Source organism: Melozone crissalis, unplaced genomic scaffold, assembly GCF_028551555.1.
Source record: "Melozone crissalis strain CALT ecotype California unplaced genomic scaffold, PUWL_Pcris_2 ptg000016l_1, whole genome shotgun sequence".
Classification (NCBI taxonomy): Eukaryota; Metazoa; Chordata; class Aves; order Passeriformes; family Passerellidae; genus Melozone; species Melozone crissalis.
Window position 1 is genome coordinate 15,919,664 of NW_026535794.1, and position 144,179 is coordinate 16,063,842.

At 45.5% G+C, this 144,179-nt stretch overlaps 1 protein-coding gene across 5 annotated transcripts; it reads right to left on the minus strand.

Moving 5' to 3' along the window:
* Positions 1-47,211: 47,211 nt before the first annotated feature.
* JCAD (junctional cadherin 5 associated) lies at positions 47,212-107,568 on the minus strand. Of its 5 annotated transcripts, none has more exons than XM_054273441.1 (4): positions 107,420-107,568; positions 63,890-64,251; positions 53,929-57,581; positions 47,212-49,948 (listed from the first exon to the last, which is right to left on the minus strand). In XM_054273441.1, the coding sequence occupies exons 2-4, from the start codon at positions 64,189-64,191 to the stop codon at positions 49,914-49,916; spliced, it is 3,990 nt and encodes a 1,329-aa protein (XP_054129416.1). In that variant the 5' UTR covers positions 64,192-64,251; positions 107,420-107,568; the 3' UTR covers positions 47,212-49,913. The 5 variants fall into 5 exon arrangements, with proteins under 5 accessions (XP_054129416.1, XP_054129417.1, XP_054129413.1 ...); XM_054273438.1 differs by lacking the exon at positions 47,212-49,948 and adding an exon at positions 98,277-98,355 and having other exon boundaries at positions 53,787-57,581; XM_054273442.1 differs by lacking the exon at positions 107,420-107,568 and having other exon boundaries at positions 63,921-64,008.
* Between the last annotated feature and the right edge of the window lie 36,611 nt (positions 107,569-144,179).

Consider the following 144,179-nt stretch of genomic DNA (forward strand, 5'->3'; position numbering starts at 1 on the left):
AGCACAGCTGGCCAGAGAAGTAGCAAACCTTTCCAAGCTCAAAATAAGTCTTCTCCTAAATACTAGGAGTGCTTTGTTACCCAGTCCACACAATTATTGTAGGAGAAGACATCAGTTTCCAGGAATCACAACCTCACAGCTCTGAACTTCATTTGTGGGGAAAGAAGTCTAACATTCTGAGGGCTTTAAGAGAGCTGATCTTCCTGGGATTGGCTGGCTGGTTAAATAACCCCCTTGCCTCACTCCAGAGAATCACCAGGGTCTCCAGAGGACAGGGAGGGTGAGGGATGTGGCACCCTGGGTGGGTTGAGGACCCAAAGAGGCAGCATTCCTACCTGGAGGCAGCCATGGGGAAATCCCCAGCGAGGCACCCACAGGATGATCCCACCCTGCATCCACAAGTTGCTGACAGAGCAGATGACTTTACTCTTGTGAAAGTGTTTTAACTTAGGGATAAAATATTGTTTTACCCTCTGCCCTGCTGCTCAGCCTAACTCCAGCATTAGCTTTCATAGCTATAACAAACCTCCTAAGCAAACAGCTTTTAAGCTCTGCTTCCAAATCAGGCTGGATAAGGAGTGAGCAAGCTCAACTTGGTGCAGTGGCCAATCCAGTGTCCCTTCCTCTGCCTCTGCTTCCCTGACCCTTGAGAGAGACAGGATTTAGTGTTTCCTCTTTACAGCTTCCCCTGAACTGAGTGGATATTAGCCCCTTATCCATTTGCATGGATACTTTAATTGCTTAGAGTCTGGACAAAGCCTCTGGAATGTTTAAATCTGTGGGGTCTGAGTGGAACTCCTCTGGAGGAGGACAAATGCAACCTTGCTGTGACTGCACGAGGGGCTCCCAGCTGTGTCCCCCTGTGACAAACAGGGCTGAAGAGGTTGCTTTTGCAAGGTGGCAATGGCTGGTCAGACTCCACAATCCCTCCAAAGTGCACAGCTCCAGTGGCAAGCAGGGCTGGCAGGAGGGGAGGAAGGCAAGGGAGGTGATGGAAACTTCCCAGGGCAGAAGAGCCTGAACAGACTCTGGTATATCCAAGCACAAGTAAACTTAGCAATGAGGGCCCTGTTTTGTCTCATGACAGCACCTTCAAAAACATCTCAAACATTTGTTTTCCTTTGTGCAGCCTCACATGCCGTCACCCAGCACCAACAAATACGAGCTCCTCGCTTTTTAAGCACAGCCTTATGAGGAAATATTGTCACAATGAGCCACAGCTCAAGCCTGGTGTAAGAGAAAAATGAGCATAGAAATAGCAGATGAGTGAGAGTGTGTACAGAAAATTGCAAGGAGAAGCAAGACAGGAGCAATTGCAGTGGCTTCCAGGAGCCCCATGGGGAGAAGAGGCTTTCAGATACTGAAAAATTAAGGAGATCTCTTAGGAAGAGCTTGTGAAGTATTTAAAAGCTGTTTTAGGACTCTTTAGACAGAGATGACCATAAAAAATGAACAGGTACATTTTTAATGAGGTACAGTGAATGTTGTTGGTGCTGCAGCAGCACCTTCTCCAGAAGCTGTGCCCCAACATGGTCAGTCTGGTGGGGTAGAAGCTTTGCAGAGCTCACATGAACTGTGGGGCCAGCAAGCCTGGCCCTTGGATAAGTATCTGCTCTGCTTGAACAGGCCTGACTGGAGAATAGATGCTCAGCATGCTCCAGAGTTCACATCTCCTGGAAGAAACGGCCACTACTCATCCTGAACCATTACTGATTTTGCACATCTTGGCCTCAAGTCCCAGGCTTCTCAGGAGACTCCAATGCCAAGGACAGCAACACTGGCTGAAAGAAGCAGCTCATGAGCACCTCACATAGACCCAAAGCCATGGATTTCATGGACCTTAAGGGCAGAAGATCAAACTACCTGCAAATTAGGTATTTAACCAGTAAAATTTTGCTTTGCTGCCACTTGAGCCCATTACCATGAATTATACAAAGACACACAAATCCTCAGGGAATAGAGCTGCTAAGCAAAAGCAGCTACCAGCAAAAGATCAGGAATCACCCCTATAACATCCACACACAATTCCTCAGTCAAATCTCCCTGCAAGGTAACCAGGCAATGTCATCTTTATGTTGGGAAAAGGAGCTTCATTGTAGGCCCAGATTAGGCCCCAGGTATACAAACAGGGAGAATGGGAAATTCTTTGCATATTTCACATCCTGTCTTCTCATCTCTAACAAGGTGTCTATCATGAGACCCATGTGTCATGATGTGCATCCCTCCCAATGTCCCCCTGGAAGCTCAGAGAAAGGAATTGCATTGCCTTCATCCTAACAGAGATGTGTTAGAAAAAAACTTCAACTCCAAAGGACATCCACAGGACCCAAGTAGGTCCAAGCCCTCCTTAAGGCCCTATTTCTCTCCATCCTGATGTTGAGCTCCTGCTAAGGCCCTGTGAGCTGCCACTGGAGCCATGGCCTCAGTCCTTGTAGAGTCACTGCTTGCCAAGACCATGCATCCCTCTGGGATTGGGTCACCCGTATTTATCTTCGTTTCCATTTGCAAAGAGCAACCTGTTGGAAGGGAGGAGTAGCTGAACCCTCCATGTTTCCAGCAGGACCATCCATCAGCTGTGAGGGTCACGGTCTCATATCTGCACAGGAGCAGGGGGTTTGTCCTGTGCCTGGCCACCAACAGGCACTTTCCTGGAGACCTCCACATGGCCAGACCTCTTGTGGTTGCAGAATTGGCAGCTGGTACAGGCTGGCCCCAACACACAACTTTCCCTAAATATTGTGTTTTTCAGGGTGTTGGTTTTAGCTGTTATATTTGGCACGTTTCCTTCATTGCCTTTAGCAGCAATGACTTACTGATAGGAGGGAAAATCTGAGGACATCAGTGGATTATTCCAGCTTCCCTACTTTGTCTCCTACACATGCCACTCCCTTACTACCAAGACCTGAAGTGGGGCTGGATGGTAAGGACTGGTACTCAGAGCGGTGCATATCTGTAATTTTCTCCTTGTAGAATATTTCCAGGATCAGACTTTCTCTCTGTGGTTTGGTTTGTTTTGACAACATTCACCAGTGTCTTGGTAGGATGAGATGTGGGGTAGATCAAGATCTTCAGATTTCCCTGACGGGAGAAATGTACAGAGTTTTGTCATTCTTAAAACTGCAGGCTGGCATTTCAAAACTTACGCTTAGGTGCCAAAAAGGTAGCTAGAGGCTCATCATGCAGCTTAGATCCTGTGAGCTTAGATCATTAGAGCTTAGATCCTGTGTGCTGTCCATGTGTAAGGATCTTAATGGACAGATGTTCCTTGCCAGCTTCTTAAACACTTGATCTTATTTCTATAGCTACTTTTGAATGTTTCACCCACACAAATAGATGGTCAGAAGAAAGAGGAAATGGGAGATGGAAGGAGGTGGGGAGAAGAGAGAGAAGATTCATTTCTTCTTCCTAACACCATTCTTTGATCTCTGAATATGGGCTGTTATCTCAACATCAGGATTTGGGCTGAAGGTTTACAGGAAAGTCATGTAAAACCCTTTCCCTGTTCTGAGGAAACCATGCATGAGTGGAAATAAAAACATAAATATCCAACTGGGACATAAGATGCTTACCAAGGCCACCCAGTGAGTTGGCTTTTATTCTGGACCAACTCTCTGCTCTGAATTTGTGAATATGTTTGGTCATGAGATCCTTGGCTCTAAGAGACACCATGACCTACCACTGCTATACTGATGGCAAATTAAGTCCTCCTGTGCTTCATGTGCTGAGCTGTGCTGCACTTCCCTCACGAAACCTCCTCTAGAAATAGTCAGGAAGTGCCTCAGGGTGGAAAACATAGGACAGGAAAGTTCTTTGGCAGGACTGATTCTTGAATACAGCAGATTGACTTTATCTCACTCAGCACAAGCTGCTGGAAATAACTGCTGGGGAACAAGTCCTTCCCATTGCTATTGTCACTAGAGCAAGTGAAGGAAAATGGAAGAAGTACCCAGGATCTTCATGACCTGTGGCCTCCTGGAAGGTGAAATGAACCCCATTCTCTGGAGCTTTGCAGGTTTTGGCCTAGTTTGCTGAGAGCAGGAGTTCACTGCTACCCTTTGTCTCTCAGCTTGTTCTTCAAACCTTGACTTGCCTTTTGGGAGCTTCCAGTGGAGCCTAAACTAATGTCATCTGGGTTTCACTCTGAAAATGGGTATCCGTACAAGAGGGTTGGTTATTCCTAATTCCTGGTGGTTTGAGACCAGCTGGTGCAGCTTTACAGAAGCAAGCACTGGGTGCCCTCCCAGGGTCACTGTGGATGCTCTGCAGTTGAGCTGCAGAGACATGGAGCTCCCCAGTGTAGCTGCAGCTGCCTCACAAACACCACTTCAAGATCCAGGAGAAGCAGGAGCACTTCTTGGGCTGCACACAATGGATGCAAGTTACAGGACAATTTCTGTCCCCAGGAACTCACAGTCACAGTCCTGAGATTGTGTCTGTGAGAGGTGTCCTGACACCTGGGGACAGGGAGAAAGGAGGCTGGGAAGCAGGAACTTTGCCTTGATGCTGATCTTTTAGCACATTGTCTTTTCCTTTAAAGCAAACTTTCCTTTTTACCTGTAATGATCTCCCAGCACATCCCACTTCAGTCCTGTTTATCTCTGTCAATATCTGGTGCTTATATTGCATTTCTAGATACATAATTCATCAGCTTCACATACGGTTTCAATAAGCAGTGGGCATCTGCACAGAGTGGTTGCAAAGAGCATCTGACTGATTGCATTGCAGAAGCATGCCTGGAAATGGGGTTATTTTCCCAGATCAACATAGGCAGGACATATTTGAGACCATTTTTTTCTCCTCTCCTTCTCATCATATGCGTATTTTCAGGACTCAAAGTCCGGACAAGCAGAACATCACATTGTCAACCAAGGGAAGATGTAAATCTCCTTAAGTAATTTTTAATGAAAAAAAATATTGAGTTTCTCTGAGTGCCATAGTTTCTGGGTGGCTGGTTTTGACTTTAGCAACCCACACTTTCAGGGAAATTTTACAGTCTTAATATATTCCAGATGCTCTCCTAGTCCCAGATGAAAGCTCTGTCATCGTTTGCTGCTAATATTTTTTTCAGCAGTAGAATTTTATTGTAATACTCCACCTTACTTGTAGTTACTATTAGTCATGAGAGAAACTTCCTCTACAAGTAATCCTTGGGTCACTCCTTGAGTGTCCTGTCTCACTGTATTTAATTAAAAACCATTAACTGCTTGTTGTGTCCAGGACCTGTCCATATAATGCATTTATACAATGACTTTTTACCTGATGAAAACCATTTGCTTCTAGTAGTTGGACTAAAAAAAATAAAGTTATACTCTACAATAACAATAGCTGGCTTTATAACAACTCTCTGGTGAAAGGAAAACAAGAGATTTGCTTTGAAAATAAACCTCCATGAACTTGGATCGACAACAAGGGACATGCAGGTTTACTGCAAAAACAAGTAACATATTTCATGCTGTTAATCTTTGATCAGAGGGTAGATTCTCACAAGAAGAATAGTATTTAAATGTGGCAATTTTGATCCTTTGTAGTGACTGATGGTCTGATTACAGAGGGAAGGGGATTTGGGGAAACAGTCGAGCAGATTATCAAAACACAAGTCTTCTGGATGGAAAGCTGAGGACCTTCATTATTAAATGAGAGGCAGCTAGAGTAAAAAAAAAGTCCCTACATGATGGGCTCCACATGATATTGAGTTTGTATGCAATTTGGAAGCCATTCTGCTATTTTTCTCTCACCACTTTCTCTGAAGATTACCATGAATTTTGAAAAATCAAGTCATGTTGCTCCTGCTCTCACCTCACCTCCTTCCCTGAAGGCTGAGAGGAGCCATGGAGATGCAGGCTTTTCCAAGGCTGTGGCCAACTCCTGGGCCAGAAACTCAGCACCAGCAGCAGGGTTCTGCTCTTTGGAAAAGGAGTCTTGTGCAGTCTCTTGGCAGCTCAGGGTGCAAACAGAGCCTTTTTTAACAGAAGTTTCTTTCTAAGCTTACAAACATGGTGACAGCAAGATTCAAACTGCAAGCTAAAACATTATTAGGGGATAATTATTATCCAGAGACACAACTCAGATGACATCAATAATGAGATAAGGATTTGTCATGTTTCTTCTGTCCTGTAGCTGCAGCTGTGGTTGTATCTTCATGAAGTGGTGACCAAAGAAATCACTCTCAGTGCAGCTGAGCTCTTCACAAGAGCACAGTGGAAAAGCAGGGAAGAGGGTGATATTCTGTAGCTACAGTGGATGTAATGAGCCTGCATATCATAGAGGCCTGAAGAGGTCACCACTCATCTGACTGTCATTGAGACACAAATGCACTGCTTCTGAATTCCTTTCGTAGAGTGGTGCTGAGCACTGCTGGCAATGTCAGTGACCACATCTAATTAGGGACAGTGCAGGTGTTCAGCAGCTGAGTGAATTTCACAGACTTACATTGGAAGGAAATAGACCTCATTAAGTGGACTATATTTTATATCTATATCCTCCTTTCACTTTGGCATCATTACCATCATCCATGGGTTGTTATCACATGAACACAAAATCTCCTGCAATGCCTGACTGAGAGATGAATGATTACTGACAGCACAAAACAGGCTTGGCAGCAATTTATGAAGCCCTGCTCTTTTTTGACACTTGTGGATAAGATGGTCATTGTGAAACCTCATCTCTAGCTACACTGAAATTGCACATCAGTGTTACTACTGACTTAAAATCCAGCAGACTACTGAGCTATCCTCTGACAATGAACAGATGACACCACCACTGGATAGTATACACTATGCCATCTTTGGACCCTTTATGGCTTGAATTGCTCTGATATTTTTGAAGAGAGAAACTTTCTAGGTAGTTGAAACCTGTTTGATAATCTGTCTTTTCTTTCTTACTTTCTACAAGCCCCATGTCTGTAAGCCATAGGCTGATAGCCACTATGTGCTTGGCACTGTGGTTGTCACACACTGTGAGCTGCACTGTATTAGGAGTGAGCCAGGAGAAATATCAGATTTTGCTGGATGCAGTTCAGCTAATGGGCTGAATTGCACATGATTGCACCATCTGATGATGGTTACCATCACCTCATGGTACGTTCATGGATCATTACTCAGCAACCCCAAATACCACATTTCTGCTGTGGTCTCAATTCACTCTTATTCCCTCATATTTCCCTTTTTGAATTTTATTCTTTCTACCATGCCTGTCACTCCAGCCCTCTAGACCACCACCCTCTGGAGCACCCCTGAGCCCCTCACTTTCATTTTGTGCTCCCCATATACAGGCTGGAGTGATGGTGTCTTTCAGCAAGAAAATAAATTTTTTAGCTTTTGTAGATATTCCCATTTGGCAGCACAGTGGTTGTGCACCACAGCCTGTATTGGTTGAAAATAAGGCACAAATGTGGAGCAACTCTTTATTCAATGGGATAGCCAGAGGCACTGTATTTCTATTAGAGATGATTTATTTCCTTCCTAAGTATACATTGCTACTGCCCTTCAATATAATTCAGGAGTTTTAAAGGATGTTTAAGATGTAATATAGTTTAAGATGTAATAGACAATTTTATTCTCTGTTGGTTTTTTTTCAATTCATAAAAATCTGTCTGTAGATCACTGCTGCAACCTGTTTAGATAAAAAAAAAATTATTTCTGTTCCTGCATATGAAGAGAGAAAGGGCATAAAAACTCTAAGTATTTTAATAAATTGAAGAATATGACTGAAAATAGAGCTTAGACCAGTCCCTAGTACAATTTCCTTAAACATTGGTAATTTGCTTTCAATCTTTTGTCAGAAATTATTCCAGGAAAGTGATTGAAACAATTAATGAAATTTTGTTTGCTGCAATAAAACTGTGAAGTCAGGTATTTAAAAACCAATATATACACGGAATGATACTGCTTTACACCTTTTCTGCCTTGCCATTATGCTTTTAAAGTACAACTTGAACACAAAAGAATTTGCTATTTTTGTCCCTTCATCTTATGTTTGTTCTTCACAAGTTGTGTGAAATGTGCGAGTTCACCAAGAGCTCTTCAAGACTCTCTCCTGTAATGTTTACAGTAAGTCAAATAACAGTTGTTACTCCCCTCAGTTATCCACACAACATGGTTTTTTCTCTTGCTTTCAGCAGTGCAAAGCTCTTTTGTCTATCTCTGAGGGCACGTCTCTTGACAGGACAAGAATGTCACCCCAGTACCCACTGTCATGGAAGCAGTTTACCTGAGAGGTAAATTTGGGTTTACTTGAGTAACCAAAGTGCTCAGAGCCAGTTTTAGCCATGCAGTTTCTCTCCTCTGCACTGCCTGCATGAGTGGCATCACAACCCCAAGTGCCTGGGCCAGACTGCCATTTGCCTTTGGTGTTTTGGGACACCAAAATGTCCCCATGTTGCACACAGTGAAAAGATAACACCCCTGCACCTCGGATTCATTGAACCTTTGCAAGAAAACCTGACATTAAATGCAGGAGGGGAGTATTTGCTCTGTATATACCCAGACAGAAATTTTCTTCCATGAATGCCATTCTTCTACCTGGCTTCCCTCTCAAAACAAAGGTCTGCAATATTTACATGTTGTAACTAGCAAAGCCTCAAGCCCCAGTGATTCTCATTTCAGGTGTGAAAAACATGATGAAAAATGGAGACCCTCATTTTATGTTTTGTTTGCTCTGCAATTAAAGACTGTAAAAATCCCTCTTGAACTCAGAACACAGAAAATCCAGCTTAATCAGCAGTTGAGCAGCCTGGTGTCACCATGTGAAGTCTAGCCAATTCTTCCTTTCCTTCTCATGACCCGTGAATGAAATAAATGTTTTCTGATATAAATATCTGGTGCCCCCCTGCACAGACAGTCTGAACTGCTCTGCCAGCAAGGAATCTAACTGGACTGGGTAACTCTGAACACCCACTGGGGCTTTTCCCCCAGGGCAGGCACTGAGCTGGGTCCTAGTCCTTTGAGCAGGCCCCAGATCTCATGTGACAGGGAGAAAGAGCTTCTTTGGGACCCTCATCCTGTCCCAACCTGTATGAGCTGGCACATGAGCTGGAAAGGTGTTGGCTGGAGGACAGGAAAGGAGTCTGATAGGCAGAGTGCAACCACATCAGCATCATTTCCCTTGCAAAGCAGGCTTGTCAAAAAGTGTACAAGCCTTCTTTTCCTATAATGATTTCCTTCTGCAGCTGCTAGAAGCCTAAAGAAGAACTTCATCCCTCTTGGATTTTCTTATTTTACCATATGGGCATGTATGTGACTTATATTTGTCTTATTATACATTGGAATAAGTCATGGGTTGAACTGGGAGCTCAGGATACAAGCATGGAATTGTGCTGTGCTAGAAGAGCAGCTGTGAAGGTGTCTCTGGGGAGCAATGGACTGCCTCTTCATGGGTGCAGCAGCCTGTGAGCACCCCAGGTGGGGCTGTGCCCAAGGGCCAGCCAGCCATCCTGCCCATGGAGATGTGGGAAATGCTGCTGCTCCAAGAGAAAACTGAGAGTGGTTGCCACAAATGGCAGGGTAAAGCACACTGCTTGCAAAAGCCTCTGCCAGAGGAGGCAGGAGAAGGAACTGTGTTGTGTTTGTAATTCAAAATTATTTTTATTTATACATATGCAAGAAAAAACAGAAACTTGCTGTTATTTTATTGACTTAAAGCTGTACAGAATGGGTATAGAACATGCAGCACAAACCCACAGGCCATATAACATGTAGGAAATTAAGGCTATGGGACTGAGTTAGAGATGCAGAGAGCTGGTGCCACTGCAGAAGGGGTGAGCAGTGACCCTTGCTGGGCTCAGAGCCAAAGCTGCCTGAGGAGCTGCACAGATTTCACACTGAGCATGGCTGTCCATCCAGCTCTGCCAAACAGCCTTCAGAGCAATCAGTCCAGGTGCACTCTGCAGAGCTTCTCTCATTTTTCCTGCCCAGTAGACCCATTCTGTTTCAGTGCCAGCCACAGACAAAAAATGGAGTTTCAGCACAAGCTCTTTAGTGAAACCAATCACCCTGAGTTAATGGCATACAGTACACTCTCTCTGCCAAAGTGGAATGCAGTTTGGAAGGGCAGAACCTTATCATAAACAAGCTATTGTTTTCTATGTTTGAGTACAAGCAGATTAGTGATGAATCAGCTTTTCATAAATGCCCCTCTTCATCCCTTCTCCATCTCTCACCTGTATCTGGCTTTCAAGACAGATGGTGTAACTTCCTTTGCAACTTCAGTTCCCATTGCTCCCTTCTTGCCACTGAGGAACACTCCCAATTAGGGCAGCTCATAAATACATTTTTTCTAACAATTGCTCAGTTACATGTGCAGCCAATAAACAATCCCTCAATGTTGAATAAGGACCTAATTCAAGCTGGTGACCCTTAAGCATGAACAGAATACACTGAATAAAGACAGCTGGGTTATAGGTTCTGCTACTTTTGTAAAACATGCTTTATATTAAAATAAATACATTAGATGTTGACTTAAATATGATCCAAACCAAAACCAATGCAAAGTACAAGTATGAATTGCCAGACACACAAAACTATCAGTCAGCTGCATAAATGGGTAAGTAAATCAATATGCAATTGTCATTTCAGGCTTAAAATGTATAATGTAATGAAATTAGAGGCATTACAGAAGATTCTGCTTCAGCCTTACTCTGCTCCAAATTCATTGTTCTGAAATAGTTCAAAGTGTCTTTATCTGAAAGTAAAGACTAGTGTAGTCATCAATATGTTTCTGCAAATGGCATATGCAGTTCCTCAGGACTTGCATCATTAGGGTTGTGTTAAAAAAGCCTGGATACTGCAGAGTAAGGACGTTTTTTACAGAATGTAACCCTATTAAAAAAACAAACATTTCTTCCCCCCTGAAGGTCATGGGAACTGTAGAGCTTTGCCCGGGAGTTTCTAGTTAAATGGCAGCCATTTTATTAAAATGTCTGTTTTCTGTCAAGGAAACTTAGCGCATCTTTAACTGTTAGAAAAGGCTACACAAACATGTACTATAGTAAAACACAGAATCATTATATACATTTGCTATATACATTTGCTAATAACATGCTCTGAGTCCACTGATAAAGACAAGTTTATCAAGCTCTGGAGTTACCACTGTCACCATTAGGGACCCTTCACTTGACTGGAGCTGAAGACCAGGAAGAAATACTGCAGGAATAAAGTTATCTCCACCCTCACCTTAAAGTTAAGCTGTGGTAAATGACATTGTGTTTGTTATTAATGTCTTATTTTGAATAGTACTTGTTATGGTAGGAAGATAGGGAGTTACTTTTCTTAATTGCAAAAGCTGGTCAAGGAAAGAGCCTGGAGTCAGACCTTGTGGGGTCCCTTCCCACATCAGTACAAAGTCACTTCATCCTGGCAAGCCACTCAGCTACTCCATCCTTCCCGCACTGAAACTGATACACTCCATCACTACATCTCAGCTCCTTCCTGAGCTCCCCACTGGGATCAGCTTCTCACATGCTTGCTCTCCTTTACTCTCTCTTCCAGTATATACAGTTATTTGAATTTTCTAACAACACCACATGTTATTATATATTTAAAAGAGGTAACATCAAAGAAACAGAGTTTATACTGAGGGCAGAAGGTGATGAGGTATTTCCTGGGTAAGTTCATGCTACGGTCTTAGAGATGTAAGATATTGTTGTTTTGGGGAGATAAATCTTTGGTAACCTTAGTGGTTTATGTAAGTTCATGTAATGTGTGGTGTTCTTTAACCAGTGCTTAGTATGCAGTATGAGTTATTTGGCTGGGAGTTGTATGGCAACACAGTGACAGGAGAGCAGAACACAGGCTGTAAATTTATGGTACACAAAAGTTTCTCAAGTTCCCACTTGAAAAGACAGAGTTCTTCAGCACAGCACAAAACACCATTTGACACACCTGCCCTGAGGCACTGCTGAATCCACCTTCAGCAGCTCTGACTGTCAGGCCAGATTGCTTCCCTTTGTGCAGTAATTCAGTAATAACCGAGTACAGTTAAAATGCTAACACAGTGTATATATTTATTGCTGTTACTGAGTTTGTGAGACAATTATTAAATTCACAGCTATGGATAGCTGGAATTGGAAGAAGACGTTCTGTGACTGCTGAGAAGCCCAAGAAGCAGCAAAAGAGAAGGCAGGAAAGATAGGAGAGATTGTGGACTTTAGCAAAGGTCTGGAGAGAAAGGAGTCACTTGGTTTGTACAAACTGCCAAGAGCCAGGACCTGACCAAGGGGCATAGGATTAATAAACAGGCAGAGAAAGGGAGGTCAGGCTCAAGGCATGGAAAATTCTGTGGAGAAAAGGGAGAGAGGCAGGAGTAGGTAGAAGCAAAATTGATGCAATACTGAAGCAAAGAGCACTCAAGCATTGTCCTATAAATGGATAGTTTCCAGGTACTTCCTTTATTACAGGATGAAGCCATTTGTGAGGAAGGGCATGCAGAGGTGTGCAGCCTGAGGTGGAGTGAGAGCATTCTAGCACCACAGCAGGGAGAGATTTGTAATCCTGCAAGAAATTTCATACAAAAGGGCCATATAATACCCCCTTTCTTATTATTGCAAACAATAAGAGAGCTGTCCTGTATGCTCCTGCCTGGCACACTGTGAGGGAAACACAAGTAAACCATGAAACAGAATAAGCACTAGAAGGAGCCAGATGGAGCTGCCTTGTTAGAGAGCAAAAAGAAGGAGCCCTAAGAATAATATAGAGAAAAAGCAAAAGGAAGCAGAAAGCCAGGAGGAATTGGAGGTCACATCCAAACTGGGATGCAGACAGCTTGGAGAGCAAGCCAGGCAGAGCACTGGCAGCTGCCATGTGGCTTAGAGACTCACCACCACTGGGCCTGGGATATTTCCATGAAACTTATTTCTTCTGTGGGGGACCAAGGAACTGCTGGTCTGGATCACACTCACAGCCAGAACCTGCTATGGAATGACAGCAAAGGACATGGAGGAAGGAACATTAGGGAGACTGACATTAGGGAAAAGATGTTGCAAGGAAAGGTTTCCCCAGGAGTGAGGTGACATTCTGCCCTATGGCCTCAAAGTTGAGATCCATTCCACTGTTTAACTCTAGAATGTAAGTGGTCATTACTTGTTTTCAAACCAATACTTAATGGCTGGAAAAATATCTTTGAAAATATATTTTTGAAAATATGTCTCACAGAGCATTCCTTCTAATTCCAAGGCATAGAAACTACCAAGTGCTTCTTCTGTGTCAGGAATTCTCACTTTCCCCCTGGCTTCTAATCTCAAAGTTGCACTGTTTTAGCCAAAGAAAAAGTTATTTCAGGATTAGCTGTAAGAAACATCTGACATGACCCCTGACTGAGCCATAACCCAGCCCTGTTTCCACAGAAGTTCCTGCTGACTTACATGTCATGCTTTCCTTTTATTATTTAAAATATTTTTTTCTAGTAATAAACGTTCTTACATTTTATGCTGAAATTAAATTTTCTTGAAGATACTTTTCTAATGCTCTGCATGGAGATTTTTGATTCCTCTAATTCTAAGGAAGATTTTAATCTGTAGTTATTATTTTTGTTATTTAATCTGTAGTTATTGTTTTTGTTTCATTTGGCATCTACATTTGGGAAAGAGCCAAGGGAGGAAGTGACAAATCCATCAACCTAAGACAGGAAACACTGATTTCAGGGCTGTGCCTATCTTGTTAGAAGTTCCTTTTCCCTTTGGCTATTTTATATTAACATCTTTTCATGGGATAGTTTCTCCATTCACATCATTAAGATGTACCATCACAATATTTATTCATCAAAAACTGACTGGAATAAGTCTAATCTTGCCTGTTATATTCCTCACCATGTTTACACATCACCCAAGACAGCAGACCTTCATGGGAGATGGGGGTATGACTGTGGGTTAAACATAACATAATAGTACAGCCTTACCAAAAGAATGAATCATTTGTCTAATTGCTATCCTGCTTATAAACTATTTTGCCTGGAAGACACTAAGTCATTCACAAATACTACCTTGTCTGTGTATGTTTCTGATATATTTCTGTAGAATCTTTCCTCCTTTGCCTGAGGCACGGTGGAAACCAGCAGCAGTCACTCACTCCAGCACCTTCCCCATGAAAAAACCTGTGTATTTCAGCATTACAGAAAGGGAAGTTTTCAGTTTGCTTCCCTTAGTAGCAACTGTCAGTGTCCTGAGATCCTTATTATAGAAGAAAATCAAGTGAGAATAACAGCATTAAGTTGTGCCTAGCAAAACAGAGACTCTTTGCCCTGAACGGAGACTCAGAATAGCACAAAAAACATTGCAAAACAATACAAATACCAGTGTGATTAAAAAGTCTCCCTCTAAAGCAAACAAGTCAGAGCACACAGAAGGAGTGTCGCATCTAATAGCTGCCCTGAGTTGCACAATATCTAACTTCTCTTACTAGGAGCTCTCACCATGCCCCAGAACAGCTTCCACGAAGCCAAAGGCACTTTAGTCTCCAGTTACTGGTCCCAAGAGGGTTTGGTACCTCTGTGTGTGTCCTCTGAGTCTTCCCGCTGCCTTGCAACACTGGCAGGGGAACCACAAGGCTGTGGGTGATCAGCAGCAAAGTCTGGAGCGAGGCCGTCAGAAAGAAAAGGAAGATTAGGATGAGAGCTGCCTTGAAGCAGAGCCAGCAGTCCAACCATGGCACTTACACAGTAAATAACCCTGATGATAACTTTGCTCACCTTTCAGCACTTGCCCCTTTTAAACAATTCTGTAATATCTTGTGCCCTCACTATTAGCAACGTATCATTGTGGGTGTTGACATTTAACCTGTTTGTCAACAGATCCATTTACATCTCATTTTGCTGGCACCCCATGCAAGAGGCAGTAAGTGAGGAGCATTTTAGCACAAGTGATGAAAGATGTCATTGCTGGTGCCCTTTTGCGCTGCCGGCACTGCCATGAAGTATAGCAACCATTAGTAACAGGGATTTGAGTGTAATGTCTGCTTTCACCCAGCAAGGTCAAAAATTTATGGTTCTGACCTTTTCTCTCTCCTCTGATGGTGGAGTGGGCTTGGGTCATGTTCACAAGAAACGACATAAAACCAAATGGAGTTGATGCAGATTCAGTGTGAAGTGATGAGGAGAAAGGATTCCACCTTTCCCTGATAAAAATGACTTCAATACCTTTAATACTGAGGGTCATGAAGTTCCACAAGCTTTACAGAAAAGGTTGTAAGGGTGTTGAGTGTTTCAAAGTGCACACAAGACAAGGTAATTATTCCAAGGAGATCTACATTTATTCTTATTCTCTAGTTTCTCAGATGTGTTGCTCAACGTCTCAAATATTTGTTTCAAGAAAAGCAAGTCTTGTTATGGAATAAAGATCTGTGTTAATTAAACCAGCCTAACTCCTAAATGCTGTGCTCTTATCAGGCTATAAACCACTTTGATTTTGTTTGGGTTGGTCACTTTGCACACCCAAGCTAGAGAGACTCGCCAGCCCTCCTGCTGCATGCCCCTGATCTGTCAGACTGCTGTCCGTGCTGACAAGCCTTGGAGGTTCAATACTTTTCCCTCATTCTTATTTTTAAGGCCAACCAGAGTTGAACTATTCAGTTGAGTCACTTTTCAGCACTTTCAGGGTGCTGTGACGTGCACAGCTGCTGTCCAGCCTCCAGCACCCTCCTCTCAGCCTGTCACCAGCAGCTCAGCATGCAAGGAGCAGCATGCTGCTCACATCATGATGGAAGGCAACTGCCCAGCCATGGGGAGGAAGGGTATTTTAGGGACTGTTGGCTCCTCTCTCACCGAGCATGACAGACAAGAGTCACAGAGTTCAGCCAAGATCAATCCTTCCAGGGCTTATGACTGGGGATTAGCTTGGCCCGTTGCAGACACAGCAGCTCAGTGAGAAACCAATTTCCAAATAACAAGTTGCCCTGAGGTCTCATTATCTGGATGGGATTTTTTTTTCTCCCTCTTTGGTGAATCTTTTTGGTTTTTTTGGGGGTGTTTTTTTCTGCAAAGGAGTTCAGTGCCTGTCCAGCACACACACGTCACAGCTATGCAGAGATTCAAACATATATTGTTGTGAGGCTGAAGTACAGCTGGCATTTAATTTTGGTACAGTTTGGTTTACTTGTAATTTATTTTCTAGCTGTTCTCCACAACAGTGAGACTCCACTTCGACAAGGAAAGATTTAGAGCAGTTCTGGACACTCATAAAACACGTTTATATGAGCAAGCTGCAGATTTCCTGAAAATTTTTTGTGCTTGTGCTTTTTTGGCTTTGTATCTGTAGAAGCTCCCCCTGGCTGCAGTACCAAAAGCCGAAGCAAAAGTGGCCTTCCTTGAAGAGAATCTTTCCCAAACATTCTGCTGAGGATGCATAACTTCATCAATTCCCAAAGTTTTAGATCTGAGTTTGAGACTTGAAATACACTAGAAAATATACCAGAAATATAAATATATAACAGAAAATATAATGTTTGTTTGGGTACAACCTATCTATTTTAATGGGCATACAAACTGTCCTCCCTGCCAGAGACTCCAGCAAGCCCTGCTATTTAACAGTGTCTTTGGAAACACCAAGTCATACGTAAGCGATGAAAAAATTTGTTATTGTTATATAAATATTTCTGACACATTTGAGCACTAAGCAATTAATACAAACACATTTTGTCTCCTGTTAACTGAATTCCTTGGTATCCCTTGTTCCCTCTGCGGTTCTTGTAGTCTGACAGAAGATACAATTTGTACCAGCCTGCCCAGGGCAAGGAAGCAAGAAATGAGTTAAATGTTGCATATATTTTCTTGCTGCTTGTTACTTCTACAGGGAACTTTCTCCCTGCTGTGCAATTTCATGTCCAAATTTCCTCCCCAATACCACAGGATGCTGCGAGTGCTAACTTAAAGAAATTCAGGGTTAGACACAAAGAGAGAAAACAAATAGGGGTTAGCAAGGATAACAAGACAAATAGGAATAGCTGTTACAACAAGGGTTCTAGTCCCAGCAAGACCACTAGGAAACAATATTGTATCCAGTAATGTTCCTTGTCAAATCTAATGGATTATAAGTACCTCAAGTTCTCCTTATATAGGTACTCCAAATTCACTTTGTAAATCCAAGAGACAGATGCAATAAACACCTACCTCTGGCCATCTGACTGTCCTTGCTGCAGCTCGTGACCTGCCTTGCATTCCGCCGTGATCCTCTATGTCCATACTCAGCCCTTCCTCTCTGGCCAGGAATGCAGAGGCATGGAAACCCTCCTAGCTATGGGGCACATTCAGCTTTGCAGGTACACCCCCAGGACTGGCTCAGCAGCCTGTTGTTTTTGTTACTACAGGTGGCCAACACTTTTCCAGGCAGTCTAAGTCCTCTGTGAAAACCGCATTTTTAGTGCCACTCAGTTTTCAGGCTGTAGGCTTTATATGGAACAAGTGGACTCCTAGAAACCATAAGAAACCAGAATCTTTTAAGTTTTGCCATTCCTAGATCACCACTGGATTGAGCTCCATGCTTTTCTTCCTTGGGGTCTCCCCCAGCCTGCTGAGCCCCTTGGGCTTAGGGGACACCAACACCTGGGACACCATGTCAGGCTTAGTCTGGCGTGGGAGCTACTCCCTGGCAGTAGAATGGGCCTGTGAGCTGCTGCTGTGAAACACACTTACCCCAATGTCTGGTTTTCAGTAAAAGTAAGAATCAATTTTGGTTAGTTTTTTGCTGAATTTCTTTTCCATGTAAAAAAACAAAAATAGTTTTTACATCATTATATAATTCTTTACCTGCTTGCTGGATATCAGCATTGCAAGCCTCACCAGTACAAGAGCAACAGGGCATTACCACTCATTTCAGAATGTGACACAATGCTCAGAAATACAACATTTAAAGCATGGGTTGCCGCACTGAATATTTTATGGTTTTTGTTTTGCTTTTTGCTTAGCAATTAGAAAGTGCCCTTTGTTTGTGTTTCGACAGAATTATTGTAGTAGGACACACTACCAAAAAAGGCAAGAAAAGAGCTTTCATGCCAGTCAAGAGTTCTCTTTTTAATTTTCTAGCAAAGACAGAGTTACAAAATAGGACTATTTTAGAGGCAGGCAGTCTGGAGGTTAATCAGGAATGAAAAAAAAATCTACAAGTGATAACTTGCTTTTGTAGCAAAGATTACCTCAAAGCCAGGAAACATTACGCAGTAAACCTCTCCTTGTTTACATTTCAGAACAGTTGCTAAAATATTGCTTCTCTGTACTTGAAAATAACCAGGGCATGTCTTCCTCTCCTGCCATCCTCAGGATGACTTCAGCAACAGACCAGCTTCCCTGCTTAGCCCTGAGCTGCCATGCACGTTTGTCAGTGGTTTGTGCCCCTTTTGCTGTTAGTCGGGAAAGGAAAGGTGGAAGAACTGGGGGAAACTAGCCCCATCCCACTCTCCCAGCCAGCACCAACACGGCTCCCAGAGCAGATTATTTTCTTGTCATTGCATGACTAATGCAACCACAGGCACTTGAAGTGCATGGGAATTTTTCCAGCCAGTGTTCAGAGAAACCTTTCTTCTTGGGAGGGTCCTATGACATATGGAAATATTTTTTGCACCATCGGTGCAGCATGATGGGCCCCAAATCTGGCATCAGTGGAAATTACTCTTCTTGAAACCTTCATATACCTTGTATTTCCCACCAAACAAACTACACTAATGACAGTGACAATCCATGAATTTCTGCATTTTCTCAGGCATGTTAAGCTTTGCCAAAAATGGCAGAACTGATCATTTCAGGGCTGCTGCACAAGAGCTCACAAGACAGACAGAAGCCTTGCTAGGCTGTGTAATACATGCCACAGCACAATACCAGCAGCATGTGGTGGCAGCTTAAGAGGTTGGAAAGAGCCATTTTAACTCTTGCACATGCTGACACTGCATTTTCAGGTTCTCCTCTGGTTAGCCAGGAGCCTGCATGTCCCTGAGCAGGGTTAACCAGCTCCCTGCTGGGACCCTCATTAGGAGCAGCTGAGGCATTGCTGTTTCTTCTGTGCCTCTTTTTACATCTGTTTCTATGTTTCTGAGAAGTCTTGCCAAGAACTCCCCAATTTATTTAGCTCTCACATCTGATTTGATTTGAAGCTTCTCAGTCCCTCACTCTTGGGTCTGGCCAGATCACTGGAGCAGAAGTCACAAGATTTCTTAAAAAGAAAACAGCAATAAAAATGCTGATTAGACAAAACTACTGAAAATCTTCAAGAATTAATTTACAGACTATATGTGATAGCTTCCCAACATGGCATCCTTCCAACTGCAGTGTTCCTATCACTCCAGTCAATGATGTGACAGATTAGGCACTGAATTCCTGACAGCTGATACATTGGAGCATTTATACTTATGAGAAATGTTGCAATTTGGTAGGCTTTGACCATTCCTTTGAACTTTGGAAGTTCATATTGCCTGGCAAGTTTGCACCTTGGTGAACAGCTGGATGCTGTTCAAGATCTACATGACCCCAGCAGTGACACCTTTTATTTATAAATGTGACCCATGTGTGCTTCAACTACACAAGCTTTATAAAAATCCTATCCCAACCACAAAAACTGAACAGCAAATTAATAACTAACATCATCTCAAATGAGTTCTAAATAAAGGACACTGTGGTTGTCTTCAAGGGTGATATTTTAGGTATGAAACTCAGTTTCATGTTGGAGATCCTCCACTCTGTGGGGCCAGACAGGCTGCTGGCACACAGCCTTGCCAGCCCAGTGGGAATTCAGTTCTGCAAAAGCCTCTGAATGATGCTACCAGCACCAGCCCACAGCTGATGTCTGTGAGCAGGGAGCATTGCTGGCTACTCTGTAAGATAAATACGTCAGTGAGCCTCACAGAAACACTGCAGAGTCTCCAGAGGATGGAGTGGCAGTGTGTGGCTACAAACAGCTACTGGTCAGTAAAGACATGGGCCAAAATCAGTCTGTATTATTTGAAATAAGGGGAATTTGTATTTAAGCTTTGAGGCTTAATTCCTGCAAAATTACTTTCTAACTAGCTTCACAATGTCCAATCCAAGTTAAGGAAAAAAAAAGTATTTGATAAGTGAGGAAAAAATTTCTGGTGTCTGACTCTTGCAGAATAACTTACAAAAATTACAGTCAGTAATTGTTCAGGTTGTAAACTGTACCTTTGGTTCAGTTTGTAAGTGGATCCCTGGTATTAAAATACAGATTTAGGACCAAACTTTCAAGAGAGGAGATTGTTTTGTTTGACTTGTTTCCTACAGAGGTCAAACACGGACAGATTATTTTTTTACAAATCTAAATATGTATCAAGTGATGGTTAAAATAGGAAAACACCCCAGGAGCTCTGGCCTCTCTGCATAGGTGCAAATCTGTAATTTGCTGGATTCATGGCGGCGCTGTATGAACCTGAGCGCCGGTCAGCAGGTGGCAGGCGGGACACAAGGGCAGAGCGGGGCAGGAGAGGCTCCCTAAGCCCGGGCTTGGAACGGGATCTCTGCCCGCGGCTGTTCTGAGCCGAGCCAGCCGGGCCAGGCCGGGCTCCGCGCTGGCACTCCGCTGAAACAGGGCCTCGTGCACCGATTTATTTTAGAAAGTCCAGGGCACAGTTACTGGGCAGCCTAAATATAGCTGTACCGAAATGGAAAAACAATCTGGGATCGCTCGGGCACAAGCAACAAGCGTCCCCGCACCTCGGAAGTCGGGACGTGCTGTGCAGCGCGCCAGGCCGAGCCGGGCGGGGCGGCCCAGCCGGGCCCGGCAGAGCGGGGACAGAGCCCAGGACCGAGCCGGGTGACCCTGAACACAGCCACAGGTACACGCAGGAGTCTGCAAAGCAAGCTGGCTTCGAACAGAGTAATGCTGTAAAGACAAAAAATAAAATCTCCAGAGAAGGCAAATGGTAATTACATGTTTCTAGAGCTCCCATTCTCCGAAAACTCTGAAGCAAGATGTGGAGGAAATACGGTTTTTAGTTGTGTAAGCAGTTCTTAGCCAAATGTCTTCTCTTTCCTCCCCCTTCACTACTTCTCGACAAAAAAAAAAAAAACAAATCCCTTTCCTTACACACAAACAAGGCTGTTGCCATAGAAGTCTTGACTCGGTTAAAAAGCGATTCAAGAGGATCACCCGGCGGCTGAAGGGGCTTATGCTGAGGGTAAGGCAGCAGGAAGCAGGCTGGGGTAAGGCAGCAGAAAGCAGGCTGGGGTAAGGCAGCAGAAAGCAGGCTGGAGTAAGGAAGCAGAAAGCAGGCTGGGGTAAGGCAGCAGAAAGCAGGCTGGAGTAAGGCAGCAGAAAGCAGGCTGGAGTAAGGAAGCAGAAAGCAGGCTGGGGTAAGGCAGCAGAAAGCAGGCTGGAGTAAGGAAGCAGAAAGCAGGCTGGAGTAAGGCAGCAGAAAGCAGGCTGGGGTAAGGCAGCAGAAAGCAGGCTGGAGTAAGGAAGCAGAAAGCAGGCTGGGGTAAGGCAGCAGAAAGCAGGCTGGAGTAAGGAAGCAGAAAGCAGGCTGGGGTAAGGCAGCAGAAAGCAGGCTGGGGTAAGGCAGCAGAAAGCAGGCTGGAGTAAGGAAGCAGAAAGCAGGCTGGAGTAGGGCAGCAGAAAGCAGGCTGGGGTAAGGCAGCAGAAAGCAGGCTGGAGTAAGGAAGCAGAAAGCAGGCTGGGGTAAGGAAGCAGAAAGCAGGCTGGGGTAAGGCAGCAGAAAGCAGGCTGGAGTAAGGAAGCAGAAAGCAGGCTGGAGTAGGGCAGCAGAAAGCAGGCTGGGGTAAGGCAGCAGAAAGCAGGCTGGAGTAAGGAAGCAGAAAGCAGGCTGGAGTAAGGAAGCAGAAAGCAGGCTGGAGTAGGGCAGCAGAAAGCAGGCTGGAGTAGGGCAGCAGAAAGCAGGCTGGAGTAGGGCAGCAGAAAGGCTCTCCAGGCTGTCTGCTGCCTGGGGTTGGGGGAGAGCCCCAGCTCTCCTGTTACAGCTTGCCAATCTTGGTCTCTGCTTTTGCTCAGAAAGTGAAGCTGAACAGGAAATTATTGTGCTGTGTGACACAGAGAAGTACATTATGGAGTATTAGGAAGATTATGTTTATAAAATCTTATTTTACCACTTTAACAGTTAAAACCTTTGGACTTGTTTTCTTAACATAATTCTCATTTTCTGCAGTTATTGATGTTTTAATGCTCTCCTCCTCTTGCACTAATGCATAACCTCCGTGTCTCCACAGCAGCCCTGGGGTTGAGGGAAGGGAAGGCAAGTCCTGACACAGGCCAAGCATGTGGGGGAACCATCCCCCTGTGCCTCTTCCCTCCTGAGCCCATGGCAGAGCAGAGAGCTGGGGGCACATGAGAGGCTTTGTGGGCCACAAAGAGCAGGTGGGGAGGCTTGTAAAGCAAGGGGCAGAGTGGGCCCTTCCTCCACTGGGAGCAAATGTGCTCTCACCTCCTTCATCTTTCAGAAATGGTCTGTAGCAAAGTGCTGGTATTTATAAGAGGCCCTGTGACACTGGGAGTGCAGTTTAAACCAGTTCATCCATTTCCAAGAGTAAGGCTAAAATAAAATACACACTGCTCAGCCCACTGTAAACATAACAGCCTCCTTTGTAGCCTCTCTGATGAGTCTCCTCCAGCCACCCCTGTGCTGCAGCAGAGGTTTGGCATTGCCATTACAGATGTATGCCCTTCCACGAGCATTCACCAAGTTAAGGGTTGTGGGATTCACATTCTCTGAACCTGAGAGAAGCGGTGAGAGAAGCAGAGAAAAGAATGATCAAAACAATTCTTATCTCATTTTCTGCTCCTGTGTTGTGCCAAAGTAGAATGCAATATGGAGATTGTTTACCCAAAGTGATGGTGTTTTGTTTCCTTGGCCTATCAGGGCCAAGCCTGTGTGCAGATTGTTGGTCAGCAGACAGTCACAAGATTTTGTTCAGTTGAGCAGTTGAGTGCTTGTGTAGTTTTAGTTTAGATGCAGTGTAATATAGTATAGAATAATATAGTATAATAAAGTAATTAATTAGCCTTCTGGTATCAATGGAGTCAGATGCATCATTCTTCCCAGACAAGGGCTCGCCTGCTTTTAGAAAAAAGGGTTACTCTTGCCTCAGAGAATTTGGACTCCTCACATGCTGTGTAGAGACAGAAGCTGCCCAGCTCTTGAGGTGCCCCAGCAGTGAGCTGGCCCCACTGCCCTTTGCTGCTGCATGGCACTGCCCACACATGCGCCACCAGAAGCCATGTTCCTGCTGCTGCAGGCACTGAGCAGCTGTGGGCTGCCCCATGGACCCCCAGGCCAGGCACATGTTCCCTCACAGGGTCCCAAATGTCCCTCTGCCAACAGAGTGGCAAGGGACAGGATTCAATATCCTGCCTTTAGCTGGAAGTAAAGGACAGAGGAACCAGTGGAGTCTGCCCAAAGCGAGAAGGGAGGATGATGAAGAGGGAAGGAGCCATGTCTGTTGGATATCTGGAGAAGGCAGAGGGCAGCCACATCCTCACCAGCTCTGCTGGGTGCTGGCAACTGGCTGCTGAGCTCCAGCTGTGGGGTCTGGGGTCTGAGTTCTGACCCTGCCATGGGCCACAGGACCTAGGGTCCTGGATTACCTTATGAGGAACAGGATGAAACCCACCTCTTGATGAGCTGTTGGTTAATTAGGCTGCTGTACCCTGAGTGGGACAGAGGTCCTGTAGGAGATGGAGCATCTGGCTGTGCAGGACGTGACACAAGGCAGCACAGCAGGGTTGCACTGGGGTGGGTACTGGCCTCTCCTAGCCCAGGGGCTTCATTTGAGATGTTTAATATTTAGTTGACATATTTTTTGCTATTTTAAAACACACCCTGAAGTTCAACACAAGCCACTGTCGCAGGCCTGAAGCCGAAAGGCAAGACAGGGCTCATGGTGTATCCTGTGTGCATGTGGATCTAATTATCGGGGGGGGGGCATTAACAAAATTATCTCTGCCAAGGCTTATAGAACTCCAAGACATTGTCTGAGAGAACTATCTGACATTTTCAAAGTGTTAAGGCTATGGATTTTTCATATTTTTTTTAGAGCTAAACATGTGGAATGCATGCAACATATTTCTCAATCCTAATTAGCATTTTCATTGGCTTAACTGTGCCTGGCCCTAATAGTTCTAAGAAGCCCACTGATTCCACACACCAGGAGGGCCCCACAGAAAACAGATACACAAAGACAATGCAATTATGCAGGATTTTAAGCAGCTTCCACTTAACCAGTGAGTGGTGTAATACTAGTCTAAAAGCTTCAACCAGACTTTGAAGTAAAATTTGACTGCTCAAGGAGAGAGACAGAAAGAGAGAGAAGAAAAAGCCCAGAACAGACTATGCAGACTGGAGCTCCATAAAAACTGCTGATCAAACACTTTGATTAGTTGAGTGCCATGATTTGAACTGAAGGAGAGCTGAACCTCAGTTTGAAAGTTGTTTCCTTCCCAGATGCAATTTGAAAAGATCACCTATCTGCTTGGTATTTAATTTGCAATATTGATGTGCGAAGCTGCTCCCACACACAATAAATCAAGGAGCAAGGAGTTGAAGATAAGTGCCAGCCCATATGGAGAGTGACCTGCTTCATTTATTACCCAATGAAGTGTGTCCATTTTGCAGACAGAAGTGACATTTTCCTTGCTTGGTGGCACTAAGTATCTTATTACAGCAGGACTGTCAGGGTCAGAGACCTACTGACAGCTCAGGATAAAAGTGCCCAGTGCCTCATGGCTCTAATTCAGTGAAAGCCAGACTGATGCAGACATAGACACTCATATCTCTTTAAAGAACAGAATATACTGCAGTGATGACAGAAATTCTTAGGTGCTATTTATCTGTGAAAAAAGTGTGTCAGAAAGAAAATAGTTTCGACATGCTGCCCATGCCAAATGTGAAGTTTTTTTGCTCTCTTCTGGAAGCAAGCAGGGTAATCCTGGGGACATGCACCTTCCCAGGCCTGCTGGGACACAGCAGGGTTGTCAAACCCAGCCTTTGGCTCTGTTAAGACAGGCCAGAAGCTCAAGAGATGAAAAGCAGGCGATACCTGTTCCATCACCCACAGCAGCACTTCCCCACTAGCACCTGTTGAACAGCTAATCAAAAAAAAAGCAAGCACAGACTGGTCTAACACTTGAAACATGGTGTTGCCTTCATGTGTCACTGTCATCCATCCTTGCATGCTCCAATGCCTGCAAGCTTATTTTCAGGTGAGGCACTGGAAAAACTATTGCCTGTGAAGCTGAGCAGGGCATCATGTGGTGAGGCAGCCTTGTAGTGTAGCACTGCCTTTCTCAGGCCAGAAGCTTCGCACTGCATTTCAAAATACTCAGGACTGAGATTTTTGGGCTCTGTCTGAACTCTTCCTGATCTGCTTGAAGTTTTTTACTTTGTTTTGCTTCATTTAGACATGGCAGTTAACTTCTCTAGGTGACTGTGTGTGCAAAGTTAGTTGGTTTTACTTCTGCACATCTTTGCATGCTATGGCCATAATTTTACAGAGGCTGTAGTTATTCTATGCAGAATAAGCTATTTCTGATCAAAACAATAATGCAGTGTAGGGGTGGACAAGTTGGCCACCACATGTATGGCGAAGTGGATCTCCATAGCACAGGATGCACAGGCATGGGATGGCAAGAGATGTGGCACAGACAGGCACTGGTGATCCTAAAGCTATAAATATCCCTCCCTTCCATAAAATTCAAGTAGAGTTAGTTCAATGAATTTTGGAACTGATCAGACTTGGTTTTAGAATAAAATAAGAAAAAGAAACAACACTAAACATATGTCAAAGGCATTACATATAGTAAATTCCAGAGCACATGGAGCTGCAGACCAGTGCAGAAAGAGAAAGGTGTGAAAAAAGCAAGTTAGAAAACTTATGAAAACTACTCCAAGTGGATCCTAGATCAAGAAAGGAAACACCAACCTGAACATCAACCTGAATATCAGCCTGAACATCAGCCTGAGCATCAGCATCCTCCTTGCAAAACATTCTGGATGTCCCTGACTCACTGCAATACCCCAGCCTTACCAGTCTGAGGCCACCCACCTCAGGGCATGGAGGAGCAGCCTGACACCAGGAAAAGGGGTAGAAATCAGGTGTGTGTGAAAGAATTTTAACTGCACTGTTATTCTTTCTTTTTCTTTTTCTTTCTTTCTTTCTTTCTTTCTTTCTTTCTTTCTTTCTTTCTTTCTTTCTTTCTTTCTTTCTTTCTTTCTTTTTCTTTCTTTCTTTCTCTCTTTCTCTCTTTCTTTCTTTCTTTCTCTCTTTCTTTCTTTCTTTCTTTCTTTCTTACTTTCTCTGTATCAATTAGATCTAGACTAGCAGTGATTTTCAAATTATTGTTCAGGTTCCCGATAATATACGGTGAGCTTCTCCTTCACCTGCAAACAAGATTTTTAACATAAGAATTTCTGGAATTAATGAAATGTGGTAACAATAAAATTATAGAGAGGCCATGGATAGGAAAGGGTCTACTGCTCTCTGATCTTCTATGTGTTTGCTCTGGCTGCCACAATTCCCATGACTGAGATGTGGTATGGGGTGGCTCCTGAAGGTCAGATGAAGCACAACTGGGAGCTGCACAGCACAGCAGGTTCCTGGGTGAGGGAGAGCTATTTCAGCAGAGAGTGGCAAGCTTGCATCCACCAGGAGGAAATCACTGCCTTTCCCAGGAAAGGGAATATGAATTTCCTCAGATCCCACCAAGGAAACAAAAATCCTGGGAGAGATTAACTGCAACACACATTATTAGTGTTAAAATATTGAAGGTCAAGCCAGAAAATGCTATAGCCAAATTGATTTGGAAGGGCTAAGCTGGATTCATGAGAGGGAGTCTAGGAGAGGATGGTATGTGTAATTTGTAACTTAACCCAGGCTGCAGTGATATGGAGACACTAGCTGTCAAACCCTTCATGGATGCATAGAAAACATTTAACATGATTTAACAGGATTTTTTGAATGAAGTGATCTTGAAGTTTGTTTTTCACAAGCTTTGCTGATAGTGTGAAATTGTTGCCAAAACTCAGCAGGATGCAATTTCGTCTTCATGTACCTTGAAAATGTTCCCACTGCATCTCTGTGGGGCTAATCTAAGCAGGTGTGCAGTCTTTAACAGTCTTTAATCAAGTCCCTTTTTTTTCCCCTATAAATGAAGAAAGAGGTATTTGCAGTTCCTGAGTTAAGGCACTTAGAAAACAGCAAGTGCAAAACCCCAGAGGTTTGGGAAATCAGGGGGCCAGTGTTTGATGCATTATCGTGCAAACTGCATCACACAGAGCACTGACTCCAAGTTTTGTAATCACAGCTTTTATGAACTCCAGGAGCTGTTGTAGCTGTGCTTTGAAAACCTAGTTTTTGGATAGACATACCTGGATGCCAGATCCAAGTTAGCCTAACCAGCTCAGTGGAATTAAATATATGGATATCATCCAGTTTCAATAGAAGCACAAGTCTGTGGCAACTCTTCAAATGTGCAAACATTTTTGAAGGCCATTGCCAGTTTTTCAATATCACAATTTTTAGTCTAATACTCAGACCTCTTCCACCTGCTTTACAGCTACACAGAAACTCTGGTCTTTGCTCCAAAGACTTTATTTTCTGTACATATGGATCTCATGCAGGCAAGTCTGATGCTAGAATTAATAGTCAACTAATCATGTTAGCTTTTACTTTTCAGCATATGCTGATGCCCTGTTTCTGCAGCCAAGTTATCTGTAGCATGATGGATAATTTTGTCTGCTTCTAGTTTTCAAGTAATACTGGGAACATTTCAGATTTAACCAAAAGAACCTGACATTATTCTATGGTTTTGTTCTTGGCATTGCTTTCGTGGTTCAAAAACATTCCCAGTGCCCAGCTTTCAAACTCTTAATAGAGATTGGTCTGGGTATCCCCAAAGTTTCCAGTCTCCATCATTGTGTGTCAGCCTCACTCAAGGGATAGGCTGGTATGACTTGCTGCAGAGCCTGGAGCTTCTGTGCTGCCAGCGCAGCACCAGGGTTGCTCTCACAGTGTCCAACCTGTTGCCTTGTACAGGGAATACTGGGGAGGACAGAGGAAGAGGGAATATCCCTCAGTGAATCTTTCTGGGAAGCAGACTAAGTGTAGGACCCACTGCTCTGCTGAACTGCCCTCCCAGAGCAGCTGTGTGGAGAAGGGCAGGCACAGTGGCTCACCTGTGCTAGCAGACAGAGGAGCTGGCATGTGCAGCATCCTGTGGCACTCTCATGGTCCTTGCACGAGTTGGACTGTGTGCTGTCAAAGGAAAGTGCTGTGGAATGTTTGTGGTGGCATGTTCCCCCTCCCATCCTGGCAAGATAAGTCACAGAGCAGGGGGAGTTCATTAAGTTCCATGTTTGTTGATTCAAGCAAGACAGAATGAACTAAGACTGATTTTATTTGGCTGGAAAGGGCTGAACAGCAGCTAATATTAAACATCACTCATGTGAAGCAGGGACATTGGTACTGAAAGAATTATAATTTAATGTGAACAGTAATAAAGCGTTCATGAATAATACATTTTAAATTATTATCTAGATATTGGCTGGCTGGAGCTTCAACCTTAGCCCATATTTCTCTGGCAGTATTTAACCTTGTCACTAATTTAGGGAATTAGAGGCACTTGAAATCCTAGCTGAAGGGGAAATATGGGTAGACTTCAAATACAACCTTTGTCCCATTCACTCACTGTTTTCCTTTTGCTCATATAAAGGAGAGTAACAGATAAAATGAAGTCTGTGAATGAAGTCCATAAAATTAAGTCTACACTGAGTCTATGGCCTCTCCACACATTGAGATAGGCCTTCTACCAGCCCAGGCCATGCTGTGCCCTCAGGAGCTTGTCAGAAGTGCAGGAGCTGTTTTCCTGTGATGCCACAAGCACCTACAGCAGCACTTCTGCCCTTCATTGTGCCCAATGCAGCAGACAGCAAATTTAGCCCATCTTCTTTTAACTGTGAGAGTTTAGATTAGGATTCACATAGAAAACATCCCACTAGCCAGAATTTTCCAGGCAATGGATGGAGGAGGCAGATAACACTGTAACACATAGGCATGTAAAGGGACACACTTCCCTTTTCCCATTGAAAGCACAAGTACCTGTATCCATTTCCAACACCCATAGCACTTTGCAGGTACCTCCTGCACAGCTGCTTCTTGCAGCACTGCACCTCTAACAAGTGCTCTAGTAAAAAAGGGTACAGCTACAGATATTTCTGAATGAAGTGGAGGTATGGATTTATAGTGTCAGTGCAGCTGCTAGTTGCAACTTCTTCCTCTTGCCTTGGAGCAAATTTCCCTTATGATTAGGGAACTTTCCCCTTCCCATAGGCTGTGAATGGGATCGTGCTGTGGAAAACATGATGTGATGTACATACATCTCCCCACAGTCACTTGTTTGTATAGCTGTACCTTTAGAAATAAGAGCTGCAACCCGAGTAGGGTTTGAGAAGAGTCCTGCTGTTGCCCAAACAATGCTTTCAAAGGACTTTAAAACAGTGTGTCATGAGGGATTTGTAATTTGTTTTGCCATACAAACCGCTGTGGCACCCATTTCAGCCTGGGTCTGAAGCGGAGTTTGTGGTTAAAAACACTGTGCAGCTGAAATACAACAACAAAGCAGTTCCTCTGACTAATGCTGGCCGCAGTCCTGGGGTCTTTTCTCTTGCTTTCTCAGCCACACCCTTCCCTGAAATCTCCTTTTGGGTTATGCAGCTGACCACAAGTCCATGGGGTTAGTCTATAACGGCAAAATGATTTTCCAGACCAGAACATTTACAGTTTGATATCTAGATAAAGAGTGACTAATTTTTGACTCATGAGTAATGCCTGACCTTACTGATGTGCCCCCAGCTGGTTTTCAGAAATTGAACTCTCAGGGGAAATACTCATCCTCAAATTCCCAAGCGCCATAGATGTCATGTGGCTGTCACCAGAATGACAAATGTGCCCCCACACATCCCTCCCCTGCTGCACCCCAGAATGCTGTGGCCCTTCAGAAGCTGAAACATCTGCAGCCTTTCTGCTGAGCTTGGGTGCACACACAGGTGACAGCTGTTACCTTTCCTGCAGCAGCTGCACACACAGCTCCTGTACGGCCACCCCTCCCCTGCCAATCCATGCCGTACAGGACTGTGCATTAATTCAGGATTGTGATAGGGTTAAGCAGAACAGACATTGTGTGCAAGATGTATTCTGTTTTCATCACAATATTTTGAAAGTAAGGGAATGCATGAGAATACATATTTGCTGCAGCTCAATAAATTCCCACTTTTTTTTTTTTTTAATAAGGAAACTACAAAGTCTGCAGCTAAATATTCCCCAAATTTTTTGAAATTTCCCCCAAACTGAAGCTCCCGTACAAGCCAGGCACTTTCATAGAAACAAAGGCAATAAAAAAGTTGGATCATTAACATTGTGCAGAAGCCCAGTTTCAGATGAATGTGTTGGAAATGTTCATACTTTAAATATCTTTTCCTCCTTACCAGTAGGAAACCATGTAACTTTAGGAAAGAAGGTGGAACAACACATGGTACAACATGGAAAAACTTCTGTAGTTCTCACTGCTCAGAGATCTCCCTTTAGCAAACTTGCAATCCACCTTGCAGTCCACAAGAGTGCCTATGTGCTGCACTTCAAGTGATGAAAATCCACAGGAACAGGTGTCTCTTGGCCAAGCATTTCAGTAAGTGAAATTTATTGTTTTAATATTCCCTTCTCCCATTTCTCAACCAAGGAATCTTCCATCACTAAATCAACATGACCCAGACTGCTGCAGGAAGAAAAGAACAGGACAAGTGCAGACTTTCAAAAATTAAGGTAGAGTCAAAGAGGTCCTCTGCAATACTGAGTTTTACTGTGGTACCAAGATGACTCAAGAGAGCTACCCTGGGAGGCCAATAGAAAAAGGAGGTAGCAAGAAAAGCTTATTACTGGTATCAATATGACAAGAACAGGTGAAAATCATCCTAGACCTGAGACAATCTAATCCCTCCACCCCAGTGCATTCATCATCACACTGGTCACAGATGAGGGCAGGAGGGTTTGAGGGTGAACATTTGCTTTGTGTTTGCTGCTTTCTCTGTTCCCAGGGCCAGAAAGGATAAGAGCATTGCCTATCACGTGTCAGTCCATTGGCAATTTCTCAGTACTAAAGAGAAAACTGGGCTTGGCAACACCCTGTGTCTTACGGATGGCCCAAATGTCCTTGCCAAGGGAGAGGACAGAAATAGCACCTTCATCCTTCCCACATCACCTGTCCATGTGGGAGTCACTAGATCTGCCCCTCCCTGTGACTGGCCCATCCAGCTTCTACAGGATACCTGGAAGGGCTTTATTCCTGGTAATGCTAAAGGACAGTAGTGTCTTATGGTGTGTAGTGCACAGAAACAGGGTAAAAAATGAACCAGAGGGTTTACAATGTAATTAAAGGGTTTAATTCTTTACATACACTGTAAAACTGAAAATCCAAGCTAGGTGCATTTGAAAACAAAGCAAACCAGATAAACATGAGCTGTTTCACGCTAGACTATGGATATGTTTATGTAGAAGACTGAGCAAATAAATTAATGGTTTTTTTCTTATAATGTTAATACTCCCAAGAATAGTGGAGATCCCAGCAAAGTCATCTGGATGGGGATATAATGCAGTGCAGATGTGAAAATGCTTGAAGGGAAAGAGGGAGCATCCAAGCCTTTCCCAAGACTCTCCTAACACCCTTGTGACAGTGATCTGCCTCAGTGTTGTTGTTGGCATGGCTCACTTAGCAGCCGTCACATCCCAGCTTCATAATTGAAGCTACAGGCCCAATTCATTAAAAGAAGATTTACTGGTGTTAGGAGGGTTTTGTCATAGATTTTGTTTTCATAAATGGGGCTCTCTAGTGCATGTGATTTACAGAGGAAAGAAAAATCTGAATTATGGGCAGAATTGCATGTGAGCAAGGTTCTTCGAGTGAGAATTGTTTAATATGGAAATGTGACACAGATCTGGAGAAGGAATTCAATCTCCCCTCTTACCTGCTGACATCCCAGGAGATGTCTCAGCAAGACAAAACCACACTGGGCTTGTTGTGCTGCTCTGTACAACACTCTGCTCAGTCTACTCTCCAGTGTGCTCCAGCAGCTCCAGGGGAGCTCGCAAGGAACAAGGGAGTCCCAGCTCCCACTACTCACTGCATCCCCAGTGTAGGTCTCCTGTCTCTCAACCACTCAGCTAAATGCTGAGGCCCTGTAGATATCTTCTACACTTGGAGTGACTTTCCAGCCAGACTGGCAAGTACAGCCCATCAGGATTAGAAAGGGGAGCTGCAGCTCTAGTGCGAGTGGCTGTGGGAGCCACAGTGCAAGAGACGTGCATGATGTCTGAGTATGGCAAAATAAATGACAATGGCAATAATAAATAATAACAGCAAGCAGGGACCTGGTCAGTGCAAGCAGCTGAGCATGTCTCACCCTAACTGGGTGTCTAAAACAACAGGCTCTCCAATAACCCCCCTCTTTTCATTGCCTACCAAGAGAGACAGGGTGCTGATTGGACCCAGTTGAGATGAAGTCCCTCCATGGGTCCTGATTTAAGCCTAATTGCTGCTGCCCATGGGGCACAGTACAAACAGCACAGCTATGTACAGTGCTGTCTGTGTTGGCAGAAGCAATGCAACGACTCAGTCCAGGTTAGGAAATCCTGAGGACAGACCAAAACTTTTCTAGTCCACTTCCCTCTCCCCTCTCCCCTAAAAACAGTTTATGCCTATTAGCCTTTATGTCTAGAATGCAAAACAATTGAGTAAAAATTCCTGTCCTTTCACTGAAGCCTTTATATTTATCTTTAAAAGACAAATAAATTATTTCACAAAAAAAAATGTGTAAGTTTATAATTTTTATGAGTTTTTTTCTCTGGAAAATCATAAAAGGCTATAATGTGATTAACAAAGCCAATGAGCAATGTACAACTTAGTGTCAGACATGTTTGAGCTGGTCAAAATCCATGACATCTAGGACTTAACAGACCTATAGAAGTGAACAAGGGAAACTGTTATGTGTTTTGATTATGATGTGATGTTATAAGCATTTTGCTCTTGCAGATCTGATACGCTGCAGTGACCTACATGTGACACACAGCTCCTCCAGAGGGTGTCCTGTATACAACCAAGCAATTTCCCTGGCTAGATCTTGTATGTACAAATGATTTTCTGGAAACATTCTTTCACATCTTTACTTAGTGATATCATATAGTCTAAAAAAGTTTGTTGGCTTTTTAATAAAAAGGAAGTGTGAAGTGAAGCATTTACTGTCTTAAAGTTGTTCATACTTGTCCAGGAATCAGGAGCTGTTTTCCAGAGGCCCTGCAGGTGTCCAAGTGCACATTGAATTTGACATCTATTGTTTATGCCAAGCAGTAGATTTTTGAGAAACAATTGGAAACATTCACAGAAAAGGAAAATTTTGGACTTGTGCAGTGGGAGTGATCTTGCACAAAACCTGAAGCTAAATTTTACTTGCCCAGTGGGAGAACAAGGTGCAAAACCACCCTTATGAGCCATGAATTCATTCCTCATTCAGTGCCTAAATAGTGCATATGAGATACAGGTTGCTCTTAAATTGCTTTTGACTAGGGAGTTATCCACTGAGTAATTTTGATTAAGCAAAAATATTGTAAATAGTCATAACTTGCTTGTGGTCAATTCACAAAGAGAAAAAAAAAAAGTTAAACCGTCCAAATATTATCTTTATTCCAAAACACTTATTCTATTCTAATCACATGGCAACATTCAGGTATATCTAGTTAAACCCCACTGGCAAGCCATCAGCAATAGAACACCAGGAAAATCAGCCTTGATGCTTCAAATCCATGTTTTCCATTTGCAAACCAAGAACCATGTAGTAGAGGGGAAGAACCTGAATTTCAAATGCAAGCTGACTGGCAACAAGCAGTTACCTTGGACAAACTCCACAGCAGTTGTTCCAGGGATCTGATGACTGAAAACTGTAGTTTTAGGTCAGTCATATTTCATAACCCAGTTTCAAGGCTGGGCTTTTTCCGTGTGGAACAGCAAAACTAGGAAGAGATTAAGAAGCCTGCCTAATAATTAGCATTCCAGCCTGTCAGAGTCATATTATGGCACATACAACTTTGATTAGATGAACAATCCAAAGGTTGCCAAGATAAGGATTCAAAAGCCAGGCAATACTAGAAATAAGGTCATTATGCTGAGTTTCAGAACTTTGAATGGCACAGCCATGGTATCCTTCTGGGGGAGTCATCACTCTCCTCCACAGAAAACACATGGTCTGTGTAATTAGCACATCCATGAATGAAGATCCCATCTGTACTCACCAATATAAATCATGACAGCTGGAGCTTGCCAGAAAATTTATTTTTCTGTTTGACATGTGTCTTTCCTGATTTTTCAGGATTTTTAAGCCTGGCACCTCATCTGCCCAAAGTACAGCTACCACTGGCTTTCAGTGGTACCATCCACCTCTTCAAAGACTGATTGAACAAAGTACCCTTCATCACCTGGGACAGAGGGACAAGGACAGTCCATCTTTCTGGAGCACTACTGTCCTTTCTATCCCTGTCCTTCCTGGCTGCAATATGTGCTTCCCTTCTGTTTGTGCTCAGAGAAGATGGACTTTGTAAGGTTCTAAAATCATAGTCTAAATGTACGTTGAAAAGTGCTCTGGTCATTCAAAGGCTGTTCTTTTTCTCCATGTTCTGCACTATAGTCAGTTCTTTTGCCACATTGCAAGCCTTTCCCAAAGAATGGAAGAACTGTCACCCATACAAGAAAGACCATTCAAGAATTTCAGGGCATGAAAAAAACAGCATTTTTTGATCCTTAACTTGGATCTTGAAAGTAACTTAAGCTGGATATCATGGAAAATCTCCTGCTGAAACATTTTTAAAAGATTGTCAAAATCACAAACAGAAAGACTGGGGATTTATAAAAGAGAAAACTCTTCAACCCAAATAATGAGTAGACTTGCTAGATCTCTCTAAAATAGCACTTTCTGTAAGACTTAAAAGCATTTCTCCATGAAGGGTTCAAAGCTAATAAGCTAAGGACTGGTGTGTTTTACAGACATAGGACTGTGGAGAATGCTCTACATCTTCCTCTAGACATTCACTGAGATTAGACTGACACCAAGAGTTGTACTGAACTAAATCCACAGCCAAAAAAGTGATAGAGTCTCTTGCTTAATGTGAGTAGCATTGTCTCTCTCTCTCTCTCAAGGAAGTCTCTTCAGACTGAATTGCTGGATTTCTGTTCTACACTAACAATCTCTAGGATTAATTCACAGACCATGACTGATCACTTATTAGATTAAGGTGAAAACAAATACTCATATAAATCACCTTCTTTCTTCCTACAGATAGCTTCTTCAAAATGTTACTGTTCATTTGAAGAAAGCCCTGTTTTGAAGAGAAAGGAAAAGCATTACTTTGACACTATCTGTATGAGCATTGCCTCTCTTTACCTATTTTTCTGAGGGCTAAAGTATGGGAAATAAAACAAGAACTCCAAAAAGGGTCTGATTTAGATACCTAATGTAAGATATGCTTGAATATTTATCATCCCAAATTATGTTTCAGGTTTTTGGCTTTATGTTCATGTCTATTCTTTTGAATTTAGTTTTCACTGATACATGTTTTCCCCTAAAGCCTCTTGCACTGCAGGAAAAAGAGCCCCTTAAAGCTGGTTTGTGTAGATTTTTAAAACTGGCTTTTAAAACATGCTAAGAAACAGACACAGCTGCAGTAAAGGGCTCTAGGCTTTTGATCTTAAAAAGAAAAAAAGGAATCTAAGTTTGAAAAACACTCATTTTATGCAAATAAATCTGTGCAGAAAAACAGTGTAAGAAAAATCCATGCCCTTTAGAGACCTGAGAAAGCAGCTGGCTCTGCAGGAAGCAGCCTGCAGGTGCTGGGAACTGGCCAGAGGGTCACACTTGCAGCTGCTGCACTCAGACCTGGCCTCTAGTACAGTGGGGGGAGGAAGATGTGCCTGAGGAAGAAGTAGCTGTCCCTGAAGAGGGTTCACCCCTTCCTGGCTCCAAGCAGAAGGGGCCTGCTTGGCTCTTTCCATCACATGCAGATTTCTATCAGGCTGGATTTTCTGTTTGTTTTGTAAAAAAAATACTTAATTTGAGAAATATTTATTTGAAGGTTGTGTCTGGCAGGCATTTCCCTCTAGGGCAGCCTGTGCTCTAATTTTGGTCAGTCCAGTAAAAAAAAAGTCAGATAAGTGCTTCTGGAGACCTGCAGAGGAGAGACTGATACATTACTCATTTGAAACAATAGTAGCTTCTTTTTGCAGAGCTTGTACTTTTTCTGTTTCTTTTTTTTTTTCCTGCTGTCATGACTGTGGATTTTCTCCCTCTTCAACACCTTTCATATGAACATCCTACCTTATCATAGGAAGTGTTAGAAGCTGAGGGGAGAAGGGGAGACAAAAGAAGTGCAGCTGCCATGTTTCTTCCCACCCAGGTAGATCTGGATTGCTTGCCCTTCATTTCCTTAGTCTGTAACTCCAAAGGGAACAGCAGAGGAGTAAGAGTTTATGCCATGCTGTGTGAGTTGCTGTGTGAATTCCAAGGGCTGTGTAACAAGGCAAGGCTGACACAGTGCGGACAATGTGATGGCACTGCCTGCCTTTTGTGTCACTACAGAGAAGGAGGTGGAGCAATGCACTTGCACATCTCCCAGGAAAGAGAGGACGAGTAGACAGCTGGAAAAACAAACATTTTAAGAAAAACAGATGACAAACAACAGAGAATACAGTCATGAATATGTAGTGCTAGTACAACATTTTCCTACCATCAGATCTCAAAAGAGATCCACCACTTTATAAGATGGGAAGCACACAAAACCCATGTTCACCAAATGTGTTTACATCAGAATCAAAGGTGAAAAACTACCTCCATGCAACTGCACTCTGGAAACATTCCTTTTTCTTTCTCCTAGCTCATGTTGCAACATGTTTCAATATAAATGTCACTGTCCCCATAACCAAGGTTTACTGAGTTCAGAGGTTGGAGAAAATCTAAGTCAGACTAGGAATTGAGATGGATTTCAGGAAAAAATGGTGTTGATTTGGCAACAGTTCTTTCAAACTTCGACAAAGAATGTGTAAGTAATGTGTGAGGTTCATGAGCAGCTGAACAATTAATCATTCTATTCAGTGGGTGATCCCAGTCGTCCTGGAACACAGCTCCCCATGAAAGAAATGCCAAGACACAGCTTTCCTCATCCAACATGAAGCTAACATGCCTAATCCCTTCCCAGTTATTCTTCAGCCATCTCCACCCAATCAACAATGAAGAACAAAGCCAACCTCCACAGAGTTTTTAGCCCTCAAGCTATTTTCCATACAAGTGTGAAGTGTCAAATTTGCTGGGTCTGAAACCACAGGATTGGGATGGGGCAAGTCAGTTGTAGTATCAAAGTTAAATAGGATTATGAGTTACATGTTTGTGACTGGAATATAAGATGGTTGGCATGAAAAGAGCTGTGGAGCTCTGGCTGCTAGGGTTTGGCACGTGGAAAGAAACTGTGCTTGAAGCAATTTTGAAAATAGAATCTTATTGCTCTGCTTCCATGAAAACCATCATTGGAATAAACCCTATGTCTTTTGAAATATTCATTAAAAATAAAAGATTCTCCCTTGCCAGAAGAGTCCAGTAGCCTAAAGTATCTAAGTCCAACCTCATAATTTGGGTTTATACCAGACAGAAGATTGTGGCTGCCATGCATTGACTTTTATTAATTTTTATTAAAATTTCAGGGAATGTCTCTGTCTTTCCTTCTAAAATAATCCTATTTTGTATTTTAAAAAATTGATATTCAGTAGGACTAGGAGAAAGTGTCTGTATTGGCTATTAGTTGATGTAGACTGAAGAATGATTACTGGCATTCCAGTTCAAAAAGAGGAAAGAATTAAAAACACAGGGTTTTGGCCAGAGTGCAAGGTGTAAATGAGATCAAGCCAGGTGTGACACCAAGGGCAGGGAGGGATGGCTCTGGGAGGGATGGCAAGTAGGATGCTCTTAAGGGGTTTACTGAAGAGTCAAATGTTGCTGATGTTGTTTTGGCCGAAGTGAGAGTAGAGGTATTTTGTTCAGAACCAAGAGCACATGTCAGTGAAGCAGACACAGAAGTTTTCAAAGGTCACTGGTAGCTGGTGAATGTGGTGACACTGCTGAGTAATTTCGTTCATGTTGTGATCACTTCCTAATCCTGGGAAATCCTCTTACGGTGAAGTTGCGGTGCCGCTGCCTTTGGGGAATCTGCTGAAGCAAAACTCATGTGTCTCAGGGATGCTGAAAGGATAATCTAGGATGGCAGTAGATGGACTGGCCACCTAGAAGCAGAACAGCAGGTGCTATAATGAGTGCCTCTGCAGATCTGACTGGTGCTACTGCAGTCAGGGACATCATCCCAGGTAGGTTTATCCTAAAATGGATAAAACCACTTAAAATAGAAGTGGTTCAGCATAGGCATAATTGGTACCTGGTGTAATTCTTGGGGTAGTCTGTGCAAGGCCAGGAGACAGACTTCAGTAATCCTTGTGGGTCCCTTACAACTCAGGGTATTCTATGATTCTATGACACATGCCTCACAGGCAAATCCCAGGAAGTGTGAGCTCTGTTGAAAGGTTTTCTGAATTTTTGGCCCTATCCAGGTCTGCCAAATGGTGCTTCTAACAGTATGTCACAGCTAGACCAAAAGGCTGACACACCTTATATACCTGGCCTCCCTAGCCTCACCTGCCACCAGCGTTTTCTGTCCCTTGTCCAGGCTCAACAGGACTTGGACCCAACAAGTCCCACCTATCCTGTTCTAGGGCCTCTTGCCAGTCAGAGTGACCCCGAGATGCATCAGAAAGTCACTTTTCCCAGCCCGGCGCTTGAAGAAGGAGTCAGAGCTCTTGAGTTCTCAGTCTCAAGGTTGTTTATTGTTCTTTATCTATAAAATTTTTTCTCCTGTCCAGCTGAGGTCCGTTCAGCACGACAGTCAGAGGCAACTTGCATGCCCCCGGGGTGGTGTTATGTCTTTATACTAAAAATTACATATACAATGCTTACAATTATTTGCCAATATATATCACCTATGTTAGACAGTGAGCTTCTACTCTAAACCAATCTAAAAGTGCCAACATCACAGCAGAAGGCGGAGGCCAAGAAGAAGGAGAAAGGCTGGACACGCTCACATTCCTCTATCTTGCCCCCTGAACCCCCATTCTAGAAAACCCAAAATCTACTTTTTCACCCCATGATAGATTCACTGTTATTCTACTTAATTGTCGTGGCTTGCAGGTCTTCGTCTAAGGTTTGTAACTTGCTCCACGGGTCATAATCAAAACCACAGGAGTCTTGGGCTCTGTGCCAGGGTCTCTGAGCCCCCTGGCAGGGGTCTTGGCTGCTCAGGACAGCCAGAGGGATGTTCTGGGTTCCGACACTATCCCACCTGCCTGCCACCCTCCCCACCCTATCTCTGAGTGCCCCCGCTACACTTTCCAGCCTCAGCCTGTTTCCATGCCGGCTGCCCGCAGCCCGTGTCCCTCGCTGAGGATGTGGGGCCGGGCACGGCCTCTCCCCGCCGCTCCCCGAGGCCGCGGGCAGCGCACCCGGCGCCATTTCCCGGCCTGCAGGTGGCGCTGCTGCGCCGGGCCCGCGGGCGGGCTGAGGCGGGCGGGCGCGCGCGGGTCGCCTTTCGCCTCAGACCAGAGCACCAATATGAACAAAACAAAAGCGAAATAAGTTTTCACTGACAAACAATCTTTGGCGGAAAAGAAACAAGCATGTTTCTAAGAAGGCTGCCAGGCGCGGTGGCAGCCTTCCCTCCTCAGGAGCGGCGTGTGGCCTCTCGGCACGGCCGGGTGTGGGCAGCACGGGCTTTTCCGCGTGGGTTTGACTTAGGGTCGGGACATGCCTGAGGAGGGGTCGGGGCAGCGGCGCATGACAAAGGTGACACGAAGTTAAGACAGACGCACATCCAGCCGTGACTTTTGTCTCTGCTAACGTGAGGAGGATGAAAGGTCCCTGAGGAGGACGTGGAGAGGGGATCTGCTGCTGCCTGCCCAGCAATTTCTGCTGAGGAGCCCCGGCTGTCAGAGGGACCGTGCTCAGGGCGAAGGGGACACACAAGCCAACAGCCACACTCGGTTTGTGGCTGATGTGAGACCCGAGCTCAGCTGCAGCCATTCCAAACAAGGCACTCTCTGAAAGGAGCCTATTTCTTTACTGCCCTGCCTGCTCATTATTGAGGTGCTTTTACCCCACCTCAGCTCTATCTCTTTGCATCACCACCCTACAGCTATCATTAACTTCTTCAGTTATTTATATCGTTCAAATTTACTGACACTGCCTAAAGAAATCCTCTGGGCAGAGTTTTAGGAAATTGGTCAGAAATCTCAGAAACTCAGTCATTTGGGATGGGTTGAACTTTGCTTTTTTTCCCTCCAGCTGCCTGCTGTGTGTTTGTCAGATAGGGATTGAACTGAGGAAGGGTCTTGGAGTTCAAACGCCTTCCCTGCTGCAGCGAGGTGGAGCATGGCACAGGATGCAGCTTATCACAGATAGCAGCTGTGTGTATCAGGGGTCTCCACTTCCCTCTCCCATGCTGTTTGCTCGGCTCCCTGCCTCTCCCGTGCACGCTGTGTGAGAGGTTGGGGTAGGGGATGGATTTCAGACCCATTAACAGCTTTCCAGACAGCTAAAGTCAGTGTCATGGGGCACATCCTGCTGATTCAGCAGCAGAGGGCACTTCCTATCTCAGGGGGAAGGCGAATAAAAAAGAAATAAATCTGCTTTGCCTCAGGAACCATGAGTTGCACCTTTCAACCCTGTCTGGGTGAAATGTGGACTTAGATTACAAAACTGTACTGCTTCACTTGCATAGCTAAAGCAGTGTAATTTCTAAGCCATTAACAAAACTGTACAGATATAAATGCAGTCCCAAGCATTTACCAACCACTGAACTTCAGCTGGAACAGACACTCCATAGAGCTGTGTCCACATCAGGATTTGGTGGTTTGAAAGGTTGAGAGTGGGGGAAATATTCAGATACTCAGATCAAAACCATGAAAAACTGCTTTTGGGGTAGGGGGAAAAGGGGGTTTGCAAAGACCATTTCTGAAGGTTTGAAATCAATTCACCATTGTGTTGTTATTCTCACTCCTCCCAAATACTCTTTCCAAATCTTAACAAAACATTATCCCAGGATTATTAAAACACCGACATACCAAATAATATTTTGATAATAAATCTGCTGTAAAAGGCACAATGTTCTCAATGAACATCCTCTTATTACATGAGTTGACAAAATTCCTGAATTTTTGTTTTTAACTTCTCCAGGAGAATAAAGGATGATTTTTACATAAGGAATGTTTCTGTTTAAAATCTGTCCTGGGTACCTGGTGGCCTCTGTTTGCCTGTCCTGAATCACCTCCCTGTTGTGCCTGTGACCCTTGGGGCAGGGAAAAGGGCTCTGTATTTTTGGCATGGTGCTGATATCCTTCAGGGGACTGTTGGCTGAGGTGTCAGAATTGTATGAGAGCTGCGTAGGTTAAGGAGGATGTTGCAGGAACACAGAGGTGTGTCTGCACTGAGAGGGAAAAGGAGCTGGAAAGTAATGCAGAAGGCAAAAAAAGGTTTGTGGATACTTCTCTACCTCAGGCACTCAGGAGGAGGCTGAGAAGGGAAGGAAATAAGAGAAGCAGCATATCATGAGCTGAAGAGAGCAGTGACATTTTACAGCAGCCAAAGATCCCCTCCACAGTGTTTGTACTCCTTTCATGTGGCGTTATCAGAGCTCTTTGGAAGAGTTTATTATCGTGTTCCCTCAGACAGCAAGCAGACAGCCATCCTGTGACCCACATCCTGAGTTTTACAGCCCTCCTTGTCCTGTGCCATCTGGGGTATTTATAGTGTGACCCACCACTGGGAGAGCAGAGGACTTCCTTTATACTCTAAACATTACGCTACAATAATAATGAGAAAATGGGACAAATGACAAGCTTTCCTGCCCAAAAAATGTCATAACCCCCTGCCACTTCAAATGACGTGAGCTGGCCAGGTCACCACGCTCATGGCACTGTGAGTTTCAGGGCACTGGTGTTGTTGTGGCTATGCTGAAAGGCTGAAGGCTGTACCTGGGGCAGCACATGGAAGGAAAGTCTAAATATGCTGCAGACTAAATCACACAGGGATGGGGTAAGAGAAGCTGAAGCTTCTGGTTAGGGCAACATCTGCAAAGTGAGCTACAGCTGGCCTGTAAATACACTGCTGCAGACCATAGCATAGCACAGCACCTCAAAGAGATTTTGGAGCTTTTTTCCTTTTTTATTTTCCCCCAGGAATTTGCCTTGATCTTGATTATTGTTACAATAAGTGATCTTCTTTTAATGGATAAAAGGAAGGAGTTGGCTTCCTTCCTTTCTGCATCATCTCCTGAGGTATCACACTTCTGCAGGCTGGTGCTAGCACCTCACTGCATAAATGGTGCAAAGGGATTCCCCAGGAGGTTGTTTTTCTCTCCCCCAAGAAAGGGACGATTTTGAGAGTTAAAATAGCTTTAAGTGAATGTGGTAACATACCACTGTTGCCCAGAAAGGTCAAACAAAGGGGCTGTGAGAGGTCAGTGCGAGAGATAAAGAAGATGAGGTGTGTGGAGAGTAAGATAAGAGCTGAGGTTCTTATGTGATTATCAATGGTCAGGCATGTGTGGGCTAGAGTGGCAAAGGATGAGTGAGCTTGTGCTTCTCCCAGTTAGAGCTGGGGAGGGGGTGAAGGGAAGCCGTGCATCTGGGAGAGTTTTTGATTGGCTCAGCAAGGAAACTTTTGAGTGAGAGCTGAGCAACCTCTGCTCACCCTTAGCCATCACTACACTGTCCCACTGATGTGCTTTGCAGGCCAGGGTGGGCCTGAGCACCGACAGATTTGCTTGGCAGGAGCTCAGACTGTGTTGGCGAGTCCCAGTCCCTGTCTGGTAGCAGGAGCAGAACCTGTGCCCCCTGAAGCATGCCATGAGAGTGCTGGCCAGGTGACATCCAGGAGCAAAAGGACAGATAGCTCCCTGCTGGAGGGACTGGCATCAGCCTTGATGCAGCAGAGAGGGTGGGTGGTAGCAAGTGCAGAAATGTCTCTGCTCTTATGCTTTCACTTTTCCTATGGGGCTGTGTGTGGGTTCCCTGACATATGGCCAGGCCCTTTCTTCAAAATGTTGGGTCTCAATGGAACAGGAGAGTTTGGACCCTGGGCTTATGCCTTTTGTAATAGCCCATTCTGTTAGGTGCATCTGCAAAAAGTAATGGACAACATGCTTGGATTGATTCAGGGATCAAAACTAAGGTAAAGAGTAGAAACAAAAACTCCCATGTATCAGCAATGGAAAAGAACTGCAAGCATTCTCCTACCAGCAGAAAAAATGTAGGAAAATTGGTTTCTAGACTCAAATTGGGTGGGATTATACTGGACTAGAGATTTTTATACTTCAAGCAGGTGGGGAAGGAGGGGGTATAGTGAGATCAGGTTTGCTGGATGATGAAGAGGAGAGCAAAACTGCCACAATGATTTCTATCTTCAGCCTCCCCAGATCTGTTGGGTCTTTTGTTCCACATGTTTGTTGGTTACATGTGAGAGGTATTGGGATGAATCCACTGCTTCTACACAGCAGTACACGTGAGTGTGACAGTAAGGTCTAACCTGCCTGTGAGCCAGTGACAAATGACAGAGCTGCACGTTCTAGCCATGAGCAACCTACAGTTTTGCCTGGGGGAAAAAAAATTGTATTAACTTGATAACTTAGCTCTCTTGAAGTCCTATCAGCACAGATACAGAACATGCCATTCTTTACTGCAACACAGCCAAAGTAAACTATCCCAGTGCCATATCAACTTTTGCAAAGGGAGGGGAAAACACTGACATGGAGTGGAAAATGCTCTGGTGGCGTAAGTTTGGCCAGTGCACATGGCTGGGTGCCAGGCAGTAAAGGAGGAATCTGCCCTCGCACAGAGGCAGAACACACCCTGCAGGTAGCAAACAAACAGAACACAACCTGGAAATGAATGTCTGTGCTGGTCTGAGACAGTGTGGATATGGAAAGAAATTCTTAAAAAAAAAAAAATCTGTACCTCATTCTATAGACACCAGGTTTGGAAGCAGCAGACCCCTGGAGAATACTGCAGCCTTTTAACACTTCACCAATACATTTATCTTTCTTGAAGGCAGTGCAAACATCAGAGCACATGCTCCATTTTACCTCATGATAACAACATCAACAATATCACTGAGTAGTGTACTCATGCAAAATCTTTATTTCGAAAATGTCTTGTCTTGAATAAAAGCACTCCTCTGGTTTACTTTTAAGCCCAGAAACAGTATTTGCATTGTGCAGGCAAAAAATACAAAGAAAATTCTTAAAACACATTCATCTTCTGATATCATATAAATAGTATTATAATTGCTTACGTCTATTTCCTCTATTTTTATCCCACTAAATCTGCCTGTGGACTAGTGAGAGAAGAAAACCAAGGCAATGACATAGTATTAGTTTTGGAGAAAGGCCACAGTATCTTAAAGACAATGTGGAGAATTATCTGTATTGTATAAGGACAAAGACACATGGATACTGATTCACTGTCTAGCACACATATCCCCTTGTTTTCCAGGTCAGGAATGGCTTTCAAGAATGGTTCTGATTATTTTCTCTGTTGATCTAGAGCTGAGAAAGCTGAGATTGTGGCTGTTAAGGGTAGAAAGTTCCTCCTTCATTTTATAATATGTATGTTATTGTGGTTTCTCTTGGCTGGGAAATTTCATTTCTATTTCTAATCTCAGCCATGTGTCGGTCAATTCTGATTTAAGTTCCCTTCACCCTCTCCCTGCTGTGCAGCTCTGCATGCCATATTGCAAACATATTTTTCAGCATGGGTGGGAGGTAGCACTGTGGTTTGGGCTTTGCTATTGATATCAGGATTTCCCTTTTTCTTTGTTTGAAATTTTTTTTCTTTGGAAATAGAATTGATGGTAAACAGGTTTCATTTAGTCCACAGGGGAGGGACAGCGAACATTTTCTTGCAAATTTGATAAGAAATCACAATTTTCCAATTTTTCTAATTAATTCAGTGATATAGTCATCATCTCATGAAATCTTCAGCTTGAACCTTTATTTGGATTATGTAGAAGAATAGAAGTCTAAATTTTGTAGACTCCACTTGTAATTAAAACCCACTCCAGTAAATTAGGGCTCCAGCACTGTGGCTTATTGCCAGTGGAGGGAAATTAGGGGATTGTTTGATCCTCAACCAAGAAAATACCAATGTCTTCCAAAAGGACAGCTTCACACAAAACATTCCAAAGTCTAACAAGCTGTCAGTTCTCTCCATTCCTTTTAGCACTGTTTTGTCTGTCTTCTTTGAGCTGAAGGCTCCTGCCAAGTAAAGATTCATTTCTCACATATACTTGCCTATCAGATTTTGAAGTTGGACAAAAGGACCCACTTAGCAATTGCAAGAACTGTTATAATTTAAAATGCAAGAACATCGGATTTCTGCATTTCTTCTAATCACTCCACTGTTTGTTTTTTGTCCTTTGAAAAAAGGCAGTGAAGAACATATCAACATTTTAACCCAAAGAGAGGGACGAGCACTATAAACTAATCTTTGGCTGGCTGTCCATGTGGAAAAGGCAATAGAATGTTGACTCTACTTATTTATATTGATTTGTGATACTAAACAGAAATATTTTGCAAAATTCCAATATTTATCCTTAAATAAGCTCTGATGGGAATGATTATTTTTTAAGGGCGAGAGGTTAATTCTGTGACTTTACAAATTTAAGCATTGCTGTCCTTCCTGTTTTCCTGGAATCATTGGATGTTTCAGTACAAAGACTTGCTCCCCACATCAGGAGCTGAGCCAAGGAAACTTGATGGTTTTGAGACATGATGCTGGTGTTTTCAATAAAGACAAACCTGTGGTATGAAATACAACAGCCCTTCTTATGCCTGGGAAAGGCTTCCTGAGTTAATCTCTGATGAGTGATGCATGGTCAGGTGCACTGTATCACCGGGCATTTCTGTCACCGGAGGTCTCAGGTCATTCAGAGGCATTTCCCTCCTCTGCCTTCCCATCCCCTCCTGTGGCTGTGGTGGTGGTGGCACTTCAAAAACTGAAGAGCTCTGCTCAGACCTCACTTGTCGTTCCAGACGACTCTAGCAAGGAGGATGGCGTGGGGCCCGCCAGCAGCGATTCTTCAGGGAAACCAACTTCCCGCAGGCGCTCGGGAACCGCAGGAGGGAGCGCGCTGCCCTCCCAGATGCGCCGCCCCCGGACAGAGCCCAGCCCCGCTCCCCATCCCAGCCCCGATCCCAGCCCCATTCCCGCTCCCCATCGCGGCCCCGCTCCCCATCCCAGTCCCCATCCCAGCCCCGCTTCCCATCCCAGCTCCGATCCCAGCCCCGCTCCCCACCCCAGCCCCGCTTCCCATCCCAGACCCGATCCCAGTCCCGCTCCCCATCCCAGTCCCGTTCCCCATCCCAGCCCGATCCCAGTCCCGGTCCCCCCGCCTCTGCCGCACCGGGAGTGGCCGTCCTGCCCCGTTCGCGGGGCTCGGGCCGTTCGGCAGCCCTGGAGTTCACGGGTGGCTTCTGTTCCTCATATAGGAGATAGGAGCCTGGAATGTCGTGTTCGATTTTATCTCCCTGCCACCAGCCACGGTTACTGGTACCAGCCCCTCAGGATGTGAGTGTCCCTTCTGGATTTCAACAGGGTAAAGGGAAGGAGTTGGCAGGTCCTCTTTAGCCGTCCAGGTCCTGAGTGTCCCCATTAAATATTTTTTTAAATGTAAGGACCAGTCAGGTTTGGGGGGGTTTTGCATGAATTTCTGAGATTGCTCATGAAAACAGTATATTCCCCCAGCCTCAGCTTCCTTAGCTATAACAGCATAGCAGCAGCATGAGCTGGATACACAGCACGTTGTAAAAACACAATTTTTGAGGTCTAGCTCTGCTCTTCCCCCTAGAATAAAGGCAGAGTTCCTCACTTTTCACTGTGCTTGCATTGCACGAGGCACTGGAGCAGCGTGCTGCATCCTCCACCTCTGCACCCGCTCAGCCCTGAGCTCCTGCTGCTGCCATTACTAGTGAGGGCTGTTGCCAAGACAGTTTTATGGACCTACTGAGACAGGCACTGGCAATCCCCATTTACTGGTTTTTAACCATGTCTGGCATAAAAGGAGCTCTCTGTCGACTGCAAACTGACAAAAGGCTTCTGGAAAGGTGATTCAGCTACGGTACAATACAGTCCATTCCAATAGCTGACCCATGGTATTGACACTGTAGAAACAGAGACAGAATTGCTGAGAAAACTATATCCTATTGATTTCTCAGTTGTCTGTATCATAGTATCAAATGAAACTACCAATGTTGTTAGAGGAATACACCATTTCTGCTCCTTCATCCACTGGTCAGTCACACACTACTGCAAAACAAAGCTTACGCACTTTTTAGGTTTTCTTTTTTTGGTTTTGATCAATAAAACTTTGTCTGCAATATTGTTAATACTGGTGCCTCTTGCCACTTCTTCTTCTTCTTTTTTTTTTTTCAAAAGATCTTGGATGTTTGTGTGCTTTGGAAAAGTAGTTACTTGACATAACTGATGAAACAGACACATTGCAGAATCAATAAACCTATTCCTATCAGAAGAAAATAAAGTGCACAGAACACTTCTGTTCCCTGTAGACATAAACAGAAGGTAATAGCAATGCTTGTATGGGACAATTTACAGTTCTTCTGCAATCAAGGTTAAACTAAAACTTTCAATTAATTGCTATGCATCTCAGCTTCACTGGTTAGTAGGAAGATGATAGTGGATGAAGTTCTTTCAGAACTGTTTTTTTATGGGCAGGATTCAGGTGGGGAGGCACTGGGGGGAGAAACATGTTTTCTAGCTATCTACAAGTCCCTGGATGTCCTAGATGGTGATGAAGAGAGGTGAATATAGTAAGAGTGGTAGGAACAGTTTGTCAACAAGTATTGCTACACAGCATGTGCAAGAGTTAATACAATAAATTATACACCACATTTTCTTTTCAAGCAAGCTTTAAATAGTCCATATGTAACAGAATCATGTGTTACAGACAAGAAACTCTTGCTGCCAAAACACAGGATGAGTGTTTTTCCCGATCCTTCTTTCCAAATTACAGACTTAGGAAAAAATATTTCAAGAAATTACAAGATTTTAAAAAATAAAATTATGCTAAAACCCAGAAAAGGCCAAGAGAATAGACTGGTGAAGTACATGAACAAGTCATCAGAAAAATGTTAGTACACAGGTACTTACAAAAAACTTACAGGAATGGACATAAAGGCTTTTAAGACAAAGATAATTAGCAGGCTAATTCAGGATCAAAGGGCAGAATGCATAGGCTTTATTATAAATTCTGTAATTCATGCATTTGTGTGTGCAGATAAAATATATTTAAAGCCATGTATTTAAATGCCATCAAAAAGACACTTGAACTTCTCCCCACCAACACCTGGTGGCTTCAGGGAAGAAGAACCCAGTTTTACTTACTTTTGTGCACTGGCCTAATCCAAACTCATAATCTGTAAAAGGGAACAAAGTATAAGAAAGCAAGCAGGCATTTCATCTGAGCCACTCGGCAACACTGGGACAAAGATCCAAACCCACTTTTTGGTAATCAGCGTCCCTGGAATGGAATGGCAGCAGCACCAGCCTGGAGAGTTCTCAGTGTGTTTCAGAAAGTGGCTCCAAGAAGAACAATCCAAGGGTTGAGTGGGAAATATTAGAAATTAAGCCTGTGGTAAATAGATAGATGGATGGATAGATAGATAGATGGATAGATAGATAGATAGATGGATAGATAGATGGATAGATAGATGGATAGATAGATAGATAGATAGATAGATAGATAGATGGCTTTTTTTCAGAGCAAAATAAGGTAGCACTACCAAGTAAGTGGCAATATGGTGTGTGCATTAAGATATATAAGTGAAATCTGCTTGGGGCACCTTCACTCAAAGGAATAATTCTTCTTAAAATATAATTATAATAATAATTATAATAATAATAATACTTCTTTATACTTGCCACTTGTTAGCAATTGTTTACATCGTAGAAAAATAGATAGTATTCTGTAACAAGAAATATAGTTACTTTGTTAAAATGGGCTATTTTAAACCAGCTACTATTCTTTCATATAAAGAATTTCTAAACAGCAAAACAAAAACAGGTAATACTGAGTGCAAAACAGCCAGTGGTATACTTTGCATTGGTTTGAAACATAGTTGCCAGCTACTATAATTACATGTTCTGTACACTGTACTACAAAAGTCTTCCATCTTTTAGAAGCTTTTGGGTTTTGTTTTTCTTCTTTATAGGTGGCAAGTAAGTATTTAATCCAAGTAAATTCAAACTCTGGAAGTCAGAGAGAATTTCACAATCAGTTTTTGCTACCATTCTTTCACATTCCTTCCCCCACACAGTGCAGCAGCACTTTCTACTTATGGCCAAAAATCCCTTAAGTAAAACAAAGTTTAGAATGTAGATACTTAGAAGTGTAGCTTATAGATTCACATTCTTTTAAAAATAATTTCACAAATTTCCCACGTTTACATTTACACCAATGTAACACCTCACTTGATGCGTTTCATTATCCTTGCTAAAGACTGAAATAAAGTTCAGATGAAAACACTTTGCCAATAGTAGGTATTGTCTTAAACACTACAAAGCCAGATGGTTCCAATGTAGAAGTCATTTTTCTGTGATCTCCACAACAGTTTCAGACATGAATAGCTAATTCCTAGTGGCAGTGGTAAAGGCATTATCAGTACACCATGAACATCACAAATGGAGACAATTTCCAAATGTTAAAGAACAAAAACCAAACAAAAAGCACTCAGAAAAAAATCAGTGAAACATTCTTAGTAGAGCAGAAATTTCTCTATTCTCCTCTTCATTAATCTCACACCTTTTCAACTTTGGTGGGGTCATATGTATCTGGAAAAAAACCAAGAAAACACTATTAGTAATGTATTGTGAAATCTATTCAATATTTCTGGCTGTGAAAATGACACATCTTTTCCCTAGCTTTTATTTAAAAAAAGAGAGCTGATAAAGCTTGCTGCATTAAAGATACATATCACATTCCTGACCCAAATTCTGTGCTTTTACCACTATAATTCAGGAACAACTCTGACCAAATGCATGAAGATAGAATTTGGGAAGGCCTTGGGTAGATAGGAACAAGTGCACTGAATGCTAAGTGATTGCTTCCAGTTTTCAGGTGCTTTGACAGGAAGAAAAAGACATAACATTTGCTCCCCCTTGTACTGAACACTAAGGACTAGTAAATGCTTTAAGCATCCTAGCAGGGTGTGTAAGGCAGGCTGAAGGAGTGATTGTGCCATGCAGTCGTCAGGGTCTTTTCATTTGATTGCAAATCCTTCATTTCAGATTAATTCAACAGAAAACAGGAAAGCACAGCTGCATTGCATCACTATGGTTAGTCTGTCTTGCTTCAGTCTGCAAAACTGCAGCTCATGTTTCAGCCTTCTTCACCAAAGCACTGAAATGGCTTGCTAACACTCTTCTTCACTTCCAGCCTCCCTCCTGCAAGTTCACAGGACATACCATAGGCTGGTTTTCCTTTTCCCAAATCCCTGAGGACACTCTTCTATGAGATTTCTTAATTGGATTTATCCCACTGCTGGCCATGTAGTGAGCAGACATGAGCCTTTTCCTTCACCCTTGTCACTCTGGGACAGGATTGCAACAAAAAGGCTTTGCCCTGTGAGCTCTGCCTGCCCAGTGCCATCATGCAGACACCTGGCTTGCCCTTGATGTGCACGGTCATGGCATGTAGGAGCCAGGGCTACCTAGGGAGGAGTCTGCAGGCACAGAGGGCCCAGACAAACCGGCACTGCAGCCGTGCTGCCGCGTGCTGCTTCTGCTCTTACACAACCTGAGAATCTGTGCTAACCTTAAACGTCCCTCCCGTAGGCTGTACTCCCACTGCACTCACATTTAAACAGCTGAGCATGAAAATAATTCCACACACAAATATCACACTTTGGAGTAAAACATTCATCCCCGGGACTTTCGTGTTGATGTGAGTGAATGTCTTCATTCAAACATAAAAAGCAGAAAAATCCTCCAGGGAAATTTTTGCTCCTATGTGCAAGTGTCCATCTGCTACATCCACACTCACGTCAAGGGGGAACTGGCTAAGAAAGGATTTCTGGATTTGGCCCCAGTGGGTGGATTTGTGTTGCAGAATCTTTTATCACTTCTCTTGCCCACCCTCCTGGAGCTGCTAGTCCAGCCAAGAAACGAGTCTGTGCCAGCAACACCTATGATTTCTGCTATGCCTTTTCTGGTATTTCCAAACAGACACCACATGAATGCAAAAAATCAACAGAAATAAAGTTTTTGAGGGCTAGTGTTCTCTAGGATAATGCTGCATCCTTTTAAGCTTAATGCACTGATGGTGTATGAAGATGCCTCTAAAGTCATAACATTTTTTTTAATCATAAATATTTTGCCATCTAAGCTGTTAAAATACAAAATTCTGAAGTGTTCTGTGACAGGTTGACCTAAGAATAAAAATGGATTTGCATTTCAGAAACCTGATTTTCCTAAGGCCAGACACATTCACATTAACAGAATTCCCCACAAAATTTCAGGTGCTCACTGTTTCAGTGAGTGGCAAGACAGGGGTGGGGAGGAAGGGAGAAAGCCAGGCCACAAGACCTGGAGCCTCTGCATGGCTCAGTATATTCCCTGAAAGCTTACCCATGCCCTCAGCACCTAAACCAAGGACACAAAAGTGCCAGACTGACAGGCCAGGTCACCCTTTTGAGGGGGACAGACATTGGAGTTCTAGCACTGATCTAGAAATGCTTATTCAACATTTGGTTAAGCTCATTTGAAATGCTCTCTACAGAAACAAAGCCAGATTAGCAGACTCATGTCTCCAAACAGCAAAGGAGAAAAGACATCCAATGCATTTGGGAACACTTAGAGATGTTCTCCTAATGGCAGTATTTGCATAGTAAGATGAGCTTGCACTCAGTTTTGGCAGGGCTCTTGCGCTGAGATGACTGTTCGTCTGCCAAGCTACATTATACATGTGAAAGCCTGTTTCTGCTAAGGCCTGCAGCCTCTGTGACAGGCCCAGTCTGCAATTATAAGTCTAACATCACGCTACCTTGCTCCAAATAGAGTGGCCTTTTAGAATGGAGTATTTGCTCATTGAAAGCAACAAATACAGTGCTTTTTCAGGATTAATTCTCATTTGGGCTTTCATTGGTACCAATGAGCTATTGTGAAAATTGGAGTGAGATTTAAAAGAGGAAGACACAACATCAGGCCTTCTTACAAATATGAATCTACAGTCACCCTGTAAGGTGAAGCTTTTGGGGCCAGCAACAAATCAGGGTCTCTTTGGATGGGAAGAGGCCAGAAGCCACCTGCCCAGCCCATGTGTGTCACCCTGGACATGCACAGCAGGTAGGGACATTCATGCCATCCAAACATGGGGAGGGCTGTTATGGCTGAGAGGGAGCTGCTGCAGTGGGAACACACTGCAGAATACAAGCCTGGCATTGTCAGCAAGAGGGATAAATTTAGACCTAATTTACTGCAGAATAACTCTCCAATAAAACGCACACAATCTGTTTTGATACATCCCTGAAGTCATGTCACCACAACAGTTATTTTCTTCACTCCAGCAGAAACCCCAAGGGAGGAAAGCATATGAAATGCATGTGGGGCAGACCAGACCTGATGGGTATAAGAAAGCTGAATCAGTCTGTTTGAAAAATCTGGTCTGGAGAAATACAGTTCAGGGCAGAGAGAGACAAAAATGTGGCATACAGAAAAAGACATGGAGAAAAAGGCTTCAAGGCTGCAGGAGTCAATACTTAGAACTCATACAAGCATTTCTTTTCAGTTGGAATTGCGTAAGTCCAGTTTAAAGTATACCTAATTTAATTTCAGTCCCTCTGTACTGGAAAACTGTGAATAGATTTTTATCAATAAGGTTAAATGAATAACCTGTGCAGATTTCAAGGCAAAGTGTCAACTGTAACAGAAAGGATGGAAAAAGGAAGGAGGAGATTAATACTAATTTAACAGCTTTCACACTCTATGTTTGCTCACTCCAATTTATTTAATGGACTAGGCAGGTGGCCTGGGAGATTTATCCCTTTACACAGGTCTATAGCAACAACTGATTTTCAGTTGTTAAAAAATTGCTAAATGAAAACTGTTTCAGAGAGGGAACTGCTCATGTTACTTCGGGGATGCATATGGACTACACAAGTTTACATGTTTTAGAGAGAGATCAGAAACACCAAAAAATAGTAAAAAAAAAAAAAAGGTGTTCACTGAAATAGTCAACTTTCCATTTGTCCTGGGGTTAATAGTTATTCTCAACATCTGATCTGGAAAATATTCATGAGAGAGAGAGAATTTCCAGGCCCCTCTGTGCAGCCATTTCCCAGAGGCTTCATAGAAGAACATCAGATTTTTATTTTTAGTTTCTTCTGAACTATGATATAGTATGTGTCTACTTAAGTATTAGAGAAGGAAAAAAAATTGGCATTCAAGGAACAGCTATGATTAAATGACCACACGTTCCCAAACACTGGCATTAGAGTGACTGTCTTTGAACTCCACTGTTTGAGCCTGGCCATTCCCTGAAACAATTAGACAGAGATAAGACCTTAGGGAGCACTCCAGTCTCTGTGAATGAATTTCTGTATCACAAGTGAGTTTTACAGTAACAATTCCTAAAACGGGACCAGAGAACGCTCATCTTTTCCACAAGGAGAGCAAAGTGGGTGGCTCCCAGATGAGGATAGTACCACCTACAGCCTGTTACTATTTGAGCAGCATTACGTGGGCATAAGCAAACCGATCATGCCCATTACATAAGAAACGAGTGCCCATCTGGATCTCCCATAACAGGGTCTTACCTAACGAAAAATCTCTGTCGATCTTCTTCTTGTCCATTCCACCTAAACATCCATTTTCACTGAGAGAGATGACACGCTTGGAAACAGCCCCTGAGCTTGCCAGTTTGCTTCCTCTCTCCTCTGGTACCTTCGACAGCTTCTCCTCATCCACCTCCTCTCCCGAGTCTGCGCTCTTAATGCTCAGGCGTCTCATGCGCGACACAGAGTCAACTTCCTTCATGCGCACCAAGCGATCCATGGCAGTCCGGCTGGGTGGGGACGTGAGCTTGCCTTGGAGTGTCTCTATCACTTTGGAGGTGCTCCTCACTCTCTTTTCTGAATGCTGATAAGCAGCTGACTTGCAAACCAAGTTTTGGTCCTCACCTTGGCTGGGACTCACAGGCTGTTCAAGAACTTGCTCAGTTACCACTGGTTTAGCATTGGCTTCCTGGAGAGTGGCCTGGCTTTCAAAAGGGTACAAAGATCGCCCTCCCGCTCTGACAAAGAGAGCGCTCTCTGTCCAGCCACACTTTCGTCTGCCTTCATAAGAATCTTCTTTTTTTCCTTCTTTGTTACTTACTGTGTTCCCTATTGTTGATGACTCAAAGTCCTGAGCACCGTTTGAGGGGCTAGTGCCTGGGCGGGGCCCAACCTGGTCATCTGGAAGGAGAGACTCCACTGCTATATCTATACCTAAAATTCTTGCAGCTCTTGCCTGCAATGACTCATTCACAGGGATTTCCACTGCATTTGCATCTGAAGAGTGATCAGAGTTGTTAGCACCAGGTTCTGGGGCCACATCAAGTCCTACTGACCTCAAATCTGGCTCAGAGCACCTTTGGTTCCTCTTTGTTAGTGACAAGCATACACCTGACCCTCTCTCTAATACCCTATCATTTGTGGGAGTTGCACCTTTGCTCAGTTTAACAAAGTCTAGGTAATTTTGGTCTTCACTCATCTCTTGCAAGACAGGGTTATTGAAAGGATTACTGTGACATGAACTACTTGAGCTACTGGACAAAACTCTTCTGATAGGGCTCTCATGAACTGGCTGTTTGCTTGTTCTGCTCTTGGCTTCCCCCATCCCCATTTCTATCAGTCTTCCATCTGCTGGCCTGACTCCTTCACTGCTCCCTCCTGGCTTTGAAAAGCCTTGAGAGCCACCACATCTTAGCTCGCCACCATGCTCTGTCCCCATGCTCCAACTTTCAGACTTACTTTTAACCCTTCCTGGCCTGATTACAGGCACCTCTGGCACAACCATTTCTGATCTCCCACCATGTTTTAGCTCCTGGCTTGATTTCTCATTTCTGGACTCCCTCCTGTGCATAAAGGCACCTGCCTGCAGAGGAGCTGCAGCACTTTCCAAATCTTCTTCACTGCTTGTGCTTTCCTCCTGCCCTTGCAGCTCCTTGTTAAAACTTTCTAGCTCACTTATTGCATCCCAGGGACGGCGACTTACAGGTTTCAACAGGAACTGCCCAAACGGTTCCGAACTGTTGCAGGGAGCACCTGGTTCTCCCTTAACTACATCTCCCTTGGAAAGAAGGCCATTTTCCCTCTCTTGGACAGGCACAGGCTGGCTCTGGTGGGCTTTTGGGGAGGGAGACTTAAGGACTGAGGTGGCAGTCCTAGAAAATGCACTGTTGCTAGACTGGCTGAGGTGAGTCTGGCCCTTCATACTGTAACTGTTCTGTCTGGAGCTTCTCTCATCAGAAGGTGACCCTGTCAGTTTTGCCCCAGCTGTGGATGTTGTACATCCTGGGAGTTTTGGAGATAGCTGCTTGCTACTATCAGGCTTCCCAGGCTTTGTACCATGGAAAAATTCTGGGCTCTCAGGTTCTTCAGAGAAACTTGTCTGCGTCTGCTGGTCTTTGTACTGATCACCTGGCCAGGAGCCAGAATATTTGAGCTCTCTGTGTTTTGTAGGCTGAATAAATCTGAGGTCATTCATTTGTTTGAACTCTTCTGGTCTCCACAGCTCTTGTTTTTGTAACTCATTTTTATTGGTCATGCTTCCTGTAAGCGCTTGTAACTCCAAGTCTGTTGAAGACATACTTAAGAGACTTTGTTCTTGCAAAGCTCCATTGTTATCAAACCTATTCTTATCAGGGCTCTGAGTTATGTTGTTGTTCCTATCTGTATCTGGCAGATTGGATTCTGATTTAACTGGGATGGAGACCAAACAAAATATAGTTTCATTCATTTTTTTCTTTGAACTCTTTTTGCTCTGCATCCCAGTTCCAGGTTCAAACTTTTTCACTTTTGTAACAGTCTCACAGGTGTTGTCCATATGTGAATTTCTTACAGAAAGTTTGCCTTTTGTGTACTCTGTGCTGGCTTCGTTGCGGGGGCTGTGATTAGCTGCTCTACAATTGTCTCTTTGGTCCGGCAAGGCACAGTTTTCCTGATCTCGGACGGATGGTGCCAACCATCTGTTGCTATGCGGGGAGCTGTCGGAAGTTCTTTCTCCCTTCGCAGAACTGGACAAGTTTGATGCATCCACAAAGGCACTGTTGTACTGTACTTCAAGATTTCTCTCTTGCAAAGCACCAGAACTGGGACTACATGCATTTTCAGTGTGGTTAGAGTTGCCCTGCAGACCTTCCAGTGGTGCAATTTTAATGTGGCGTATCCGAGGATCATCAAAGGGAATGTACTGAACGGAACGCAGGTGGTCAGCAGGGCGCCTTGCATGGCTTTGCTTCGCATGAGGAAAATGGTTGTCTTTGCAAGGGTCACCCCCCACTTCAAAAGTATTCATTGCTGGTCGTTGGCAGGGGACAACCTGCTCTGCAGGACCCTGTGGGTCACTGCTGGCGCACGGGTTGGTTTTAGGCACTTCACTGGGGGAACGGGGGGTCACGTGTTGGTGAGGTGGGGATTTGTAAGAAGGAGGAGGTACATACACTGGGGGCTCCAAACCAGGGTCTGGAATGCCAGCATCTTGCCTTGGCTCATTGACTTTGGCTAAGTAGGAGACAGGTTCCTCTTTCTGGTAGTGGTCCTGGAAACCCACGGTTTCTGCAGGTGCCCTAGTCTGCCTCTTCAGTTCATAGGATGGAGGCTTGAGAGGTCTCCCATACTTGGGCTTCACCAGGGGAAGGACATTGCCTCCTGTTCCATGGTGTTTGGCAGGTTCCCCACCCAGTCTGTTTGGGGGATAGGAGGGGGTTTTAGTGACGCTGAGTGAGTTGTTACTGTTGGTCAGGGAGGGCATTTCCACGCACCGCATGCTCTCAGGTGAAAGGACCCTTGGCAAGGACTGCGATTTCCCCCTGCTCTGGGTGCTGAGTACGTTGTCTCCCAGGGTCAGCGAATAAAGCTCTTGAAGTAGCTTCTCCCTGTCACCCTCAGACATTTGCCTCCCCACCTTTTTTGGCTGGTTCCAGCTCTCTATTTCCAGACTTTGCCATTTGCAGGCGCTGGGCACTTCACAGCTTTCCTGCAAGCCGCTTCTTCTGCCATACCCTGCACCCGAGCCCACCTTCAGCTGATTCTCCTTGGGGTGCCGGGGTGCCCCTGGGGATGCAGCCAGGCCTTTCATCTCCACACTGGCCTTCTGGGAATAGCCCAGTAGCACACTGAAGTCCTGTCCTCGTCTTCTCCAGTAGGCCAGATCTTTATCAGTCTTGGGCTGGGAAGACCGTGCTAAATGAGGCCTGTCATAAGCCCTGGAAAAAAAAGCAGTGTCAGAGGCAGAGTGCACAGGTGCCTGTTCTTTCTACCATGGGTAAGGCCATTAGGAGGTCAAATGATGAGTTATGCCAATGGGGTTTTGTGTAATCTATTTGCAACCAGATGACAATTTTAATGAGAGGATTTAAAAGTCAGTCAATTAACATGGGTAAAGGAAGGGAAAGAAGCTCTTCTGACGGGTTGTTAGCTATGCAAAGATGTTAGAAAGAGAGACAAATGCACACAGTTACCTGCTGTGCAAACGTGCACAGCTCTCCTTGATGGACATTAGAAAATTCCCTGCCCGCAGCAGGAGGCTTGGAACTAGATGATCTTGAAGGTCCCTTCCAACACAGACCAGCCTCTGATTCTAAGATGCCATTCTAAAACCAGAAGTGACTGTCTTAAATTACTTCTGTATCCTGCTAAATTAAAATCTATAGATGTCAAGGAGACTACTGTGGTATTCAAGTTTAATAGAATTCCAAGAAGCAGAGGTAGGGAGAACAGGTAGGTGTCTATATCATAAGATTTCATAAGATATAGTCTGTAAGAAACATGATTTGCATCCTGGTAAAAGTGCTGAAATTAAACATGTCAGTTCCTGAATTGATTCTTGTTCATCTTTCTGAGGAACAAATTTCTTCAGGGTGCTTTGGATTAAATGACACATGTCACAACAATGGTGATGTATCAACACACTTCTGAATAAAACAGAACCAATATTTTAAATGTAAAATACTTCAAAAGAAGTATAAAATTCTTAAATAAAAGAATCCATCAGTGAAATATGAAAGACATTAGACATTGCAGATTAGAAATTCAGAACACAGATTTACATGAACAAAATAGGTTCATTGTCTGTTCTGAACAGAGTGTAAACTGTTTTATACATTTCTGCAGAACAAAATTGGTGCCCTTCTATATAAATAATTAATTTTCTACTTGAATTGCATTCTGCTATTCTTGTACCTAAGGTGTCCAACAATATAACTGCCTTTACACTATGTGGCTGCCACCAGCATAAGACTGGAAAGAAAAATCAAAATTGACAGAAATAGGACAAGTATGCAGATAGAACCCAAGAATTTCTTCCTCCTCCCTGCACCCCAAGGTATATAAACAGCATCATCTGGCTCCTTTTTACTAAAAACATGATCTATTTAAATGATCTATTTAAATAGGACTTTGTAAAGACATAATACAAGTCAAAATTCAGAACGAAAATTAAGCCATGCAGATCCACAGCAATTTTCTTTTATGTATATTACTTTCATCCTATGAGTCTAAAATTTTAAAAACCAGACTGGGATAAGGAGCATCTTGTTCACATTAATTCAATTGGATTGAGATTGAGCTTCTGAACAAAATGTTCTGCCTCTGAAGCATGAAACACAGTTTGATTGCTGAACCCCAAGAAGGAACAGACATCTCCATTAATCAATGAAATATAACAGGACACCTCCTATATCAGAAGCGACTGTGGTAACAACAAAAACTTCCATGTGGAAACATACAGCTGAACAAATGTTGTTTTCTACCTTTTCATCTCATCCTCATACTGCTGTGGCACCATCTGTATCTGTGTTTACAAAATGAGGGGAGAAACAGGGTCCAGTAAGAGTGAGGAGAAAATGAACAGGTTTGCTCTTTCTGATTGATTTTATCCATCATTGTAAAAGGGTCTACAGAAATTGCAAGAAGTACAGTCGTAGATTCCAAGATCAGAAGAGACCATTAGAATTATTTAGTTTGACATCTTGCTCAGCACAGGCCATCAGACTTCTTTGAGATGATTCTTGCTTAAGTGGTAGCGTCTCTTAGAAAAGCACCTAAAATTTTGACTTTTAAATATCCTGTGATGTTGCAAAGCTTAATTCACGATTAAAAAGAACCCCATAAAATAACCCAAAATCCTTTTCAACAGAAAGAAAGCTCCTCCATTTATTAAAAGCTGTTAAAAAGATTAAATTTCTTTTTAAAGGTTAATAACTAGGCTCCAGTAATGGACTTTAGAACATGATACAATCCATTGTGTAACCTGTACTATGTCATCATTGCAACAAGAGTGTAAAAAAGACATTTAAAAGGGGGCATTTTGAGCATTTTAAACCTGATCCTTTCTAAGATCTACTCATAGGACAGACAGTATCTGCCTCTCTAAATCCTGGCTGAGGCACTAGAAGTGCTTACATAGCCAGCCTCTATCAGGGACCCTGTAAACTTGTGAAGATGACACTGCACTGTGCGGAGGGAAGAGGATGCTCCAAGGAGCCTCCAGTGCAGCTCCATCCTGAAGTCTCCTCTGCTCCCAGTGATGGAGAGCAGCTCCTGCACACCTGCATGCAGCCACGGCAGGCAGGCACAGCACAACCACCCTGCCTGCGGCCACAGCTGCAGCACAGAGTGCCTCCCTCCTGGATGTGTGGCACTTCTGGCTCTTGCAGTCCATCAAGTGCTGGAACGGGAAACTTCCAAGAGCCACTCCAAGTTTAAAATGCTTCAGTGCAGCCTCACCAAAGGTGAGGTGGTGCATATCACTAGAGAGAAAACTTCAGAGCCCCTGTGTGCAGCAGCTCATCTCTGACTCTGGCACTCCACAATTCTGTGTCTCTCCAGGATGTGCCAGTGCTGGTGCACAATGAAATGCACACCCAGACACAGCAGCTTCCACGTGCCTGACAGCTGGGAGGAGGATGGAGCCAAGGATGGAGCAGTCCCGTGGCACCAACTGTGGAGATTTAAGTTCCAGGGACAGAGTGGTCCCAAGGGATCCAAGGAGATGAGTTTTAATGTTACAAACTCTCTTCTAACAGGCCTGCTTCTAATAAGTATCACATTTGCTCTCATAAAATGCTTTGAATAGATTCTATACAAAGTTAGTTTAATTAAAATGGTTTAAAACCCCCAAAACTATTTCTAGCTTTCTGTGAATTTTAGCCCTTTACAAGAAATGAGGCCAAAAATCTAAGCTGCATTGGCTGTATGACCACATTTCACTGAGCTGTCTTGCTCAGAGCCATGGATTGAAGCTGCCTTTTTCCCCTAGGGTGATGCTGGACCAGCAGGACCTCACATGATGCAATAATGGGGCCAAAAGTGAAGCAGCATGGCACAGGCATCCAAGTCCAAGCCCTGCAGAATGAGGCCACTGCAGGGCTATGTAGGCAATGTCTGTCCCTATTGCTGGCTGCCAGCGTGCAAGTGGAAGGTGTTGGGCACTCAGTAGCTCATCCTGCATGAGTTGTAGGCACTGGCACAGACTTTGTGCCCCACAAAGAGCACAGTTAACAAAGTCAGCAAGGTGGAAAAATTTTCAGAGGGCTGTTCTGGACGCTGGCAGCTTCTGTTCTATTTTGAGATCCTATCCTCACATACACTCTTCTGAGACCCAGCACTGGAAAACACCAATATACTTTTCTAATTGTTCCAGCAGGTGATCTCATTAATGATATCTATTTATCACTAAATTTGCTAGCTACTAACAGTTACTCCCACACAAACAACTAAGCAAAGTGCCTCTTCTCTCTACTTAGAACAGAATCAGAAGGGAACTCTGTGAAGAGAACTCTCATCTATACCCATAGGATCAGCTTTCCCATTTTTTTTTTACTTGTCTCCTCTTCCAAACCTTTACTGTGTGGCCTCCAAATGCTCAGTTAAGCAAGGACAGCTAGGAGAGCCCTCCCACCATCTGCTCCCTCACTGTGCCTGAAGAACAACAGGATGGAGCCAAACACCCCTTCCCCATTCCACCAGGGCATCACTCTCCCCTCACCAGCAGCAGGAGCAGTGGCTAAGAAGCCTCTACCCTGCTCAACAAGGTTTGATTAGCAGAACAACCTTAATAAGCAGAGACAACAGCATCATCCCTTGCCATCACAAAACACCACAAGCCCTGCAAACTTGCCTGCAAAGGCAGCCACGAGCCTGGCAGCATCACCCACTTCCACGGTGTATGGGAGAGGATTAGTTCTACATCAGTGCTATAAACAGGAGTATGGTGTAGATAATTCCCTGGACAAGGAGCCTTAGCCATACTCAGAGTTGCTGTGGAACTGTCACCACCCCTGAAGGACACACACAGCCCGCTCAGGCCCTCTCCTGCCCTGTGCTACCTGGGAAAGCAGCACCAAGAAATGGTGGCAGGAAGCCTGTGATGCCCAGAGAGAAACTCCCTGGCTGGTCATCTTCTCTTTGGGCCCCAATTGTCCCCAGGTCTCTGCAGTGTGCAGCACTTCCCAAGCTTGGGAACCAGGAGCTGATTTCCCAGAGCAGTCCAAAAACCAAGAGCAATATCAAAACACCTGCTGGAGCTCCCCATGGCCTGCCTGTCACCGGCCTGAGCACACCCAGCTGGCCACCACAGGTATTTTCTCTCCAGCTCTGGAGCAGCTCACATGCACATGGCAGCCTTGTGACTTGGGAGGGGACCTGGAGGGGCTCAGGAGCTGACAGGAGGCACTGCAGTGCTGTGGCTTCCCTGGATCCAGCCTGGAGAGCTCCCTCCTCCCTTCCCAGCCCAGCCATGGCTGTGTCATGCTCCACACCAGAGGCACTCCACACTCCCAGGCATGGCAAGGAAGGGATGATACAAAGGTTTCTCCAGCTGCTAGTACCTTGTTCTCAGTTCCCAGTAGGCTCACTGGGAATCAGAGCTTGCTGTAGCAGTAATAGCAAGAAAATATTTCTATTTTTATGAAAGTGTGACAAAGCCATTTCCAGGGTCGTGTTCCCTACGTTATGTGGAAAAGCCACTTTTAAAAACGAGGATTAATATTTAACTATGCTGTAGACTGGCACGTCCCACCCCTTGCATTTAGGAAGAGATGTTTAAACTGTTAGAGAGCATTATTTGATATCTAGCCAAGGCCAGCAATTACAGATATCTCTGCCATATCCAAGATGTGGGGCAGATGTGTGAGCCCCTGCAGATGCACCAGAGGAATGGGAAGCAGGGAGGCAGCAGCCCTCCCAAACCCCTGTGCACCCACACAGGCTCTGACACACAGGCTGCAGGAGCAGCAGTGCTGTGGCTGCTTCCACCTCACACAGTGAGATCCTCTTCACAACAGTATTTCTCCACACTAAACTGAGCATCAGCTTCAGCACCACTGCACACTTTCTTCCCCTGCTTCAAAACCTTCTTCACTTTTATTCTTTTTCAGTATCTTTCCTCACTTTTTTTTGTTGTGCCGTTTACTTCATCCAAAACACACCAGAAAGGACTCTCCCAATTACCCTTACATCTGTGTTCTATCCTTCCTTCTCTAGAATGGATGGTTCCACCTGGGGACCTTCCTCAGGACTTGCTGTCCTATGACTGCTTTAGAGGGCTCACATCTCTTCCTGCCCATTATCCTAACTGGCAACCAGCAGCCATTCCTGCTCCAGGCAAACAGGCTTGCAAGGGGAAAAGATATGAAGGGAAAGAGCAGACAAGCCCAGGAGTAAGGGGACACATGGCTTTGCCACATGTTACTGAAGGTCTTTGTAAGAGGACAAGCTCCCAAGGTGACAGTGTTTGCCCTGCTTTCAGTTTCAAGCCCACTCGGCAGGAGGAAGGGGCTTTTCCTTGCAAACCATCGTCACACTTGGGCTGGCTTCCAGTTCTGCTCGAGCCCCTTTCCTTTGTCCATCTGCAGCCCTCAAATAGCTGCAGAACAATGGCTGAGTGTCGCTGTGTACACTCAGCTCTTCCTGCCCAGCCTGGTGTGCACGTACTCGGTGCTGAGCAAACCATGGCTGCACAGGCACGTTCTCTGGAGTGACAACAACAGCTTCCACTGGCTTGGAGTTGTTTGTAAAAGAAGTGCACAGGCACCCTCTCATGTTTACTCCACGAGAGCAGCCTTAGGAGAACAAGCAAGTCTTCAATGAATGTAGGATCACCCACCAAGAGCTGCATGTGGCTGAATCCACAGGAAAACCTGGGTGTGTAAGTGGCAGAAAAAGCAGGGTGCAGTTTTCAAACTGAAGAACAGGATGACTTTTTTCCTTTTCTTTCCCCCTGTGCCGGAACTAAGCTTTCCTAAGTCCATCAGAAAGGCCTTTCTCATTAGTAAAACATATTTTCCCACACTCAGCCACTTCCCATTATCCCTGTATTCTCAAAGGCCTTTCTCTAGCAGAAGGTGAATGGATGTGCCACTGGATGTGGCCATCCAGTGAACGGAAATGGTTACTGGGATGGGAGCAGGAAAGGATCACAGGAAGATGGTGTTAAGGGTTAGAGTCATGATTAGTTATCTGTTAAGACCAAAAGAAAGAGAAAGCAAAGCCATGGCATGATGCTGAAACTTACCCCCCTTCTGAAGTATGAAAAGTGGACAAACCCTGAAGGTCATGGTGGTAACCAGGACCTGCTTGCCTCCCTTGGCTCCCATGGCTGCTTTCAGTGCTGCTTGAGCTGGTTTTCACCAGAGGTCTCTTGCTGTAGGCCCCAGCTCTGGATTCTGCTTCAATCCCATTCAGTGCTGGTCTCTGAGCAGATCTGCTCCCCATGGTTTCATGCCGGTATCCATCGTATCTGCTCTCGTACGAAGCAGGGGGATTTTTCGACAATTTGTATCCATGAGAAATCAGAAGGTCTTCGACACTGAACATGTTGTGCTGGATTCACTCACAGCTGTGCCATCAGAAAGCTCTTTCCAGCTGGACCCATCACTACAAAACACAACCAAAAACAATCAGAAGGCCACTTAGGCAAGAAAAGGTCCCTTTGATCAGCTGGTAGGCTCAGGAAGCTAGGAGTCTCATCTCCGCTACTCAGTTTTTCAGTCTCTTAATAAAAAAGAAGAAGCAAAGTGCATGCAGATGCTGATGAAACATGTGCTGCCCTTCCCTAGACAATACACCTCCCTGCACTCAGCCAAGCAGCAGATGCTGTGCTGCTGCTGCTGACTCAGTCCCTTTCACTCAAGAATTCACTGGTGACTGCAGCTTTCAAGTTTCACTAATGCGACCTCAAAATAAAAACTTTGCACTGGAGGTAAGCCTACAACTTGAGCAGGCACTTCCTTAGACAACTATTTTTCTCCAGTCATGGAGAGGTGTGCTCTGTATTATGTTTTAAGTTGCTGCAGGAGGAGGGGGTGGATTACAAAGCAATAAGCCTCTCCCCATAGTTCTGCATATTCCAATTAAAAAGAAATGTTCACATGAACAAGGACGAAATATGCATAAGAACAAAAACGAATTATGCAACCACATGAGAAACCCAGGTAATATCATGCAATAACCCAGCTAAACAGTCCTTTTTACAGATTACTTTCTTTTCTCCCTAGATTGGTCTGCTGCAATCCTCAGCTAGAATAACACAAAACCTAAGATTTCAAGTATGCTGTTTTCACAGCACACTTCCATTGTGCAACATGACTCTAAACAACACGTGATGCTCATGTGTATTGTGTCTCAAGGATCTGCAAGACACAGGATGGTCAAGATTTTTCTTCCCCAGTGACAGCCCTCAATTCTGTACTGACTAGAGCACAGATCCAGCAAACTGAATCAGCTGTCTGAAAACAATCTCTATTGCCTATACCACTCTCACAGCTTGTAATGGCAATTATAGAATACCCATTCTTCCAGAGTTTTAAAAAGTGTGGAAGGAAGGTAACGTTCTGTTCTGAAGGTTGTACAAAACAATGGACCCATCCTGATACATTCCTCCCTGTTTGAACTGTGTTAACAAAAGAAAGAAATTTTTAAAAGGTGAATAAAAAGGTAAAACACACAAAACACACAGAAATAGATTTATGTAAAATATAACCACAAGATTCTTTTCCCTGCATGAAGAGTTCATTTAACACATCTAGTGAGTACTGTGTGTCCTTAGTAGCAGCAGGTCCACCTGAGGATCATGAGCCCTGCACTAGCAGCTGCTTAAGAGGAGACTGTCTCTGCAAAGATCATAACAAAAGTACATTTTATACACTGTCTCTAATGCTCTTCCTGGGCATGAAGAAAGGGAGGTCTGTTCCTATTGTTCACAAGGATTTACCTGAAATGGAGCAACTACTGAGATGGCTGTTCCATGTTTATTAGTACTAAATCTCTCAGGCTACACATACACAGAAGTGGATGTGTTGGCACACCATATAAACCAGTTTCTGTGCTGCAGCACTCCATGTGTTATAGCCACTCTTTGCCTATCCAGTGCCCAACCCATTTTCTGTCCCACCTTGACTCCTGGATGCTGTGCCAGCTGTGGAGCCAGCCTGGTGTGCAGCTCCAGGCGCCCAGGAACCTTCTAGCTACCTCTGCACTGCCCACACTGGCCACAGCACTCGCCCAAGGAGAGCTCACAGTGTAGAAAAACAGGCACAGCTGTTATGCAGAGCCACAATTTAACCTGGAACACTGCAAAAGTGGCTCTCCACCCTGAGAGCCTCCTGAACACCTAAACCGGTTTGTCCCTAGAGCTTAATGAATCTCCTCCCTTTTCACACATGCAACACTACACACCCTTTCAAAACAGAGAAATAAAGCTCTGTGCTGAGGATATTAGCCCCTGCTAGAACAGAACTTCAAATTCCCGGTAAGAGCTTGGAGTAGATGAGCCAGCAGTAAGGACAAGCAGGCAAAAAGCAGGGAGGAGAAGGACCCTTCCCTCATGGAAGAAGGGAAGGCTTTGTGGGTTATTTTTGAATGCTGACCTAAAAAGCTGATTTTCCATCCACCCCCTGCCCAGACTGTGCAAGGAGCCAGGTATGAGCAGAGCAGAGGGAACAGCTGGTTGCTAGAGCTGTTCAGCTTCTAACAGGAGAAAAATCCAATGTGACTTCCATAAACAGCAGAAAGCCCATCGAAGTGCTCACAGGTGCAAGGAAGAAATGTGCTTTTCCTGCTGTTAGAAGGCTGCTTTGGAGAGGAGTTTAACCCCCTCTCTGCCACCCACTGCAGCCATCAGACAGGCAAAGCTGTGTGGGTGAGAAACCTCCAGCCCATGGGGTTTACTCTGATCCTTCTTTTGGCACCAGTGGAGAGGAGCAGCAAGTGGAAGTGTGCCATGAGGAACTGGTATGACTGTCTCTTCCTGCTCTGCAAACTCACCATGTGTGGAAGGGGAAACCCCATGGTTACGTGTGCTGGGGAGGCCCATCTGGGAGAAGGATGCTATCACTATGCCCATCACAACACCACAATGGGAACAGCCAAGGGGGAGAATCCTGCTCCGTGCTCATGGCACAAGCTCCAAGGAGCCAGTAGCAGTGGTGGCAGGGGGCCACTAGATGGGACATTGTCAGGACACAGCCTCAAAGGGCAGTGCAGAAGTCATGGGGAAGTAGCATCTCCTGCACTGGACCTGATCAGGGACAGGGAAGCCAGAAGTCCTGCCTGATCAAAGCTTGCAGGACATCAACCATGTCAGCACCCATCATGTGCAAGGATGCTGGCCAGCTTTCTGAATCTGGCTAGAGTTCTGGGACACTCACCCCACCCTCCCTTAGATAAATAAACCTAAAAAATAAAATCAAAGGAATTGGATTGGCAGGAGTAACAAAACCATTGCTGCAGCATTCTATGTAAATAATCTGTCAGTCTGGACCGCAGAGTAAAGGCTGTGCAGAGCTTCTAATTTGAGGGAAGATCAACAATGCTGCAAAACAGTTTGTTTTTCCAGCCCTCATTTGTTTTGTTTGCCAATGACATCACTGCTTTCTGATAGGGTTTGCTTCCTGAGGATGCCTGCTATCTTGCCAGTGTTTCCGACTTGTCCCCAGCAGCCGGTACAACTCTGCAGTACATTGGAAACAGGGGCCAAGCTTTTCTCTGGAAACTTCTCAGCAGCACTCTCAGATGCAAAGAAACAAGTGTGAACGGCGGAAATCAGCATCAGCCCCCATGTAGACAGACACAATGGAGACCCACAGCCTGGGCAAGAGGAACACAATGGGATCGGCAGATGGAAACGTCATCAGAGCACCTCACCTTGGGGTGCTCGTTCCAGGAGTACGGAGCTCACCTCCGGCCTGAGAAAAGCCCAACGCACTCCTGAAAAACACCCCAAAGAAATTTGGTGCTAGTTTCCTCTGAGCTGCTTCTGGAACTCATTCTCAGTGGGGAAACACATTGTTTTCTATTTATGATCTGCCTTTGTCTGCAGTTGTTTTCAGTGGCAGGAGTTCCCAAGCCTTGTTATTTCGGGGGGTACCACCACCATCTGAATGATGACCAGTACCAGTGATGGTGAATGCCAACACCTGCAGCAATGGCAGAAGCAGGTCTTACCTCTGTGCTCTGAAACGACTTGCATGGCATTGAATGCATGGTGCTCTGCTCCATGGTGCTCTGAGCTGCCCCTTGGCAGGCTCCTTCCTTTAGCCCAAGTTCCACAGAGTGGAACAGCAGCTACACATTGGGTGGGAGACCAGGAGTGACAGAGGAGTTGGTCCTGGCTGCCCTCTGTAACATCTCTCCTGCCCTCCACTACTTGAAATGTAGGGGAAAGTGGTAACCCTTTCAGTGGCTGAATACAACCCCTGAAATCCTTCTTGAGCATTATTTGCCCTCACACCTCTGCAGAACTACTTAGAACAATAATATAAATGATTTTGTACATCTTTCAAGAAAATAAAACATTGAAGGAACATGATTCATGCTGCAAAATGAAGCATACAACATCAAGAATTGCCCAAATCAAGGACACACAATTTGCTGCTGTCTCTAATTACATGACTTGAGGCTACTGAATTCTGCAGGACTCTGTCCTTGATTGGTGTGCAGGCTAGGTGATGGCAGCTCTTCCTGGGCTGTCTCTACAGCAGCTATTCAAACACTGCTTTGAAGATATAGTTACTAACAGGCATCTGAATTACAAAGAGTATTATCTAGATGGGTCACACATTAAACTAGCTTATCTTCACTCACGTCTGGGTGACATTATTCTCATTTCATATCAGACATGTGCCAGACAGAATATTTATGCAGACAGACTAAAGTGAAACAATCCTCTCGACTCTAGGCACCCAGTCTGAAGTGCTTACATCCTGATTTTTTGAAGGACTCAGCTCTAAAAGTGAATTAGGCACAAAACAACTGCTGCCAGAACCTAGTGCCTCTGCACACGAACCTAAGTATGGCAAATAGCTGTCCACACAATGAAGACACAAACTCATTTTGAGATGAGCCAAAAAAACTGGTTGCAGTAATTTGTGTACTGTGCTTTCCTCCATCCCTCTGTCCATCTAATCCAACTCCAACACTTTTGTCCAGGAAGCCCCATGTCCCCCCCACCCTGTTAACTCCTCACCACCACATAACCCAGTGCCTTCATTTCCCCCTTCCCACACTCACCAACACTTCTTGCTGTCCTCCCCCTCTCCTCCAGGATCCCTTCTCTGCCCTCCTGTCTCCTGGTCCCACCAGTTGAGCCACTCTTCCCACACAGCCCACCACTGTGGCAGTCAGCCCATCCTTCCTCCTGCACCCCTCACAGCTTCTGCTGGCCAGCTCTCAGTTTGCATCCATCACCCCAATTTCTTCCTTCCCCATCTGATGAACACCTACTGTCCTGTCTACACTTCCAGCAGAAGAACCTCTGTTCCTGCTCCCAGATTTGAGAGCCCATCTCACCTACACTGGAAGAAGCAGGAGCTGTCATTACAGGGATGCTCCCACTCCAGCAGCACAGCCCTGCACAGGCACGCTCTGCTGGCACATCCCTTGGAGCAGTGAGGGCACGAGCACAGGGCGGGGTCACCCGTGGGCTCATCAGCACCAGAGGCTGGGCTGGGATGGATGGGGAGAAAAGTCTTCAGAAAATGGAGTAACTCAAAGCAGAGTCTGCCAGGAACAGGCACAGATGTCTCCAAGCCTTGTCACCAGAAATCCTGTTCTTGAACATGATGGCACCGCAGCTCTTAATCAAAAAGCTGAAAGATTTATTTTCTTTCCCCTTTCTAATGTGGGCAAAACAACATTCCTTCTCTCCTCCCCTCTAGTTTTTCTTGGAAATGGTTTAGCTGACAATATTAAAATAAACCTAGCCTGAGAGAGAGACACAACCTGAAAGTCTCAGATCAAGTGATAAAAGCCTGACAGACTAGAGCAATGGCAAACAGGTTCTTATGGTTGTTTCAATACTAGATGGTGCTACTTGCTCTGTCTAAATATAACCCTGAGCTATATCCCAGGAGAATATCTAAGGCTTTGGACATTTTAATTGCTCCTGTTTTCTCACTCTGGCTTTGCATGTGTGCATATAAAACAGCCTATCAAAAGCACATTAAACAAGGTTTTTACCTTGCTAATTTCATCTTTTGCAGGACAATAAGGTCAGATGGGACTGTAACCAGCAGATTGCAGTGGTGATGTGCATGCAGCCACCCCAGAATGCCATGCCCCTGCCCACAGAAACAGCCAGCACCACATCCACTGACTTGCAGACACACGCTCCATCGGGAAAGATAAATTAATGTTTTTGAAGAGCCTCCAACAATAATGTTCACTATGATCAAATGTTAGCTATTTAATGCAAAGATACTCTAGAACACAGGAGAGACTGGAGAACATTAATGTAAGTTGGATGTATACAACTTGGTGGGGCTTAATTAAGCATAGGCTAGGAGTAAGGAAGGAGTAGGGAAATAGTCAGGGCTGCCTCCTAGCCATGAGTAAATACCTTCTAGAAATTCTCAAAGGATGAGTGAAGGGCAAACATATTATCCAACTTCAAACAAAAGGGGGAAGGAGACAGATCTGGGGTATCATAGACCAAACAGCCTTGCTTTGATTTCAAATCAGACAAATTATTCAATTCCCTTGTAAATACTTATAACAAATGTTGATTATCATGGAGCAGGAGGGAGCAAATGTGTGATCCAAGGAGAATTTCCATCTCCCTGCTTGCCGCCTTGCACTGCAGCTGCATCCACTCCCACACGATAAAGCCATGAGAAAACAGAAAATACAGACTTGTCAAGAACAAATTAAGCCTAATCTATTTAATTTTCTTCTTTGACTGAGCTGGAAGCATAGTGACTAGGGAGGAAAAAACAGCACAAGTCACACGTTGGAATGAGGAAAGCTTTGATGAATGCATGTGATAGTCTTATATGCAAACCAGGTGAATACAACTGAGGTATAATTCACTGTGGGCAGGCATACAAATACTTCAAATATCTACTCAAGGAACAGTAGCAAGACCAATGGCAACCTGAAAAGACACAGAAGGACAGTGCCTGGGGTCTTGTTCTACTCAGTATTTCCATTAATGACTTGTAAATTAAGAGGAAGATTACAATTACAAATCTCTAGGGAATGCTGTGAGCATTTTCAGGGATTAAAATTAGAATAAAATCTTAATAAATCAAAGACCCAGTCTGAAATGAATGATTGAGATTCAATACAGGCAGGTGTAAAAAAACATGTTGAAGAAGAAGGATGTCATGCAAAACAAAAAGAGGCAGTACAGCAAAAGAGTCTCTGGGGCTATAGTCACAAAGAGGGACGACATGATTTGACTCAATGATCTTAGAGACCTTTTCCAAGTTTAACAATTCTATGGTTTCAGGATGAGAGCAGTGCAGGGCTTGGTAGACACAGGTGAATAAGCTTGGAGATATATCAAGATGAGCATCACACATCAGGCTCTTTACTCCGCTCAGCCCCATTTCCAGTTTGTGCCCTACCTCAAGCAAGATGCTCACAGGAATGATAAAAGATTTAGCCAAGTGTGACCCCTAGAGAAGAGGGTACAAGAAATGGGCTTGTTTAGTTGGGAGAAAAGTGTGGAGGAATGAGGGTGAGAGAATGAGAGATGATAACAAGTTTTAAATATGTCAGGCTGCTAAAAGGCTGCAATAATCTTGTCCTACTCCCTGCAGAAGTGGATTACCAAAGGGACTGGCTTAGGAAGCAGCAAGGGTGATTTAGATTAGGTATTAAAAGAAACTGTCTAGCCATAATGATAGTTATTGACTGTTTATGCTGGCAGGCTGTGAATCAATACAGGTTTTCAAGAACAGATTGAACATCTATCAGAAGTGGTGCAGATGAAGCAATCCTGCCTCAGAGACAAGGGATTTGGGATGGAAACTAAACTGTGTAATATTCTTTCTCTACCTTTCCCCCAAAAAATGTCTTGTTCTGTTGGCATGCCCCACACATTTCCAAGAAAATCAAAACTCCTTCCCACAAATCTCTCAGTGCTACAAATAGCCACCTCCCCTCAAATACAATGTGACTTTCCCCTCTATCCTCTTTCCCCTCTAGACCCCTGCTAGAACTCCCCCTGCACCCTCCTTTCCTGATATCTCTGCACTGCAGGGAAGAGTGAGGGGGTTGCTAAGGGAGTGCAGGTCTGGCACAGGGGTAGAAAAAAAAACTTTGCTTCCCCTCCAGGGATGGGAGGGACAGGGAGGCTGGGACACAAAACACACACCATGGGTTGAAGGCTCCTGAGCAGAGAAGAGGCAGCAGACGAGAGGAGGCACCAGAAGGGGGTCCTGACCAAAGGATTCTGATCACATCATGGATACACACCAGGCAAAGCTTCAAGAAAGTTTCCATTGCAGTCAGTGCTGTACTGAAGGCTTAAAAGCTGCTAGTGCTACATGCATAATCATCTCTGCAGACTACATGGGAGGAAGACAGGCCAAAGTCTTTGCTGGAAGATAAGCCAACTTTATGTTGTTCTGCATGTCTTCCCAGGCCAGTCCCTCCCATCCACCTCAAAGAAATTAAAAAGAAATATGTGAATTTTTGTGTTCAACTCTCATTACCTGCGGGCAGGAGAGTTCACATTTTTTTCTCTAACACAAAGATTCACAGACAGTGAAAATTACAGCTCACATCCTCTTTGCATTCTTTGAGCAAAAAGACCTCACTGAAATCCTGGAGGAACCGTGCCAGAGAACAAATTAATGATACAATGTGTCTCCAATAAAATTAGGAAGTGGGAAGGATGAGAGGAACAAGTCTTAAAGAGTTTGTTTAACTCTCAGAAGGTAGTTATTCCTGTCTTGTATCTCACCGGTGCAGATGCATCTGCAAACCCACCATGGCATGAGAGAGAGTGCACAGCATCTCCTGGGGCAGATCTCCACGCGTGACAGCTGCTCTTCAGGTGCTGCATTTGTTGGGAGCTTTCACACTCTGCTTTCTCACATTCTCCAAGGAAAAATGGTAGAGAGAGAGAGATTATTTTTTTAAGTAATGTGGGGGTTTGAGTATTGGGGTCACAAAATGCTGAAAAACATGTCTGACTATGCATGGATGGGAGTTGGTATCCAAAATAAGTTTGATTTTTAAATTTGCCATGGACCAATCCAGGCCTGACTGAGCACTGATAGGCTGAGGCTCTTGAGCATCCAAACAAATGTAAATGCCTAACAGGGAGAGAGGATATCCAAGCATGCACAGATACCACTGTTTGTATTAGCTGGTTTTCAAAATGTCAACAGCTGGCTTTCACTGATGACAGACCAGCACATCAGTCCACTGAAATTGGCCCAGATTTTTTTCAGAGAAGGGGTAATTGTTAAAGAGCACTCACTGATACTCTGTGCTCCAGATATAACCAGTCCTTACACCAATTGGCAGCATATGGTGTATTTCCTCAAATGACAGCTTTTGTCTGTCACAACAGGAGAGCAAAATAGTACATTTATTACACAAAGAGTAATTAGTCAACTCTTTGCCTCCCAAAAAGGAGGCTGCAGAAGAGGATGCTTTATAGGACTCAGATGAATGCTTCCATGCTGTTCACAGTTTTGTATGGGGCAGTTCACTCTGGTAGAACAAAGCACAGGGAATCACATTTGTTGCTCACATTGTAAAATCAAGATGTTTTGGGCTGATCATCCTACCTAAAATACCTATGGGCAAAGTCCTAATAAGCTACTCCCACATTAACACTTCATGAATAAGCATTATTTTTTGTATTTTTAATAGAAAAGCTCTCCATCTGTACAAGAGAAAAAAAAAAGGATTTCAATAATAACTGTATTAAATCTGTCAAAGCAAAAATTTTTAATAAGGGATCTATCACATGGCTGAACTTCTTTGAGGTGACAGTGACATGACTTATAGAGCCTGGGCTCTGTGATCAAAAGGATTACACACATTAGCATCCTACTAATCACAGCAGGACAGGCCAGCCCATCAGGCCAGGACTCACGGAGGAGGGATCCATAAACAAACACTTTCTCCTGCTCACAAATGTGGCTGGGAGCAGAAGTGTTCCAAGGTTGGTGTGGTCTTCTCTTCTTTCAAAGAGATAAGGATTGTGTCTTCTGGAGTAAATAAATTCTCAGCAGAGTCTTACACATCTGTTTGTTTACTCATTTTCGGACACTACCACCCTCTCCTGTGTGTTATCCCCTTTATATTACCCCTGTACTATAATCAAATGCCCTCTCTTCCGGACTGACCCTCTGCTTCTTCCTGTATTACAGACGCCTTTGATCTTTGCTTCTTGGATCTGTGTGTCCTGACTGGTAGTCTCAGCAGGATTTCCCCCTGACCCCTTGCTCTACCAGAAAACAAATGCCAAAGTAGCATTTTCATGCACTAGCACAGAAGAAAACTAGACAGATGCTTGAGAAGGCTGCACACGATCAATGTTGTGCTGCTGAAGAGCTGTGTGTGCTGGGCAGGGCTGCCCAGCAGCAAGGGAGGCCCAGGCTGGTGAAGGGTGACCCACTTCCTGAGCACAGATGAGCCCCCTGGACCAACAAGGTGAGCAGTCATCATCACAAGTGGGAAGATGGACTATCCTGAAATTTCAGAAGCAGCTGTTCATTTTTCCCCCTTCATCACACTCTTAGTGACTTGCAGGGTGCTATGAGCATTTTCAAAAAGCAGAACCTAGCCTTTAACTTTTTTTTTCCTTTTTTCAACTATCTCAGATTTTTTTCCCTTGCCTCACCATTTGAGACAGTCCAAGTTATGGCTGACAAATTCCATTAATATCCTAACTGTAATACTCTTGGGCAAAGAGGCTCCTGCGGCTTTGCCTTCCCTGCAGGCACTGCCAGTACCAGAGGAACTGAGGGTTATTTCTAGGTAGATGTGAAAAGATGCCATCAGTTCACACAGAGACCTTAACAATCGCATCAGGACTGCTGAAAGCCTGACCAACCCCTTCCTTCTCAGCTGGAACTGGTGAGTAAGTTTCCCCAGCAAGCCCAAGCTCACTTGCCCTTGCAACAAAGCACAATAACAAGATTGCAGAAAGCAAGATAACCCTTCCACTCAAGGATTGGAAAACAACATCTGTTAAAAAACAAATAAACTGGTGTAATGGCTTCAGCAAGAGACCCAGAGACTTTAGAGATGTAGCTCGTAGCTTGGTCAACACATTGTGAACGGCAAATTACAAGAGAACAATTGTTTCATACCAAGCTCTCCCACCCCTGAACTCCCTCAAGGTTAATTAGGATGGCCTCTGGCCAAATTAATTAGAGGAGAAGATTTGGGCAGGACTTTGCTATGCACTCATAACTAGTTCCAAGGTGACCAAGAAGTTCAGAAATGCCTCACCTTCCAAGTAGAGCTTGCTTGGCAAAAAACAAGCTCACATGTGCCATGTCATTCTTCTGACAATCAGGAGAAACACTTAAAAGTCGTGTTTCCCTAACTAACAGCTAACGTGGAAGAACTTTCTGCATCCTTCCCACTGAACAATATGCCCTTGTTTATTTTCTGTGTGCTTTTTAGGTCATAAGAGGCCAGTGAAGTTATGCATCTAAAGAACAATATCGTACTGTAACATGCCAGTTGATACACACAGCCTGGCAGACCCTGAAAGATCCGTCTTTTCCAAGAGCTGGCAAAGGCATGTTGCAGTGTGGAGAAACACTTAACATCACCATAGGAAGGAAGGATGCAGAAGGGCCCAGCCTTTGAAATTACAGACTAAATTGGTGTTTTAGTTGGTATTCTAACGTGCCCTGATGGTGCAGCTTAGAGATGATCCTGCCTTGAGCGGCACAGCCATGCCCAGCTTCTCTATCCCACGGCAGCAGTCTGCCTCAACTTCCTCCTGCTGCCCAAAGCATCCTTGGAAAAGGGAATAGCTGGCAGGACCACACTTTCTCCTCCAAGTGGTACCATGGTGAGTGGTAGAACTGCACAGCATAGCAGGGTAGAGCAGATCTAGCCTCAGTGATTACAAACCAAGTGCTGGCACAAATTAAGGCTCTGCAAGTGACCGCATCTCTGATCTGTAGAGCTCTTCGCTGTCATTAATCTGATATTGTTTAGTTTGAAGCCGGAAGGTTGCTATTTTCCATGTGTCTGTTACCCACAAAAAGCAACAGCCATTCTGGGCAGAATCGGAACTTCTGAAGTAACAATGAGAAACTGCCTCAGCTCACGCAAAGAAGTGCAGCTGAATGCTTTTCAGCAGGACACAATTCTCATTGTCACTAGCCAAGATTTAATGTCTTGACTCTGTGAATCAGACTGACTACTTAGAAAAGTTAGATCGTGTGTTCACTTAAAGACAGGGGCTGGAGTAACTTAACGTGTAGAGACCATGCCAATAAAAAGCCATTATTCTCAACCCTTGACCAAAAAAAAAAAAAAAAAAAGTAAAAAAAAAAAAAAGGGAAAAGAACCCAAACAACCACCCATCCTTAACAGATGCAAGAGTCTTTTGGCACAGATCCAGTGGCAGACTAAGGCCATGATTTGCAATTCTGAGGCAATTATGAAATGACATAGCAGCACAGATCTCCTTCTGACAGAACAGCTGAGGTCTTGTCTCCTTTGCAATAGGACATGGCTTAAAACAACCACCAGAAAGTAAAATAACCCAAAGAGCCATTTAACTACTGTGTAAACACCGGAGTACAGATAAACACCAGGAGGGACGGCACTCGGTGTTTCAGACCCTGGTGCCACATCCTCTGGGGTCGGTGAGAGCCGGCACCGAGCCGCAGCCGGAGCCGCGGTCCCGGGCGCAGGGGACCACGGCGACCGGCGGTGAATGAAGGGAGCGGCTCCAGCGAGCGGCACCGACCAACTTCCCTGGGACCCCGGCTGGGGGCGAGCTCCGGGGGATGCCGGCAGGGAGCCCCGCCACAGAAAGCGGCCACGGGGGGAGAGAAGAACGAGCAGGTGCAAGCGATGGGAACCCGAGGGATGGGAACCCGAGGGATGCGCCCCCGCTGCCGCGCACCGCCGTCCGCTCCGGGACACCTCCGAGCGCTGCCGCCCCGTCCCGTCCCGTCCTGTCCTTCCCGTCCCCTCCCCTCCCGCCCGCTCCCGGGCCGGCACTCACCGCTCCGGGCGCCGCGCAGGACCCGCGGGGCCGCCGCGCTCAGCGGCTGCGGGAGGCGCCGAGCCCGCGGCGGCCGGGGCGGGGCGGAGCGGGAGGGAGGAACCGAGGGACGGAGGGACGGACAGAGGGAGGGACGATCGCGGATCTCCGCCCGTCCCCCGCGGCCCGGCCCGCCCGGGGGGCGGCGCGGGCAGCGGGCGCTGCGGGAGGCGGCGTGTTGGTGTGATTGCTGCGGGCAGTTGGGCGGGCAGCTCCTGCACCCCTTCCCCCTCTCTCCACAGATGAGCACAACTCACGGCTCAGCTTTCATCAACTTTCTTAGCACAGGGAAAATCTGCAGAAGGGAAGACGGGTGTGTTAAGGATGGAGAGGGACGTGAGCAGATCTTTCCAAAACTTGCTGTTCCTGCTGGCACCTGGCTATACACCCAAAGGGCTTCTCTTCAACATGGTTTTCAAACGTTTTTGAAGCACTGCTTCCCCACCTTTCCCCTCCCATGATCTATTCAGCCTCTAGAAACAGGTGAATAATTTGCAAATCTCTTTTGGTTTAATGACACTCTTAAAAAAAGAATATGTTTGTGAATCATTTACTTTAGTAATTGGCTGGGCCCATCAACTGCTTGCCCTGTCTTAATTGACTTTTACCCCAGGCTATCAAAGCGCTCTTACACATGTTCATAAATTGAGTCCTATCCAGTATGTGCTCTAGTTAATAGTGAGAAAACAAGGGCAGTAAAGTTACATGATGAGTCCAAGGTCACGGCACAAGTCTGCAGGAGAGCCCAGAACTGAATACAGGTTTCCCGTGCCCCGGTTTCCCAGGGCTCTGGGAGTTATTGTCATTGACCTGCTTTTCTATGGACATCTCCTTTTGTCTTCCAGCAGTGGCGGTGTGAGCCTGCAGCTGCTGACACGTGGTGCAGTCACCAAAGACAATGCCACCAGCAGCAGGGGGACCTTGAGCAGACCCCTGGCACCCTGTCCCTGCAGGGTACCTGTGAAGTTCTTTGTGGCTTTGCTGGTTGGGAAACTCCTGTATTTTCCTGTGGTGAATTCTTGTAGCTGACACAGTAGTCAGTCAGTAGAAGGTTTAAGTTTTGTCACAGAGCAGCTTCATGTGGATGTGACAATAGCAAGGTTTTTCATCAAGGAAGCCGTGCTGCCACAGTTCCCAGTTCATTATTTGAATATCTTGACTGACAGGCAAATTGGGAGTACTGGGTTTATAAAATACTTGTCTCCTCTGTGTTAGAAAAAATTTCCAGAATTATTTTCTCGTCTGCATGGCTGCAGCTCTGAGCTGTTTGTTCTCCTTGGTTGTAGAAGACAGTCCTGTTTAAATCCCTGCTTCTCAAGACAAAACTTTTGCTCTGGCTGGGTGGTCATGGTGTGCCACACAGAGCAGGTCACAGCTCTCTGTTGGGAAAGCTGCTTTGGCCCTGGATTTAGGGGATGGGAAGTGGGGAGGGGGAACAGGCTGGACCATTCCATTGGACCATTTGCTGAACATTGTCAGAGTGACATTTTTGTCGTCATGAGGTCACAGCCTGTAGAGATCATGACAAAAGCACAGAGGACAGCAATCTCAGACCTGCCTCTCTGCACCTGGGATTAATTTTTGCTACATCTCCTCTGAGAACACTTTGTGGGCTGCAAAGGGAGGTGCAGCCCTTGGAAAGAGGCACTCCTGCAGGTTTGTCTGGAGTCCTGCAGTCACTGAAGATTTCCCCCAAGTGAAGTCAAAGGACCTTGAAGTTAGAAAAACAGAGGAAAAGATCCTAAAAAAAGAAATCACTGCCCATGCTTCTAGGTCTCCTGTTACAGAGAAAAAACTGAAAACGTGAGCTGAACATACTCCACAGTCAGACACCAGAAAGCAAACATGATTTTGAGGACAATAGGAGGGATGCCTTGGGCTGGATTCACAATTAACAACAAATGATCGCTGGCAGCCCCAAGTAATGTCCAAGGGGGATTGCCCAGAGGGTTGGTGTAACACAGTCTGTGATTTGGGAAGTCTGAGGGCTGAGCTTCTCAGCACCAGTGCAGCTTCCAGGGAGTCCCTTTGCTCCTGCATCCCCTTGCCCTCTGCCTGTTAGAGAGCGAGTTCTTTGGGCAGATGTTGCTTCTTGCTGTGCCTTTGCCCGGTGCTCGGATCAGTGGGGTTGTGGTCTCAGGTTGCTACTGCAGTGCAGACTGTGACTGCCAGAAGGGCAAAGATGAGGAAAGCAGAGGAGGCAGGAGAGAATTCTGCCTTTTGATGGTGAATGTGCATAACTGATGGAGCATTGCTCCCCTGCAAAGGCCACAGTCCTGCAGCTGCCTGAGGAGATCTCCCTCTCTTGGCTCTTTCCAGAGAAGCAGACCATAGTCAGACATTTTTGAGCTTAGAGCTTCATCCTTAAAAGGCTAAAAGAACTAAATGTGGCTGAGAGAGACGCATACAAATGGAGTTTGCAGAAGAGAAAAGAGCAGTAAAGCCACTCACTGTCCTGCCATGTAGGACTCCTGAGGTGGGTAAATTCAGTGTGATGGGGCAGGGTGACTCAATGGGGCAACAGAGGAGAGAACCATTATTGTCCCCCTGCAAGGAGAAGGGCAAAGAAACCACGGATCAGAAGCTGCTGATGGCTGTGTGTGCAAAGCTGGGTACCTGGACAGGAGCACAGCGGGGCTGCATGGACCCAGCAGGCAGCAGAGCATCCCTGTGTCACAGCAGGCAGGCTCAGATCAGGATCCTGTGGGACATGGCAGAGCAGGTCTGCGTGCCTGGGCAAGCAGGGAGCACCAGGACTTGGCTCCTGAGGAGATGAGGAGCAGCGCCTGCAAGTCTGGCCTGCAAGTGGCCATTGTGGACAGAAATTGTGGAAAACAGAAACACACAAACATGAGCAAGACAGGCCAGATGGGGGAAATACAGATGAATTAATTTAGAGGGAAGGGAAAAGGAAAAACACAGAGACATGCTGCACACCAGCCAACTCTTCAGCAACAGCACTGCAGCGTGTCATCACTGTGCCAAGTGAATGGGAAGTTGTGCTCTGCTCGATGCAAGTTATTGCTGTTTTATGCCTTTATAATTCTCCCTGGCCACAAAAACTCCCTGACTGGGAGGTTTTATATTTACGTTTTATGTCCCATCAGCAGTGTCGCTGCTCAGGATCGGAACTTTCCTGCCATTGCTACAGAACTTGTCGTGGGCTTGGAGCCTCATTTCTGGAGGTGATCATTCATCAGTGCTTTTTACAGTGAAATCAAACATACTTTTTCATAATTTGGTAGGGTTTGAAGTGATTAGGTGCACTAATTACTCCCCAAAAGACTGTAACAGGTTTTGTCTTAGATCCAGTTGCTGGGAAAATATTTAGGAACATATGCTGAAATCACCACATACCTGAAGTTTACCATAACTAACTAGCCACAGATGTGCTATTAAACCCCTGGTTATTTTTTCCTCTTGTCCATCCTATATGGCATGTTACAGCCATAAGATATTAAACTTACTTAGAACAGCTGCTAGTCAAAACCAAAATAGCTATTACCTTTGTGCAAGAAAAAAATCACATTTCCCATCCTGACAGTAATCACTTGTTTATACAATTGGCACCTCCTTTCAGCTTGGAACAGAGAAACTTCAGATATTTTATTGCTACATCAAGGGAAACACTAAGCATTGCTGTGGAAAAAGGGTGATTTTCATTTGACAGTCCTCTGGTGCTTTTTTAGCTGTATTTTGACTTGGTATTCAGGGATCCTTTTCTTGAACTGCTTTATTGCTTCCTAGGCATCCCAAAAGAGAAGGAGGAGTGGGTATGTATTGAATAGAGGGAAATAGTTCATGATGTCAGGCAGTGACCATTCTGCAAAGATTATTTAATTCACAGCATTTGCTGTCTGTGCAAAGTGTTGGGCCACTGCCTGCTGGGGAGCAGAAATAGTGCAGTCATGGAGAGTATTTTCCTTTAAGTGTAAGGACTAAGCTATCAGGTCTGTCAGATGTACCTTGAAGTCCTAAAGTATGACACATGAAAGTGTGCTGGAAGGAGGAAAAAATGGGGGGGAAAAAGCTAAAAATAAAAGACTAGTTAACACTGAGGAAACGTACACCCATATGAGTGTGAGTTCCTGAACATTGTGAAGACTGACGAAAGGGCTGAGGGGTGTGGCACACAAATTGCCCTGCAGAATTTAGCTGGTTTACATTTGGGAAAATTAGGTAGTGCTTCCAAAACTTTTGAAGTGCTAAATATTGTTAAAACAATCCTTACAGCTCTTTCATTCAAGGACTTGGCTCAGGGTACTCAGAAAATAACTAATGAGTTTCTCATCATAACACCCAAGAGAAATGGGAAGTTATCACAGTAATTACCCCTGTCACCCAGCTGGGGAGCAGAACAGCTAAGCCTTGTTTTTCAGGGGTGTTTCTTGACTGAAATATTTGTACAGTCATTCAGCTGAAAAGCTCTTGAGAAGGATTAGAAGCTCCAGGTGGCCTCTCAGCAAGGTGATGAGGGGAGGAAGAGTCATCCCCCAAAGGTAGGGGAAGATAAAAGGAGAAAAATTATCCAGTAGCAAGGCATGTTGGTGTTGGATCTATCCTACTTTTCTTAGCTTAAAATTTGAATGCTTTCTACTTCAGAGAAGACTAATTCCTGCATTTCCTTAACAATGTACTGTAGACTTGATAGTATATGCATTATGTACCAGGGTACAGAGTGGTACAATGCAGATGTTATGGCAGCTCCATCCATCTCCATGAAGCTACACATGGAGGCTCAGCTGTGACTGCCACATTGGCATTCCTGCAAGAGATGTGAGCTTCACTTGATGAGGAGGGAAGACTCACAGACAGTGGGAAGTGAGACATGTGCAGCTGGGAAAAGGTCTTTTTGCAGGTACAGGTTTTAGCTTGATTTCTGTAATAACAATAAATTAGTAGGAGCTGTGGATCTCATTAACGTCATTGTGCAGACTGCAGCATAAGGAAAACAGACTTCAAAAAAGCTGAAAGAAGAGCAGCCTTTGGTCAGAACTCATGAGTTAGCACATGTTGATGATGTCTGTGGAAATGCTGCCCTCACATTTAGTTGTGAGTGCTCAGCAGCCACCAGGTCATGCCTGATGTCCAGTGTAAGTCTAGTCAAGCAGTGGGTTCCACCCTGTCCTTCCATCAAACATATGGCTACAGCTCAGTACCATCCTGCTGTGACTCCAGATTTACTGTGTCAAGATCAGATACTGACCTGTTGGGGTTACAGTGAAGACTGAAAATAAACTGAGGTTACCCACAGGCTTTAGCTAAAAATTCTTTGCCTTTTTCATTAAATAAATTTCAAATTTACTTGGGAAAAAAAGAAAAGAGTCAACTTCATCTTCAAAACAGCTGCAATCATATTCTTACTAGTCCAGATAATTTAACTTGCAAATACATAATGGGTGCTGACCAGGTCTTTATTTGGGAGAGTAAACTCTGAAACAGTGGAGAACCTGGGGGAAGAGAAGCACAAGGGCCAGAATGATAAAGGTGTGTGAAGTAATGTAGAAACCAGAGAGGCCTTTTGGGAATGTCTCCTCCCTTTCCTGAACATATATGTATAAACAATAAGTTGGAAATGGCAAATGCAGTACAGATAAAATCATTCTTATTTATTTACACTGATACATCTAGGCTGTGAAATCACTGCTATTAAGAGGCAACTAAAGCCCTGGGTTTTATTAGAAACAAAGGAAAATATATACTGATGGCAGAATAACCTAGAGCTACAGCAGCAAATATCAAGAAATAGAGTCTGGAAAGGGTTTAGTCTTCAAAACTTTGGTCAGACTGTGATTATTGGGAAGATAAAGGAAAGCTGCCCTGGAGGAGGTTACTCCCTTCTCCCAGGCCCACTCACTGCCATACAGAGGGGCTCAGGGTGCTGAGGGTCCTGTGTGCAGCTGGCAAGGGCTTGCAGCAGCAGGGGCAGCTGGATCAGTGGCCATGGGCTGTGGGGCTGCCACTGCCATGACAATCCTCCTGCTTGGCCCCAGGAGGCTGGAGATAAACACTGTGAGTGACTTCCTTCCCCCAGCACTGCCGTACTTTGGGCACCAGTCATGGTGGAGCCTCTGCAGGCAGCTCTTCCCTGGGGAGTGCAGATTCTCCCAGGAAAAGGAGAGCATCCTTGAAATTGTGTTTTAATACACAAGTAAAAACTCTCTTTTTATCAATGCTTTGTGTCATAGTTTCTATTAGTCTATAAGAACTGAATTAATAGCTATTTGACCAATTTCAGCTTTTAGCTGTGGTAATATAAGTTTTCAAATCTTAAGTTTCAAAAGGCAGCACTGCCCTTTCTGAAATACTGCCTCCCTCCAGTGGATCTACATGAGCTGCTTTTATGAGATCAAGGGAAGAAAGCTATCTCCAGTAGGTAGTTTGGGTTTTTTAAATAAGAGAATCTGAGCACAGTAGCAAGGGCAGAGAGTGAAGAAAGGCTTGTTTGTAATGGGAGCACTCAAAAAGTTCAACAAGAGTTTGCAAGACCCCTTCATGTCAGCGCATTCCCACAGAGAGCCTCACCCAAAAAGCTGAAATTACAGTCTTCCTCAGTTAAAGAAAAAAATGGGAGAATGACTTGTAATTTTGGAACCAGGAAAGCTATGTTTATCCTCCAAGACACAGCCCCTTGAAGCCGTGACTGTCCTGCAGGGTTAAAGAGCAGGCAGAGCCCCAGAGGGACGGGCCGCGGCCGCTCAGCACCCAGCACCAGGCGTCTGTCTCCTGGAGCGAGGGGCTGCTCCTGTTATCTATCTGATACAGAGCACTGTCACGGCTTCCCGTATCCAAACACATCTTGACACTGGAGATTGCACAGATCCCAGGCTCTGGAGGGAGGCCAGGGACGTGCCCCCGCCCCAGCACAGCTCACGCCGCGGAAATCGTTATCGGGGAGCAGCGACAGGTCCCGGCCGTCTCGGATGGGCCAGGGGTCAAAGGATTATGACTCAAATTCATTCTTCATAGAGAAATCTTTTCCAAATGCCTGGCTACGCTATGAAATCACACAGGGAGTGTCCTGTTATCTGTGGGGGTGGTACAGACCCACCTCTGCTTCATGCGGAAAACCAGAAAAAGAAAAATACAGCTGTGCAGAGCATCCCTGCTGTACAGAGTCAGCTTTCCAAGCTGCTTCCCTTCCTTTCTACCTGCCTGCAGACAGGTTTAGCACAGTGAGTGGGGATATGTTTCAGCCCCACAGTAATAAACTTGTTCTGTGCATGTGTATTTTAGTCTTGAATTTAACTCTTATTTACTCTCTTATTCTTTTACATGCATTTCTGCAGATACTTATGTCATTCCCATTTCTTATCTGCTCTCCACTGGAATTGCTTTTTGAAGAGATAGGAAAGGAGATGTTTTTTTGGAAAAGTACTGGTACCCAAAACTTATCTGAGCAGCATTATAGAAACACAGTTTTGCTTGACAACCTTTTAAGTTACAGCAGCTGTGCAAAGGATTGCAGCACAGAATGTCAGCGTGTACCGGGCTTCATTTGGATTTGAAAGTCATTGAAATCTGTTAGTTATGTTGTTGAAGTTTATACTGATATTACAAGGAAATCTTTCTTGGAAGACATAGAGAAATGCAGGCTTTTACCAGAAGACTTTCCTGATCAAGCTGTGAATTGTTCTATTTCCTTCCTTCCTTCCTTCCTTCCTTCCTTCCTTCCTTCCTTCCTTCCTTCCTTCCTTCCCCAGAGAGAAAATGGACCTAAGCACCAAAATAATAGAAGATTATTTTTAGCAAAGCCTCATTCAGATTAATCAAAAGGCATCCATGTGCATTTTACGAGGAGGGTTTGTTCTGAGGTCACCTTATGCACAATTTATGCAGCCCCAAATTCCCTAAAGGACTTCCAGACTCATCTGTGGAAATTACACCTCTACCTCACCATATTGAGAAACAGACACCACTGAAGCCTTTTTTATCATATCCTTTCCTTCCCTGGATCAAGCTTCACCCCTGCCATTTGGGCATATTGTAGCACTGTGATACAGAAGCATCATGCGGGCATCCCTCAGAGGAGACAGGCTGTTTAAAGACCAGGGTGCTGTGGGACATTTACACCACACACACTCTTTAATTGCATTGTCGCTGTGCCTAAACCCAGTCACCCCCTCAGGCAAGTCCCTGCTCTGGGGGTCCCACATTCCCCTGTCTAATGTGAGACCTCATAAGTTCTGCCTTCACCTGACAGAGATCTGAACCTGGAAGGAGATCCTTTGTTCAAGCTCTGGAGTGCTCTGGGAGAAAAGCAGCCAGCCAGCCTCTGAATGAAGGGCTGTTTGAAAGGAGATTAAACCCTCCCCTGCATGTGCAACTTCCAGCCAGGCAGCCTACATCAGAGAAGTCAAGCTGCATCCACTCCAAGGGGAAAGTTAAAATAGAACTGAATCTTCTTCCTTCAGCTCCATCTTTTGTTGTGCCCTGCAGGCAGTGTTCACCTGAACATCTACCCTCCAAAGTCAGAGTATGCTTGCCTAAAGTGAAAAATGGCACACACAGCCCTATCTTTTTTTATTCCCATCAACCTCTGTTGTCCTTCCACTGAGCATGAACTTAGTGGTCATGAGCAGCACCACTAATCATGTAGTAGCCATTTTATTTACATATTTCAGAAGGGAAGCTGAAGAGTGAGCTGCAAAACTTGTGGGCTCCTTACCCCACATATTTGCAAATAGAGGCAAACAAATCCCTACAGAACTAACAATTCTGCTTTAAGATGCTGTTCTCTACCTGCCACCTCCCCCTCTAACAGAGTCAGATCTATGGACAGTGGGACCTGCACACCCATTTCAACACCAAGTCAGTGGTTCCAGCCTGGATGGGTTTCTGGACTGCACTGGGCTGAAGGTTTTGCAGTGAAGGGAGTTCTGCTGAGGGGAGATTCCTTGTACAAGTGAAGGAAGCAGCCTGGGGCAATGACACCATAACCCAGTGCAGCTGTTGCTGCAGCATCATTTGTTTGCATTCTAGGATGCATTGAAATGGCAGCTTGGAGCATTTCTGTTGCTGCTTATCCTCTGACTGGGCTGTTGTTAATGCAACACTCACTCAATGAAGTGTTTGGGATGAGGTCCAAAAAAGCACTTAGGTGCCTAAATCCAAGACAGTGATTCACAGCTGCCTAAGGATTTAGGTTCCCCCCTTTGTATGCCCCTTTCCTGAACCTCTTCAAAAACCTGGACTTCTGCAGAAGGTTGACTCTAGGTGCTGTCATCTTTGGGCTTGGCCACCAGAGCCTGCCTGCTGTGTCTGTGCTGTCCAGCCCTGCAGATGAGGTGCTGTGTTTGGGATACCCAGACACTCTGTGGGTGTGCCAGAGCTCTGAATTCAGCAGCCACAGCTGCTCTTGCTCAAACTGTGGCTAACTGTGGCTAATGTTGGTTTTTCCAGCTGATATAGCCACTGTGGGGCTCTTTGCAGACAGAAGATCATGAAAAGAACCGCAAAAAGGTGATTTTATGCTGATGAAGGAGGAGGCAGCCACTAGCCTGGCTTGAGTACATTTCCCCCATGTAACACTCTCCTCCTCCCAGTCTCTAACTCCACAGTAGAGGTGATGAAGATGCCTTTCACAGAAAATGGGGTTTTTCTACTCCACTGTTCTTGCTACTGGTGCCTGATGGAGGATGGTGGAGTCAGGTCTGGCATCTGCTCCTTGTGTGGAAACTGGGTGGGTCATGGGATGCCAGGCTCAAATCCACTGATACTGCCACCTATCAATAGAAATCTATACAAGAATAGCTTAAAGGCATTCCTAACAAGGTACAAAAACCTCCAATAACCAACTCCTCTATTACATTGCAGAGCATGTGGGTCCATGTGCCTCTTTTCTCAAGATAGAGCTCGAAATAGTTGCAGAAAACTGGTTATAAATTGCAGTGACTTACAGGGAGTGAGAAAGAGCATAGCTGCTCCCCTACTGCAGCTTATTCCCCTTGCTCTTAAAAAAGTCACTTACTTCCAAGAAAGCTCTGAGTAGATGACAAACTGAGGCACAGAGTTCCCAGTGCTGGGAACTGGTTATTTGGGATGGCAGCATCCCTTGCTGCACTATGTTTGGGTGCTCTGACATCTTGACTACATTCACATGTCTTGCCTTGAGGCCATTGCACTTTGCCAGGTTTCTCCTCTTGTCTGATAAAGCAGTTAGGGCTCTGTGTGACAGAAACTTGCACTTTCCAAATATAAATCTCAGGTAGAACTCTACATGCACAGGCTGTTTTCCTCATTAAGGCCTTCAGTTACTGCTCTTTACCTAAATCCAAGCTGGGCTGTAAAAGGCTTAATCGATGCAACACATTCACTCCTGGTGATGTCAGGGAGCCACTATACCCATCCAACAGATGAGCTGATCTGCTAGCCAGTAAATTTGGGATGACAAGAAAAGTTTATCATGTTAAACCAGATGCCATCAGCACCCTTCAGTTCTGCAAAAGTGCTCTAGTTCTTCAAAAAGCTATTACTGAGATGTGTAAGGAAAACATGAGACCTGAGCCACTTCCTGCTCCAGCCTTCTGCAGTTGGCACCTCTTCCCACAACCAGGAGAAGAGCCCAATGTGGAAGCATGTTTCTGAAAAGATTTCAAGGACAAGATTTGGAATTTGGTGTCTTCTCTGCCTACATGTGTCCTCAGCAGGAAAACTGCAGAGCAGTAGAAGAGGGAAGATGAGAGCTACTGTGGGACAGAAAATGAATCTCCTGTAGATCTGCCCTTCCATGTGTGTCTGTCTGGGCCCCATCCTCTGGCCCTGCTGTGATCCATATTTCAAAGGGGCCATGATTCCTTCTCAAGTTACTGCTGCTGGCAGAACAGCAGAGCTGGCAAGCGAGCTTTCAGGAATGTCTTTATCCTTCACGATCCATATGAAATAGGTCCAAGCAGTAATATTTTTGGAGAGCCAGATACACAGATTTTGCAAAGGTTGGGAGCAGCAAAGCACACTATTAATAAAACAGTCACCCTGCTCTTGGTTTTGGACTTACTGTGATAATTATAAGCAGAAGTTTTCTTTTGTCTGGTCAAAGATTCTGCTGCTTCAAATTTAGAGCTGTCAGAGAGAGCTGAGCAAGAGGGCTTCGTTCAATGGATGGCATTATCTGCTTCAGCAAGTGCCATCATTCTGCTTTGGTGATCAGTGAAAGAATAAAGAGGAGCTTGTCTGAGGACCCACTCTCCCATCCACTATTAACACTACTGTAGCTCAGAGTAGCCTACCAGCGGTGTCTTGGCTTAGAGAAAAAATAATTTTTTTTCTAAATATATATAAGCATATCTATCACTGTTTACAATGATGAAAGCTAGAACTACTTTAATTGTCATTTTTTTTTAAATTAATGCTGACTTATTTTAACGTGGTACCTTCAACAGGGAGAAAAAAAGGACATACTCTCAAAATACTGGGAATAAGATACAAAGAACAAACTGCTCATAATTGTCTTTTTTTATGCTCAGTCAAACAGGAAAAAAGTGCCTTCTGGCAGCATGAACCTGCCTAGGAGTGGAGATTCTGTTCTGATGGTCAATAATTTTCTCTTCACATTTTCAACTAGTAAGTCTCAACAGTTACCATTAAGAATCAAAGTCTTGATGCTCCAGAGGCCAAAGCACCCACCATTTCACCTCATTTGTAATTTAATAGGTTTATCATTTACACTATGATGTCGCTTTTAAAGGAGATCCCAGTGGAATTAACCAGTACTCAATTTCAGGTGCAGGAGGAAAATGTGCAGTGGAGCATATTCATGCTAGAGACAGACTTTTGTGCCTGGGTACGCTGCAGTGGATATTGCTGAAAAGGGCAGCTTTTCTGCAAAGTTCTGTTATATCCCTTCAGCAGGAAACAATTATCTGTAATACCAATTTCCCGCAGAATTTTGCAAATCCATCCCTACAGGGATTTCACCTTTCTTTGTTTCCCCTGCACAGCACAGAAAGTCTGACTGCAGTGATACAAAATCAGATCTGACTCATTTTTATTTTCAGCCTCTGGCAGCTGAAGGGAATAATCTCATTTTTGACTAGAAGGAGATGAGCAAACAGGGTAAGGGCTGGTGATCTGAATCCCCAGAGGACCTCCAGCAGTGCCTTCCCACCGTGTCCATTTTGTGATGAGAGGCCCAAAAGGAGGGGTGCAGGATGCAGTGGGGTGATCTCTGCTCTAGGGGCACCCATGCCTTGGAAGGAGAAGGGGTCCAAATCCAGGCATGCCAGGGCCCCAAAACATCTGTGGGAAGGGGCACTGTCATAACCAGTGTATGCCTGGAGATCTTGCAACACTGAAGACCATGAAACCCCCGTGGCAGAGCCTGTGGCTGCCTTGAACCATTTTTCTTTCAGCTGCAGCATAGAGGTGTTGTGAGGAAGATTACAGCCATGGTAACCAGGAGTCACATTTTCAGCAGTTTTCTGCATATTTTATCTTGGTCCCCTCTTCCAAAGCAAGATATTTCCCTGCACAGCTTCCTGACAGTGTGGGCACAGCCCTGCCTGTGCCAGCAGGCCTAGAACCAACCCACGGCACAGGGGAGGAGTCTGCCTTTTCCTTCCACCCTGGAAAGGAGCTCTGAGCTCAGTGTGGGGGTGCTCAGGTTCCATGCTGGGCAGGACATGCCCAGGGAAAGGGGATGTGTGGGGTTCACAGGGGAGATGGGCACACAGAGCAGGAACGCTCTCCTCAAGCAGCTCAGCATGTTCAGAGCTACTGTATAGAAATAATTCTCACATAATCCACTTTGTTCCACCTCTATGGACATTTTTAGAGGGCCTCAGCTATGTGGTTGGGGATGCAGGCATGGTGAGCCTGGGACAGTCCATTTTCCTGTTCCCAGAGTCTGGGATCCCAGCAGCAGTGGGGCCTGACCTGCTGACTGACAGGGACAAGTACCAGGTTGGATTATTTAGCTGCATTTCCCACCAAGAGGAGGCTTGTGGCGTTGTGCTGTCAGTCCATCTGCACCAGGCAGTGTGTGGCTCTGCTGTAGCAGAAGTGTTCCAAGGCCATGAAGTCCCGGTGGGTTTGGGACACGCGAGGAGCTGGCTCTGAGCAGCACCAGCTGCCCCTGGCCAGGCCAGCGCTGGCTGCTGCCAGGGCAGGGCAGGGGAGCTCAAGGCAGCAGCTGAGGCAGCCCCAAGGGCCAGACCCTGCAGGAGACCACTCTGACAGGCTCCCAGGAGCCTCTCCATCACTTTTGTCCCTCTTCATCCCCAGCTGTTTATTAACTCGGGCTCAGCTGACCTGACATTCAGGTAAGCCAAATCTGATTTTCCGGCTGAGGGAGCCCTCAGATCTTCACTGTTTCCAAACAGATTTCATCAAGGAAAGCAGCATGCCCAGCTGCCAGCTGGAGGAAACTCAGACCTTTGCAAAGCTCTGGCTGAGAGACAGGGAGGAGAAGGAGCACAGGAGCAGCCCTGGATAGAGCACATGGCTGAGGGTCTGACCTTGGATGTCCCATCAGGTCCCATGGGTGGCCCAGGGTGCAGCTCCTCCCTGCACAGGGGGATGTTCATCCCTCTCCAAAATGCAGAGTGCACCACTGATGGTGGTGTTGAGGTCCTGGGGCCACTCTGGTGATCTGGTTCAGTAAGGAAGGAAAGGCAGGAGGGACCCAGCCTTTGGGGGTACAAGAGAGATGGACAAACAAGGTGAAGAGACCCCTAAAATATAAAGAATACCCTTTGATATTTTTTGAATTGTTATGCACCTGGTACTAAAGATGGACAAATGACATTCAAATTTCTTAAGGTATTTTGTTTTTCAAAAACTGTAGACCTAAATCACAGCTGTCTTTTTAAAATATACTGCAAAATACTTGATCAAAAGCAAACTTTTTGTGCAACAAGGGACTTAAAGAAAAACAGTGACAAAATTCTAGTTCTGGGAAGAAAATTTTTCAGTCACAAAAGTCTGAGTAACTCTGCTCTCCAACTGCAGATGCTTTCAGACCTGCTCAAAGAATGTGCATGTGCATATGGAGCTGTGATTTGCCATTGTTTGGGATATCTTTGTTGTTGGCCTTGAAGCTGCAGGAGAGCTGCCTTGTTTCTACAGTAGAAGTGAGTACAGAGTAGGCTGCTATTGTCCAAGAAGTGTGAGTATTTCTGTGGAGACACACAAATCCACAGCACAGAAATTTAAAGCTGTGGAGCAATTCTGGGGGCTGTTAATATAATCTGATATTCAGCCCTCATCATCCATTTTTAGTCATGGTCTTTTGACTTGTTAGACCTCTCTAGCAATCTTTAATTTAAAAAATTCCTTTCTCTCCTGAGATCTCAGATGAATGGGGTAAAAATGTCATTTGCATGATAATCAAGGTCTCCTTCAAGGAAAGGGTAGGATCTGGATAAGTTAGCTGCAACTTGTCAAGAGTGGGAATATCCGTCAGAAGTTTGTCTTCTTAATTCCACAGTCCAGGTGATCACAGCTTTTTGTAGAAGCTGGGAGAGCAACAGCCAAGTGAAAATGCCCCAGCTTGCTCCTCGTGGCCTCACTCTGCAAAAGGGGTTGGTGGCACCAGATCTTGGCATCTTTGTAAAGGATTTCTATTTTTCAGTCTCAGGGTTTAGCTGTAATTTGAATTGGAACATTTTTCATTCAGTTGTAGCACTGCTGCGATGTCCCGTGATGTGCCATGACATTTACAAACATCAACAATAGTCCAAGTCCTTTGTTGGCTTGGAACACTCCTGGCTATTTCCAAGTGCCATGGGAGAAGCAGGGATCACAGCCTCCCTCCACAGCACATCCTTGAGGAGGATGTCATTTCTGAATTGGGTTTTCTGCTGGGTGTGCTCTGACTGACAGCCAGAGCCCACCCAGCCTATGACAGCTCCGTAATAGGGGCAGCTTATCTGCCAGCAGTGCCAATAAAAATAAATCACCTACTTGCCTTATGCTCTCAGGAGATGAAAACAGAGTCATCAATGGTCTTGTGTACTTCTACACTAACTCAACACCCACAGCATTCCTTTTTTAAAATCAAATTGCAGGATTTGAGAAGACTACTATGTACTGGAGTACAGAGCTGAGGTTCAGTGGGTATGAATTATGAGGTTACAATACATTCATTGTTTGTTTAAATACTGTTTTTTCAAATTAGGTTTGCATGTATGAGTGCAATGTTCCCATTGACTAGAGCAATGCACAATAGACCACCCACAATTTGGGAGGGTGCCACAAGTTTGTCCCTCTGTGGGCAGACATTATTTCGTTTTTCATCCCCATTCTGTCTATATATCTTCAGCCTGGCCTTACTTGTTCCTTCTAGATGAGCTGGAAGCATATGTGGATCACATCATTTTCTGTGGTGACCTCATATACAGCAAAAAGATGTTTTTAAATTGAAAGTCCTCAAAGCCTGTAGAGTTGAGACCTGTACCACTGATCCAAAATTCAGCTTTAGCATTTCCCACTCATTCAGTGTGGGAGTAAACCAAAATTTATTCTTCTGAAGTCAGAGATTTACATAACTTTAAGGCAGGGATGAGTGAGCATACCTCATCTGTCAAGGAGGAGCCACGTCGCAGGTTAATTTTTATGCTATACTGGGGTCTCAGCTGCTTTGCTGTAGTTTTGTCATCATCCCTATAACCAGTCCTCCTACATTCATAAAAAGTAAGTGAGCAGGCAGCCAAATACGATGCGCTGTGTGGAGGAATTGCTTCCTCTCATGTTGCATTGAGATGAAGTTACATAACTCAAAGCCACCAAGGGCAGAACCCCTGGCTGTATTTCCATCTGGAACACATGTCCTTGCCCCTTCCCCCAGCACTTGCAGGGGAGATGCTTGGACAGGTTGTTATTTATGTCAGCACAAACTGGTGGTACCAGGCACGTCTCTGTGGCAGTGCAGGAGAGCATTAGCTCCAGCACCATTGTGGAGCATATGTATGTGATGAGATAACAGACATCTGGCAGTGAGCAGCTACTGGAGCTCTGTAAATCCCTTGGCTTGTAGTTCTGTGCAGAAAAACTACCTCCAGCACAGTATATGACTGTACAGGCTTGAGTACCAAATTAAAGATTGGTCCTCACAAAGCACAGAGCTGTGTGGTGCTGCTTTTGGATCCCCAGCTTGGTTGGCACTTGTGCCCAATTCCCCTGAGAGACACAGAACCCTCAGGTGTCTCAGGATCTGCTTGTAATTCTCCAGGGTTTGCTTTGCTGCTTCACTTGCCAGGATTTTAGCTGGGCCAAGCAGCTCAGCATCTGCCCTTGGGCTGTGTGTCCCAGCTGAGACCCTGCACATGGTGTGTGCTGTCTGCACGAGCCTTGCCCAGGAGAGCCCACAAACACAGCCCAGCACCCCACAGCACAGCCCCATCACACACCACTGTCCTGGATGTGCCCACCATGTTTTGGGAATGTGGTAAACAGATGGGAATGCCACATTTCCCACTTCGGGACATGTGAAATGAAAGTTTATATCCCTGTTCCAGGTGGAGGCTGAGCATTGCATCCAACTGCTGTGTAGGACATGCAGCCTAAACCCCTGTGTTATTAACTCAAGGTTAACATATAGTTATTTTTATTCCAAATCATGAGATTACAAACACCATTAATATTCACCACCAGTGAGAAGCCTGGGAGAGGCAAACCTGCTGTGGAACATACAGCACATTCAATTCTGTGATGGGTCACTGCCAGCACAAGATCCCCTGGGATGGGTGCCGGAAGAAATTCAACTCTCTCTTGCACTGCCTACAGCTAAACTGACTTCAGTTTGCATCCCCATGGCTTTATGTGGTAAATTGGTGGGATATTTGTTCTCCAGTACCAAGAATAGGAATGAAGTGTCTGATTCCAGTGCATGATATTCTGCAAATATCTATTTGAGTAGCCAGGTCTGAGTAAAAGAAAAGAAATCAAAGAGAGGGATATGGAAAAATCTTTTTATGCCTATAAAAGGATCACTTCAAAACCACAGGATTTTGTATAGGAACCTTTTTCCTTAAATAGTAGAAACAGTCACTGGGTGCATTCCATCAGTGTAAAAAATGGGGGTTAGAAAAGAGCTGCTGTGTACAATAGCAGTTTCCTCTCTTTTCATCTCTTCCTTTCCTCCCCCCACCACACATGTACCTTGTCTCATCCCCTGAAACCGTGCTTGTAACAAACCATGAAAACAGTACAATTACTATATATATGTATTTATACACATAGATATAATCAAACCCACGTCCATATACATATATGTATATGCTGTGTAGTTAAAGAGGAACTGCATGGTAGGATTTTTTTGCATTCTTCTTGAAACACCTTTCCCACAAAGAAGAACACAACTTGGCAGCAAATCTTGCTGGGTATCTAAAACACCAGCTCAGGCTCCTCCTGCAGGCTCACACCTGCAGCCTCCTCCTGCCACCAGGAGATAGATAACCTGCCAGAGCCTGGCCTATGAAACCCAGAGCTCTTTGGCCATGGGCCAAATCCTGCCAGGCAAAACCCTGCTGACATCACAGGATTAGAGGGGTGGCTAATCAGCACTGAGGGATTTGTGTCAATCTTTCACTCAGGATGCAATGCAGGGTCCCCCTATGCCCAGAGGGGGTGGATGGGGGCTGGGAAGGCCCTTGGTGTCCCCGGGGGTGAGCAGCTGTGGGGTGGCACTGGGATTTGGGGTATCCTCTGTGTGCCGCCGTGGGAAGGAGCAGCAATGTGGGAATGGCTCTCCCAGGGCACAAGACTCCAGCACCACTTGGAACAAGGGTCCTTCCCCTGCCCTTTCCACCTCAGGGGTCCCAGGCTGGCAGAGGACAGGAGGGGAGAGAAGGTTTCTGTGACTCTGGGGTTCATTGGCCCCTTTGTCTCAGAGTGGGTTGGGGAAAGGAGTCAAAACATTCCCATCTCCAGACTGGAGACAGGCTCAGTAGAGACTGAAACCTTTTTGGAGGGATTTGTGAAAAAACAGGGTGGTGTCTTTGGTACTCTATAAGAAGGGTCTTGTGTTCACATTAATGTGATGAAAATTTCATGCAAAGGGTCCCCAGGGACTCAGGCTGGCTCCAGTCCATCATTCCATCCCATGCCTAGGTGAATCCTTACAGATGTCTGTATAACAATGTGTTCTGAAAAATCTTTAATAACAGAACCTCCACAGTCTCCTGAGACAAAGCATTTAAGTGTTTTACTACACTTACTATTAAAAACATTCCTTAAATCTGTATTAAGTCTTTCTTAACTTCCTCCCAGCCAGACCCAGTACACACCCTGACTGAAATTTTAGCATGTGGCTGATATCTGCAGTAGGGACAGAGACCAGGTTATTAATTTTCTTCTTGATCAACCCTTTATGTGCTTGAAAACATATTTTTCTCTCTTTAGATTTCTGTTCTTCAATCAAGCCCAGTTTCTTTTGCCTACTTTCTTGCACATACCCATATTCACCCTTTTTGAGGAATATCATCTCCTTCCATAAGAAAAATCTTTGGTTGAAGTCTCACACTCTAGCAAGGGGAGCTGAACTGAGGGAAGAGAGATGTCTTACAGGCTGTGTTTCTATCTGTGTAGTTTACAGTGGCGTTTGGGGTTTTGTTTGCAGCAGTATGACATTATAGGTACACATTAGGGGCAGCCCATGACCCATCACAACCCATGGGCTCACACAGTCAGTGCCAGCCTGTCTCAGGGACACTGGGGAAAGCTGTGCACTCATCCCCCCAAACTGCATCTCTGGGGTTTTCAATCCCTATCTCCAATTGTCATTCCACAACCTACAATCAGCACAGCTCCTGCCATAGCTGCAACAAGCATGACACTGATTTTCACATTGCCTAAGCTGTCACTGAAATGTTGGTTAGTTCTGTTGCTAGTTCTGGGATGAAGGGAGACCCCCACAGTCCCATTCTAGGCACTCCCTTAGTCAGCAGGGAAGTCTTGACACCTTTCACATACAACTTTTTTAGTGGCTTCACCCTTCCCACAACAGTTTCACTCGGAATTCTCATTTCTGCTCATTTCCGCTGCTTGCTTGTGAAAGGGCTGACACTGTCATGGTTTCAAGAAACCAAGAGGGAAGCATGCTGCGGTGAGAGTGCACACCCTTACTCCTACTCCGTGTACTGATCTAGAAAACACCTCCTGAACATTTTTTAATGTGACCTGGCAGCAGACCAGGGTAAATGGCATGTTCTTTTCCCAGTGCTTTGGCCCAAAGTGTGTTTCAGAGGCTTAAAAGAATAGTCAGGCAATTAAATGTGATAAATGAGGCCATTTGTCACCAGCATTTTCGCTTTTCTTTAAAGTATAAAACGAGATAATGAGCAGGGCTCGAAGAAATCCTTTGTGGAGTTGCAAGCCAAGGTCACATGATATACAGAACGGATTTTCTGCCTCTCCCATCATGAGAATGTGATCTGACAATACTCCCCCTCCTGACACAGAAATCACAGACAATGTTAAGAGAGAGGGGGAAAAATCACTAATGGTTGAAAAGACACTGACATGTTGCAATGAAGATAGGAAAAGAAATGCACTTATTTAAGGGCAAATTTACCCACTGCAAGCTTCCTGTAGGTGCTGGTCAATAGGAGCACCACCACAGAGCCAGCTGCACAGTACCTTATCTTACAGCAAAGCTTTGAGCAGAGATTGCCAACACATCACCTCCTCAGCAGAGAGCAGGGCACGTACCCAGGGGTGGCAGGGTTTGGTGGAACAGATGGGTTCCCATAGCCCCAGCAGAGGGGAAGGGACAGGGCTGAGATGGGCTCTGGGAGCTGTGGGGTCCTGCAGAGTGTGAGTGAGGCCCTCCCTGGGGCTCCAGGTGTGAGAGGGTATTCCTCCTGTAGTGCCCACAGGTACATCCAGCACACTGGGACACCCCACTCAGTGACAGACACGTCACAATGCCACACAGCTGTATGTGACACAGCCCACAAGAGTGGTGGCTCTTTGGCAGTGTCTGCATTAGTGCAGCTTCGTATTTGTGGCTGGAGGCTAGAGCTGGATATGAATGCAGAGCTGGAGTGTCTCCAGCTCTCTTTTGAAAAATAACACCTTTCCTTCTGGCAAGTTACCAGAATGTGTTTCCTTCTGCATGCTGGTTTTTCCTATCATGTGTGTTTAGGAATTGGGAAACATTTACTCCAAGGTATGAAACCTCTCTGCACCTGCGGGACATGAACATATTGACTGTATTGACACCTTTTCACACCGTCCCTGTATCCCACCAGGTCAGTGTTACCTCTGCACCTTTCTCCCATCTCCCCTCCACATGCACCCACTTGTGTAAGAAATTACTCTTTTGGGTTTTTTCTTTTTCTTAACCTGTTTTCTCAATCAGTCATCAGTTTTTACTGAATATATTGAGGCAGGAGTGCCAGTAAGTATGGTTGTGCGCAAACAGAAATGGATATTTGAGGAGTTGAGACCACTGACAGTTGGTCTCCACAAGCTATGTTTTATTTATGTCTGCACTGTGCTGTGTTGGCAGCATTTGATTCAGCCCTGGGATGAAACCCCTGAGTTTTTGCAAACATGGACAGCCTCACACATGCCTCTGACATTAAATAAGTGATACACACAGTGCAAGGAAACATATATTTTAAGAAAACTACCCAGATGCACCAGCAATGGGAGGTGTTGAAGTATCTCAAAAGACTAAGAATTAAAATCTTGCTAAAGAAAAAGCAGACCAGGAGGTGCCAGTCAGGCACCAAACAAGTAAATGCCAAACACAAAGCTGAGTCACTGATTCAGCACCAGGTTAGACTCAAGCCCATGGGTTTTCATCTAGAAATGGACTGCGTGCCTGCCCTTTGGCAGGGGCTGTGCAGACCAGTGCCCTCCTCAGCACCCAGTGACCCAACAGCAGCAGCCCAGAGCCAGCTGAACCCAGCTGAACATTTCCTACCTCTTGGTGGCTGCCACAGTTGGGCTCAGTGATCTTTGGGGTCCCTTCCAACTCAGGATATTCTATGATTCCCCGATTCACATCATTGAGGTCTGTGCCTGAGGGGAATTTTCAGATGAGCTTTCAAGAGACATGACTGGATTCTGTGCTGTATTAAACTGCTGGTGAGAGCAGTTTGTCTGTCCCTACCCCCACCAGAAACAGGCTCAGCCCCAGCTCATGAGTTGCCCTGGCTGTAGCTTGCTGAAAGGGTGGGATAATTCTGCCGAAGCCCTTGGTGGGCTGCCCGTTTCCTCTCCTTCCAACTCGATTGCTTCCAAAACAAATTCCTGTTGCAAAAATTCTGGTCCTTTCAACTCCACATTCCTGCATATAACACAATCCCTTTGAAAAGGAGGTGAACTGGTACAACTCAGTGAACTTGAAAGGAAAAATATCCCAAATAATTGTTGGAAATGATTGGAAACAAGCATCTCACAGAACAACATGTTTCCGAGTGTTTCCGATGGCAGCAGACAGCCACGGTCTGTTTGCAAAAGCACAGAGACTTACCATGGGCAGGCAGTGGAACTGTGGGAGTTAGAGCCAGCACCATTCCCCTTCCGGCAGCCAGAGCTCCTGGGAGGGCTGCCTGCAAGGAGAGGTGCTTGTTTGAAGGTGCTGCCACCATCCATTCCACCAACAGCGAGAGACATCCCCCCTGCCATCTCCAGCTATGGCCCAAGGAACGAACCCTCAACCCCTTGTGCAGCAGAGACTTTTTGGCATCCATTTGATTTGTTTGTGTTTAAAGAGGAGGACATGGAGAAGGAGGGGGAGGGTCTGATTCCCACAAGTTCAAATTTACTGCTTCAGGAAGATAGTTTCTTTGCAAACTCTTTCCACATTCTTCTTCTTGTTATCTCTACAGAAGGTTGAGCATCTTTAAAACTGCATAAGCTTCCCTTAGGGAGGCTTGTTTTCAGATCCTTTCTCAGCCCAATTTGGAGCAGGGACATCAAAGGCAAGGCAAATATGGTCCCCTGTTAGCTTGGATCCATTTGGAGCTGGTCTGGGCAGTTCCAGCCTGCCACGATGTTCACAGTCTTTCGAAATATTTACTTATCTGACCGACAAGAGAGTTATTTAATAAGTTATGATGTCTGCAGTTTTGTGTAAACAATTTACAGTGCTGTGATTGATGCTGGATGATGTTTGGAGAGAGGCAAGATGGACTGTATATATTGGGCTTTGGTTTGGAGAGTTCAGGCTCAGGGCTGGGCAGTATTCTACCTAATAAATAACAGTAGTCAAACATTGGGACTTTTGCTGCTTCATTGCTCACAAAGCCACACAAACAGGGCTGAATTAAACCAGGGCACACGTTGGCCATGCAAACATCTGAGACCTTTGTAGAGGTGCCTGGTACAGTGGTCACAGTTCCTGGTTCTGCTTTTGCCCCTTGCCCAGGTTGTCCCCAACCCTGCAGGAAACAGCTGGTTTTGTGGGTAGGACAGCCAGAACAGATGTGGAGCATCACACTTCAAGCTGCTTCTCCACTACATCTAGTAGAGTGAAAGCTGGGAAGTGAGTATCACTATGTCCAGGAGGCAGCTCCAGTCCTTGCAAGAACACAGTGAAATAAGAGGGCTTGTTTCTTTTGGCACAGCTTCAGGTCATGCTACATGGTTGGTTTCCTCAGTCTTGCATTTTACAGGGTCTTACATCAGGTTCCAGGAGCAAGATGAGATTCCTGCTGCAGTCCTTGTTTCAAAAGTCCCTTGTCTGGGTGAATACCTTCCATTAGAGGTGTGTGTGATCTTGAGAAAATTGGTGGAAGGGGTATTCCTATCTCCAGTGGAGAGACAGGAGTGTGATTGCTGTGAGTTAGGTGTGTGTGCAGCTCAGCTGGTCAGACACAGCTATGGGCAAGCAACAGCCCACATGAGACACCACAGCACAAGAGAGAGGGCATGGGCTAACATCAAACTGAGAGGAACTCAGAGGCTTTCACTCAGTTCAAACTAGAAACAAGTTGTTTCCTTTCTGAACCATCAAAATGTTTCATTTCTCTGGAGTTATGCAACCTGGACATGTCTGAAACAAGTTTCAGGACCATGAAGTTCCCTAAAATTTTCTATAATTTCACTTTCTGATCTGATTGTGGACAAAGGCATGATTCTCAGATCCCCTGAAGTGGAACTGCCAGGCCCAGTGGCTATGCAAGAGCTGAAGGGCAAAAGTTTGGAAGGAGAGGACAAAACCCCTTCTCTAGCTACCAAGTAGCTGTTCATATTGACTGGTCCAGGCAAAAAACCCCTTTCTTCTGGAAATCCTATTTCAGACACATTTACTGTCAAAGGTTGACTCCAGGTGCTGTGAGGAAATAATGGCAGGAAACTAAAAGGAGGAAATTAACCCTAAAACTGACACAAGATGTCTGGGTGGTTGAGAGCTGGATAAAGGCTCTATGTACCCATGGAGAGAAAAATGTGCTTCGTTTGAACAGAGACAATTAAGGAAGTATTGATCTGAAATTATTGAACTCTGGTACTTCATCCATGCTGCTGACCATGGCCTTGCCTAATGGAGAGAAAAGTACAAGGAGGTCTTTCCCATTCAGATGGAAAAAGGAAAGGATGTCTGAGGCACACGTTCCACATATTGCATTCACCATGGGAGGAAAGTAATGCTCAATACCCTCCTGATGTTCAAAACTGTCTCTGCAATCCTCTTCAGCTGAGAAAAGGCCGATTGATCTCCCAGCTTCACCTCTAGTGTTAGTGCTAAGAAGGCTGTACCTTTTTATTTGGTCTGTGGAAATCAGCACTCAGAACAAGAAGGATCTCAAGCAAAATGCAGCCTGCCTCTTCCTCCCCCAAGGGACCATGCAAAGACACATTGCACTTAGCAAAAGAAGTGAAGGTTTTGGGGGGACCTAAGTGCCAGCAGGCTGATGGCACCACTCTTTGTCTCCTTGGAGATCTGTCTTGATGTAATTAATGATAAAGAACTGGAGAAAGAATAAAAATGATTCAGAGAAGCTTTGGTATTTTTCCCCCAGTTCAGCTCTATGATTAAACCCACACAGAGCCTCAAATGAGGAGATGAGCTTCAATTATAGCTAAGGAGCAGCATAATGAATTATCTTCTTTGCACTTACTTTAGCTGGTGAGTAACTCAATTTCCATCCAAATCCATGTTGACTATAACTGATTTAGCCAATAACTGATTCATCAAGATGCTGGAAGAATGTGGAATTAGAAATGCAGAAGAAGGGCTGTAGCTCTTCTTCACTTTAATATTGCTAATCTAGTGCAACATTTTTAAGAGATAACTTTAATGCTACCTACACTTCTGTGCAAGTCCACCTTTAACAAAACTTACATACAAGAAAATGGCCTGCTAATGAAGAGTTTGAATCCTCTCTTTTATATATAATAAAAAATATTTTTATTTGGGATAGTGAGTCCTTAGATTTGCAGACTCCAGCCAAATAACAGAGAGTATGTTGTGTGGCTTATGTAATTTTAGGGTCTTTTGCTCAGAAATTCCCAGAACTGCAGGTTATGAAGTTTTAATTTAAATACTATTGAAAAATATCAGCGACCTCAGCCTCCACACTGCTGCCCAGCAGTTGTGAGCTGCATAGGGTTGGCATTGCTGTGTTTCCAGCCTCAGCCATGGTCTGTAGGTACCAGTAGGAAGAGACAACTCTCAGAGCAGTTTTCCTGCATTCAGGAAAGGATCCTGTTCCTGGAAGTTACAGGATTTTTGGGTTCCTGGGGCAAAACCAATATGACTTCTGAAACTCTGCTCTGCAACTCTGGGAGCAGCTGGAAAAATTTGAGGGCTGGGTGCATGAGTCCTGTGGAGCAGGAGCTGGCTTTCAGAGCTGCAGGATCTTCAGCCCTGGTAAAAGGAGGCACTGGTCCACAGCACTGCTCAGGCAGAAAACCAGTTTAATTAAATTTTTAAAATAGTGTTTGGGGTTAATTTTGTACAGCAATTTACAAAGAACTCAAGGGATGTTATTGTTTAAATAAACATTTAAGCAAGATCCCTCTCAGTTTAAACACAGTGAACTGTGTGTGAAAAGCAGCAACATTTGATTACAAATATACAAGAGGCCAAAACAATCCATTATGAGCAAAGGTGTTGGAGGTGGATCAAACATCATTTTGTTTGATTCTGTTTCTCTGAGGGAAGTTATTGATAAGGGGATTTCTGCCTTGTGCCAATGTGTAGCAGGGTTCCAAACCCTGACAGTGCTATCCAGTCAATGTGAATTTATGTCTGGGTAGGGGTTTCCCAAATTCACCAGTGCAAAAGGCTGAAATGCTCATCTTCCTCAACCTGTGCTTTTGAAAAAGTAAGGCCTTTTTGCCTTACCAGAAATGAGTATTTCTTTCCTGATGACTGTATATTCAATCCCCTTCTGTATCTGAGCTGCAAGGCACTAGAGCACATAATTAGTCACTTTTCCAAAGTGTCCCTGAAACTGGAGGATTCTGTAAAGGTCACACAGCCCAAGTGACACATTTCATGGATACATTTGAAGACTTGGCAGATTCTCTGTATTGAGCAGGACTTGATTTACACAGGAGAACACTGTTTGGATTACCAAGATGGTCACTACAAGATACTCAGAAAGGGCTGTGCCTTGATAGGAGACAAAATCTGTACATCCATTTGTGAGCAGATTTTTGGATGTTTCACCCTAACACATCACTGCACAGCAGAATAAAATGAAGACATATTTATATTTGAAATGCAATTGCAGGAAAGTAGCAACCTTCTCTCAGGTCTTGGGTCATTTTGATTCTCTCAAGCCACAGGATCTGAAGACCTCAATCTTACTCTACAATTAAATTACATTCAGAAACCCAAGATTCTGGCATGGATCAGGACAGTGGGCTTGGCTCACAGAATCTGTGGAAACATCAGGGTATGTAAGGTAGGTAAAAACCTGATAATTTGGGGGAAAAAGTAGCATTAATTTCTGAGACAAAACAATTCATGATTCACAACTAATTGGAAACAAATGAGTAATAGTATTACACAAAAGACCCATTTTGTTCATTGAGGAACCACAGAATTAATTGCATGTACTTTAGTTTCCAGCAGAGGCAAAGTCCCAAGGCACAGTGTTGTGACTGTTGAACCAGTCATGTTACACATACTGGTTTAATTCAGGCCAAAACTGTAGGAAGAGCATGGGATTCTCTGAGTGGAATCTGAGCCTCAAGTAGGTCAAACAATTCATCAAGCAGTGAAGGTTTTGGGTTAGCACTCACGAGGTGACCTGACTCTTGCTGTGGGCTGTGAGCAGTGTGAGGAGCTGGCTGGACCAGCTGGGGTGCCAGATGAGGAGGCAGCAGCCCTCTTAGATCTGTGCAAGAAACCTTATGCACAGAATTGACTGCCTTATTCATGGTGCTGCTCCCTACTTGTAATCATCTCATCAAAGCTGTAAGAGCAACATCCTCCTGGATTTATTTACTTTGTGACAGCTCCCACAAGGACATTCTCAATAAGTATCTCTGCTCCTTCAACTGTCAACTCCATACTTACTCAGCATCAAACTTTAGGAATGTCCATTTTTTACCTTGGCCCTCGGAGCAGAATCCCATAAGTATCCACCACTCCTTTTCCTTTTCTGTTTCAGCTGTCCTGCAAATCCCTGCTTAAAACTCCTGGTTGTGACATCCTTGACTAAGGCAAGGCTGTCAGTGCACAGCAAGCCCTGCCTGCAGCCCTGGCCAACAATGTCTCACAGCTTCCTAGGGCTCCTTCCCCCCTCCACAGCTGGCTGTAGGCAGCTCTGATCTCCTCACACTGTTCTCACAGCTCCTGTCCTTCTGTTCTTTGTGTCTGCAGTCTCACAGAGCTGGGTCCTGATGTGAGCATGGGGCTCACAGGAGCTGATGAAGATGACAAAACTTCACAGCCTGTCTCTGTGGAAGGAGGGGCTGTCCAGGTTGCTCCATAGTCTATAGTCATAAAAGAAGTGAGGAAAACCACCTTTCCCTGCCACTGCAGCAGGAGTGGAAACAAGCAGGCTGCAGCTCCTACCTTTGGATGTGGAAATCACGTCACAATGAGCACTGAGATTTTGCCATCTGTCTCCAATGTTGCATATGCATTGCCTACAAAAATAGGCTGTAAGAATACTGCTATGACTGAAAAATCCATGAGGCAAGAGATGCCAGAATTAGGCCTCCTTTGTGCTTTGTGTTGTGGTACAATTGTTAATTAGATGAACACACAATATTTTTCCAGAGGTCTCAGCTTTATCCCATGGTACTGGATGAACTTTTTTCACTGGAGATATTCAATAGAATTTTGACTTTTTCCCTTAGAGTTCAGTGCAGTCCTAGGCTTTATTTTCTTCCCAACTTCTCAATAAAAATGACTGAATTTCCCAAAACTTGGAACTACAATGACAGATTTCCCTGTAGTACCTGCATTCTTCTAGTACTTCTGTCAAGGGTGGTGGTTCTTTAGCCATTTGAATAAAATGGAAACAGAGACAGGCATGTCAGCAACAGCTTGACTGCACCAGGCACTATTTTATCAGAATATTGGTCACCCATCCCAGCTGTCCCCAGAGGGTGACCAACAGCCATGGGGCTGTGCGGGAGTGTTCATCACCAGGTACACTGGACATTCTGGAGGCAGAGCTCCCACCAGCTCCCATGGCAGCAGTGGACATCAGGAGCAGGGCCTTATGGCACATGCAGACACTGGGGCACCCACAGCCACTGGCTGCAGACTGGGAGAGCCTCAGCAAGACCTGGCACAGAGACCCTGCAGGGAGAGTGGGACTGGAGCCAATGCTGAGGCAGCACTCATACTCTCAGAAAGGGACCAAGGGTGGGGCAGCTGAGGTTTCATATCAAGCTCTGCTGTGTCTGGACTCTCCCTATGGCTCACACCTGGACCCACACCTTCCTGACCTGCTCCCAGGCCCCCTGACTCCTCATTTGTGCCATGTACTCCTCAAACCATTCCCATGCAACCCTCCAGCTTTAGCATTCAAGTACCAGGCCTTTGCTTAGCCCAGCGTTGCCTGGGTCCCTGTCTGTCACCAAGCTGTGACAGGAATGGATCAGTGTTGTTCCCTTCCTGCCTTTCCAGTGACCATCAACTGTGCCCTGAGCAGCACTACACAAAGAGCCCATCTTCATTCTGCTCCTCCAGCTGGGATGACTCTTGGATTGCAGAGAGGAGCTGGGTCCCTGTCATGCTGTGGGGAAGCACCAGGATCTGCAGGAGCTTGGTGGCACTGACTGTTTGCACAGGAGCACTGGGGTCAGCACTGGGAGCTTCTGGGATGCTGGGCTGAGCTCATTCATGTGGGAAGGAATCTCAGCAGATTTTGACTGCTCAGCCTTAGCACATCCCTAAGAAGTTGCTATTTTCTCCCTTCAAAGGCTATCACTAAGCCAAATTGGAGGAGATTTACAAAGTTTAAAAAAAAAATCACATTCCTAACAGAAAGCTGCCAAATTTCAGATCTCAACTCCAGAGCACAGAGGGATAAGAACTATCCAAAAAAAGGATCACCAGATTCCCCCCTCCTGTTTCTTCCTTTCTTTTTTTTCCAGTTGGACAACAATTCCTTTTTCCCTATGCTCATTCTTGGAATGGACAAAACTAGCTGGACAGTTTTGGCAGAAATTTTCCAGAAAAGAACTTATCCCAAGGCAGACAATCAAGTTGGAAGAGCTCAGTCTAAACTTTTCAAGTCTGACAAAGTTACAAGCAGCAGCGCAGGCAGTCCTGCAGCAGGACAGAGATGAGTGACCTTTATCACAGGAGCTGCAGCAATCCCACCTCTGACGCACTCAGCATTATAATAGCTGATGATGCTGCTCCATTCAGGTGCATCTGATCACGATTCAGATATGTCACCAGGAAAAAAGCTTTAAGTCAGTCATCCCACTGAGCCTTCCCACACCCTTCCTACTCAGCAGCTCTTTCCATCTAACAACTGATCACAGAGGAAAACACAGCTCCCTCGCCTCCGGCATTTGTGAGCTGTGTATGTGAGCTTCTGCTTCTTGGATAGAGGCAGCTGATGCTAAAATGGGATTGCTCTCTGAACTAATGTATTCAAAATTAATAAAAGAAATAAAACAACACACTCCTCTGGCATGTTCCCATGCATATTTTCCATAAAAGTTAATTTTTCCACAAGAACAACTTGTGAGTTTGTGGGGGTTTTGCACTGAATCTTGATACAGAGCTTAGAATTCTTGGCACTGCTTAGGACGTTAAAATGACATCAGCTCCACTTTCTATATTGGAATTTTATAGTTCCTGCATGACCGCATTTCTTTGTTTTGCACGTGTTCTCTCTCTGAGCTGCCTCTCTGCCGCGGTGTGCTCAGAAAACCAGGAAAAGAGATTTGTGTTCCTTGCAGCCCTGCTTGTCCCTCCCTGAGCCGGGCACCCAAGTGATAAAGCTGCATTTCTCCCCCAGGACAAAGCAGCACTGTTGGCTCAAGGGACCAGGGCACTTTTCCCAGTGAAGAAGCTTCCCCACAGCATGACAGCTCCGTGCTGAGAGGAGCTGGCGTGTCCCCCTCTTTCCTCTGGCAGAGCAGGAGTGGGGAGCACGCTGCCATGGGGAGTGACATGGCTGTGGGACACTGGGGACCGGGGTGGCCAGTGACTGCGCACAGGACAATGGGAAATTAGCCAAGAAAAAAAGGAGTGGAAAGCAGAGGAAGGGGAAAGTGAGCATCTCTGTGTGCAAAACAAGGATTTCTCCAGTACTGGAAGGTAGCACCTGGAGCAGCATTTGTTTGTGCTACCCCGATGGAAGGAGAGAGTGCCCCCACAACACAACCATACTGTCCCGTGCCTTGGGGCAGGGAGGAGAAGCATTATTTTAAATTAAGCAAAAATGTGAGTTAGGGTGTTTCCATATTCCCCCCAGCAGTGCCACCCTCTGTGTTTGAACATCGCGGTGCAGGAGGGCTGATGAGGCACTCGGGATCCCCCGTGAGCAGCAGCACAGGGCTGGCAGAGTTAACAGACCCTGGCACTGGGAGTGCAGCTCCACGGGCGTTAGCACAGACATCACGCTTGTTTCCTGGATTTCAAATAAAATAACTATTCAAGGAAAGATGATGCTTTTCTACATCCCCTGCGCCTTGGAAAGCAGTAAGAGGAAAGAAAAGCAGTTAATTATCTGGCACGCCGCATCCAAACATTCCTGAAAGCACGGTTGGATCCGCCGTTCCTGTGAGAGTCACGCTGGAGCAGCATTAGCATATCCTCAGTAAACACTCAGTGCCATCCTCCAGCACAGCCTCAGCTTCCAAACGGGATTACAGCAGCTGGACAAACCCAGGAGGGACTACACCTGGCACTTAGCAAAATGCCAGCTCTGCTGTAGCCTGGCTGGGTGACAGCAGCTCCCAGGTTTGCTGTTTCCTACAGGCTCAGCTTCTCTGGTGTGTGATGGAGAATCACTGCTCCTTGTTTCTCTGTGCAAGGTTTATCATTTCATCCTTTCACTGTCGTGTGGAAATAGCCAGGAGACCAGACTAACATTTCAAGGTTGTAAAGCCATTTGCCAAACGCTCCTTGCTCTATAACAGCAACATTTTTACAATTGCTTTTGCCACAGCCCTTTTGCAATCGTGTTTATAAGCTGCTTTACAAGCGCATGCAACCGTATAGAGAATGCAGAAAATCTTTACCTTGCTTGCCCAGAGGAGAGAGCCTGGCTTCCTCTCATGGATCAAAAGTAGGATGAAAAACAAACCCGAGAGAGACCCGTGAACAGACTCATCTGCTGAGAGTTGTTTAAATCCCGAGCCTGCTCCTGCTCGCAGCTCTAAGTTTGTGCTCTGAATAGAGGCTGTGTTATTTTAACCACAGGATTTCTAGTCATGGGGGAGGAGAGATGGATTAGGTACGTTTGCAATCTAATGCTTCACATTTACCTCAACTGAAATGAACTACTTTTAGCCTGATGTAAATAAGCACAGCTAAGATATAGATTTCAAGTGCCCACTAACCAATTATGCTTAAACTAACATGCTAAATAACTGTGGAAAATTCCAGAGGAATAAGATAACATACTTTTGTGTTCTTTCCTAAATAAAAGGCATGTGTGGAATTTCATGCTAGATACTATGACAAGTGAGGGGCAGCAGATGAACTCCAGAAACTAACCTATGCAAGGTGTTGTACCTCATAAAACAATATTCCTAGCACCTGTTAGCATGGATTTCAGCAGGCATCCCAGAAATTTGCATTTTCATGGCTTGTAAAAAGTACAGATATGAGGGATTTGATTCTAATATTTCAAAAGAGCAAGGAAAGCTCTCTAAGTTAATAATGCATGATTTTAAAAGGTCAGAGTGTCTGTAGTTCTGCAGGAGCACAAACATTAACCCACTGAACTAGTGCCATCTCCAACAGGGATATAAGCTGGATATAACCCTCCGGCAGCTCATAGATTGCCACAGAGAGTGTTAAATGAAGGCAAAATATTGTGCCTAGGACAATTATTTGTGGTTTTGTTGTTTAACCCAGCTCAATCTCTGCCTTCCTTTCCTGGTTTATGGTATTTTAGTGTCACAGCTGATGTGATTACAAAGCTTGACTATGGCCCAGGATTCCATGGCCACTGCCCAGGCTCACATGGCCACCTCAGAGCTGATGGAAAAGAGACTTCCTCACTTTCTGAGATGTATAATTTGTAAATAAAACACATTCCTAAACTTTGGGATGAACTAAGAAAAACAACTTGAATGCAAAGCTAGTGGACAAATTCCAATTTGTCTTTGACAGCAGAGGCTTCAGGAACACAAGTTTAATTCCATTTTGGATAAAACCTGGCTCTATAAATAACCTTATCTTACACTTACATAACGCTCTTCATCCCGGGTGCTTTGCAGATGTAATCATCCTTTCTGAAAATCGCGGGCAGACCTCCCAGGCTGCCTGCAGGATGGGGAGGATGGGGAGGATGGGGAGGATGGGGGCCCTGCAGTGCAGGAGGAAGGCAGCAGAGCATCCAGCAGCAGCCTGGCTGGCTCCTGTCCCTCAGCAGCCCAGCCTGTGGGTGCTTGTGGGGGACTCAGCTCATTGGGTCACCCAGAGACAGCTGAGAGAGTTTCTGTGCAGGGCTGGTGTCTGTAACAGCCAGAGGAGGCTCAGAGCACCCAGCTCAGCCTGCAGGCTCCCCAGGGGCTGAGGCATCTCCAGGGATGCCAGCCTGATTCTCAGAGCTTAGACTGAGCTCTCTGAGCTTCCCCTGAGGCATGGCTCACCCTGGCTCCCCTGAGCCTGGGGTTTTGTGGGCAAATTGATAACCTGCTGTGGTTTAGCCCCAACCAACAACTGAGTATTGAGCTCTCACTCCTTCCCCCCAGCCTCCCCAGTGGGATGGGGAGAAGAATCAGAAAAGGGCAAAATCTGTGAGTTAAGGCCAGTCTAATAACTGAAATAAATTTTTCTTTTAAAGAATAGTAATAATAGGGAAAATGCTCAATACAATTGTTCACCACCTGCTGGTGATTGAGCCCTGCCAGCCAGCTCTCTACAGTTTATACTCTGAGCATGACATCCTATGGTCTGGAACATCCTTTGGCCAATTTGAGTCAGCTGTCGCAGCCATGGCTCCCTCAGCTTCTTGTGCATGAGAAACTGAAAACTCCATGGCTGAGTGCAAGCACTGCTCAGCAACCACTAACATCAGTGTGTTATCAACATTATTCTCATACTAAATCCACAACATGGCACTGTGCACTCCATTAGGAAGAAAACTAATTCTATCCCAGCTGAAACCAGAGCAAATCCCAAGCATCTGTGGCATAGACAGAGATGTGCACCTGAGCTAGACACAAAATGTCCCCAAACCTCCCATCAGCTTACCTCTGGGTCATGAACCAACTTCTCCTTCCACCACCCGAGCAGCTCCCTCCACCCAGGGTGTCTTTCCTTGGCTGTAATTGCCATAACATCAATCCCACTGATGTTTTCCAGCCATAGGCTCTACCTCACCCTTGCATGGGACCCCACAAGGGAAACAGGCATGAGAAATGCTCCCAGGGCAGGGAGGAAGCTCCAGCAGGAAGAGCCCAGGTCCTGGCAGATACTGAGGCACCAGACCACTGCACCACAATGCTGCAGTCTGGCACAGAGGACTTCTTTTGTGGTCCCTGCTGCACCTGGATGGGGGATTCTGTGTGTACAAAGAAAGTTTCTGTGCTGCACATGGGTATATTTTTCATTTTCATTTAGCTGTTTCAATAGGAAACAGCAGGAGGAAGAGAGGCCAGCAGACTTTGCTCTGCAGGTTGACCTGCAAAGAGTCCATGTTTCCAGAGAAACTAAAACCACAAAACTGGGAGGAGGGAAAGCAAAAATAATTTTGAATTAAGTGAAAGCTTTTGATCCCAATGCATGGTTTGGTATTTCTAGCTTATCTCTTAGGTCAGCCTGTGCTCAATTTACAAAGAAACAGCACTTTAAAAACAAACATAGAGGAAATTTAGAATTTCATTTCTGAGATGTCAAGGCAAGACATTTCAGCATTCCACATAACTCCTGTTTCTTTGGGGTGTGGACAAAAGTACACAGAGGGATGGGTTTAGTGTTTCCTTCGTTCTCCTGGACAAGTCAACAAGCAGAACACAAATTCACCTCCAGTTCCTTCAAGTTCACATTATTTTGCAAAAAAACCCCAATATTTAAGTCTGAAACCTTTGCCAGAGTTAGACTCTGACACAGCACCAGCATTTGGAAGTCAAACACCTGCTTATTGATGATGTTTTTTATTTTACCCCTGTGCCTTGAGGCAGCTCAGACCTGCTCCCTGCCTGATGTACCCTCCTGCAGTAAAGACCACGAACACTCTGCCTCCAAAACAAAGGCAGCCCTGCAGTTCCCTCTCTCTTCATTGTGGTTCCAAGCTGGAATGGCTGTTTCCCAAGCATAAACAGCAACAAGTCACTCCTGGCCTGTGAGAGGAGCGTTCCCTTTCAGCAGCCTCATGCAATGCTGGATATTTCTGTAATCACTGGCTGAGGTCTGGAAGCTGCAGTGCTCACCTGCCTCCCATTAAAGCCTGCAGAATAAAAGACATCCCTATTTAAGGATTCAGTTTGGCACTCCAGTCAGCATTTGTATGAATTGGGCAACAAACAAAAGGAAATGTGAAGCACAATAAACTGCTCAGTAAACTGTACAATGAAGTATACAATTCTGCAGCACCAAGAACTCCTACACTGGCCACTCCTTCTGAGATAATGGGATGAAGACTTTGTAATGGACATTGTTGATGGAAAATTACATTTTAAAGGAACTTGAGTAGTTGCTCATTTATTTTGCATGTTTTCTCCCTTTTTTATATAGTGAAAACTGAAAGTAAAAAGTTTCTATTTCTTTTGAATTGGGAACATCTTCTAGAAGTGATATTGCCAATCCACCCTGTTAAAAGATCTTCCATCAGGATTCACACAAAACTTCGTGTTTTATCTAGAAAACATAAGCTTTTGGGGAAAGGAGCCCATTGGGAATGGTAACAGACCACAGTTTGCACACTTCTGCTCTACAGTTTTGACATCTGGTACTTCTGTTGTAAAAGAAAGCAAATGTTTTCTTTAGTCAAAGTGCTCCATGGACTGAGGCCCTGAACCAGCACCTCACCATATCAAGCACAATAAGACACAAAACTGCGACAGGTGTCAAACCTTAAAAAAAAAAAAAAAAAAAAACAGGGGGAAAAAGTGGATTTAAATTCATGCATCTGAATGGTTTTCTTTCTATATTGCAGTGTTTCCTTCTGTTCTATTTCTAAAATTACACCAATCATGACCACCAGTGAACATAAAACACCAAATGACAGGACAAGCTAAAATCACATAAATTTACAGTTAATTGCAGGTTAATCCAGGCAATTCCACCAAAGAGCTTCCCCTTAAATGAAGAGTGTGCACCTTTTCTACAAGCCCAAGGGTAAAAGGGTGGGTTCCAGGCCCTGGGAGGGCTCTGGCAGCCATTGAGCCTAGGTGGGCATTGCTTCCCCTTTCCAAACCCAGCAGGTCTTCCCCCTACCATGAGGAAGTTGCTCCCAGCCCATCAAGAAGGATCTCCCAGTTAATAGCATTCAGACTCTGACCCTCATGCAGGGTTGTGTGGGATGCAGCTCATTGCACAGAGCCCCATGGGGAGGGGGGCACCCCCAGCCTGGCCCCAGGAGGTTCAGGTGTGCTGAGGAAGGGCAGGGCCATGCTGGTGTGGGCTGAGCCCCACAGCCAGGCCCTGCAGGCTTTGCCATGGCTCTGGCATGACGAACAGCTTCAAATCCATCTCCTTCTGGAATGAATACTTGTGGAGGAAGGTTTGAAGTTCACATCTTAGCCCTGCTGCAACAATCAGCTTCATTTCACAGGGCAGAAACCTCTGAAGCTGTGTAGAATGTTAGTATGGGAGTACTGGACAAACCCTAAAGTATACCATAAACTAAAGTATATCATAAACTAAAGTCTATCATAAACTAAAGTCTATCATAAACTAAAGTCTATCATAAATTAAATATATCATAAACCCCTGTAATGGTGCAGGCTCTGCTCCCCTGCAGTGCTGGGTCACAGGGAGCTGCAGGACTCTGCAAAGGAGCAGAGGATTAAATGACTCCAGGACAGACCTGTCACTGCCCATGGACCCGTCAGTGACAGTGGGTGGTGCTTCTGGGATAACATTATTTAAGAAGGGGAAAAACTGCCTGGAATAACAGAGGAGAGGGGAGTGAGAGAGTGTGTGAGAGGAACAACCCTGCAGACACCAGGGGCAGTGAACAAGGAGGGGGAGAAGGATGTGCTGCAGGCACTGGAGCAGATTCTCCTGCAGCCTGTGGTGCAGACAGCTCCACACTGTCCCCACAGCTCCACACTGGGGCCCAGCCGCAGGATGTCAGCATGAAGCCCCTGGTTTAGCTGGTGCATTCAGTGAGACAGAATTAGAATGAGCTTTCAATGAGACAAATAACATCCTTGTTCAGATAGAGGTGTCTGGGCACATTGTGGAGAAAACAGAGAAAATGTAGGCTGAAAGGAAAGGAACATAAGGTTTCAGAGGTCCTGAAAATAGAGACTAATGAGGAAAACAGCAGAGCTCTCTCCTAAACTGAAGAAAATACTGGTATTCAGAGAAAGGTGTGATGGTTCTTGTTAGGTAATGACAGTGGTTTTCTTGTTTCTCTCACAGCCCTGATTGCAGGAGCCCAGGGACCTCTGCCAGGCCCCAGGACCATGGACTGCAAAATGAGCCATGTTAATTGGAAGATGCCATCCCACAGCCAATGTCTGGTGGTCATTTTGGTTTTTCTCTCTATGCCATGAAGGCAAATTGCAAAACCAGCCACCTGGAAGGGAGTGGGTCTGGCCCCATGGCTGCTCCTCTGGGAAAAAGGAGTGATTGCTGTTCATGGAAACAAGAGTGGATCTGACAGAAATTGCAGTGCCATGGCCTCAGTGGCTCCTTGGCTGTTTTCATGTGACAGCTTTTGAGGGTTTCAGCAAGGCAGGGTGTGTTCATGTGGCAAGGAGAGGGAAAAGTCTCTTTTTAGTGTGTCCAGAACTGCAGCATTGCCTTCAGCTACTTACCTGCAATTACCTCTGTCACAACTAGCCAAATGGCTGTCCAGGATGCAGTGTGAAAGCCTGTCTGAAGGAAATGCTGAGCCACAGATATTTCTGAATAAAAATGCAGAAAGTGTGGCACCACCCCAGTGCTCAAGCTTTGTGTTTGTTTTCCACAAGAGAAGTTAGATGATATTACAAGACTTGAGGTAAGATGCTTCACTGATCTGCTCACAGGCATTCTCCAAGCCTTCATCTCACCTAGCAGCCCCAAGGAACTTGCTCAAAAATTATGAAATGTGCATGGAAGTTCTAAAACTGTGCCGAGCCCTGAAGCCCTTTTCACTGTCCAGGGTGGGTAGGGTGATGTGGGGCTGTCTCCACCTTGTTACATCCATATCAGCCCTGACAACATTTCCTCTTAGAGAGAATCATAGAACCATAGATTGGTTTGGGTTGGAAGGGGCCTTAAAAACCATCTAGTCCCAAAGCCCTTGCAGTGGGCAGTGACACCATCACTAGCCCAGGTTGCTCAGAGCCCCGTCCAACCTGGTCACAGAGCTCACCCAGGAAAACATCAAAAGGCCACAAAGGATCTTCACAATCTGATTTGAGCTGCTTTTTATTTTTTTTTCCTGTTCTTCTAAAGCAAGACAGCTAATCCAGAGCTAAATCTTGTCCTTCCCAAATAAGTAAGAGGCCTGAATAATGTACTTTGTTTCAGACACGAGGATTTGATCCCCAGATGTATCACAGACTCCCTGCATCACTTTTGGCAAATCACCTTTGATGGATTTTCATACACTCGGCACTAAAGCCAAGTCGTTATAGTAACTACATGAGGCCAGATCCCCAAAAGATCTCATTTCCCCTTGTCCAGAGTTCTTTGGATAAATTAGTCCATTATTTTACTTACTAATGGAAGCTCAGCTCTTCTGAAAACCTGCCTGCACTTGGCAGCCCCAAGTTCTTAGGAAATTTTATCCCCACACCTCTGTGTCTCCATTCCCATCTGTGTACTGAAATAAACAATCTTTCCTTGCAGCCCTTTGTCTGGCTTTTCTGCTCCAACCACGAAGGCAGGTGATGAGACCTCTAACCTGTCTTTCATGGCAGGGCACAAACCTCTGGCACACATCTGCCTGCCCTGTTACACAAATACGCACCGCTGGCAACAGGAATTGAACTTCAAAAAGTAAACTGCTCAGAGGAAGGACATTGGAAAGGGAAATAAAACGTCATATTAGATTACTCTTTGATGCACTTTAACCAGTTTTCTCTTGTAAGATCCTCAATGTTTGGGGCCTATTTCTGCTGTGTACACTTGGAGGATTAGAAGGCCCATATTTTGCAGAAGGCAGTGTAAATCTTCTTTGGGTTTTTGACAATGAAGATGAATAAGGATGAGCATGCTTTCTCTAGGGTATGTATCAGAAGGAGCAAAACACCAGGAGTTCCCAGGAAGTAGAGAGAAACTGCACTTAAGGTCAGAGCAAATGGAACTTTCCAATTTTATGGCCATAGCAAGCCTTTTTTTTCTCCTAAAACTCACATTAACATAGGATTCCTCAAGTGCTGGAACTGCTCCTTTGAGCTGTGGAAACTTACTCATAACCTAAGGTGCAAGGGTCATTGTACTCAAGTGATGCAGATCAAAACTCATTCCCTCCTGTTTGCACTCTGGAAGCCAAGCCTCACACTGTGGGTGTGCACTGACTGGCCATGCACAAGTGTTTAGAGGCAAAGGAGAAAAATAAGGCAAAGAACTTTTTGACAAAGTTCTGATAATCAGACTCAGATGTGCACTAAGACCAAAAAGCTCATAGTAACCATTCCCAACAAAAGTTACAAGAAAACAAGGTAACATTAAGGAGAATAATACAGGGGCTGGCAGATGAGTTCCCATGTCCATCCTTCAGAGACACAACTTGCAGGCCTCACAGAGTGGTGTTTTTGAAATCTTGGGGGCATTGTAGAAAGTTGTGAGTGCCAGTAGCTTCTTCCAAAGCCAGGGCATTTGGCACTTGATGGGCCAAACCCTGCTCTGAGGCTGTGCTGGGGATGTGCTGGCACTGCCTCCCCCAGAGCTCATCACAAGGCAGCTGCTGGTGGGATCAGGGTCAGCCCTGTGTCATGGCCTGCTCTGCTTTTCTGCTTTCACCTGCCTGCAGCAATCAGAAAACTCACAGAAGGCCACGAGTCTTAGTCTGGGCACTTCATGCTGGTTTGTTCAGTATGGAGAAAGCATCCCAAAAGGATTGACAACTGCATCCATGTTCCATGGATGATGGAGCCACACTCCTGTGCTTGTCCCCTTGCTGCCACTGCAATCCCAGTTTTCAGCACCAAGTTACCATGCCAGACATAGTCAGGGAGGACCCCTGCACAAGGACAGTGATGCAGTGGCATTTCTCATCACAAAGAAGTGTCCCTGAAGGCAGAAGTGTGAATATTTACCTGAGGAACACCAAGGTGCAAATTTTTTAGTTTTGTGTGTTACCCCTTTATACAGATGTTCCTGAGTTTAAAGCTGGATTTTTTAAACAGTAAAGTAACAATCCATGTGGATTTCAAGCCTTACCATCCCCTTTGCAGTGCATTTCAGTTCTCTGCAAAAAAAGCCCTGTCAGGCTGTTCTGGGCTGTATGCAGGGAGTAGCCTGGATACAAAGCCTTTTGCTTTTAGCAAATCTCTTCAAATCAATTTAAGGCAGGAGCAGTTTGAAGCTTTTACCCTCTGAGAACTATTTGGCAGCTCAAATGAGATGAATTAGGCCAAGCTCCAGAAGATGTGACGTTGTCACAGCAGGGTGAGCAGCAGCCTTAGCCAGCATCCTGATCTCTGTTTGCAGATGGGGTGAAAAACCACTACAGCCTGTCCTCAGCCACAAGGGGAGATGAGTGAGGCACCACAGGCACTTTCTGCTCAGAGCACCCCCGGCTCTGTGGGCACAAGGCCAGGCTGCTGCTCCCCACTGCTGCCTGGTGTCTCCCTGCCCAGATGTGAGAGAGCCCTAGTCCAAGCATGTCCAAGGAGAGGAAGGCAAGGTAGTGCCCTGCCAAAATTCAGGCCCACACAACATTTTCCATTATTGTTCAGATTCGTCTCCTTGGTCTCATTATTTCTTTTTTTTTTTTTCCATTTTGTTTGTCTTCCTTTGAAGGAATATGGTTGAATTTGTTATGAATTCTCAGAAGCAAAGCAGTTAGCCATTGATGATTCCCATGCATCTGTGTGTGCTGGTATTCCAGAATGACCTATAAATGGGGTTTTCTTTAAAGATTCGTATTTGAGGCAGACCAGAAAAACAAACTTCCACTATGGAAAAACTTGTGAGATTTGAAGAAGCTTGGAAAGCTCTGTTGTCAAAACCAGTGCTGTTGTCAGCCCTGCAGGTGTGTGGGCTGCCATTCTAGAGCCTTTTGGTGCTGAGGGGCTTGGTAGCAAGAACCCCAATGACAGCAATTTAACTCCCCTGGCTGCTGCAATCTGTCAATATTGACACATTCCCAAAGAACATTTCCATTTTGGCCAACTGGTATCTTCAAATGGAAGCAAACATTCATCTGGAAAACATCCAACTGGATCTAGGCCCCACTCTGTGCTGCACCATCCCACTGTTTATGCACGGCAGGCTGGCATGGCTTTCACAAGAAAATTAATCCAACAGGAGCCTCCACTGAACCAGAACCAGCTTTGGAGTATTAAGACAGCAAAACTCTGTGCATTTTTAGCAAACCCAGGCAGTGCCATAAATGTGACCACAGCCAGTCCACACCAGCTCCTGTGGTAATGATGGGAACTCATTGATCACTCCAAGTTCCATGGAAACCAAACTGCCTGGAAGCAAACCTGCTCCTTTTCCTCCCATTTAGACTCAACTGATGAGCAAAATAACAGAGAAGAAATTGCATGAATTAGACAGTAACAGTCCCAATTCACATTTTACTGCCCCTTCATGCCTCTTAAGGAGAAGCAATGTTGCCTACATCAATCTGAAGATAAAGTCATTTCTGAACTTAGGAAACCAAAGATCACAGCTCCTTTTTAGTTTCATTTCCTAAGCATCCACAGATATGAGATTAATCACAGCATTGCCTTATAATATGTCACCCAAAGTTGAGTTTCAGGCTTTTTAACAGAAATACTTTGTTTGCTCCATTTTACAGTTAAAGGAACAGAAACCTGGGAGGTTTTAAATTGCTGTCTTTAAGACACACTGTATGTCATTGTCAGACTGATGACTCAAAGAGCAACTCTTGACCTGTGCCTGTTCATCTGACTCTGCTCCCTCAGAAGTTCCCAGCAGAGTGATGAGGGTGATATGGCTGGTGCTGGTGGCCCTACCAATAGCTGCTCAAAACCCCTGGAAAATCCATGTTATATATTTAGCATCAAACTACAGAGAATCCCTGCCACAGCCAGCATCCAAGCACTGTCCTTTCAGTGACCCTGCTCTTTTCACAGCTTCTCTTCTCCATCTGCTGCAGTCTTGTGCTGTCATGGTGTGTTGTCCTCCTCCTTCACTGCTCTCCCACCATGGGCCCCTTGAGGCTCTGATAAAATCTGAGAGGGGCTGCTAAATGTTCAGGAGGCTAACTAGATAAAAATGTGAATCTTAAAAATGAAGGATAATCCTCCCCCTGCAAAAATGTGCCTCCCATCTATCCAAATGACATCGCCCTGATGCTCAGGGGATTCCGTGTTTGCACCTCATGGAACAGGCTCTGGCTTTCCTCTAATACTCCAGCTCCTGGAATAATCTGATTATGGGAAAATGCCTTATGTGAAAGTTTATTTAAAGAAAATATTAGTAGCTTTCTTGTTTGAGGAGAATAGCTCAAACATATGAAACTAAGGGGATCAAAATCCCAGAGGCAAAGTAAAGGGCTGTTGGATGATTTTTCTCAGCTCCCCCCTCAGCTTTCCATTGTTTGTGAGGTGTTCTCTCACTTGTGAGACCTTTGTCTGCCTGTTAGGAGGCTCTTTAAAGCACAGGCCATGTGCATTTGAGTGACCCACAGTTCACACCATGTATCCATCCCAAGGCAGCCTCAGGCCAGGGTGGCACAGGGCACATGCTACTGCAGGGCTGGCTGTGCTGGGAGGGACAGGCACAGGCTGAGCCCAGGGCAGGGCTGCACAGGAGTGAGGGTGTGCAGTGAGACCAGGGCTGTGCACTTGGCAGGAACCCCTTTGGTGAGGGAGGTGGACACAGCACAGGTGTGTGAGGAAGCACAGGTTACCCAGCAGGGACAGAGAGACCACACTCACCCAAGTACCTGTGGAGCTGTCTCCTGAAAGTCAGCCCTGCCTTAAACAAAGCCAGTGCCATCCTCTCACCAGGAGCATGTAGGCTGGATCCTCTTTTATCCCATTTTAGTCAGACAAAATGGGATAAACCAAATTTTTTTGTTTAAATCTTTAATTTCTCTGTAGGGGAATACAGTATGGGTAAATGAAGGTAGTATAGGGAGTAATCTTATCCCCTAAAGAGTTACAGCTGGCAGGCCTGATTGTAACAGGCCGCAGCTGTAGCCAATGAGAAGAGTGTTATAAAAGAGTAGATTGGTTGGTTAAGGGGAACTGGAGTCAGTTGGCTGCTGTGAGGACAAGGAAGTATCAGTGCTAGAGGAGCTACCTACAAGAAACATCAAGGAGGTATGAAACTCTAGCAATATGGAGCCTTTGCAATATAACGACAGTAGAACTCTTGCAGTATAACTACACTTCTGAGCACTTTCTTCTGCATGCTCAGCTGATGAGCAGAGCTGGCAGTGGATGTGGTGTGAGCAGATGTTGCCATTGATGTTCTGCCCATCTTTGGAGCAGTGTGGTGCTCATGATGCACTGGTGGCATGGGGTGTTTCCCATCAGGCTCTCTGCTGGGTGTCTGTGTTGAGTGGTGCCTCCTGGAGTGGAGGCGAGGCCACCCCATGAGCTGCTGGCCATGCTGGGAGCCTGTGCTCAGGCAGGGAGGGCCTCAGGGAGCTGCATGAAGGGGTCACACCACCAGCTCCCCCTGAGGCTGCACTGGAGAGGGGACTTAGCTGCATCACTCTCAGTTTCTACAGCTTCAGCATCCCCAGCAAGGCTGGTCTCACCAGACAGCAAGAAGTACCTCACTGCAGAGAAGGTGAAAACCCTTAATCGTTTCCTTGAACAGATGATTTTTTTGCATGAGGTTTCCTAGTCTGAAGCTCAGCCATCTGCTCTGGTCCTGCAGGGGCAGGATTGGCTGACCCTCAGGGCATGCTGCAAGGCAGTTTGCTTCCAGGGCTTTTCCTGGGCCCCAGGGAGGGCCAAAGCAGCTGCAGTCTGCAGAGTGCCCAGCTAGGGGAATGCAGCACTAATAAACAACTCTAATTAGTTGCTGTGGTAGTGCTTGAAGCTGTGGATGGAGACAGCTGGTTTCCTGCCCAGCACCTTCACTGTTTGGCTCTTCTGGCCCAAGAGCTGAAATCCAGCCAGGCCTCATGGCCCTGAGCACCTCCCTCTGCTCCCAGAGCTCCCTGCAGGGAGGAAGGGCTGGGGAAAGGCCCTAAGAGCCAGAAATGCGAGTGAGGCGTTCTTTTTAACCTCCACTCATTAGTGATGTTCATTACCCCAACTCTGAGCACGTCCCAGATGTGCTGAGCATCCAGCAGGTGAGGAGCTAATGAGAGCAGAGCCTGGTTCAAGGTCATGGTGAGGGCTGGGCTACCCCAGCAGGAGCAGAAAAGCTGTTCTTGCTCTATCCTGTATTCCTGGAACATTATCCATGTAAATTCTTCCACTCTCCCATCTCCTGGAGAAGTCTATTAAGAGTGACATTAAAAAACAAAACCCCCAGAAACTGGAGCCAAGGAGTTTGGCCAGTTTAGAAACAGGTGTGGCAAGGCTGATGGGCCAGAGGAAGAGAGCCAAAAACCAAGTGGTCCCACTGGTCACATTTGATGGCCCAAAAGGTGTTGGGCACTGTAGGAGCATCCCTTCCTGTAGATTCCTGGCTGGTGTCTGCTGCTGCAACTGTACTGCAGGGTGCCTGTTTGTTTTGATGCTTATCATCCTGCATTGATGAACAGAACTGCTTCCTTCAATATTTTATTTATTGGTCTTCTAGAATAACATTCATAATTCTGAAAAATATAATTCCTCTTGTAAAGGTCAGCTTTTTTAACTACCCATGTATTTCAACATAGTATTGGAAAATATCAATATAATGAAAATATTGTGTTTGAAAGCATAAAACCACCACAAATTTGGTGAAAGAAGAGCAGCTGGATATTTTTAGCCTGGCAGTTGCTTTCATGGGAGTGCCTTGCAATTCTGTATCTCAGATTTGCAGAGTGACAGTACCTTTACAAGCAAGGTGCTCCTGCCAGAATGGTGAAGGGACTTATCTCCAACAAACACAGTTTCTACTTGTTCATATTGGAGAACTGACAGTAAAACAAAGCAAGAAATATTTTCTTTCTCCTTCTAATTTAAACAGGAGGAAGCCGTCTTAAAATGACTTCACTTTGGTGTGAGATGGGAAATTGCTAAAATGACTACTCTGAGGAAAAAGAACAAAATAACAGAGAGAGAACTCCAGGGGAAAATGGTGCAGAAAGCAAGGAAGCAACATTTTCTTTTTGCTGTTGGTGTAATGGGCAAATTACACACGTGTGTGCTGCTTGTAGGGCTTCTGGAGATAGCGCCATGCAGCCGGGCTGGTAATCTCACCCTGTGGAGAGGTGGTTTTGGAAGGAGGCCTGGTGCCACACAGTCAGGGTCACCCACTCCTCAATGACACTTGAAAGGGGCTGCAGCAACCCCAGAAATGCAGGGCATACTAAATGGATCTTTCTGGAGTGCTTTATAGGACTCCTTCCCACTCTGAGCAGGTTGTGTTTGTGGGGTGACAGACACTGCCCTAAAATAATGTGGGCTCATGCATGGTTACTCAAGAGCTGAAGGACAGCAGTGGACTGCAGCTGCCCTCAGGGCTCCTCTCTCCAGAGATGCCACAACTCTGCTGGTGTCTGAGTCCTTCTGGTAGCAGGGGCAGTGAGCAGCAGCTGATGATGGTACCCTGGCTGCTCATTAGTGGCCCTTGCTGGGGCGTGAGGAGCTCGGTTCAGCTGGGTGTCACCACGGCTAACCTGTGCCAGGGACAGCTGGGAGGCACCAAGTCAGTTCAGCTGGGTGTCACCATGGCTAACCTGTGCCAGGGACAGCTAGGTGTCACCATGGCTAACCTGTGCCAGGGACAGCTGGAGGCACCTGGTGTCCATGTCAGGAGGCCAATCCTGCAGGACCAGGAGCCATTTCCCCCAGTGCATGGCCTGGTTTGGGTGGACAGCAGATGGTGCCAGAGGCTGGAGGGGCTGAAGATGGGTCGGTGCTCAGCCATGTGGGATGTGCTGCCAGCCCCACACCCTCCTGCCCCCTGCTCTCCTCACCAGTGTGTCACCCTGCAGAGGAACAGGAACCACAGGGAGCCATGCAGTGGCTCCCTTGCAGCATGGGATTCATGATTCAGCTGGGAAATGGGAGGTTACCAGGATAAGGACTGAATAGGCCTTATCAGTCAAGGGCCTGTTTTTGCAGGGGTGGTATTTAACAGCTGTCAAGTATTCTGTCTTGGAGCAGGAAAAGCTGTTTATGTTAAGCCATTACAAAAACTGAAAACGATTCAGCACTAATGCCTATATTTCATGTCACGCTCAGTGGAAGATGCAGGAAAAACTCTGAGTTTTCAGCTTTCTGTTTAAGTGGGCAAGTTTCCCTAGAAAAAAATCTCTGGCTGGCTAATAGCTAATACAGAAATTATTTACTCCACTTTCTCCCAGCTGTTCTCCAGCTCTCCTTTCTAGTTAGATATACAAGGGGAATCAAGGAATATCCAGCTACAAAATGATTGCTTAAACTTGTATTTCAGGATTACAGCCTTGCCTGAAAGAGATACTGCAAAAATTTTGGTTCTGGCAAAAAGATAAGTACCAACTCGCTCATTGATACAGAGGATGGAAGTATTATGTCACTGAAATGCAAATTGGCATTTTTTCCCCTCTACCAAACAATTCAGCTAATCAAATCTGAGAAACACAGGAAACCTCAGTTTGAAAAAATATACATATATACCTTTACAGTTAATCATTGACTCCCTCCAGGGCAGGAGGCTTCCCTGTGCTCTTGCCATCATTAGACAAACTCAACAAACCCCACAATGCCCATTGTGTCAGGGACAGTGATGTGGAGTGCTGCAGAGATGCTGTACAAGGTGTCAGACAACCTTAGACAAGTGTCTTGGGTTGTACCAGTGGACAGAGAAGAGCAGCTCCATAAAAGCCCCCTCTGCTCATGGCCTAGGGATGAACATAAATGATAACTGCAGAGGTGTTGCAGAACACACACCTGAGGATACACAGCAAATTCAAACAAAAGAGCCAGGGAAAGAGTGAAGGGGCTGCAAAAACAAAGTGGATCTTGAAATAAAATGAGTGGTTGGGGTAAGGGGGTATCAAGGTTTCCGTAGCATAAGGGGTCACGAAAGAAAAAAAAGGATGTGGTTGTTTGTGTTTGGGTAGTGGCATAGGGCATACATTAGTAAAGAAAAGACCTGACATTCATTTCAGAATAGAAAACATGTCCTTGGAGGGTCTGCAAATCCTCCAGAGAGCAGGGTGAGCCCTGTCTGTTCACTGCTATGAGACACTCTACCAGCTTCCCTGGAGAAAATCCTTATCAAGCAGGTGATTTTCAGTGTGATCTTCAACTGAAATGTGTTAACCCTGACCCAGAAGTTATTTCCTTCAGTTTCTGGAAGTGCTGCAATGGGAAAGTCATTGAAGCAGTCATAAGCACTCAGAAAACCCCATCAGGGGACCTGGCACCTCCAGGCTGGACCAGGACTTGGAAAACAAATTTTACTTCCAGATCTGAGAGTAAACTGAGGTGTAACATTGAAGAAGGCATTCCACCCATCTCTGCTTCACTTTCACCATATATAAAATTAGCATAATTAACATTTCTGTATTGTACTTTCTGTTCTACTAATAAAAATAATAAATATGGGTCCAGTATTAATTATCATTGTTACTATTACATAGAAAATTAATTAGACAGAAGACCAGATCATTCAGTGCTTTATACCAAAGGTACTGACTGCCTTTCCCATGTGGTACATGCTTGTGCTGTTGCAGCAATCCTGCTCTCCCTGTTAGTGTGGCCACAGGGCTCATGGACCTGCTGCCTGTGAGCTGGAAGCCACCACCCCAGGCTGGTCCCAGAGACCAGGATCTCTCAAGGAATGTGCCACTGTTGGTCACTTTGGACAGAGGAAGAGAAAAGCTGGGGTGTAGGGAACAGCCTCAAGTCCAAATGGAGGGCCAACATCTAAGGAGCTCTACCCAACCCACTGACTGCAGGGACAGAGCAATAATGTGTTCTTGTGCCCTCCCTGTTGAGAGGATTTCTGTATCATCCCTTCAGCATGAAAATCTCCCTCACAAATCAGCATGCATTGTCACCTACAAGCTACCTTAGATACAGCTGTGTTGTTTTATGAAGGACCCATGAGGACAATCGCAAACTGAAGTAACATAACTGACCTGGCTCTCCCCTCAGCTGGGATTCAGCCTGAGACTGCTGCACCCTGTGAGCTTGAGTTGTCTGAAAAGAAAATGCCTTTGGCAGCTGGGATGGATTTGAAAGACACTTCAATAGATGCAGTTCAATGGAAATGTGAGAGAGTCCTTCACCTCCTTCACCTCTGGACTCTGCCCCAGAGACAGGCAGCCACGCTCCTGGCACAGGAATACTGTGCATATCAATATTCAAGGTTGGTTCTTAACTCACTTGACCTCCCCTTTCCTCTCTGTGCTGCTCTCTGCAGCCCCCACCCAAACCATCTGCCCTGCTCCATGTCTCAGTGCCTGCAATGAGCATGTTCATGCTCTGCACCAGGTGTTGGAGCAAAGAAGGATCTTCTAAATGGATTTTCCTGTACTAACATCTTCACTGCCAATAATCCCAGTTATTCCAGGAGGTGCGATGTCTTTATACAAACATACATTAAGCCTTAAGGTTTGTCTTTGAGAACGACACACATAACAGACTTGTGCATAACAATGCCATTTTCTTGGCAGTTATTATCCTTCTTAAGGACTGCTTTATACTTCAGGATCATGCTAAATACACACACAAGGAAATGGCTGGGAGAGCAAAGGCTCAGACCTACCAGATCCCAACTATCAGGTGACTGTGGGAATGCCTTTCCCCAGCCTTGTGCTCAGCAGCTGTTTCATTGGTGGAGATTTTCTTAGCAAAGAAAGAAGCATCGCTGATTGGGAACCTTCATTGCCTTCAAGACTCTTCTCCAGTAGGTTGTTAGATTTCCTTTCAACTTTACCTCTATTGATATGTTTTTAAAATAAAACAACCTGCTATCCCATGGATCAATGATGAATAACATGGGAAAAAAATAGCAGCAAATAATTGCAGAAAATTATGATTTTGTTTACTTAAAGAAATTCTCTGCTATTGGAGAACTGTGTAAAAGCAAAAGCTAAGACACAGCTGATGAAAAGTCATTATGGGATGAACTGGTAGTAAAACTAATGGAGAAGAAATTCAATAGAAACACAGGAATCTTTATCAAAGCCAGGCCAGGAAGAAAAAACTCAGCAGTTCTATGACAGTGATGTTGTAATCCATTATTACTTTGGATTGATGCAATGTAATCCATTATTACTTTGGAATAATGAATCCGTTATTCCAAAGTAATCCTTTATTACTGTGGAAGCAAAATGAATGTACAAACAGGTTGAAGTTTCTCCTTGCCCACATGAGCACAAGTGGTAGGGCACAGGACAATAGGGCTGTGCATGCTGTGTCCATGGCAGTGCTGTATCCATGGAAGTGCTCATGGCAGGGCTGTGCCCATGGCAGTGTCCATGGCAGTGCTGTGCTGTGTCCACGGCAGAGCTGTGCTGTGCCCATGGCTGTGTCCATGGCAGGGCAGTGTCCATGGCAGTCCTGTGCCCATGGCTGTGTCCATGGCAGAGCTGTGCTGTGTCCATGGCTGTGCCCATGGCAGTGCTGTGCTGCATCCATGGCAGGGCTGTGTCCCATGGCAGAGCTGTGTCCCATGGCACAGCTGTGTCCCTTGGCAGGGCTGTGTCCATGGCAGTGTCCATGGCAGTCCTGTGCCCATGGCTGTGTCCATGGCTGTGCCCATGGCAGTGCTGTGCTGCATCCATGGCAGGGCTGTGTCCCATGGCAGAGCTGTGTCCCATGGCACAGCCGTGTCCCTTGGCAGGGCTGTGTCCATGGCAGTGTCCATGGCAGTGCTGTGCTGTGTCCGTGGCAGTGCTTTGCTGTGTCCATGGCTGTGCCCATGGCAGTGCTGTGCCCATGGCAGTGTCCATGGCAGAGCTGTGTCCCATGGCAGGGCTGTGTCCATGGCAGTGCCCATGGCAGTGCTGGGAGGGCCATCCCCCATGAGGTCCCTGCTGCAGGAGGGGCTCAGCTCTGTCCTCTGCTGCTGGCTGAGGGTCAGGCTCAGCCAAGCCCCTTTCCCCCAGGGGTGGATGTTAAACCCCAGTAGCCAACAGACCACAAGCTGCTAATGCCAAATCACCCTCACCCCATCCTGCAGGTAAAGGGGATGCTCTGGTTCCCCCTGGCCATCCTCCATCTCTCACCAGGCCCCCCTCACCTCCAGCCCAGGTAGCTGAGCCCATCTGACAATGTGTGTCTGTGCATCACATTTTATCCCTCTAAATGGGAAAACCTAATAGACATCAGAGACAGGTTTTCAAGGGTGCAGTTAAGGACTGAGGAAACAGGTCAACAAGGGACAGGGCTGGAGGAGGGAGGATGTAGGGAAATAAGGCTGGAGGGGACAGGACAGGGCTAGGCTGGGAAAGCACATATCTCTCAGCTGGATCTGTGCTGTTTGCTCTGAAGTGCCTGAAGCTGCCTGGATAGATGGGGTGTCAGCAATCTCTCCAGGTGTTCATTCCAAATATGTGAACAATCCACTTACAGAGAATTTATTGTCTTTTTTTGTTCTCCCTCCTGCTCTGCGCATTTCTCAGCTGCTTTGCAGAGGTGGCAATTCCAATCCTGCATGTAGGCGCTGGATGTTTGCCTGAAGGCTGGACCAAGGTGTAGGCAGGTACTCCTGCTTGGGAAAGAAGAGAACTTCTCTTCCTTCCCTTAGCTGCCATGGGAATGGGAAGCATTCCAGTTCCAGCAGAGAACTGGACACAGCCCCATGGCAAGCAAGGATTTCTCTGAATTTTCAGAAGTAATTAATTGTCCCAAGAGCTGATGAGGGGAAGGGAAACGAGACCCTCTTGTTTTGGTCTCAGTTGTTCTGCTTGCTTGCTTCTTGTTCACAGTGTCCTGGAGAAAGGCCTAGGAGAGAACAGGCATTTTTGGATGAGGCTGAAGGATGCTTAAATGGTGCAGGCAAAGGCTGTCCAGGAAGAAAGCTCTCCAGGAGGAGCACCTGGAACAGAGTGATGAGGGGAAATAGCAGTCCAGGGAGAGCAGGGCAGGAGTGATACAGCACTAGTGCCCAGCAGCTCCAGTGCCTGTCCCAGGGGCAGGGTCAGAGCCACCAGTGGTGTCACTGCAGCTGCAGAGCCACCCGCCTCAGCCATGGGACATGGAGAAAACCAGATACGCACTGCTGTGCCAGCAGGAAAACTGTGTTTCCCTGCAGAAACCACCATTCCCAGGCACTAATCTCTGCTCAGGGCTCACCCAGCCATCCAAGAAGCTTTCCCTTCAGTGAGACTGTTCTCTCTGAGAGAGGAGGGAACTCCCTTCTGGCCTTGACTCAACAGCATCTCCCTTTTTACTCCCTGCCTTTATTCCCACCTCTGCTGTTCTACCCCCTGCCTCACTCAAACACATCCCAGTGTTTGGGTGAGGCAGGAGGGTGGATTAGCAGAGCTGTCTTGCTGGGATGAGGAGATGTGCCATCCCCTGGGAGCAGGTGATGCTTATTTAGCTGTCAGCATCATTGCAAACATGGAGCTGCTAAACAGACCCTGGAGCTCTGCACACAATGAGAACAACCCCTGAAAAACAGCAATGCCACACCTTGTCATGGGCAGGGAGCTCACTCCCCAGCTGAGCCTGCTGGGCTGGTGGGATGTGCTGGGATCCTGTGAATCACAGTAGCAGCCACTGCAGGAAGGGTTGGGAAGCTGTGAGGCACTGAGGAAGTATGATGGGCATAACTGCAAGGAGTGATAGCTGTTCTTTGTAAAACAGCATTTGAGGTTCTCAGAGTGGTTTGGGAGTTTGTCAGAGATGAATTCAGAAAGCTGGGAACCCTGCCTGCTTGGGTGGTTCTCGTCTGACTAAGCACAGATATTTAAACTTATCCTTTAGGCTCTCTTTGAAGCCAACACAGAGAAAATGAGCACTTTAGGGGTGCAATTCTCCTTCTAAAGGAGAGGTCTAAAACAGGTGACAAAAATGTATCCTCAAAGTACCTCTTTCCCTAAACTGAGTACAAAGAGCCTGTGCTGACTTGCCCTGCTGGAGACATCCTCACTGCAGCTACCCAAAGGAAGGCAAGGTGAACTCCATGTAAATGAATCCAAAGAGAATAAAAATATAATGACAGAGCTCATCAATCTGGAACACAAAGGGCAGCAAAATCTAGAGCTGAATGTCAGAGGATGGGAGTTGTAGATCAAAGGGAATGTGTTTTAGGAATGACGTTAACCAAACTTGGGAGAGGTTTAGCCTAGACAGGGATGGATTTTCAAACCTCAGAAATTTTCCTACAATGCATTTTTAAACAAAAATATTCTAGTTCAAAGGCAAATTAATTCAGGGAACCTCTGGCCTGAGCTGCCTGGAAAGTCAGAGCAAATGTGTATAAGAGTGTCTTCTGATTCTGTATTTGGCAAATCTAAATGGTAAACTGAAGACAGGTTTCACCAGCTTTAGAACATTTTAAAATTTGCAAGTTGCTGCAATACCGTGAAGAGAACTGGATCTGATGGGCATTAGTAATGCTGAGCTCACCAGGGCTCCATTTGCTGTATCTGCCACTCCTTCACCAGGGCTGCTGGAAAGAAAAAACACTGCTTTGCTTGGACTGTCCAAAGCTGCATCAGGAAAGCAATTATTTTGAAAGGGAAATGACTGGAATCATTCAGGGTTTTGCTCCACAGAACAAAAAAGGGATACAATTGAAACTGGAATGTTGTGGAAAGACTGGGGAAGGCTTATTTTCTTGACTGAGCCACCCCCACCTTTTTCCCATGTAGGTACTTACTGCTCACCCAGACACAAATATGGCACAGAGCTGTGCTTGGGAAAAAGGGCTGAAATCAACTTCAAAGAAAGCCAGACAAGCTTATTTTCCCAGGCCAAACACTGTAAATGCATTGTTTAGGAAAGGCTGAAGGGAGAAAGGGGCTGGAGCCAGGGCAGCAGGGAAGTGCAGGGCCCCCCCAGCCCTGGCCACGTTTGGCTGTCCCTGCCATGGCTCTGGGCAGTGCCCTGTGCTGCTGCCACATCACACAGATAAACTCTCCAGGAGGCATCCCGAGAAACAAACTGTGTCTCTGACATAACCTGTCTCATCTCACAATTTTCTTGCTTTAAAGAAGAAAAAGAGAAGGTTTGTGGCAGCATGGACATCCCTCTATTTAACCCTCCATTTTACCAAACTGCGTATGTTGTGATTTTCCCTTTCTTCTTCCATGTGGAAAGGCTTTGAGAACTGGGGTTGTTCAGCTGGAGAAGGCTCCAAGAAGATCTTGTTGTGGTGCTTCAGCACTTGAAGGGGGTCTATAAGAAAGATGGGGACACACATTTAAGCGGGGACTTAATAGGACAAGGGGCAATAGGACAAGGGGCAGTCATTGGTAATGACATTGGAAATGAGGAAAATTTTTATCAGGAGGTTGGTGAAACACTGGAACAAGCTGTCCAGAGGGGTGGCAGATGGACTAACCCTGGAAACTGTCAAGACCAGGCTGGACTGGGTGCTGAGCAACCTGATAAACTTGAAGATGTCCCTGCTCAGAGAGGTTGGACTGGATGACCTTTAAAGGTCCCTTCCTACCCACACCATACTATGATTCTGCCTTTTGAAATATTTTTTTGTCTGCCTGAGAAACGCATTTCACAAATTCTTTTTTTTTATATGCACACATTTGTGTATATAAATATACATACCTGTGGCATGGTATTTCCTGCTTGAATACACTGTCTGGGGCAGGAGGGACTCCTCAGATCCTTTGGGAACACTCCTGAGCTTCCTTGTATGCAGGGAGATACCACAGCAGTGTAATAGGATGTGTTGCTCACTTGATGGCCAACTGGGAAACCATGAGGCCACCACGCCTTAATGTCACATAGCCCTTCCTCATGCACAGGGTCACTTCTTGCTGCCCCACCCCTTTGGGCTGTCAGCGTTTCTCCTCTCTGTGTGTCCCTCAGTGACACCCTGAAAATGGCCCAGCTTCCCCTGCAGTCCTGAGTGCTGTCCCTAATGTCTAATCACTGCCTAATCCCCCACATGCAAATTCTTCAGTTGCTGCAGATTGCATTGTTATTTTGAGTAACTGAAGCTGGATATTAAAAAGATCTGTTTAATCTTTAAGTCTCATCCCTTTTTCATATGTAAAGATCAAATCCCTTTTGAGAGGCCACACTAAATATTTAATGTTATATTACACTTGATCTTCACCAGAAGCCTCTCAGAAGGTATTTGTGAAAACCTAGGCTTAATTAATAGTTGCTCTTCTTAAAGTTTTCTTTTTCTCTCTTCCTTTTTTATCTTTATCTTTTTCTTTTTCTTCCCAGTAAGAAAGAGCAAGTCACTTAGGAGGAAGCAAATAAGGGGAAGCATCCAGGTGTATGAAGGATGGAAACACCCCCAGGGCATCCTGGCCATAGGAGAGGGGCTGTTGCCCATCACCCTCTTGTGAGCTCTGTGATGTGGTGCCTGCAGCAGCACTGGCACCAGTGGGTGAGGGTCCTCAGCAGGGCCTCTGCCTGTGGGTGGCCATAGGACATCAGAAAGGTCATCAAGGAGACTGAAAAATGGACCAACAGGACACAGCAGGCTGGGCAGCAGAGCACATGTGAGCAATGGGAATAGCACTGTCCCAGAAATGGGACACAACCTCTCTGCCTGCTGGGAGAGGGAGGCTTGTGCAGCTCAGCCTCATTGCTCATCTTGCTGCTGCTTGGGTGTTCCCTCCCTTGGAGGCACAGAGCAGAACCCCCAGTCTGTTCCTCCTGCTGGGGTGAGCCTGGGCAGGGCCATGGCCTGGCTGGGACACCAGGGCTCTGCAGGGTCAGAGGCACACTGTGCACAGGGCACACTGTGCTGCTGCTCCCTGCACAGGGCACACACTCTGCTGCTGCTGCCTGGGGTCTGAGAAGCATTGCCATGATCAACAGCGAGGCTGGGGTGCTGGAAAAACACCTCAGAGCCCTTTGCTGTCACAGACATCAGTAAGAACTCCACTGCCAGCCTGTGAGGGGCAGCTCCACCGGCCAAAGGTGCAACAAGAGATGGAATTTTAGTTCATGGCTATGTGCTTAGAGAACTGGTCTCACTAAAGAAGTCCTGAGTTTGAATCAGTCTACATAAAAAATAAGATATCAACAAAAGGAGAATTTTATATTTGAATACTGTAAGTCTGGTCCCCAGACTTGGGGGTTTTCATCTTTCTTAGGGAAAAGAGGTGATTTTGCAGCAGGATGCTGCTTCTTCCATGAACTGCAGCCCCAGCCAACACAGAAGGATAACGTGGAAGATTTTGGTCTATGTTCTGTGCTGAGTGAACAAAAGCATAAAAATACTTTCTAACCCCTAATGAGAAACACAGCAATCCTCATAGTCAATGAACCATGGAGGTTATAGATTAGAAAAATCCATAAAATTAGGTCAGGTTGAGCATCCCTGTGCCAGTGCCAGAAAACCTTACAGCTTAAAGGGGTAAATTTAAAGCAGAGCAGGCATACACATTTTAAAATGCATAGAGGCTATGCCAGGGGTCAAAGTCACACCTGAGCATCCTGGTCCTGGCCATCCTGCTGAGGTCTTTGGTGACAATCAGATCAGGAGACACCAGTTTGCTGCAAACATTCATCTGACCTTGGCCAGTCACTTGCCTTTATGATTTTTTCACTCAGGTCTGTGGAAGGGAGAATCACTTTCAGCACTGTGAGACCCTCCAGTCTTAATGTGACTGCCTGAGGAGTTCAGAACCTGCTCTGCTGGCCAAGGTAGTGGGTGCAGATCAGCAAAACCAGAGCTTTGTGTGAGGCAGGCGTGGGACATGACTTCTCAGATTCTTGGATATTTAATATTTAACTCATGGTAACAGTTGGCTGAACTAGAGAAGCTCATCTTTGGAAAAAAAAAAAATACTTCCAGGGATTCTGCTCTCTATAGCCATGGAGAAAACAGGGATTTGAGGCTGTGGGCATAGGGAATAAAAAAGGAATTAATCCCTCACTGTTTCTCTCTGCTGTTTCAATGTTGCCGAAAGCAGGACTGGGAGTTAAACAAACATTTTCCAGCTCGCCAACCTCTTCACCTCAAACTCCAGGGTTTCACAGTTTCCAAGCCTATTAAATTCAGAAGGAAGTAGATTCCTAAATGCTCTTGCTCCTTGACAGCCTAGTAGCCCAGCTGAAAGAAAGCAGAGAGAAGTTCAGCAGGGATCTGCTGTGCCTGTGTGGTACCAAATTCAGGAGAGTGTTTCTGGGCCCTCCCTGCATCCTGCCTACAATCACCACCCCAAGAGGCTTTAGAGGAACAAATTCAGAAAGCAGGATAGCTCACAGGTGTAGCACAACCCCAAACAGGTGTGAGGAGGCCCTTTCAGCCCTCCCAATCTCCTGATTCTGACAAGTTTTAGGTAATTTTCAGATTTTGGTTTGTTTTTTCAGGAAATAGGATCCCAGATGCTCTGAGAAATGACAAAGGAAGGAAAGGTCTGGGTGTATTACCCTGGTGCTGCTGCACTGTTGCACCAGGCTCAGAGCCAAGAGCTTCCTTGCAGCTGTGAGGCAGAGAGAGAACTGAAGCCTGCAGAAATTAATAATCTGGGTGTGCTGCCTGCCTTTCCATGTGTACAGGGTATCTCTCTGTCCCTTGTGGGGCAAGGACACTGTGTTCAGGTGAAGAAATTTCTCTCCTTGCATTGAAAAGAACCTGTGCACCATCCCTGAGGCATAAACCAGTTGTTCTTCATGGCCCTGTGCTGAGAGATGCTGAAGGATGGGCCAAGCCCACCCCATGGCTCACAAATTCCCTCCTGACCTTCCCCCTGCATCACTACCTGATCAGTGTATGTAGAGTGAAGCCATGAAGAGAAGTCACAGGATTTTGTTCACAGGACACTTTTTAGAGCTTTTCTTCTACAGTCCTTTCCTTTTCTTCCACTCTCTGATATATCTCCATGTGTGAGAAAAGCTTCAGACTGTCCCAGGATTATGCTATCCATGCACAGAGCTGGCAGATGGTTCTGGTGGTGGCAGTCCAGCCTCCCTCCTCTCCCAGTGCTCCTGAGGGACAGGTTTGCCACCTGCTCCCCCCGAGGCTCAGATTCCACACACAGCACTGGTGCTAATGAGAAACATCAGGATCCCTCCTGCACAAATTGTAATTATCCCCTGCAACTGGGTGATGATTTTAGTGCCTTCCCAGTGGGAAATGTGTCACTGGAGAGCAGACCTAACAAGCAGTACAAAAAACATCAGCTGTGCCAGTGTCCTCAGGTACTAATGGGGAAGAAATGCCAGATTTCCTCTTGTATAGAGGAGGAGCTGTGTAAAACCATGGTCCAGCTTCAAAAAAGCTGGAAACTGTCTGTGCCTTCTCCTGCCTGGCTGCTGTGGGGCTCAGCACCCACCCATGGGCACACATGGGCTCACTCCATGGGTTCTCTTTGCTGCACCTCACCCACACTCAGTGCAAGGCAGAGCAGAGGAGTGAGTGTGCCCTTGTGAGGGCATCCCTGAGGATCAGCCTGTCCAGCAGTGCACAAGCAGGAAAAACTTTATATATCCAGAAAATAGACAGAAAGAGTTGTTAGGCTCAAACTTGCCAATGATTGCCACTCTTACAGGAACAGAGATGTTAATGCCGTACCAGTCTGGTACTCAAGGGTGAAAAAATGCAATTTTATTTCGTATGACAACATACAAAAAGCCAAAAGCAAAACAAACATGCAAAAAGAAACATGGTGGAATGTAAGAAAACCTTGCTGGGCTGTTTCCTTCAGATTTTAAACACATGCCTATCACGTGTATTTAGATACCTGCCCTGCATATATCTCAGATATTTCCAGTGCTCACACGCTGGCAGCTCATTAGCTGGGAAGCCAGGATGTGTGGCCAGGTGTGAGCTGTGGTTTCCCAGGGCCATGTGGAGCCCAGATGCACACACACAGGGCTGGGATGCCTCCTGCCAGCCCTGCTCTCCATCTCAGAGTGGTGACAGTCAGCACCAGCCCTGCTGTCACCAAAAGGGCTCAGCTTACAGAGCCTTGGGGCTTTGGGCAGCAGAGCTGGTTGTGCCTCCTGTCTGCTTTAGCAGACAGTCTGGTACAGGGGTTTTTGCTGGTGCTAGGGCTGGCAGATGCTGGATGCAAGGTACAGGGTGGTACAGGGTTTGGTACAGGGTTTTTGCTGGTGCTAGGGCTGGCAGATGCTGGATGCAAGGTACAGGGTGGTACAGGGTTTGGTGCAGGGTTTTTGCTGGTGCTAGGGCTGGCAGATGCTGGATGCAAGGTCCAAGTGTCCTCCAGGCAGGAAGGGCCACAGGAAGGTCACTGTGCAGGAGCAAAGCTCAGGTCTGGGTCTCTCTCTGGTTGAAATCTGGCTTCACTCCCAGCCAAAAGCCCCAGGGACAGAGTGACCACATGGACCTGCAGGAGGAAAAGGAAGGGGCAGATCAGCCCAGCTGGGTTCCCCTGCCTGCACCACTTGCCAGGCAGCTCAGTGGTGTCCTCTGCTCTGATGGTGTCTCTGCTCTGGTCCTGCAAAGCATCTGGCGGCCACAGTCAAGCACAGCCTTTGTGCTGTTAAAGGTGGAATTACTTCAGGATGCCTTGGTTAACAAAGGAACACTAGCAGGAGGAGGCTTTTTCCCATCTGGGAGGGAGCATGGGAGGAAGTGTGGTGGGTGACTCACACAATGCCAGCCCAACAATTGCAGGAACTTGCTGGAGGAAATGACTAAAATAGCCACGTGAGGCAGCCCTGGAGAGCAGCTTCAGATAAATAACCAGAACATGAAAGATGAACTGCACTAGGTGAGGGAAAGCAAGCAGGGAGGGGGAGAGAGGAGGTCTCAAAGAGGATGGTGGAGGAAATGGCTGCCATCATCAGTGGCAAAGGACCCTCCATGGTGATGGCTTGAAGGTCAGCATCAGTGCCAAGGGCTGCAGAAGGACCTTGAGCTTTCACAGATTCTCTAGAACATGAATTGCAGTTCATCTTTGGTTCTTGATCTGGAATGGGTGAGAATTAGATCTGCCAGAAAAAAAAAAAAGCCAAGCAAAGGCTTTTTTCTCCCTCTTTCACCGTTGGAAAAACATGGCCAGAGGCAAGTTTTACCAGCCTGACTGCACCAGGAGGGGAGTTTTTCCCATGTAACTGAGAAGGAAGGTGCAGCCCCATCCCTGCCCTGGGCAGGAGCCCGGAGAGCTCAGCTCTGTCACTGCACGTGCCTTGGCCCCAGCCTCAGGAGCACAAGGGGCTTCCTGCAAAGTACAGAAACCTTTGCAGAGCTTGGTTAAAATGGGAGCTCTAATAATCAATCTCCCTGCAAAACAAGTCAACAGAGGGATGACACCACACCAGCCTTTGTTTTCAGAGTTCTCCCTGTTGGCTATTACTGAGATGAATTTATTTCTTCATCATAGATATTTCCTACACAAAATATATAGTTTAATAGCTTTGATCTCTCCACATGCAGTGCTTGAAGCTGATTCCAAGTTTTATACAGTTAAATACTACCACATGCTTCAAGAACTCAGTTCAGCCTTCTCTATAAACTAGTGTAAATCAGAGTAAGAATGTGAACTGCTTCTTGCCAAAACAGAGGGTGTGCCTCTGGCCCACGCTAAATTCCTTTCTTCATCTCTGCTCTGCTCACAGTTAACCTGCAGTGCAGCAGCCTGGATTTATGTGACACCCATTACATCCCACACAGGAGCACTGCAGCCTTCCAGCAACTCTGAGAAAGGCAGACCAAAGATTAACAGTCCAAACCACCAAGTCAAGAAAGTCTTTTTGATCCTGGTTAATCCCTTCAGCATCCTGGTTACATTTGTTTGTCAAAACACATGAAATCTTGGGAAAAAATAGGAAAGGGGGGGGAAATCATCTGCATGACATACAGGACAGTGAGCCTCTAGAAACTCATCCAGTCCTTCTCCATCTCACTATCCACAAGGCCATTTTAAGCACAGGGGAATCATTCATCAGCATGACAGCCCAGTTCAGTTCCAGAGCATCAAACATCCTTGTCTTTGTGGGGATCCTTCAGTATCCTCATGAGGGGACAAAGCCAAGGGCTGGTGTGGGTAGCAGGATCTTTTTGCTGCTGAAGACAGCCAGCCTGGTAAAAATCAAATTAAAGCAGAGCCCAGTTTGGCCTTTGAGTACTTGAAGATTTGTTTCTGAAGGATGCATGATAGGCCTAAAATAAATAGCACACTTCCAGGAGGGCAAGGATGGAGAGTTAACATCCTGCTGAATGGGAAACTCCTGCGTAGCCTGGGGTGACAGAAAGACATGCAAACATGGGGGCAGCCAGGGGCTTAGGCTGTGGCTTTACTGGGAATAAGAGCTTGTTCCAAAGTGGTTGATGCTTTCCATGGCACTTGGCTGCTGCAGACAGGACAGTACCATGCTATGACATGTAGTTCAAAGCTCTGTGATTTTCCTCCATCCAAACATCCTCATAAGGCCTGGTTAGCATCAGGACCAGCACACACAGAGCGTGGCTGATGCTGAAAATCAAGTGATTTTTTGAAATCCCTCTTTATCTTTGCTTTGGGTGAAGCACTGTTTTTCTGGAATTTACAGCAGAGGAGACCACACTTTTCTAGGGCAAAGACCAAACACAAACCCGTTGTAAACAAGGTCAGGAGCTTGTGTGCCCACCAAAATGTTGGTTTTCACGTGAGGTATTTTCCTCCTGCAGTGTCCAAGGGCTGTGGGGGATTGGAGCCCTGTGCTGTGGTCCCTTGGTGTTGGTGGCAGCTGTGGGAGCAGGGCTCAGCTTTCAGGGCTGATCATTGCCCTGCTGCACTCAGAAGGTGACCCAGTAACATTTGCAGACATTTCTCTAGATCTGTCCCAGTTTGGGTCTGGATACCCCCATTTTGGGATTTTTGCTGTTCTGTCCTGTGCAGAGGCCTGGAGCACTGAAGGAGCTTGGCCTTGCCCTGGACCAGTGACAAGAAAAGCATCACCTCAAGAGGAGACAAGGACACGGATGATTGATTTGACTTCAATCTGCGCTGCTTGCACACACTGAGGGCTCTTTGCAGCTGTCTGGAAAACCCACTTGATGAGAAAATACAGAAACAATTAAGCACTTACTGCTGTTTACTTTTGCAATAGGAACAATTGATCCTTCTTCCTTCGGACTTCCACCTCTAACCCTAATTCCTTGCTCTGCACACAGCCAAGCACAGTTCAGACAGGGGGAACAGTAAGAGAGATTAAGATTCTGGACTTCAGTTAGAAACATAAATCAGCTTTGAAACAGTCACATTTTTTGGCCTAACTAAAGGAAGTCATCTGTACAAAACAGGCTATGGCCACTTTCTTTGTTGTAGCTTGAAATATGCCAGCTTCCTGGCTGCTGAAAAATACTTCTTTTTGTTGTTTTTTTTTCATGACAGTGGGATCATGTAGCTGGCAATGCTTGAAGAGAGTCTTAGATCAGGGGAAGAAAGAGGCACTACAAAGGCACTGCTGTGGCAGTGGCTGACAGCATGGCCAGGCACAGAACCCCTTGGTGATGCACAAGAAAGGAGCTGAGTGGAGGAGGATATAGCACAGGGTCCTGCTCTGTAAATGGAGCACATTGGAAGGAGCAAAAATGCCCCATGATGCCCCTGTTCCATTGGGCCATTTATTTTCATGGCTTTATTCTGCATTTGCCTCACTGGGGATGACACATTTCCTGACACTGTGCTACTGCTGGATTTTCTGGAGTTGGTGACTTCCAGCTCATCACTTGTTAGCTGGCAGGTGGGTGCTGGCATGTCCTGGCACAGGACTATAGGCTCATTTCTGTAGGGGGACACAGTATGGGTAAATGAAGGTGGTATAGAATGTAATCTAATCCCCTAAAGAGTTGCAGCTGAACCAATTACTAAAGATTAGGAGCAGGCCTGATGTTAACAGGCCACACCTGTAGCCAATAAGAAAGGCATTATAAAAGAGTGGATTGGTGGGCTCTGGAGTTGGATGGCAACTGCAAGGGACAGGAGGAGTCAGTGCCTAGAGGAGATGCCTATGAGAAGAATTAAGGCAGTATGAAACTCTGGTGATATGGAATCCTTGCACTATAATGGTAATAGAACTCTTGATATATAAGACAGCACATTTTCACATCAGCAGAACCTGTTCCAAGACCTGCCTGGGAGTCTCAGTGGAAGTTCCAGCATGGAGCCCTGTGCCCTGGGGCTGCACAGCTGCTGGCACAGCTAGCCCAGCATCTCACCTCACTTGCCAGCAGAAAGTTACTGTACTTCTGAGAATGGGTGAGAAAAGTAAACTATTTGCTCTGCTTGAACATACATTAAACAGCTGCAGCTTTCCCCCTTTGCCTTGTTGCTTCTTAACCCAAATCATGCCACTGATTTAGTTTATGCTACAGCTCTCTAAAAGAGTTGCATTGACTCAGCTGAAGTGGACAATGGGAATGACCATGATTTCTGCTGGAACAAAAAAAATTCAGCACTAAGGATCCACTTCATGCATGACAAAGACCAAGAGAGACACCAGATAAGCCTTTGGGATAATTACTTTGTGGGTGAGAAGCAGTAATTTATTTTCTTTTTCCAGTGAAGTGAAGTTACAAAGCTATGATTTAAATACTTCAGGACTACAGAAATGGGAGGGGAAGTGCATTGGGGTATAAAACATATGAAATGTCTCATGGCAAAGAATAGCTGAGAAATGTGCAGGAATAACAGAACTTCAGCTTCACATCTGTTCTTAAATATGTAAACCAGCTAAAACTCCACTGGACATTTTCTACTGACAAATCTGGGCAGGCTGGACTTTCTATTAAAACTATTTTCTCTCCATAACTAGCCACAGAAACTTCAAAGCAAAATGTTCTGTTCTTCACTTTGGTGTCCCCCTGTCCTTTTGGTGCTCAGTGTCCCACACAACACTGATGCTAGATGAGAGGTTATTGCTCTGAAATCTCTCTTCCCTAAGGAGGGAGCATCTGCAAACACAGTGGCTACGCAGCTCGGTGGCTTTGAAGACAGGGAAATGCCATCTTTTTTCTGAAGCCTGGAACACAGCCACCTTCCCACTGGCCATGTCACCGTGGCTGCTGCCAGCTGAGGCTAAGGCTCTGTAAACAGAGCTCAGAGAGGTGGGGAGGCTGCTTTGTGCTGCCAGCACTGATGTCCCCTGCAGTGGGTACCTCAGCCAGGACACCACTGACAGCCCTGCTCACCTTGCAGAGCACGTGCTGCTCTCCAGGCAAATCTCTGCTAGCGGAAGCCTGCACAGGCACATGGGCTGTCCACAGCATCCTTCACAAACTGCTCAAACACACACAGACTCTCTGATTTCGAAGCTCTTTGTGGGCTGCTATGTTTTTGTGGCATTTCTGAATGTTGATGATTTCCCACTGAGCCCCAGAAAAACGCTGTAGGGTCATGGGTGTGATCATGGTTTGTGCTGTATCATTAGGGAAGTGAAGGGATTGCACAGGGAGGGCAGAACCAGGGTGATGTGGGTTCCCAGGGGACAGTTTGGCTCTGGTGGCATTTAGAGTGTGACACAGATCTGAAGAAAGATTGTTTCACGGAGTAAACACAGCATGACCTGGTTCCTGGTGCAGTTAGGCAAGGTGTCCACTCTGACCTTCCCTCCCCTCCCTAAAGCCAATGACCAATCTTTACATCTACTTGGAGAAGTACAGATAAATATACTGATATATATCATGTCTATGGATCTACATAAATATTCTGCTGGTCTAGTGAGGATCTTCAGGGGCAAAAGCCTCCCAGAACAGGGCTGCAAGAAGCAGCACGTACCACCATGTCCCTACCCTTCCATCTCCAATATCCAGAATGGAAAAGGACATCAGTCGTGCAAGTGTCACTGCTCATCAGCATCCCAGCACTGGGGAGACACAAAGAGCACCAGAATTCACTCTAATCATCTCTGTCCATTGAGTGTGGTTGCAGAAAGTCAGATGTGATCAACCTCAGAGCACGAGCGATTGCTGCAGTGCTTCTCCTTTGTCACGTCAGAGGCAAACCAGGGGCTGTGTGGATGCAGCCTGTTCCTCTGGAAGCAGTGCCACAGAGCAGCCTGCCTCAGCATGGTGAGCCTCCTCCAGCAGCAGGCAGCTAAACATTTCATTGGGTTTCTACCCTATCAGCATCCTCCACAGCAGTTTCTGGTGACTCATTTAACAGGTGCTGAGCAGGGTGCGCCTTGGCAATGGGTTCTGTAGAAATCACTCACTGGTCATACGCAGATTAACACAGAAGGACACCAGCTAATTAAGTTTTTGTTACATGCACAAAATGGATGCTTTATGGGATAGATCTCATTTTCTAACCAAGCCTGTGGGTAGGATTTCCCTCCCTCCAAGTTCCTGCACTAGAATGTGAAATTGCAATCTTTTCAGAAGAATCCCAAACTGGCATGGGCTTGAAGTCAGAGACTATACTTTCTGTCTGTTTAGGAGTTCAGTGGGCCCATACTTGGCTTTAGACATCTGATTTATGCCAAATGCAGCCTGCTCTGGGCTTGCAAGCACGATCTGTTTGTGCAGGAATAAGCTGGAGATGAAGCCTGGCTCTCCTCTCTCGCTGTAAACAGATCTCCCAGGGTGGGAGTGTAAGCTGCTACATTTTTTTCTCCTTTTTTTTTTTTTGTCCTGTAGCATGGGTAATGTTTTCTTGGATAGAAGAACTTCTCAGCTAGCAGCGTCCAAAATCCAACGGTCACACCATGGTGGAAACACAGAAGGATCCTGTCTCACTGAAAGAACTGAGAAGGGAAAAGATCTGTGTGGAGCAAAAGGCAGGTTTTGGCATCCAGAGCAGACAGGAAGATGGGGAGCAGGCTGGGCCAAGGCAGGTTGCTGGGGTGATGCGGGCACATACTCAAAGAAATGGAGCAGGGCTCATCCTTTCCACAAGCCAGCTGAGGGGCTCTGCAGATGGACAGGCAAAGGCCAGGCCAACATTTCTGAAAAGGCTGCAGTGGTGTATTAATGCAGAGAGTGCTCTTCTGCTTGAGGAGGCAAACATAAAAGACAGACAAGCACTTTGGACAAAAACCTGTCATTTCAGAGTACGCCTGCTCTCTGGAAGCGTGAGGACCAGCACGCCTGACAGCAACCACCAGGAGCTCTTCCCCAAGCCTGTCCAAGGCTTGTCAGGGCACAATCAGCTCAGGCCAGGCTCACAGAGGTGGGGCAGGTGGGCTGCCATGCCCTGCTGTGCCAGGCCATGCATGGGAGAGGGTCCCCAGGGAGCAGCTCCCCAGCCTGCACCCCCTCTGATGGATGCACACTGCTGCTCTCCTGCCATTAGCACAGTTTAACATCATTAATCTTTCAGGAAAATTCTGCAGTATTCTGAAGCACACCCTGGGTAGCAAGTTAAATTTGTATGTTTAAACAGAGTCTTTTCACCTTTCCACTGTGAAGATGCAGCAACAGTACCCCTTGCTGGGGGTTTGATGATGTCAGCGTTGGGGACAGGATGAGGAAAATGGAAAATCTTCACCAGAGCTCACCTCCTCTGCAAATGAAGCTGAAATTTTCAAGCATACCCCACAAGGGTTTGAGCATGCAACTCTTGTGCCCCTCAGAGCAGTCAATGTGAGTCCATGGACATGCTACACTGCTGCTGTTCTCCCATAGGTACTGAGGGAGGAGGAGGATTTAGAAATTAGGTGCTGGAGGTGAGTGGGAGGAAAAGGGAGAGAAGGAAGGTAGATACAGAGGTTATAATTACATGAAAACTGCTGTTGAGGTAATTTTTTTTTCTGGAGAATACTGCAGAACTCAACAGGGAAAAAACCACAACATGCTGTGAGCACTGATGAGAATTAAGAGAAAATTGCATCCTTACTGTACAATACTGTAATCATCCTGAGATCAGAGCAAGAAAGACTTGCTTTCAGTGGTTATGTTAGGGAACATTTAAACAAACTGGACATAGGCAGGCCCATCAGACTCCATGGGATGTACCCATGAGTGCTGAGGGGCTAGCCAATGCCACTGCAAGGTCACTCTGTCACCTTGGCAGTCAGGAGAGACACCTGAAGACTGGAAGAAAGAAAACAGTCCTCCTCTTCCAGGAGAGCCAAAAATAAGGTCTGGGAAACTGGCAAAGAAGACCAATGGTGTCATGGGCTGCATGAGACAAATCTTTGCCAGCAGGTCCCATTCCATGACTGGGAGGCTTTGTCCAGTTCAGGGTTCACCAGTACCAGAGGGACATGGACACACTGGAGAGAGTCAATGAAGGCTCATGAAGTTGATTACAGGAGTGGAGCAATCTCTTATAGAGGGGGAAGCTGAGAGAGCTGGGACTGGTCAGGCTGAGAAGGCTCAGGGAGGATCTCACCCTTATGTATAAACATCTGAAGAAAGGATTTACAGGAGAGGGAAGCAAGTTCTTTTCAGTTATGCCCAGTGCTAGGACAAGAGGCAATGAGCAGAAGCTGAAATGCAATAAATGTATTTAAACACCAGAAAAAAATGCTCTACTGTGAGGGTGGTCAAGCACTGCAGCAGGCTGCCCAGAGAGGGGAATGGAAAACACTGCCTCCATCCTTGGACACATTCAGCATCAACTGGACATGACCCTGGGCAATCTGTCCTAGCTGACCTGCTTTGGGCAGGATGATCTCCATTGAGCAGGAGTTGGACAAGAGGATCTCCAGAGGTCCCCACCAGTCTTATCCAGCCTTATCAGTCTGTGATTCCAATATTACCTGGCTTCAATTTGTCATGATTTTTATATCTTCATTCAGTGATTGATAGAATGACTTTTTTAGTGAATTACAGGTTTTTTTGTTGGTAAGAAGCATGTGATAAACCAGACTTTGTCAGCTCTCAGCCCAAACAGAAAAATCTACAGCTCTTCCCAGAGATTGAACACTGCAGCTACTACATGTAAACAGCAAGTCTGGAAAGAATTACCCTGGAATAATTAGACATTTGTAGGAAAATGTCACAGAACAAATAGAAACATTATTCTTACATGTTCATTCTGACAGGTTCATGCTTACAGGACTGTGAACAAACAAACATTCTGACTGGTTCATGCTTACAGGACTGTGAAGAACCTTCTGGGGAGACTCTTTTTCAAATTCAGTTTCCTTACCAAAAAGATTCAATTAAAGCAAATCGAGGACATGGAGAAATCCATGGAGGGATGGGAAAGATTTCCCAGTTCACCTGGGGTGTCAGCAAAGCCCTTTCCAGTCAATGGCCTCATGCTCCACCCTCAGGAGAGCAGTCCAAGCAGGTTGGGTCAGAGCTTGCAAGGAGTGCTTTGGTGTCTCTGAGGTGTGATCCTGCAGAAGCAGCTATTTCATGCTAAAAATATGTATTTTTAGCACAGCAGCTTGCAGCCTCATGCTGAGAGGAAGAAGCTGAGCCAAGGGAGGGAGGGCTGATGCTGCAAGGTCTGTGGCAGGCAGAACAGATGCATAATTTCATGCTGAAAGAAATCACCTCCTTATACAAGCTGCCTCCTTTATCCCTCCCACCACTCTTGGTGGCATTTTTCTCTCTAGAAAGCGAGCCTACCACATAGAGAAAGCAGTTTATCTTCTCCTTTTAGGAGATGTTTTTGCTGGCAGAGCCAGAGCTCTTCTTTGCTTTCCATAGTTTCCCAAGCACTTGTGGTGGAACATTTCTAAACAGCCTCAAGTGGAGCCCAGTGATTGTGGGCTGGGTGCAGTCCCTGCTGGGGAGAAGAGCTCAGCCTTGCCAGCCCTGGCAGCTCTGCTGGTGCAGGGCCATGTGCCCCAGGAGCAGGACAAGCCTGTGGTGCCACGTGGAGCTCCAGGAGCAGCCATGGGGAGGCTTGGCTCTGCTGCAGCTGAGCAGTAAATGTTTTCTGACAAGGAACAGCAGTGTGAAGTTTGGTCTTCTGTGCTGCACTGGAGTCATCCAAAATTATGATCTGCAGCTCCACCCCACCCACAGAGCTGCTGCTCCTGGGAGCAGACCACCCAAACTCTCTGTCAGTGCTTTACAGGCTCCTGCAAGGCCATGTCCAGGCTGTCCCCATACACTGGGGGATGGAGAGATTTCCAACAGACCCTTTGCCATCACTCAGGACTGGTGATGTTTAAACTCCGTGTAGATAAAAGCTTTTCTATTAATGCTGGGGATAAACTCAAAATCTAAACAGGGGAGGGTGTTTTGCTGCCTTCTGACTGTCAGGACCTGCCCTTTTCCCAGTTGTTGAATGTACAGAAGAGAGACAACATTTCTCCAGAATGTGGACTTAGCACCAGAATGTATAACTGGTGCAGCTGTCCAGCACTGACCAAGCTGGCAGGTGACAAAGTATGCAGAGAGCAGGAATTATTTATCTCAATAAAGAGCCTACATGGGGCTTTTCCCAGCACAAGGGAGAGAGGAAAG

Coding starts and splice junctions, on each gene's coding strand:
- JCAD (XM_054273438.1), bottom strand. CDS start 64,191: ATGTTCAGTGTCGAAGACCTTCTGATTTCTCATGGATACAAATTGTCG. Junction 57,582..63,889: donor TTTCATACTTCAGAAGGGGG/GTAAGTTTCAGC, acceptor TTTTTTTTCCAG/GGCTTATGACAGGCCTCATT.